Source organism: Mya arenaria, chromosome 2, assembly GCF_026914265.1.
Source record: "Mya arenaria isolate MELC-2E11 chromosome 2, ASM2691426v1".
NCBI classification, from domain to species: Eukaryota; Metazoa; Mollusca; class Bivalvia; order Myida; family Myidae; genus Mya; species Mya arenaria.
This window is the reverse complement of record NC_069123.1, coordinates 4,862,752-4,986,601: the sequence shown is the minus strand read 5'-3', so window position 1 is coordinate 4,986,601 and position 123,850 is coordinate 4,862,752. Positions and strand designations below refer to the sequence as shown.

The window sequence follows — 123,850 nt, the reverse complement described above, 5'->3', positions numbered from 1 at the left end:
TGCGATATATTTTTGTCAGCAGTCTTATATAACCGGTTAAAATGGCTCGTTCCTTCGGACTCCACACACATTGGCCAACCCAATTGCGTTCATACCCCGATAATGACATCAACCCCGCAATTCATTCCTTAAATGAAATGAAGTGAACGTCACGATATGATTTTAATGAGATTGTGCTACTAGGGTACTAGCTGTCTACGCAACACCCCAGGGCATTGCATGTTAAGATGAATGCCGGTCGGCAGTTGGTCATGCCTGCGTATCCAACTTGTTGCACTCTGCATCATTGATACATGTTTTCATACTGAATCAAAATTAAGCTGAAAATGAAATAAAATCCAGGTGTGCCCAGAATTCAAGGATCATTGTCTTCTTGTCCGTTTGTGTGTCAATCAGAGGTCCGAACAATTGTTCGTTGGTGGGTCGATTACCCACCAGGTCATTTTTGTTTGTCAGAGTTCTGCCCACGCATTTTTGTATGCGTGTTGAAACATGCGTTGGAGTAGCCCAAATGTTTAACATAAAAGTCGTCATTGGGCATTTTTTTTAACGTCAACATACATGTAGTTGTTCGTGTCAATTTGTTAACTTTCAAAATATCACTTGTCTGCCTGTTTTTATGAACACACTTGTGATCTGTAGTATTTTCGTAAGATTTGAGACAATAAAAATAAATCAGCACATCATTAGTTCATGATAATTGTTGGTGGGTTAGGGTTAGGCCGGAGAAGTGGGTATCCCGGCCCTGCATGTTCTCCAGTTTCCCCAACAACACAAGACGACACTCGTGCGCAATATTGCATCAACGCGATTGATAGGCACAAGTCAATATTAAACTTTCCCCAAACTGCTTGTTAAATAAAGTTTTGGAATAATAAACTCTTAAAATATAACAACGATGTCATTAACAACTTTGTTAACTCTAGCTGAATTATGAAAAGTCGGCCTATTATCTAAAAAAATAAAAACACTACAAGTCTGCACAATACGCACATTTCCCTAAATACTTCGAACGACATTCCACACATCTCAAACAGTTCCTTTAGATTCCAAAATCAGTGCTGTTACTATGGTGATTTCCAATGCAACGATGTTCGAACTTGACCTTCCCTAAAATATCTAAAAACTTATATATGCAGAGACATTTCCGCACCATAAAAATATTCCCGGTATTTCAAACTGCAAATCCGATACGTGTAAATAGAGAATACTAGGTTAGTGCCGTGGATGGAGGAAGTTTATCTGGCAAGGCGGAGGAATTTATCGGGTGAGCCGAAGGCGAACCCGATAAAATCCGCAGCCGAACCAGATAAACTTTCTCCATCCACGGCACTAACCTAGTATTCTATTTATCCTGTTACTTTGTTTAATTAAACACTATAAAACCTTAAAATTAATAAGAATCTTTAAAAGTAAGGGGGACAACTGTTTTTCCCTGTTGACGTCATCACACTCGGTATCCATGTTTAAATCGCCCCCAAAATAGTTCGTAAAACTGTTCAACTTTTTTAGTACGTTTATATTCAAAGTCATTGCATTTTAATACGTCAATATCAATTCAAAACATAAAAATACTTTTAAACGTGCATAAGCATGGATCAGTCTCTGATCATTATCTGATGATGTAACAATTATTCCGCAAATCAGAGTACAGTACACAGGTCAAAATTCAAGATCACGAGTGTTTACAAACAATCGCAACATATTAAATGGATTTAAATGATGTTGATAGTGTTGAATGATCATAACTGCACCGGCAAAGAGATCATTCATTTCTGTTGTAAGTGAGATTTTGTCATTCACCACAGAAATGGAATAAACTATCGACGAGTATCGTTGAATGCTGTTTCACAGTTTCCAGCATTTGCGGGTGGGGTAAGATTTTCACATCTCATGAAGATTTCAGGTCGATTGTTTTGCCAGTGTCATTATTTTGCATAATGATGGGACTTTATGGGCGAGTGATTGCTGAGGTCGGCTGTTAGTGGTCCATTGATAAGATACTGAAACGGCAGTTCTGCTTTTCTTCTGACATTGCAGAATATATAAAAGAAGTTCGTTTTCGCGGTCACATGACCACCTGACTGTAGATAAACATCACGTGGTCTACTATCCTAATAAACTAAAGTTTACACGGCACCTTGTTATTGGACCGATTTGTATGCAGGTGACAGGATAAATTGGTTTCTGTCCGGGTGACCGTTTCCCCTAATCTGATTTTTTTAATCCCTATTAACTCTACAACTGACTTTTTAGTACCTCGTATATTTAGTCAGAATAAAATATTCTTTAAAACGCCGGGGGGAAAAAACAATAACATTGTCCAGTCTTTTTTTCAAAGTTCATTGACGCTAGCAGACTATTAACACCTTTGTGACACTTTCTGCTTAATACGTTCCTGACAATGTGGCCACTTGTAACATTTCTAGATACTTCTTAATACAAGTTTTATTGTCACCACAGACAACACCAACACCTTTTGTCATTTTCTCCTTATCTTCTGATGCGGTTTCCAAACACTAACACTTACAGTTACACTTTCCCGTCAACTTCATTGTCCTCATTCACAAAGTAAGAACATGTTTTATAATTTCCGTTTTATTTTCAAGAGAAAATTGGCACCGTAAACACATCTATTGACACTCCTTTGAGTCTATAATACCTTTTGGGACTTTTTAAATTTATTGGTTAGTTCTCCATCTCAACTTCTGTATACACTTTCATCAGTTGTATACATATTTTAGTGTGTCTGACTGTATAGCCCGATAACACCCTGTCCAAAAATATCCCGCCCAACACCACCGTCAAACAATATCACAAACCCTAAAACTGTCCAAAAATATCACACACACACACTAACACTGTCCAAAAATATCACACACACTAACACTGTCCAAAAATATCAAACACAAAACACTGTCCAAAAATATCAAACACACTAACACTGTCCAAAAATATAACACACTAACACTGTCCAAAAATATCAAACACAAAACACTGTCCAAAAATATCAAACACACTAACACTGTCCAAAAATATCACACACACTAACAGTGTCCAAAAATATCACACACACTAACACTGTCCAAAAATATCACACACACACACTTACACTGTACAAAATTATCACACACACACTAACACTGTTCAAAAATATCACACACACACTAACACTGTTCAAACATATCACACACACACTAACACTGTCCAAAAATATCACACCCACTAACACTGTTCAAACATATCACACACACACTAACACTGTCCAAACATATCACACACACACTAACACTGTCCAAACATATCACACACACACACACTAACACTGTCCAAACATATCACACACACACTAACACTGTTCTAAAATATCACAGACAATAACACTGTCCAAAAATATCACACACACTAACACTGTTCAAACATATCACACACACACTAACACTGTCCAAACATATCACACACACACTTACACTGTTCAAACATATCACACACACTAACACTGTCCAAACATATCACACACACACTAACACTGTTTAAACATATCACACACACACTAACACTGTTCAAACATATCACACACACACTAACACTGTCCAAACATATCACACACACACTAACACTGTTCAAACATATCACACACACACTAACACTGTCCAAAAATATCACACACACACTAACACTGTCCAAACATATGACACACACACTAACACTGTCCAAAAATATCACACACACACTAACACTGTCCAAACATATCACACACACACTTACACTGTCCAAACATATCACACACACACTAATACTGTTCAAACATATCACACACACACTATCACTGTCCAAAAATATCACACACACTAACACTGTTCAAACATATCACACACACACTAACACTGTCCAAACATATCACACACACACTAACACTGTCCAAACATATCACACTCACACTAACACTGTCCAAACATATCACACACACACTAACACTGTCCAAACATATCACACACACACTAACACTGTCCAAACATATCACACACACACTAACACTGTCCAAACATATCACACACACACTTACACTGTCCAAACATATCACACACACACACACACACACACTAACACTGTCCAAATATATCACACACACACACTAACACTGTCCAAACATATCACACACACACTAACACTGTCCAAACATATCACACACACACTTACAATGTCCAAAAATATCACACACACTAACACTGTTCAAACATATCACACATACACTAACACTGTCCAAACATATCACACACACACTAACGCTGTCCAAACATATCACACACACTAACACTGTCCAAACATATCACACACACACACTAACACTGTCCAAAAATATCACACACACACTTACACTGTCCAAAAATATCACACACACTAACACTGTCCAAACATATCACACACACACTAACACTGTCCAAACATATCACACACACACACACTAACACTGTCCAAAAATATCACACACACACTAACACTGTCCAAACATATCACACACACACACTAACACTGTCCAAACATATCACACACACACTTACACTGTCCAAACATATCACACACACACACTAACACTGTCCAAACATATCACACACACACTTACACTGTCCAAACATATCACACACACACTAACACTGTCCAAACATATCACACACATTAACACTGTCCAAACATATCACACACACACACTTACACTGTCCAAAAATATCACACACACTAACACTGTCCAAACATATCACACACACACTAACACTGTCCAAACATATCACACACACACTAACACTGTCCAAACATATCACACACACACACTAACACTGTCCAAACATATCACACACACACACTAACACTGTCCAAACATATCACACACACACACTAACACTGTTCAAAAATATCATACATACACTAACACTGTCCAAACATATCACACACACACTAACACTGTCCAAACATATCACACACACACTAACACTGTCCAAACATATCACACACACACACACTAACACTGTCCAAACATATCACACACACACTAACACTGTTCTAAAATATCACAGAAAATAACACTGTCCAAATATATCACAGACACTAACACTGTTAAAAAATATCACACACACACTTACAATGTCCAAAAATATCACACACACTAACACTGTTCAAACATATCACACATACACTAACACTGTCCAAACATATCACACACACACTAACGCTGTCCAAACATATCACACACACTAACACTGTCCAAACATATCACACACACACACTAACACTGTCCAAAAATATCACACACACACTTACACTGTCCAAAAATATCACACACACTAACACTGTCCAAACATATCACACACACACTAACACTGTCCAAACATATCACACACACACACACTAACACTGTCCAAAAATATCACACACACACTAACACTGTCCAAACATATCACACACACACACTAACACTGTCCAAACATATCACACACACACTTACACTGTCCAAACATATCACACACACACACTAACACTGTCCAAACATATCACACACACACTAACACTGTCCAAACATATCACACACACACTAACACTGTCCAAACATATCACACACATTAACACTGTCCAAACATATCACACACACACACTTACACTGTCCAAAAATATCACACACACTAACACTGTCCAAACATATCACACACACACTAACACTGTCCAAACATATCACACACACACTAACACTGTCCAAACATATCACACACACACACTAACACTGTCCAAACATATCACACACACACACTAACACTGTCCAAACATATCACACACACACACTAACACTGTTCAAAAATATCATACATACACTAACACTGTCCAAACATATCACACACACACTAACACTGTCCAAACATATCACACACACACTAACACTGTCCAAACATATCACACACACACACACACACACACTAACACTGTCCAAACATATCACACACACACTAACACTGTTCTAAAATATCACAGAAAATAACACTGTCCAAATATATCACAGACACTAACACTGTTAAAAAATATCACACACACACTTACAATGTCCAAAAATATCACACACACTAACACTGTTCAAACATATCACACATACACTAACACTGTCCAAACATATCACACACACACTAACGCTGTCCAAACATATCACACACACTAACACTGTCCAAACATATCACACACACACACTAACACTGTCCAAAAATATCACACACACACTTACACTGTCCAAAAATATCACACACACTAACACTGTCCAAACATATCACACACACACTAACACTGTCCAAACATATCACACACACACACACTAACACTGTCCAAAAATATCACACACACACTAACACTGTCCAAACATATCACACACACACACTAACACTGTCCAAACATATCACACACACACTTACACTGTCCAAACATATCACACACACACACTAACACTGTCCAAACATATCACACACACACTAACACTGTCCAAACATATCACACACACACTAACACTGTCCAAACATATCACACACATTAACACTGTCCAAACATATCACACACACACACTTACACTGTCCAAAAATATCACACACACTAACACTGTCCAAACATATCACACACACACTAACACTGTCCAAACATATCACACACACACTAACACTGTCCAAACATATCACACACACACACTAACACTGTCCAAACATATCACACACACACACTAACACTGTCCAAACATATCACACACACACACTAACACTGTTCAAAAATATCACACACACACTAACACTGTCCAAACATATCACACACACACTAACACTGTCCAAACATATCACACACACACTAACACTGTCCAAACATATCACACACACACACACACACACACTAACACTGTCCAAACATATCACACACACACTAACACTGTTCTAAAATATCACAGAAAATAACACTGTCCAAATATATCACAGACACTAACACTGTTAAAAAATATCACACACACACTAACACTGTTCTAAAATATCACAGATAATAACACTGTCCAAATATATCACAGACACTAACACTGTTAAAAAAATATCACGCACACACACACGCACGCACGCACGCACGCACACACACACACACACACACACACACACACACAAATCAGACACTGTCCAAAATATATCACACACAATAACAGTATCCAAAGGGGTCAAATCTGATATCCTGAAGTTTCGCTTGATTTTTATACTATGCTTGTGATATAATAGTTTTTCAGTCTTACATTATAACATGTAAACTGTATTTTAAAAGAAACAATCTCACATAATAACATGTTAGTTTGACATAATGACATGTCAGAGATATAAAACATGTCAGTTAGATATAAAACATGTCAGTTAGATATAAAACATGTCAGTTAGATATAATTTCATGTTCTATTAATATAAAACATCAGTCTCATAAAATAACATGTAAGTTAGACATAAAAACACATACGTCTATCATAACAACATGTCGGTCTGACATAATAACATGTTAATTAACATAATACCTTATTTGTCTGACATAATAACATGTCAGTTGCAAATAATAACATTTTCGTTTGACAAAATAACATGTCAGTTAGAAATTTTAATATGCGTATAAGACATAATAACATGTCAGCGTTACATAACAGCATGTAAATATTATGATGATAATAAAAACACATGTCAGTATGATATAATAACATGTTAGTCTGACATAACTGCATGTCAGTTTTGCATAATAACATGTAAGTCTGACATAACTGCATGTCAGTTTTGCATAATAACATGTTAGTCTGACATATAATTTGTCAGGACATAGGACAGCTGTGTCGTTCCATAGTTGTAGGTCACGATACACCTGTGCGGCTTGTCAGTGGTAACATATAGTTTGGTACGAAGTTTCATGTGAACACCTTGAACGGTTTTAGGTATGGTCAATATAGTGTTCTTTGGTGCAGGTCGACACCAAAAACACGGCCAAAAATAGAAACATACGAACAAAAAACTCACATCTATGTAGTTTACATATATGGTTTATTAATACACATTAAGAATATAAAACAATAATAACTCCGCTTCACACTGCATCCGCCTCCTTTGTCTTTTCGGCCCCTGTAGGTGGCTTCAAACCTGGAATGAAGATATTCAAGGTAATGTAACAAAAAACATAAACTGTGAACTTTTGTGCCGTTTCAGATCTTAAACAATGTGGAACTCAGTACATAAAAATAAAATGGCTTAAACATTAATTATTTCTTGAGTGAAGATTAATATCGAATTGAAATAGCTAAAACATTGAGCTGTTCTCGAGTTTGAATCAGTCTTACTTCTCACATCCCTCTTCTTCCTCTTGATGCCGGCTGTCTGTGCCGGCTCATCCATCTGCGCAGAATGTTTCCCCAGGCCGCCCGGTACGCTCGAAAGCATGATTGTTTGAGGGCCTTCGTAGAATGGATTTAAGGGATCATCTATTATAAAATCTTCATCCGGATCCCTACGAAGAGTGGCATTGTTCTGACTGTTTCTGTCTTGATCTTGCTTTCCGCAAACCACTGTGTTTCGGGTTAACGCGTAGAATGGATTTGAGGGATCAACTATTATAAAGTCTTCACCAGGATCCCTACGAAGAGTGGCATTGTTCTGACTGTTTCTGTCTTGATCTTGCTTTCCGCAAACCACTGTGTTTCGGGTTAACGCGTAGAATGGATTTGAGGGATCAACTATTATAAAGTCTTCATCAGGATCCCTACGAAGAGTGGCATTGTTCTGACTGTTTCTTTCGTGATCTTGCTTTCCGCAAACCACTGTGTTTCGGGTTAACGCGTAGAATGGATTTGAGGGATCAACTATTATAAAATCTTCATCGGGATCTTTGCAAGCTGTGACCTTGTTTTGACTGTTTCTTTCTTGATATTGCTTTCTGTAACCCGCCGCGTAGAATGGTTCTAAGGGATATTCTATAATGAAGTCTCCATCAGGCTCCTCGCCAACTGTGACCTTGTTTTGACTGTTTTCCGCAACACACCGTAAGCCCGGAAAACGCGTTTCTTATGCGACTCGCAAGTTGCGGGATTTTCTCTTTCCTTACGCTGATGGATATTCTTCTCCAGAAACTATTTCTAATATGCACTTCTTCTTTTGTCGCCATTTTTCGCTTACTTTCTCTAAAATATCGAGAGCTGTGATTCGCGTGTCTGACTGCTATTATGACAGATAAACGTCTGTCATGACAACGACGTCATGTCATGACGTCAGTCGAGACTGGTATCTAATGTTGACGTTAATTTTCGTACAAACGTAGAAGAAATTCAAGGAACCGTTCTACGACAATCTTGCAGAAATGACGTTATTTTCAAATGAAGTTTGTTTTCAGTTTTAGTAAGATAAATTTCATTTATTTTTCTTAATTGAAAAAGTTTTATTACCAACACGTGATTGATCAACGTTTGCAATTCAATACAGTTCGATTAGCAATAGATTATATAGACCTTGAACACGCTGATCGGAAGGTGAATTCCCTCATATTATTAACGTTGAAGGCTCAGGAACACAGTTATCTGCCCACCACCCCGCCCCTTTGAACCAGATAGTGATACAGAAAAAAATAAACTTCTTTATTGACTTGGAAATAGACATCGAAAGTGATTTAGGGCGATTTGGGTGTTGCGAATCAAATGTGTAATACCTTATTTAGTTTAGATATGCTTTGTAACGAACAAAATCATTTTATAATTAGTGATCAAACAAGACTACTAAAACGACATCAACGCTGATAAAAGTGCATTATAATTATGATGTTATGTAGGGTGTCTGGCTGTCTTCTTCCCAAAATCGGCGTCCAACAGATCGACGTCGATGTATATTTTCACAAACAATAGCTAAGCGTGATGATATTTTCGTACAATGTGACTCCGTCGTCGACTGTCATTCGCAGGCGGTATGTCGTGGTGAAAAAGCTTTGATTGATTTAGTCGAACGCTGCAATAATGTATTTTATTAAAACAAAAATGAAATAAACTATATGGCGAGGTTATACATTTGATTAATTTGGAATTTTAATTTTACATTAATACTTATTTTTTTACATAATTTTATTGAATTCCATTTCACGTATTTTCGAAAACTTTTACCCTCTCTTAAAGAACTTAAAGAATATATAAAAAGTTAATATCACTGTTCTAATGCAGAGGTAGACACAATATATATTTTAGTATAAAATTCAATATTATCTTAACACTTATTCCAACTGATTCTATAAAAGTATTTGTAATTAAACTAATTATCTTTATTATCAGAATTCCTGAAAATATAGTCAGCTCTATTTGAAGATTTTTATTGCAGCTGCCTTTGAAACGTTTTGTATAAAAATGAAGCCTCAGCATCATTTGAAATGTTGTTCAAAAAATCTAGTCTCGTCCGCATTTAGAATATTTACTTCACAAAGATGTAGACTAAGTTTTCTCCAATTTAAAAAGCAGTGAAATTCTTTAACATATAATCTTCGCTCTTTCTGAATTTTGTTTTACACAGTCATGTTGGTTTGCAGCTCAATTTGAACGTTTTTCACAAAGATGAAATATCATGTGCTCCATTTTAAAAAAGAGTCATTATAATGTTTTGTTTTTTTTTTGTTTTTTTTTCAAAATTAGGGATTTACAGCTCTTTGAAAAGTTGTCTCCGAAAACGAGATATCAGGTCTATTTGAAATGTTGTCTCCGAAAACGGGATAACAGGTCCATTTGAAAAGTTGTCTCCGAAAACGACATATCAGGTCCATTTAAAAAGTTGTCTCCGAAAACGGGATATCAGGTCCATTTGAAAAGTTTCGCATCCACGGTATTTTTCTGAACAGCCACCCGCCCTTTCTTTGTTATGACGTTCCCCTGCCGATCCACGATGATAAGGTTGGGAATGCCAATCAACCCGAACTTTTCGGACATCGAATCCTGAAATAAAATCAAAATAAATGTATACTTTTAAGGTGTTTTTTACTGACTCTGAAAGGTGGACAAGGAATGTCACATTGTCCTTTGCGAATGTCCATGTAGCTGTCCAATACAGCTAGGTGTGTAAGCTTATTTATACTCGCACTCGGGCCTTTCCCATTCGGCGAGTGCTCCGATAAGATTGTAAGTCATTTTATGTTTATTTGGGAGCATTGTGCACAGAGAGAATGTAATCCTGGTTTGTACTACCCTGGTTTGTTTACGTGCAACAGTGTAAGAACTGTCATACGGTATTTGTTTAGTGGTGCGGCGGGAACTCGAACCTGCGACCACTGAATTGACAGTCATGTATGTTACCACTAGACCACGGATCCGCCATACAACTGAATGATATCTGACTTATACGATATGTTCGGATATGTTCGCTTCTAACCCAAATGTTTGTCTCAACGTAGAGTTGCCTCTCCTGCCTCATGCATATTCATTAAAACGAGATTCTGTCTATCAAATGCCCAACGATATGAATGAAGTGTAATGGAAGAAGGTACCGTGGTTGCTGACGATGTAGCGATGAGAGCAAGGTTCTCCATTCCCGCCTCAAGTGAACGGACCAACGACCCGTTCCATAACACCTGTCACAGTCAGCCTCCTCAAGGTCCCGTCCTGCACCACGGTCAGTGTGTGTTTAGCACGTGATGCATTGCGTCATGAATGCTACGTCGAAAGGCAATATTTTTTTTCAAGTGAAAACTTTACACAACGATAACTTAACTTTTTCTGCATCATTTTAAATGAAACATGGCGCAGTCTACGCCGCATATGGAGCCCCGCTTTCGGTCTTTTACAAGTATTTGATTGAGAATTTAGTTTCTTAAAACACTTCGAGAAACCTTTTCACAATACGGCCGTCTGACGGAGCACTGTCAAAACATTATTAACAGGTTTGTTGAAGTGTTTGATGAAACTAATCAAATTATCAATCTTCGGTAATAAAACGAAGGCGGAGCGGCAAATACTGTCCTTTGTTTTATTTAAAATGGTCTAGTAAAAGAAAAATTATCTTTATTATAGGCAAAAAGTTGCCTTCCAACGTAGCATATATATGACGTATTTATCACGTGGTATACACACATCGACGGTGTATTTTATAGTGGACACTCTATTAAATATGGAAAGACCCTATAGAAATTCCTACCTGTTCGTATCTCAGCGCTGCCCATGTCATCTCTTGTAGATATTCCTACCTTAATCTCTCAAAATGAGCGTATCTCAGCGCTGCCCATGGCATCTCTTGTAGATATTCCTACCTTTATCTCAGATTGATCGTATCTCAGCGCTGCCCATGGCATCTCTTGTAGATATTCCTACCTTTATCTCAGAATGATCGTATCTCAGCGCTGCCCATGGCATCTCTTGTAGATATTCCTACCTTTATCTCAGAATGATCGTATCTCAGCGCTGCCCATGGCATCTCTTGTAGATTTTCGTCAAACGATTCCTCGTCAAGGTCAGCGCTCACAAAAACGACCTCAAATTTGTGACCTTGACTCCTTACCCCATTGTAAAATGTCTTCAGTTTTGGGGTGAATTGTCGACATGGCGGACACCAGTGTGCAGAGAAATATATCCCTGAAAAATAATGTTTGAATGTGTATAACAGTGACATGTCTTTGTCAATGTAAGCGCTTTCAACTTTATGAACTGGACGTCTAACCTTGTGTTCAAAGTTCAAATGTTGTTTAGCTTGGGGGGGGGGCAGACATTCGGAGCTCCTCGGCCATTTTTATCGAAAATAACCTCGGATGTATTTGGACGGTTTACATACTGAACAAGTGGTACGTTTAAGTCCGCTGCAAGTAGATCGCGTAGTAATTTTATTTAGCAGTTATAACATTTATGACTTAATTTGTGGGAATCTTAATAATGTTTGCAATAATACACTTCACTGGCAATCAATTTAAACTAAGATCAATAAATACAACTCCAAAACACTACGTTTAATTAATGATATCATTCAAAAAATTACGAACTACTTGAACTGATGTACCGGCATGCATCAAAGGTTGTTTTTGATAAAAATGGCCGATGAGCTCCGAATGGGGGTCAGACTGTCGTCACTTAATACATGCTATCAATACCATTGAATAAGATATTGCTTTTGTTATTATTAAACACTCAGCGTGCTAAGCGTATTGTTGCTTTCAAGCGCGTTTTTGTGATAGTAGAATGACCACTCGGCAAGGTATTTCGTAATTAATAACTATTCGTTAGCTAAACACAGGCAAACAGGAAATTAACCTGTGATCTTGATGTCTCTTATTCACAACACTTCTTTGTGTTAATCAATTTCATATCGGGGAATGAAAACTTGCGAAAATATCATAAAAGCTTGCTGAATTGAAATGATATAAACCTCATACATTTTATATATGCGTTAGGTATAATTTTTCCTATGATGCAAAACAGTAACATAACAAGTTAATTAAAGGGCGATCAAAAGCTATACAAACTATTTATTTATATTAGTTTTTCAAACATCTGCCTTAATTAGAGCAAGAATTCAGCGCTGCCTACAAGAGCTCAGAGATTCGACCCGTGCTGGGATTTTCCCATTATCAATTCACAAACTGTAAAAAGTAGGGGTTTTTTTTCGGAATATTTCCTCAGTCATTTTTTTGGAATAAATTTTAATTGCTGTGCCTTGCAAATTGGGAAAAAAGTTGACTTTTGGAAAATACAAAATCAGGCCAAAGCAGCTAATAAAATGGCAAATATAAATGTTTTAACTTTTTTATGCATACATTATGCTGTTAAAGAGTAATATTTGTCAAGATTTTGTCAATATTTCAACAAATTAATTATTTTTTTATTCATTAACATAATCTGCATATGTCAATTTGTAAATTTTTTGGGAAAATGGACAGTTTTTCGGAAGAGGAAACAACCTTTAGAAGGCAGCAAATTGCACCAAAAAACATCACTGTTCCTCTAAAATTCATTTTTTTCAATGAAGTTTTGGACGAGCTGTATTTTTGAATTTATATAAATAAAAAAGATAACAGTATAACATTTAAGAGCTAGATTGATTCTTATATACTTTACATATTAGTTTGTCCAATGCGTAATAATATAAGGCAGAATTATAATCCTAGATATTATGTCAGATATCCTTGTATGGTAAAACTTATATCATTGCTCAATTCTGAGAACAAATCTCTGTGAGTAAGATAAGCTATATTCTGTACCAAAGCTTTTAAAGCTTTACTCTCACTGACTGAACGTTTTGACAACTCTTTTTATTTTTTGTCTTGGAACGAGCCAATTTATGCGAAAATGCATGGAAAACAGGCAGTGATTGATATAAGACTGCTGACAAAAATCAGATTGCAGATTTTCATATTCGTAAATCGTCAGTAACGCATTTAGCCATAAAACATTACAGTAATTTTCGAACGGAAATATACAAATCTGCGATCTGATTTTTTGTCAGCAGTCTTAGATCACTGGTTTGCAGATATTTAAGCAAACATTGGATTATTCCAAGAGAAAAAATAGAAAAGTTGTCAAAACGGTAAATCTGTGATGAGAGTATTTTCGTGATATTAGGGCGGGGCACAAAGGTACCCGTACCCGTTCAAGTAGCGCTTCCCAACCTCTCTTTTCTTTCTCAATCAACGATTCAAACAATATAATATCATGGGTAATAAATACAATAGTCACCTATACATTCCTCGTCTGTAAAGGCAAATGGTTGCCCATCTTTGATCATATTTCCTTCCAATAGCTGAAGTACACTTCCACTCTCCATCGTGGTAAACTCGCGGAGATCTAGTAATAGTATTGGTCTATAACTTCTGAGACCAGCTCTTAAATAGCGCAGGATTACATGAACACTATATATCGTAAGTATAGGTATCCGTTTTAAAGTCAAAGGTGAACTTGTAATGCCACATAGGTTCGAGTTAAAGGGACTAGACACCAGCAGCCAATTGTATAAAACTCGGATATGTTGTCCACAGGTTATATTTCGGCTAGTGAACACTTTTCAATGATTTGATTGGTTAGAAAAAATTATTGGATAAATATTGACCAATCGATAAACATTTCGGATAACTTTGACCAAACCAAAAAGATAACCGGTTTTATACAATTGGCTGCAGATGGTACGAAAATCGGCAAATACAGTATTTCCACAAAACAAAACTAGAAAAGTCAACACGAGCTAGTATGAGACCGATGATACATAATTTACATGATTTAAATAATATTTCGTCACACTTTCAGCTGAGTTTTTCCCGTTTAAAAATGGTTTCCAAGTTAATTGTGTATATATTTAGCATGAGAAAGTCACGTGATAAGTACAGATTAAATAACCGTCGATATTTTTAAATTAACTGGGATTTACGTGGTAGACAAACCCAGAAAGTATTGAACTGGAAAATTGGCAAAACCTGCATGTGTCGTAAGCGATGTGATACACCAGTAATATTGAATGCGTTGTATACCACGACATCAATTCTATGAAAGTTTTTGACACTTTTCCTCTTTTCGTGCTATTGTAACATCAGCAGGCCCCTATTCCTCGAAACTTCTTAAGCTTAACAGACTTATGTAGCGTATTTAATAAGCCAAAATAATACTTAAATCGAATTTTGATATATGAAAAATGGTTTATTGTGATAACAATAAAGATAGTTCCTATCTAAAGTATAAAAAAAACTCTAAAAGAAGTAAATATTTCGCAAACTATTGAAAAGCAAAAATAGTGAGCTTAGCTTAATCCTGTTTTAATGGACTTCAAGTATGCGCTTCACACATTTCGGTGAACATAACCATGCCCTATGCACGTATTATGGGTGTTTACGGAAAGCTAGAACTTCATCATACGATCACAACCGTTAACGACAATATCTCCATATTTGTTTTATTTCGGTTTTCTGGAAGTTACGACTTCAACTTAGTAAACGATCTCATAGTCCTTCCTCAGAACGGAGGAGATGCCTCAAGGTTCATTCCACCGTACCAACCATCTGGTAAAGTCCAGGTAGTAAAAAAAAGCATATCCTGTTATAAGGGACTTAGGGAGTTTCGAGAAATCGGGGCCTTACATGTGTCTAGTCCCTTTAACGGTATACCATCCAATGTGAAGAATCAGTAGTCTAGCATTAAGACGCTAAGTTGTCAACCTAGTAGTTGCAGGTTCGATCCACCGCCTCGCCACTACAATACCTTACCGAGAGGGACGGGGATCAAGTGTGTCAATATTATACAGTGGCGCATGGTAGAGAACCAGATAGCCTCTAGTCAATGTTACATTATGTACATTCTTACGGTTCAGGAGGTGGGCGGGGACTCCTACCCGCACACACTAACAATTTAACTACATATATTTCGATATATGGGGAGGGACGACTATCCAAACACACATACACACCATCTTGGACTCGTCCATGAATCTGAAATCACTTATTTTACTCTTTGATACCGAAATTGAAGAAAAAATACTATAAGTATAACAAATATTTTGCGACACCACGCCGGTACAGTCAAGAAAAAATAGAGAACTGATACATTTACCACTCGGCCACATGGACATATACAAGGTTGGAATACACTGGTAGTTCAAGTAGTAATATCAATCAACCAATCACGCTGCAGCGAATCGCTAAATCGCGGACTAGCGTTTTTCACAATCGTCGACTTCAAAGACAAAATTTGAGCAAATATCAACATTTGCAAAAGGGTTCCAGCTGTGTCAGTATCTCTAATGATTTGCAACGCTTTTTTGTAATGTATTATTTTCTTAAAATTGCATTTTACAAACCGTGATCGAGTCCTTTTAAAAATATAAATAAAGGGCCATTCAAAATTATTGCATTTGAAATACGTGGGAGAATGCGCATTTTATTACTTAATGCATTGATATGAAACTCATTTAGCTTGATTAAGTAATAAAGAAAACGTGCAAAAGCTCTCCATCAATTGTGTGTGACGGTATTCGAGTTAGCTTGACCGTTTTACATTACGTCATCACAATGTTTGGTAGCACCATGTCGTGTGACCTTGGTTTAATTTGAAGCTAGTTCACACCTATCTGTTTACATGTAGGTCAGTTTACTGTTTTATACTTAATTAGCAACCATCTCATACGATGCATCCTCGGCGCCCCAGCGTATCATAACCTATATGATATAGGTTATGATACGCTGGGGTGCCGATGATGATACGATGCAAATATTACATTATCAACACTATCTGTCTGACAATGCCACCTCAGGCTGTTCATATTGGTGAAAAATTACTCAAATGTTATTTACAAAGATGAATCGATATAATCTTTATTTGCGCTTGGATTTTAGATGTGTGTGTTCCTTTTTATATGTACGGCTCTAACATTTTAACCCAAACAAATAGGACCAATAACAAATTCCTACTCCCAGCCAAAACGAGTACTCTTGACCGTCAGACAAAATGCACATGCATAGAATATGATTATGTCTTATTAATAAAATGCTGTTTTAATATTTTTCGAAACCAATGCTCAGAGGGAAATCAAACATAGAATTTAATGCTGCAAAAATACGCCCAAAACCGTATTGCACTGTTTTGCAACATGCACAGCACTCTTGGTCGGACGGTGACCTGTATTAAGTGGTAACCTGCATTATGCGGCCACTCCAAATTCATCCTGTACGTTTTAGTATATAAAGTACTTGCATTAACAATCATATATCTCGAGTCTTCCTCATCCTTTTAAAAAATACCAAACTTATAATCGTTAAAGACTTTAGACACGCGTGCCAATTTCTAAATTACAACAAGTGCATTGCAAGGGCCAATGTTCAATTCTTATATTGTATGTGTTGTACCCACTTTCAATACTAATAGTTTGTTATGAATACCTTAGCTGTAATCCTTACTTTAGTGTCAATTTAATGTATATTTGTTATTTCTTATCCTACTTCGCTTAAATCGACTCCGTCAAACAAAAGGTCACAACAGGGTGTAGTAAAGGACAGCAGGGTGTTGGAAAAGGGCAGCAGGGTGCCCCACACCGCTATGTAGGCATAGCTGGAGCACTGCATACCACTTCGAAGTTCCTCCATTAACACTAACGAAAAGTTTAGATTAAACGTTATATATTTTACAACGATTTTGAAGAAAGCTATGATAGCTTATACTAAGTCAGTCTCGTTGGCACGATGTTGCTCGAGAGTATGGTCTTGTGATGTGGGGGAATCCGGAGTACGCTGAGAAAACCCACTTGTCTGGCTTGGTGACCACTAACCTAACTCACATGCGCCCAGGCCGGGAATCGAACCCGGGTCGCCTTGGTGAGAAGCGAGTTCGCTAACCACTGTCTATGTTCATTGTTATGGATGACCATTTGGGACTGTAACTATAGTACTCATTTAAAGTAAATAAGTAATGTTTGTCTTTATTGTAATTAATAATTTAAAGAGGGAATTGTAGTAAAGTCGTGGAAAAATCACGAGCCTCACATATCGGTTGTTCAAAGGGGAGGGTAAGGTTCTAAACTCGTCCAAAATGTCCAAACATAACTATTTCTGTCAGGTTTGTGAAGAACTATATAATCATCAATTTAAAGAAAAAATAATACTTGATAATTGATATCATAATGCCTCGTTTTATATAAAATCAATAAAAGACTTAAAGCCGCACTGTGTGTGCATACAACGTGACAAATTGCGTCATAAATGCTACGTCGTAAATGAAATATAGGGCAGTCTTCGCCGCTTACGGAGCCCCGCATTCGGTCTTTTACCAGAGTTTTATTGAGAATTTAGTTTCTTAAAACACTTCGACAAACCGTTTTACAAAACGGCTGTCTGACGGAGCACTGCCAAACATTATTTTGGAAACAGGTTTGTCGAAGTGTTTGATGAAATTAACCACCTTGTCAAACGCATGAAAAAAGCGAAGGCGGGGCTCTTAAGCGGCATTAACTGCCTTTGTTTCATTCAAAATGGTGTAGTAAAAAAAGTTATCATAGTTTAAAGTCTTCATTTTAAGCGAAATGTTGCCTTTCGATGTAGCATATATGACGTAATTTATCACGTGGTATACATACACTGTATATGGATTGATGTTTTTTTTAAATACATTTTTATGTTCGTTCAATTTATTAATCTTAAATTATAAAAAAATGCATGTGATTTACGTACAGATACAAACTATTAGCGATATTTTATCGAGTTTTTAACTGGCTAATTTGTGGACGCGTAGCTATTAATTAATAAATGAATAAAACAAGGGCTAATATTTTAATCTGAACCTTAAACACAAGTCATTTTTGTTTTTATCATAAGAAAATAAGTTAAACATGATAATGTATCAAAATAAATGAAATAAATAATAAAAATGCATTAACCATTTTGCCTTCAACAATATTGACAATACAACATGTTTTCTCATATCTCCTTATGTTTAGCTAAACGGTCATGCGTTTCATTATGACCATCTTGTTAAATGCCTCCTGGAGTGGTTGATTCCAGTGGCGTTTTTCCGTTACCAGCGCCGCCCCCTCCAACACTACCACGCCATAATGCTACTTCGAGAACAAGAATTAGTCTTCCTATTATCTGCAAGCAATAACAAAAACTACTTCCAGCTAATATGAAGCTTAAGTTAAACAGAAACTTTAATTTGCATAAATAGCAAAATAATGGAATTGTTAAATGATGGGCGAATAATTCGATCACTGGCAAAAAGTGGTGCAATATAATCAAAACTTAAAGTTAATTTGGACAAAGTGACAATTGTTGGCTGGTGCCTACCCTGCAACCCTACATTCGGTAGTGGACTGTGTGGTAAAAAGATAAAAACAAACATTCTATCAGCAACATATAACAAATAATAATCTGATTTGTTCCATTCCAAAAAATAAAATGGTGTTTGTTAGCCTCTTGCAATAACTACAAACCCTTTATTTCGCAAAGTGCTTGCAAGCCAATCAAATACGTGTTAAGAAATTTCGCTTTACGAAAACCAATCATATTTTGCGTTACTGATGGACGTGTAGATAGCAACAGTGTCAACATTTTTTTTTCTATTTTCTATCCATTAAAATGGATATTTTTGGGGCAGGTAGAAGGAGATCCAAGCCTTCGTTTCTCGGCGGGATAGACGAAGAAACTCCAGGGTATACAATCACTAAGAACTGCATTAAAGCTACCTATTTATATAAGATAGATTAAAATGAAAACATGTGAAATCCAAACGAAATCATGAACATGTCAACGCAATCGAAGTTTAGAGCATGAATAATTCAGTTGTTGTTTTTTCTGATTGAAGTGATATATTGAAATGTAAAATGTTTTTGTACGGACCTAGGGATCGTTGTGTCTATTTAATATGTAAATATATATCATTGGAGTTGAATTTTGTACCCTACACCTGGATCATCAGGCCTCCAAAATCCACTTGCGGCTCGCATTTGCAAGTGACTGTTAAAGGATTGAAGAAATTCAATCACACTAGTCCTCAAGACTCAATTAGGAATCCTATTTATTTTTCAAAACAAGATAATTGCGATAAACATTAAAATTAAAATGCCAAATGTAAACAGACAAATCAAAACCAGAGATTCACCTCATATTTTTATGGACTGCACACAATTGAGTGCTGAGACTGTTAAATGAATTGTATGTTGTAGATAATTCTTTAAGGTATCAAAGAAAACTTAAGATTTTATTATTAATTCTTGAATTACTCTTAAATTAATTATAAGCTAGAAATAGACAATCTGACTTCTTCATAAGTGAATCGAGCATCTGTAAATGGCCGGGATTAGGTAAAATAACACTATTATGATAATGAAAAGTAAATTTGAGTGGCTGCAAAGCTAGCTAACGCTTAATCAATATTTCCTGATATAGATCGAAAATTTTGTGAAAATGTAGGGAGAGTCATTATTGTGCAGGGTGAGTAGAATTTCAAGTTCACTCGCCCTCAAGAGCTAGTGACCTAAAACAAAGGCCTGATCACTTTTATCCTCTGCATGATCATGGTAGAAAAACTTGTTTGATCCCCTTATCATCTTTAGTTATAGAGGCCATACTCATGAAATAGGTTTAGACAATAGATTTTGGGAAAAATATCATGGTTTGCTCATTTTGAGTCAAGAACATCAAGCTAATAGATCTTATTTCTAGTTAGGCAGCATTGGTCAAAATTAGCTCAAGCCCTGATACGTTACTTTATATTACAATATACTGGGGTACGCTGTTTGTCTATTGTGATATCCCTAATAGACAGAGTGACAATAATGTTGATTGGGTCCCATGTTTTTATAGCAAGTCATTGACATGTATGTGCAACAACCCAATTTAATAATGCATCATCTAGATTATAAACAGACATATATATATTCAAATTAAGTAACCCAAAACTGACATTGTATCTGTATATATTAGTATAATTATTGTCTTTTTCTTGAGTGGTTGTTGATTTCCTGTGCGACGCGCAAGTCTATTTTAAGTATGGCATGTAAAGCCAAGACTGAACTCACTGGCTCTGAGCAGATGGAGAAACTAAATTTGTAAAATTATTTTTGTGTTTTTATGTTACATCTATGTCTTTGATATTACTGGAAAATACTTTCCACAGTCATAACAATACACATTTATAATACTATCTTTTTAATACATTTATACCAGTTTCATTAAAATAAATTAATCATGGGATTCAAATTTGTCGAACTGTTATTGTTGCTTATTTTAGGGAAGCTGTGAAACAAAAAGTGCTAGTTGACAGTAAGCGTGGAGACAGTCCTGAAGCAGGAGATGCCAGCGAAAGAGAGAAACAGGACTATGAGGTTAACAATGACAGGAAAAAGGATGACAGTAGTAGCAGTGACAGCAGTGATGATGATTCATCAGAGTATGTTGATTGATTTGTTATCAAACTGTGTGGCTTAAGCTGTTCTAAATAGACCGCCACATAATAATAATTATACGGTAATAATAATAATAATAAAAATGATAATTTATAATAATAATAATAATAATAATAATAATAAAACTTTTATAACTTCATTTAACAGGCCATCACGTAATAATAATAATATAAATGATATATAATAATAATAATAATTATAAAATAATAATAATATATAATAATAAAATCTTCGTTTATTATGTTTAATTGATCACCAGATAAGATTGCATTGATAAGACTCTTTTCAGCAAACATCACATCTAAGGTAATACCTAAGATATCACATCTAAGATGTGATGTTTGCTGAAAATAGTCTAATCAAGATACCATAGCTTAATTGGTCTTTTAAGGTGCTATGTATAGTAGGTGCAGTGTTTTTCTTATGGCCCATTTGTCTTTTGAACAAATACCCAGGTAAAAATATCCCCTTTTTTGTGAAGGAGCATTGACCTCTAAACAGTCAGCAAGTGTAGCATTATAGTGCCATTCCTGAACATGTTTATAGGTTTGTTGAATAAAAGGTTTGAAAACAAGTTGAACATTATATGAATTATGTTAGTATTTTTCCCTTTTTTGCCAGAATAATGCTGTGTTCACCCCAGGGGCGTATCTGGCCGTTTTTGAACTTAAGGCCCGATTGGGGATCAAAGGGGCGGTTGCCCCTTTGTCAGGGGGTGTGGGGGGGCGAAGCCCCCCAGAAGCCATAAACAACCTGAGAATAAAATACTCTGAAAACGCCTAATTCTTATACTACGATATTTAATTTCTTTCACATAATATTTACCAATTTATAATTTACGGTAAGAGTTAAATAAACTCCATGTTTCTGCATTTGGCAGACGCGAATTTGTTGATGATTGTGTCGATGTCAACGTCTGCCTCTCGGTGAATGTGTAATATGCCCAGGTTAGACAACCTTTCACCGGTCATAGTACTGCGAAGGTACGCCTTTATGCGACGCATTGAGCTAAACGAGCGCTCACACGATGCAGACGTGGCTGGCATTACACAGAGTATCGATAGCACACGATGAATGCCGGGATAGGCTGTCCGTGGTGTTGCATCCAGCGTTGCTAGCAGCATAGTAGGCTTTTGGATATCATCATTGGTCCAACGCACTTTCCATCGTCGAACCTCGTCAGCAAACGCTTCTTTCGGCGATTCTATATCGTCCTTAAAGCTGTTATAAATAACATCAGTCTGACCATCGTCAAGATCCCTCAACCGGACTGGTAAGAGCAACTGTGCACAGAACCGTTCTTGGTTGGCCATTACCCTGCTAGATATATGTTTTTTAAATGAAGTTTACCTCCTGTAAGATTGCAGTCAATCCAACGAGGGAGCTGAGTACCTGTTCACATGCCACGAGTGTAAGGATAAACTCGAATCTCAGGATTGCACGCACGTGTTCTCCTGCTTTATCGTCACCATCTGCTTCCAATGTTTCCAAGGCATGGACGACAACTGCAAATGCCTGTGTGAACGTTGTGAGAGCGTCCGTGCGACTCATCCATCGCGTTTCGCAGAGAGTCTTCAACTTCTGGCGACCATCCATCTGGGCACGTGATACAGGATCCTGAGACAGCTCAGTAGCGAATGCATCTAAAGTTTCGCAGAGTAGGAAAATGCAAATCCAATATCCTGAACTGTTTTCATCATTGTTCTAACACATTGTAGTTTACATGTATGTACCAAAGCCAAGTTCAAACAGTGAGACTTACAATGTACGTAGCTCGCAAGTGGTACACGTTCCCGTATCAGTGCTTGAACTCCATTGTATTTTCCTGCCATGTTCCCCGCTCATAGCACTGGGCACGCAGTTTCAAGATGTCCAATCCACAGTCTTGGAGATACTCTACAATGGCCTCAGCAAGATTAACGCCCTTAATTGATCTACAAGTAACAAAGCCAATGAATTTTTCATTAAGCTCATAACGTCCTTCGTTGACTGTAAGAAAGCGAATGCATATAGATAACTGTTCTTTTGTGGAGCAGTCGGTAGCTTCGTCGGCCATGATGGCGAAATATCCGGCTTCTTTACACTGTGTGAGGATACACTGAAGAACGTGATCGGCACATAACGTAATAATCTCATTCTGTATATCAGGCGATGTGTATTTGGCATTTTCTTTTCCGTTTCGGAGGTGATCTGCGAGTATGGGATCGTTTAACGCGTGGGATTGGAGAACCGCCATAAAATTACTCCTTTCTTCCGTGTGGCCTCTAACGGGTATGTTTTGTTTGGTAAGCAACAAAATAACTCTTATTATCTGTCCAAGAATATGTCTATTTCTTTTTACCAAGTCCTTGGTAAACGAAGATAGCTTACAGACAATAGACTCCTTCTTCCCTTTCATGACATCAACGAAATTTTCCGCCATAGCGACACAATTTCTGTGGACTTTGTCTATATGATGACGATTAACATTGGCTGACAAATTTTTCCAATCATTAAAAGGGAGCGTGGAAAAACATCTGGTCTTCCTTGTATCGAAGATCACGCAAGGGGCACACATCACGGAGTCCATATTTACCGAGTACCTCAACCACGGGAAGTTGTTCAACCACTTTGCGTTAAATGCTCTGAGTTTACCACCAATAAGCCTGTAAATCAAGAATAATTATGTCATTTGATACAATAAGGCCTACAATGAGGACTATTTTTGAAACAAATCACGCGGAAATCTACATAAGAAATTAAGAACACATCGACATGCGTTTTATTTTAACAAACTATATGTATTTGTTTTTCCAATAATTTTAATCGAAAGAAAAACAGAAAAGTCGTCAGTTTACCATCTCAGACAAGCTTACCGAAAACAGTAGTTCACCCATTAAACTTGGTGCGTTACTTTATATGAGTAGTATACTTAATAAAAACAAAATAGCAACTCTCCCTTATCCTATTATTTAAGTTCTTTTTTTCTCTTAATACATCGCATAATGGTTTCAAATATAGATCTAGTTTCTTTTGTTTAAAAAAAATGACGTTTCAAAGGAAACACATTGGGTTAAATAATAATTAAATTCAATGTGAATGTCATTAGCATTTGCATAAAAGTGTCAAATTTACCTTGACGGAAACGTATAGGCATGTGCCTCAAGCCAGGACACGGTAAACAAACTCAGTTTCTCTTGTTCATCAAGTTTGACAATGGATCCAGATTTGGTAAAAAGGTCGGGGTAGGGCGGGTTGAAATTGTCCAAACTTGCCATTTTGGAATTTGCCGCTTTGTAAACATCATTCGGATACTGAGTTTCGTTACGATAAAGCGCTGTTGCAAAAAAGGGAAACAACTGTTGTCGAACTAAATCTATACTTCGCGTAAAAAGTGCGTTCACATATTACGGACATAATATTGACCCGACAAGGCGACAACCGCAATTAAAAGTTCATATGAGACTTAACTGATTGAAGGTCTTTAAAAAGTTGTGGATGAAGCCCTCACCCCCCTCTGTCTTCATTTTTATTACATTTTTCGCATTTTTTTTAAATTTCATTTTTGACTATTTGAAAATATTTTTAAGGCCCGGGCCCGGTGTGCCTTATAGGAGCTACGCGCCTGCACCCTATCAAAGGGCCCTGCTACCATTCCCTAAAATGTTATTAAGCACTGAGGTGGAATTTTAACTTACAGATTTTGATAATGCTTTTTTCAGGGACTTCGATGAGCCAGAAGAATGGCATGATGTATATACAGAGAACGCTAAACCACCCAGCGCTCTGACAATAACACATGTGAACCAGACCCATGAACTACAGGTAAAAAATTGCACTGTTCATATCGATGATTAGAAAGGATGTTCATAATAAAATATACATCAGACTAATAACGACATAAATGTAGTGAATTAATCTTCTCCACAACATCAACTGTAAAGCAATCCAACAGCTCTGACTTATACCATTATGGTGAGATATACCGGTAGATGTTTTATATGATTGTTTTTGTTGATGTTTATTAATTCAGCAAATACGCTTGAGCATTAGAGTTGGAATTAGCTGCAAGTATTATGTGGCAAAATTTTGGCCCAAATTTCTCAAATAATCTTAAGTCTCTTTTTCACATTAATAAGCTACATGTAAGCTCACTATTTTTGTTTTGGTAAAATTGTTGAAAAGTTTTTGACTATTATGTTTTGGTTTATAAAACCAAGTTTAAGTAAATGATTTGGCAATGAAATATAATGCTTAAGATATTTGGTATTTGGGGTCAGGATATTATTAAACACATGGCCATATTTTTGACAAACATTTAACTACAATATAATTGTTTTATTTAAGTGTAAATTTTATGTGTTACTGTTAATAAAGATTTTAAATTCATGATGTGTTTTTTTAGCAATTTGCAAACATTGAGGCGGCAGTAAATGCAGAACACCAGAGCTCCGATGAGTGGCTGAAAAGTCACAGTCTGGAATACCTTAACCTGGAACTGAAGAACCTGGTTGACAGAGGGAAAGTGGGCAGGTAAGGCTTCCTTTACTTATTTTAGGGTGAGAATAGTTTAGTGGTATTGGGGTTTCTGCCTCTTATGCAAATGGTTGTGGGTTAGAGCCCTTCTAATGGGTCTCTTGGTGTCTCAACTCCTAACAGGATACCACCACCAATGATTACTAACAATCTCAAGCCTGAGTTCATGCTCAAAACCTCAAACACAGCATTGACATCTAACTACGCTGAATGTTTATTTTATCATAAGAATGTTGACTACTATTTACAGATATATTTTTTTAAAAGAATGGAATTTTTTGTGGGGGGAGCAGGGGTAGTTTGTTAATGAAAGTGCTTTTCTGGGTCTAGACTTAAGACTGTACATAAACATGAGCCCAGAAGTTGCAGAACTTGTTTTTTTCCCAGGAAATTGATTAAAAAATTATTCATACGATCAAGTGAGCATAAATTAGTATGAAATAACCTGAAATATTAATTTTTTTGCATGTTATTGGCCCAAAATTAGAAAAATCAATAATGGACAAGAAATTCTGCTTCTGTTTCTATGCAGAAAAATATTGAGTTATTGCATTACTGTTAGGGTAATGATGTAGTTGTTTATAAGGACCAAAACAACCATTTCCCTGACCCCTCTTTTACCACTTAAGCACGACACAGATTACACTCCAGTTATGCTTTTCTCTATGATATTTAATATGATTAACAACACGTTAAGTTGTGTTACTAGTTTGTTTTTCAAAGAACAAAGTTTGAGTTTTTGTCATAGCCCTGTTATGTACTAAGAAGAGGTAAATTATTCAGCAACCATTTGTAACTGTTGTACCGACATGTGATTGTTTCTTCAGACTTGAACCTGACCTCAAGACTGGCAAACCAAAGCAACACATTCAGTTTGATGCCTATGATGTGAATGAGTTTGAATACAAGCTGAATCTGTAAGTTTGTGTTTTGCTAAACTGTTAGTAAAAATAGCAGGGAATTTTCATGGGTTTGTATTAAAGATCCCGAGCCCTGTTTTATTTAGGTCCCGACAAGGTTTCCTTTGGCTGCCTCAGCTTGTGTCAATTAGATTTGTTATTATTTATAAGGTAAAGAAACGTAAAAAAGAAACGTAAAACCCTCATTTTAGCCACTAAACCATGTTAACGCTCTGGGGCAGGAATAAACATCTTACGTCATTTCTTAACTTAAGTCATTTCTTAAGTTTAGTATCCCACATGTTTTATGATATAATCTCTTCATCATATCTCAAATACTTTATTATATATTCATTGATTTAATTCAAAATGCATTCTTTCATGTCAAAAAACTCTCATCCTTTTCTTTTAATTTGACTACAAAAATTTTAGGAAATTGACTTAAGTTAAGAAATGACCACCCCTAGGATATTATTTTAAACTTGGGGGAAAACTTTACAATAAAATAAAAAAAATAAAAAATAAATATAATTTCTATGAGACCCTACTTAATGATGTTCTGAATGAGCAAAAATAATGGTACAAACTTTCTTCACTAAGCTGTAGATTTGAAATGTTTAATTAACACATTCTGTCCAAATCAGAAGGGTTGTTACATCTTTTGATAGCAGCCATTGAAATTAGACTTTTGATGAACAAGCCTGAATTCTTATACTATTGTATGGCATCAATTTTTTTAACCAGCCCGCCTATATAAAAAATCAGAATTTGAGCAAGCCCAGAAGTAATTTTACCAGTGCAGGGCTTGCGGGCTTGTGTTAATTTCGACCACTGTGATAGTCATGTAGGCATTTGTTATTACAAAATTAAAGATGCGTGATAATCACCATTAGTTTTTGTGCAACTTTTATGTATAAACTGGTCTTGGCATACATTTATTGATCTGCTGTGCTCATTTCGAGGAAACGCGGCTTAAGTATTTATTTTTTCCAATTTAAGCTAAGTATCAAATTACCTTGAAGTCAATTACCTTCCAGGCTATTTTTTCTATAAACCAATTAAGGGCAGGCAATAATGGACTGTTATTGGACTATAAGTGTATGTTCCCACGAGAATTGGAAACTTCCCGATATAGGTGAAACAATAAGAAGTAAAACTTTACCCACAATCCTTAGTGCGGGCTCAGCAAGTATAAGAAATTTCTGCCAGTTATTTGATCAGAGATAATCGGTGATCTCCGTTATTGCCATCATCTCTGCAGATAATGACCACAGACATGTCAACCACTTTTTATGTTCATGTAATAAGCAGTTAATCATGAAGTTTAGATTCATTTGACTTGCAAAATGTAATTAACTATTTTACCTTCTATTGTGAGTTATTTGCCTTGCAAGATGTTATTTACAATTTTACCACAAATCGCCTTTGATGTGTGAATTTGCCATGCAAGATGTTATTAACAATTTTTACCACAAATTACTTTTGATTGTGAATTATTTGCCTTGCAAGATGTTATCTACATTAACCACAAATCACCTTCGATTGTGTGATATTTGCCTAATGTACGATGTAGTTAACAATTTTAACACAAATCGCTTTTGATTTTGTGTTATTTGCCCTGCAATATGTAATTAACAAATTTTACCACAAACTACCTTCGATTGTGTGTTATTTGCCCTGCAATATGTAATTAACAAATTTTACCACAAATTACCTTCGATTGTGTGTTATTTGCCCTGCAATATGTAATTAACAAATTTTACCACAAACTACCTTCGATTGTGTGTTATTTGCCCTGCAATATGTAAATAACAAATTTTACCACAAATTACCTTCGATTGTGTGTTATTTGCCCTGCAATATGTAAATAACAAATTTTACCACAAATTACCTTCGATTGTGTGTTATTTGCCATGTAATATGTAATAAACAATTTTACCGCAAATCACCTTCGATTGTGTGTTATTTGCCATGTAATATGTAATAAACAATTTTACCACAAATTACCTTCGATTGTGTGTTATTTGCCATGTAATATGTAATTAACAATTTTACCGCAAATCACCTTCGATTGTGTGTTATTTGCCATGTAATATGTAATTAACAATTTTACCGCAAATCACCTTCGATTATGGGATTTTTACCTGTTTGCTGTATCGATTTCTAGATTGCATATTATTTTTTTTCAGGTCTATTGAATCATTCACAAAGAGAATAAAATGGCTCCTGACTGGCAGTAAAAGGGTATGTCAAGAACATTTATAGAAACATTATAATAGTTTAGATAGTTTATGCTGACTGATGAACATAAAACGTGACGAAGGTTTTATGGATGTTTTTCATTAAATATAGAGAAAATATCACGGTTTTCCTGTTATGATTTAATGAAAAATGCTCTACTTTTTTCAAATAAATCTTAAGAACAAAATGAGAAATAAATGATGACAGAGAAAATATCATTGTTTTCCTGTTATGATTTAATGAATTATTATCTACTTTTTTCAAATAAATCTTTATCTTAAGAAAAAAATGAGAAATAAATTATGACTTCCTAGAATATAACGAATTAAGCATTTTTTTTCTAATTAAATTGTTTACAAACATGTGAAGCGATATTCTTATATAACACATAATTGCAATAAAAATGTTTTTTCACTTATATAGGTAAAATGTCAGTTGTATGGGGCTCGGGGAAAAAAAAATCAACAATGTTATTTCCTTACGTTTGCATACAATTAGGCTGGCTTTTCTGAAAAATTACTATATAGAGTCATATATCCTTTCAGGCATATACTAAACAGATTTTTTTTTGTTTCAGTTAAGATCACAATGTATTTCACTTTGTGAACACCGAAAGATAAAATTTCACAAGTGGCTAAGCATACAATTAGGCATGCTTTTCTAAAAAAATTAAGAGGATGGCAATAATTTTCGACTCGTGAACATAAGAGTGGCAAGCCACTCCAAAAATATAATTTTTGCAATCACAAGGTGAAATATATGGCGATCTTATACTGAAACTAACAATAAGCCTCTATATGATATCACTCGCTGTTACGAGACCTGTGTCCTATTTTGCTGCGTCATCCGACATCAGAGCTCATTAAACCTGGAAAAACTATCAATAAAGTTATTTCAGGAACAGCTTGATGTCATCAACACTCTCTGACAACATTTAGTAGGCTTTTGCTATTAAATACCAACTGATGTCATTTGTAATGAGTTTTAAGCACAAATTAAAAATAAAAATTGTTTGTTTAATTGGGGTATCAATTTTATCTTGTGAAAATAGCACTTTCATTACGCACTTGACGAAATAAAGCTGATATCCTATTGAAACAAAATTATTCTTTGTGAATTTACAGGAACTTTCAAAGTTTAATTACTTTTCAAATACCACTTGGTATAGAATTCACGAAGGCCTAATCTATGGCCTAGTCAATTTGCAAGCAGTAAAATTCAATTTTGGAACTTGAAATTAATCTTGTGGTAGTTATGATAAAATATAAAGGTAAAGAATTGTATTGAAATTTTATGTTATCTCATTTACTGAACGAACAGCTTATACTTGATGAAAATTTATATGCACGGTTAAAAATGGCAAAACGCAGCATTTTTTTGTCATTTTGCATGGATTAAAGACAAAGATTGTATGTGGAAGTATACATAACCAGTATTTGATGGTCTGAATGTGTAACACTACATGTATACAAAATATGAACTCTGATGAAGGTCAAGATCACCTGCAAAAGAAGAAAAAAAACTTAATAAATTCATGAAAATTGGCAAAAACACCATTTTCACCTTTTCACTTAGTTAAGTGAAAAAATTGGGAATATTTCTCACCAAGAGTTCTAAAAACAGACTATTTACTGGTCTGGACCGATTTTGTCTATTCTAGACTGATTTCAGTATCAGAAAATGGCTAAAAAATTCAAACATCAACCATTTCCATAATAAATTCATTACAATATTTCCTAATGAAAATATGTGTCTTGGATATATGTAACAAATTTGTCTTTATCACTGAAACTTGGCCAACTCAGATTGACAGAATAGTTTCTTCAAATATATTGTTTGACAAAAATCTTCTCATGATTGTCAATTTTAATGATTAAGTAAACACATATGAATTTTATCGACTGGTGTTGGATATTATGTTCTTGTTTGAAGGTTTTTGGGAATGTGAAGGGAGGAAGAGTGGTCGTGTGTGTGGACAGCTCTGATGCGAACACCGGCTTCGGTCGCCTCACTGCATTACAGGAGTCTCTCATTGTAAGTGGCTCTGATTTTTTCTTGATAAGGTTTAGTTAGGTTTTTATTTAAGCGAAACACAAGTATTGCCATAGTGTCTTTGTTTCTTGCATGCCGCGTCATACAAAACTGTATTAAATACACGTAATTCATCTGCAAGAAAAACATACAGCAAAGTTCCTTTGCTCTATTCAAATCTGTTCATGTCATGTCAGTATATTATTAAACAAAAAGTATTGTTTGATGTTAATATGACATCTTAAAATAAAATAGTATGATTGTTGATTGGTCAATATTTATTCAATTATTACTACTATCCAATCAAATAATTTAATTCTGCAAATACTCTCTGTGTGCTGTTTTATTAGTCAGAAAATTGCTTGTATACACTCATAGTGGCTGATTTATGTTCTAGTGGTAACACACTTGACCGTCAATCCAAGGGTCGCAGGTTCGATACCCTGCTGCACGACTTAGAAAATTACTAATCGTCTTCTGGCAGGGACGTTAAATGGGGGTCCCGTGTGACAGTGCTTAACACTGGTGCATGTTAAAGAACGAATTGTTACATTCTGTCTGTGCACTATGCTCCAAAAACCTTAAATGACTGACAATCTTATTGGAGCACTCGCCAAATGGGGCTTGACCAAGTGCCAGTATAAATAAGCTTTCACACCACCATATACACCCTTATACCTTTTAATATTTTCCATGATAAAGATTTATAGTGGACTTGTATTTGCATTTCATCCGTTTTTCAAAGAGAAAACCTTTTAAATAAGGTATTGTTGCCTACATGTATTTCTCTCATCTTTCATCTTATATCTCGTTTAACATCGAAGAAACAATTAATTTGGGAAGTAAATGGTATGATTGGATTGGTAATTTCACCTTAAGCTTATCGACTAACTGTTATAAAACAAATAAATTTCCATGCCTTTGAACTATTTTACACAGAAAGTGCCATAAGGTTTATGCTGGAGTAATATCTTGATATTAAAGTCATGAACATTATATGACGTCAATTGGAGGAGAAAAAAGTTGATTTAATACTTGGCTTTTACCTTATTTGGTTTCGAAATACCATGAGATTACAAGATTTAGTAACTCAGTCATTTATTTAATATTTTTACAATTTTTACTTAACAGAAAACAAGACTTGAGAATAAAATTATAATTTATTTTTGTTTTGTGACAATCTATGGTCGCAAATCTAGAATTTTCTCGAATGACAAAATTTCTGTTGAGAACATAATGATATTAAGTTCTTCTGGACACTATTTCTTGAAACTTCTTGAGTCTGTTAAAACAAGATTAAGCTAAGCTCAATATTTTTGTTTTTCTATTAATTGGGTAATATTTCTTCTCTAAGAGTTTTTTACTTTAAATTGAAGACGTCTATATGTTTAAATGACATTTAACCAGTTTTCATAAATTTATTAAAATCATATATTCAAGTATGTTTTTGGCAAATGAAGTATATAAGCTGCTTAATCCAGTTGCGCTTAGAACTGTCCAGAAAATTTAGGGCCTAGCCCAGATTTCTCGAAACCCCTTTAGTGTGATTAGATAAGAAACAGCATATCAATATTCATTGAGCCCAATTTCTTACTAAATAATGATTTTACTTTATAAAATTTGTTTATCGTTAAATAATCATAAAGATTTTTTTTTTTTTTTTTTTTTTTTTTTTTCAGATTCGTACATGATTTATTCAACAATATGCATTTTACATAGCATAGTATGACATTATATAATACCAATTTACAAGCATGCTATAAGAATGCAGTTATGTTATTTATGAATAGTAATTGAGATACTATGAATGTAGAACCAATCTAAACCAAAAAAAAGACTGGGGAAAAAAAGGAAGGAAAAGAAAAAAATCACAAAATAATCATAAAGATAATTTCCTTTTAAAGGTGAAGAATGTTAATATTACACAAAATATACCAAACCATATGCCCTGTTTCTAAGAAAAATGGTCAAGGTCATAGCCATGGGTGTTAAGGTCTGTTTATACAACCATTTTTAGCTCGACTATTTGACGAATAAGGAGAGCTATACTACTCATCCTGGCTTCGGCGTCGGTGGTGGAGTCGGCGTTGGCGTCACACCTTGGTTAAGGTTTTGCATGTAAGCACCTTAAAGTCATTATCTCAGTAAATACATCAGTTATTGCATCGAAACTTTGGATATGTATTCCCAACTATCTTACATACTAAGTTAATGAAGTTAGATAACAATTATTTGAATATAATGCAAATAATGGGCCTTTATTATTCGACTTAGAAATTCTGGTTAAGGTTTTGCGTGTAAGCACACATAGGTTAATATCTCAGCAACTACTTTAGGTATTGCATTGATACTTGATACAATGGTATTCATCCATCCAACCTACTAAATTAACCAAGTAAGATAACTCTAGTTTGCATTTAATGATAATAATTGCCCTTTTTTATTTGACTTAGAAATTCTGGTTAAGGTTTTGCGTGTAAACACACATAGGTTAATATCTCAGCAACTACTTGAGGTATTGCATTGAGACTTTATACAATGGTACTCAACCATCCAATCTACTTAAATAACCAAGTAAGATAACTCCAGTTTGCATTAAATTAAAATAATGGCCCCTTGTTTATTCGACATAGACATTCTGGTTAGGTTTTGCATGTAACCACTTTTAAATCAATACCTCAGTGAATACATCATGTATTGCATTGAAACTTTACACACAGGCTCCCATCTATTTAACCTTCTTATTTAATCAAGTAAGATAACTCTATCTTTTATAATATATAATTTTTGCCCCTTTCTTATGCGACTTAGAAATTCTGGTTAAGGTCTTGCATGTTAGCACACATAGGATAATATCTCAGCAACTACTTGATGTATTGCATTGAGACTTTATACAATGGTATTCAACCACCCAACTTAATTGAATAACCAAGTTAGATAACTGTATTTTGCAAATAATGGCCCTTTTTTATAAGACTTAGAAATTCTCGTTAAAATTTTGCATGGAACCAAATTTATGTTAATATCTCAGCACATCATGTATTGCATTGAATTCTTATCTAACAGTGATCCATGCATGTTTCGCCTAAACGTTTCAATCCTTACATTGAAAAGCGGCGGAATAGTCGAGCGCGCTGTCTCTGTGACAGCTCTTATTATCTTGGCTATATTTAAAAAAGTTCAATTTATCCATGTATTAAGTTTAAAATGAAGAAAACGAGTGAAAATATGCAAATGCTTTGTGGATTCATAATGCTTGATTTGATAATTGATGAAATGAGATGAAAAGAGAGGACCAAATATATATCATTAAAAATACATACTATATTGTTCTGTTGGGATAACATGTTTTTGCAAATACGACGCTAAAAGGGTTAAAAATATAATGTTTGTCCGGTAAGTGCAGTGGTTAGCGCACTCGCTTCTCACCAAGGTGACCTGGGTTTGATTCCCGACCTGGGCCAAGTGAGTTTGGTTAGTGCTCAGCAAGCCAGACAAGTGGGTTTTCTCCGGGTACACCGCACAATACAAGACCACACTCTCAGCAACATTGTGTCAACAAGAGTGACTTAGTATAAGCTATCATAGCTTTTTTCACATTTGTTGTAAAATATATAATGTTTAAACTAAAAAATAATAAAGATGACTTGTATGCACACCATTGAAGACGATCAATGAAGCGGGGCAGCGGCCCCAAGCTGTCCCCTTTTATCAGCCTTCGGGCCGAAGGTTGGTCAATAAAGTAAACAATCAACAGATAAGTAATAATGTCTGCTTGCTCAGCCGCAGTGGTGCTGTTTTTTACCCAATATGTATTCCATTGAGGATTATATGATTCAAATCAGACCATTATAAGAAAGATCTTTCTTGGTTTTAGTCATTAATTGAAATTAAGTTAGTTTCATAGTGTCATTATTTGAATGAATGGAACTTTAGCCAGCATTGAAAATGAACAAGACGTTTGGGATTATTTTGTTTTGTTGTATTGCCATATGATATTTTTTTTTGAGATAATTGAAGCAACGACTGAAATCCTATATTAAAATGGCCCCCAGTGCAATTCTGACTGATGGAGATGAAATGAAAAACTTATCAACATAGTCTTTAACCTTTAAGAATATTTCCGTATTTGTTTCATTGTTGATTTCCCACATGGTTCTAGACAATGCTTTATATTTCTATGGTAACAAAACATCTTGTATTATAAAAACATAACCTTTTAGAAGCATGAAAGATGGACTGTGCTACAGACAAGAAAACATGCAATAAGTCATTTATACTTCAGTAAGATTAAATATACTCATTTAGTATCTTATCTATGGACAATTATCTGACTTCGTGAGAAAAGCTATTTGCTTGACATGCAAACCCTTTTTTTTATCCATTTGAGGTAAATGTTCTCATAACACAGCATTATGATGTGAGGAAGAAATTTAAATACTTGTGTGACGTACCTGAACTTAAAGATGTTATAGAATCTCTTAAAGGGACAAGACACCAGATGATAAAAGTGCGCAAAAAAAAAGCAGATCGTAAAAAAATTACATAAAATTGATATCTTTGTGTACAACACATTGAATCTTACTAACCGTAATTAGAATTTTTCTGGGTTTGTCTATCACGTAAATTTAAAAATAGGGTTGGTATATGTATTTGTACTTATCATGTGATTTTCACATGCTAAATCAGACACACAATAAACTGGGAAACCATTATGCGCTTATAATCTTCAATCAGGTCAACTCAGCTGAGACAGTGACAAAATATTCTTTTAATCATGTAAAATGATGTAGTATCAGCATCATACTAGCTGGTATTGACAATTCCATGTTGTCTTGTAGATATAGTGTATTTGCCAATTTTGGGACCATCTGGTGTCTAGTCCCTTTAAATATTTGCTGAAATTGGGAAACATTTTATCACTGTTAGCTAAACAATATTGAAAACAAAGTACATGTAAGAAAACAACACTCATACAATCTTACTTGTATACAATTTAACATAATATGGTTTTATAATTTAACTGAAACTTGGTACATATGTTGAAAGTTAAAACACATACGTACAGCAAGGATCATAACTCTTGATTTGTCAAGTACTATAATACTCCTTGTTTGAATGAAAAAAACAACAGACAAGTGTTGATGGTCCCTTAATTGCAGCACTCTTGTAGGACATTTTTTAAACGAACTGTTACTGGGTAGATAAAGTTAAAAAAATTCATTGCACCACTTGAGAGGTTAACAATTATAAAATGAGAAATTGAGGATTATTGTTTGTGGCAGTAAAAGATATGCAATTTATTTCACTTAAAGTAATATTTCATGAGTGGCTTTTAATCTTAGACTGAAACAAACATTTTTTATTTTTTTTACATACTTATAATTTAACAAAAATAAAATTTAATTTCAATCAAACAATGTCATACCGACACGAAACTAAATCACATCATTGCATTTTCTTCCTGGCATTGTATGTGTTTATGTTAAACATTTTTACAATGAAACAGGTTGAATCTGAGAAAGTAGTGATATTATATTTTGATAAAGTCACTGTTACTCACTGTTTTAAACAGTTTCTTTATCAAGATATAATCCACCGTTATACTTCAATAAACCACCGGAAAGCGTGAAATAAAAATTTCCCTCATGAAATATGACACATTACAAAGGTATATATCATAAATATTTTATTCAAATTTGGTGATATCAGAATAAATGTTCTCATTTCAGCATCTGATAGACGAGCAATTGCCCAGTAAGAAAGGCGTATATCTGATGTCGTTCGGTACAGATATCGATCCATTATGGCCTGTTGTAAGAGATGTCAATATTCGAATGTAAGTTTTTAAAATCGTCTTCTGCTATTCAGGAAAGCTCTAGAATATTATTAACTCCGCTTTTGCATTGCCTGCAAATGTGGAAGGCACCCAGGGAGGGATTACTTTGTCTGGTGTCTTCCTCCGTGTGATGCAGTTGTTACACTTTCGCTTCGATCAATAACTTTTGAATGACTTCTTGTAGAAATGTCTACAAACCTCAACTGTGTATGCATATGCATGGACTGTCGCCAAACAAGTGTGTCTCAAACAGCGAAATAAATGAGAAAAAACACAACAACATGAGAAATGCATGAAATAAAAAACAGCTAGTTGATTTTATCTTGTTGCCACAGAAAAAAACAGTATCTGTCCAATACATTGAGACCATGAAACTTCATTGGTAGGTTGCCCTGACCAGTAAATGACCGCTGTGCTTTTTTATGAGGTCAGTAGGTCAAAGGTAAGGGTCATGGTCATCACTCTTGAAAAAATCCTTAAAAGGAAGTTCACCCTGAAACAAAAGATTTTAAACAGTGATATAAATTTATGCCCTATTCATGTAAATTACATGATGTAATATATAAATATTATTATAATAAATGCATGAATCCCTTATATTCCGTGTTAAAATTAAATTTTTATTTTTTATTTTTTAGTATCTGAGAGAGAAAGGTCTATGTGATGCGCGTGAAACCATCATGTTTAAATTAGATATTTTTTTAATTTCTTAGTATCGAAGAGGCAAAGGACTGGGTGATGCGTTTAAAACCATCTGGTGGCTGCAACCTGCTCAAGGCTATGAAACACATCTACAAACTGAAAGATGTGGACTCCATAATGCTCGTTCTTGGCAGTGTGTAAGTACAAATGATGTTTTATGTAAGTGTCAGAAGTATTATTCCTAGTGACTGATAACCTTTACAAGTGTAAGGTACATATATATATATATATATATATTTATATTATATTTCACCTGAGTTGCCATTACATAACAAGTTTAGGAAAATCGAGCCCTCATAAACTTTTGTATTAGATTTCAACTTATGTAAGATTATTTTTATCACCCTGACACATTTGTTGCCAGAAATATACATTTAAGCAGAGTAAAACAATGCGTTTGGGTTGTATTACATTCAAATTGATGAGGGTCATGTGTTAAAATCAAGCATAAAATCTTGCCATATTGATATTCACATGTAACTTAAAACAAACGCTATTTGTCACAATACTCATATTTCTAACAAGGGGAATATAATTTTTGCTTCCAATAAATGACTACACTCTGCATTTGGTATCTGCTTGAACTGCTATTGTTTTGAAACAGAACTTTCACTAAAACAAGTTTTTTTCATATACCATATCGATGGCCTCATTTCCAAATGTCAAAGCTACAAAAACGCATGTTTTCAGAAGCATCATTTTTAGTATTTAATCTTGTTAATGTGGTCACGCAATTTCTTTACAAAATTCTGAAGTTCAAAGTTACAATTTCTGAAGGTTTCTCTGTGAGATGTCCAATCATTGCTCAACATTTTCATCACATGATACAACACCATTTTCTCATTGGACTATTTATGCGGTATATTGTAGTAAGATGCGGCTCGCCTTAATGATTTTATTGATGTAAAAATTCTGAAACAGAAAAATGCAGTATTGGCATTTTTAATTAATACCGATATATATATATTAATGTGTCAATTAATTAGGGAAATCAATATTTAATACTTTTACAAAACATCGGTACACAATTTATATGGATATTGCTTATATGAGGGTATTTGAGAATTGTATAATGTCATTGTATTGAAACGTAAACTAGAACTTCTAAGGCTAAAACGAACCCCCCCCCCTCCCCCCCCCAAAAAAAAATGAATACTAAATGAGTGACATATTTTTTAGATAAAGAATAATGACACAGACTTTTTTATCCATTATAAGCCATTCTCAATTGTTTTATAGATTTCCACAGCAAATGAGTTCAAACATCACTTGTATTTTATGTTGCACTCTCACAGATTTACCATTTTTACAACTTTTTTATTTTTTGTCTTGGAAAAAGCATTTTTTGCGTAAATGTCTGCAAACCAATGATAAAAGATTGGTGACAAAAGATCAGATCGCAGATTTATATATTTCCGTTTTAAATTATTGTTTTATGGCTTAAACTGTTACTAACAGTTGAAGAAAAAATGCATAAAACATCAATTTTTAACTAAAATATAAAAATCTGTGATCTAAAATATAAAAATCTGTGATCTAAAAAAATTTCAGCAGTCTTATATAACTTGTCTCCATGGATTTTTGCAAAAATTGGCTTGTTCTAAGACAAAAAAACAACAAAAAAACTAGTCAAAACGTTCAATCTGTGAGAGTGCAGCTTTAAGGGTGATGATAATTGGAATCACACTGAATGCATCTTTTTCTGATATCAAATGCCAAGAAGACTAGTAGGAAGTATGAAGCATGTTGACAGTTGTTCACCCTTGTGTTCTGCAGTCAAAATTATAGTATAAGGAAATTAAAAATACTCGGCAAGATCATTGATCATATAATTTGTTTTTGTTTTTTTGTTAATCCTGAAACTCAAAACCTTTTTCATCCGCAAACGCTTAACATAGAAATGATTTGATACGTCCTTATTCTTTTTGTGTTTAAAGCTGGGCTCCCACTGCCGATCAGATCAACTCGATCAAGCCCGATCAAGCGATCGGGTACTTGTCTGGGTAGGTCGGCATGATTGATCGGGAGTGGTCGGGGAGGTCTACCTTGGTCGGCATCGCTCGGGCTTTCTACCCGAATTTTTTTGACATGTCAAAAAAATTCGTGTAGCGATCGTGTAGCCAAGCGGTCGAGAAGAGCTCGGGAAGCGATCGTGTATTGATCGAGTTGAAGATCGAGTTAATCGAGAAACAATCGTGTAGCGATCTTGTTTGGTCGGATTGACATCTTTTACCCGATCTGTAACCGATCTTCTCGACTTCTACTCGAGTAATATACGATCGCATCCCGATTAAGTAGATCTCTGTTCGATCTCTTGTCCAGATTATCAAGACTGCTACCCGACTACTCCACGACCACACACGACCGCACACGATCAAACCCCGATCACTGTTCGACCATACACGAGCTCACGTGACTAAAGCAAGAAAAGCGTGCTGACCAGTGTCTCATAAGTTGTTTGGACGCTGAAGATATAACATCTTTAGCAAACCAATATCTGTTAAAACATCTTCAGCCAAGCCATTTCTACTACAAACTAAAGATGCCGAGAAAAGGCAAAAGGCCGATAGGCAGTACAATTGCGAGTAAATGTGCAGTTGCTGCGCCTCAGCCTGAAATCGTGGAACCCACCCAGGAAGAGAGTAATGAGTCGCCTATACCCCCTACTGACTCTTCTGCCGAGCAAACCAGAAAAGAGCAAGTAGAAGAACGTCCGACTTCTCCTGAGATAGAGGTACTAAGCTTTTGATTTTGCTTTCCCTTCGAATACGAACAAACAACTGTCATTAGACTTATATTTTGTGTGTCAAGTGTTTATAAGGATATAATGCATAATTTGTTTATTTTATCATAACACACTGCTATGTTTGTCATGTTTTTTTACAATTAGTACTCTACATGTATATGTTTTTTTCGGCAATATTTTAGGCGCAAAATAACAAACATAATTGGAAGTTTCCTTGTTATTCATAAGTATACTTTTAATGTTTACAGACTGATATCAGGCCCCGGAAGACACTACATCGTACACTCACGCAAGATGAAGAAGATGACCTTGTAGCGTGGTTAAGAGAGAACTCGTTCCTCTTCGACAAATCATCCGCAGGATTCAAGTATAAGGAGAAGAAGAACAGTACATGGGCCGCGAAAGAGGCAGAGTTGGGCCTCAAACCTGGAGACCTGTCGTCAATCTGGTACACGAATATGAGAACACAGTATTCGAAACTAATTAAGCTTACCAACAAATCTGGATCTGGTGCTGGAGAGCGCACAGCAAGGCAACAGTGGATTTTGGACAACTTTGAATTCCTGCGCCCTTATCTGGTACAGCTGCGAACTCAGAGGGGATCCAAAGTAAGTACATGTAGTAATAAAAATCCTGTATAAATCATGTGTATACACTTAAAAGAAATATACGTAATCAAGCATTAAATTATTTCTAAATTTTAATGGTATAAAAGGGAGTTCAGTTTTTTTGCCTAAGTTTGACTCGGATTTAACGACAGCTAAGGCCATATCTCTATTATACAAGGCCATATGTGGACCTATGTTTTAAGTCTTGTGCAAGAGAAATACCATACAACATTTCTGAAAAGTTCATTTCAGAGCCGGGATTCAAACTCAAGCCAACACATGACACAGGATTCGCAGTCCAAGGCGTTAACCTCTCTGCCATCGGGGCACCTTCTTAAAAGTCTGTATTTATTCTGTGTACTTTCTATATTTGCAGTTTGCGGAGAAGAGAAAGGAACTTGTCTTGGAGGAGACAGAGGATGATGACGCCGCCTCCGATTCGTCAGCACCCTCTACATCAGCAGTATCTGGTTGCCGTCCCAAAGCAGCGCGTGTACTGTCCTCATTGACGTCCGAGTTGGAGTCCGTGCGTGGTGCCATCACAGTTGCGCAAGATCCAGCAGCACACACTGGCCAGTTTTTGGTGTATTTGATGCGCCAAATGGACCAGCAGAGAATGAATGTGTTTGTCACACGTGCAACAAGGCTGGCTCTGGACCTTGCGGAGGAAAGCCAAGAGGAGAAGAGACGACTAGCCACCCAAGAGGCAGCAGGGCATGTAGGTCAACAGATAGCAGATCCAGTTTTTGCCATGCCTGTCCCTCCCGCTCCTACATCATCTATATACAGAAGACAGGCTCCCATATCAGCGGCGTTCGGCTCAGCATGGCAGCAGAATCAGTTTCAGCAACAGGATCACATGCAGCAGGATTTTCAGCTAGCTACCAATATAGCTGCATCTGCACCACCAGCCCATCTTACACCACTGCTGAAAAGTTTTACTCACCTGCAACCACCAAATGTGCAGGCAATCTTGCAACAGCCTACATGTGCTTACAGGTCCATTACACCCGCCATAGAAACCCCAACCACGACTGCATCTATCATCCGCCAGGCTATGGATATGGTCTCGACACCAAATAGTTCCCCCATCCTAACCCAGGAGATGCATGACGCACCCAAGGACTGAACAAAGTAACTGGAAAATGGTTGAACCAGCCAAGTGATTTGATGATGTGATTTTACTCAAGTTTATGTGCATTGTGAATTTAGTTTTTCGACGTTTTGGTTTTTACTTTGAATAAAGGTTAAATAGCCTCATTCTTGATAAATATTACTGTTGACTGTTGAGTCTTCTTAAGTAAATCAATGTAAACTGTTCGTAAAATTTGTTTGGATAGCAATTTATCTTACTTAGAAACTTAATTAGCTTACTTTTGGCATAAGGCAAAATAACCCTGTTATTATGTAGGTTTCTGTCAGTATTAAAAGTTGAACTTAAATGTGTATTGTTATAACAAAACAAGGCTGGTCATGCTGGTAGCAATTACTTAAGAATACATGTATTCTAAAATTTAATATTTTTCTTCAGCCCCTAAACAATTAATCAATCAATTAAAAGTGAGCGTTGTGTTCTGGTAGTTAAAACGTTCGACCTTATGAAGAGATGTCTGCTACCGCAACTTGTCCTATACGTGTAGGTTATAGTTCATATAATGGAAAAATAACCAAATTTAATACAAGCGAGCGAAGCGAAGCGCCGTATTAAGTTTGTTTATTTTTCCATTATATGAACTATGACCGACTTATAGTTAACCCCGCCCACTATCATTCCTGTGCCTTCAATTAAAGTCATGTGATCGGGGGAAAATCACGCCATCCGTATACAGCGCGCCAATTGGTTGAACGGTAACTTGGATAAGTCGTTATCGATTCAAAATGACGTAACTACCGCTTGATAAAGCAGAAGTGACGTCATTTTGAATCGACACTTCTGTCGTTCCAGACAGTAGGCTGGGCTTGCTATTTGGCGCGCGCCATGTCTGCTGACCTAGTTATAATACGAACTTATTTGTGCAGAAGTGTTCTTATATGGAACATATTCGAGCAGAAATTTGAAAAATCTCTGGACGGTGATTGGCTCAGAAACTAGGGTGAACTATAAATGAAAGTTGTAAATTACTGGTATGTGGCTATTTCTTGTTGCCGACTTAGGTCATGTTCTAAGTTAACTCACCACCGTGATATGATTGAAATACTTCGAAAAAGGGCATAAAATCAAGAAACAAACAATCAACTCTATTGTATATACATGTATACTTGAAGCTTATTTCCTCCATTAACAAACATATCATGGAAACTATCATATCCAAATAGAAGATGACTTACTATAATATACTTAAACATATCGGAAATCACTTTAATAACTACATAACTTGTGCATACTCGCATCATATAGGTTATACACTTCATCAAAATATCTTTCCAAAGTAACTAACACACTAAATCATATTCTGTTGCCACTCAACTGAACCAGCTCGGGAGTTGAAGTAGTGTTTAATGTAGTTCCTCTGACTGACCCCAGCGGATGTCACCACATTTCTTCCATGGGTCCGATCACCATCAGCCAACTGTCTTCCTTGGCGCCATTCACCAGGTACTAATTGGTTATGCTCGTCCTCTTGGTCGACGGCCAGTCTTGCAATGGCAGGGTACCGTATGCTGATAAGGTTATGCAGTGTGACACATGCAAGAATAATCAAGTCAACGGTTTCGGGCATCTGGTTCAAGCAGCCAAGTAGGCACTGAAACCGCATAGCGAGAAGACCGAAGGCGTTTTCTACCACTCGTCTAGCCCTGGACAACCTAAAATGAAAGGATGGTGATGGTTTATAAGAACAAATTTCTGATTAAATGCATAGCTATTTTGCCAATAGTAATTCAAAAGATTGTCTAACCTGTAATTGAATATGCGCTCCTCGTTGGTCAAGTTGCGTCTGGAGTATGGCTTCATCATCCAAGTTCTCAACGGGAAGGCGTCATCTCCAATGAGGAAGTATGGGGTGTTCATGTCATCGCCAGGCAGTGGATCAGGGTCAGGCAAACCAAGGTTGTTTTCTTCTAGCATGGTTCTGAGTTCAGTGTTATTGAATAGCTGGGCATCGGATGCACTGCCATTAGCACCAACGCTTACCCAGATGAATTTGTAGTTTGCGTCTACGAGTGCGAGTAGTATTATGGAAAAGAAGCCTTTATAGTTATAGAACAGAGATCCAGAGTTCTTCGGGTTCTTTATCCTCACGTGCTTACCATCAAGAGCCCCGCAGACATGAGGAAAATTCCACTTGGTTCGGAAGTCATCTGCAATCTGCTGCCATTGTTCAGCAGTGACGACGTCTGGCAAAACCTCTTCAGAGTACTCCTGTATTATAGCATCCAAAACTTCAGGGACGAATTTACTTATTGTGTTACTTCCCACTCGGAATGAGTACATCAAGTCTGAATACGAGGCTCCAGTTGCGAGATGACGAAGAGTGACCGCCAACTTCAATCCAGGCTCCAGGGCTTCCCTGAAATAGAGATTGAACAATGATAAGTAATAACTAGCCTGCTATTATACAACGTATTAAAATTTCTTAAATATTAGTGACAATTGCACAGAGCTGTTGATGTCAATTGGTTGGAAAAGTAACTAGATGACTAATTATTTCAGAAATACGTGAAAATGATGGGGATCAAACCCATGATTTACCTGAAGTTGGTGTTCTTTTTCTGAATTCTGGGTGATATGCGATCAACAAGCTCCCCAAACATATCAGCGTCTACCCTTAGGAAATTTTTGTATCCTTTTGGGTCTTCCCTGTTTAGCTCCTGTAGCAGTTGCTCATAATGCCCATACAGGGGTCGTCGTGCAAGCCACTGCTTCATCCATATTTTCCTGCGCATTTGTCGCCTACGTCTATGCCTACGACCCTCAGCCTCTTCCTCTTGTTCCAACTCTAGCACTGCAATGGCCCTGTCTCTCTGGAGCTCTAACCATCTGGCCCACATCTGCAACTGCTCAATCTCCATAAATATGTATACTATGCTGGACACAACATATACCATGAAGTTTCAGGATGAAGTGATAATGATCAACACTGTTTGAAGTTTTTATTCTAAAAGTTTTGGTACACGACTGTTCACGACCTTCTACGACTCGAGTACGACTATGACGATCGGGTCGGGGAAAGATCTGACACCGATCGAGCAGAGATCCAGTAGGTCGAGTTGAGATCGTGTAGGGATCGTGTAAAGGTCGGGATGATCGAGCGGAAATCGGAAAGGTGGTCGGGTTGACGTCGTGAAGGAGTCGTGAATAATCGTGTGGAAATCGTGTGTGATCGACAAGAGGTCGAGAAGAAGTCGTGTATTCGCCTTTAGTCGAGCATGGTCGGGCCTGATCGGGGAATTTGGGTGATCGGGATGATCGAGTTGATCTGATCGGCAGTGGGAACCCACCTTTAAGGCATTTTTGCATAGAAAATAACTGAACGTCTTTTTTTCAACTTTGAAATTCATAAATACTGAAATAATTTTTTAACGATTTTTTTAAGAAAAACTGTTTTGTGAAAGCCATGTTTTCTTCTATGAAAGTGTCATTAAAAATCTTTAACCATGACCATATTTCATGAATTTACATTTTTTCATATGTTTTTTAGACCTGACCAGGTGTCGGACATCCTGTGTGATTATATCTACCAGATGGGCGTTGGACGTTCAATCCCTCTTCACTGTGTGGCTTACGATTGCAGCAACCAACTCACAAATGTAAACAATTATTATGTTCTTTTCGGTTTGGTATTTATGTGTTTTAATTGAGAGATGTTTCGTCAATCAGTCAGTGAAAGATAATCAGTGTGGTATTAAAGGGGGTAGACACCATATGATACAATAGCAAGCGAAAAAGAAAATCGTATTGATAATGTAGGGTGTCCCTTTTTTGTGCCCCTTTAATGTGTTTTCAAAGAAAACCAGGTTATAAGAATGGGGATGTCATTTCCAGGTGGGCAGGCTTCAAGTATGGGTTTCCCCGCAATAACTTGAGCTAGCATTGATGGATAGTAATGAAAGTCTGTGTGTAGGTAGCTTTTGTGATGAGCTAGCTTGGGGTTGCTTTTAAGGGGGCTGGTCTCAAGCTCAAGGTCACCAACAGATAAAAGACATTCACCTGAGACTTAGTATAGAAATTGCAGCGAACAATAAACACAAGATACTTAACTAGAGTAATTTTCAGTTACATTTCTATTTGATAAAAGAAAAGATAAAGGCTGCTACTTTTCCTAACTCATACAAACAATTCATTGTCCATAATTTGTGATTGCCCATATTAAAAACCTGGTTTCGTCACATTGCAGCAAGTATAGTTAATTTTGTTAATTCTTTCGACAAAGACCTATTAGTGTAAGCTATATCACTGTGTATTGATTGTCTTTGATCGCCAGCAAAATTCTCACTTTGATCTTCTTGACAATTTTTAAGCTTCTCTTATATCTTGAATAAGAATCGGCTAGCTACTGGTACATACACAACTATTCATGTTTCTCTGACCTAGAAAACAGAAATAAAGATTTTATTGGTGCTTAGGAAGCCAGCCATAATTATCTTGACCATCATAACTGGTTAACAAGAAGTATTTTCTCCAGGGATTGATTAAGATGTGGGCATTGATTAAGATGGGTTTTATGAATGACTATTGTAATAATGCTAATGAACCAAACATAGAATCAATATCACAAATGAGTGGTTTGGAGACCTAAGATGTAAGTGAACAGATCCCTTAAAGCTGCACTCTCACAGATTGAAGGTTTTGACAACTTTTTTATTTTCTGTTTTGGAACGAGCAAATTTTTGCGAAATTCCATGGAAACCAGTTATATAAGACTGCTGCCAATAAATCAGATCGCAGATTTTTATATTAAAGTTCAAAAATTGATGTTTTATGCATTTTTCTCAAACCGTTAGTAAGGGTTTAAGCCATAAAACATTAACTTTCGAACGGAAATATGCAAATCTACGATCTGATTTTTTTTGTCAGCAAACTTATATCATTGGTTTGCAGATATTTACGCAAAAAATTACTCTTTTCAAGACAAAAAATAAAAAAAAGTTGTTAAAATGGTCAATCTGTTAGAGTGCAGCTTTAAAATGATCTAGGTCAGACAATAATAACTCACTCCCTTCCAACCCACTGAATATGGTGTGGGTCAGACCACTGCAGATTAACACTTTATTAAGGATAGCCTTTTACTCTATATTAGATTTCTTTTACCATTTTAATTGTAAATGCAGTGCCTGAAAAACCTTGTGATATATAGAAAAATGCAATATCTCTAAATGCCAATCTAAATTTTAACGTATTTGTGTGTTTGTTGGCCAGTGATACGGGGAAGGGATTTGGTGTGCAATGGGACTTTAGGGTGGAGATTTCAGCAAGGAAGCATTTCTTGGAGAGAGGGAGGGTGCAGCCCCAAATTTCTCTTATCTTCTTAAGCTTAACAGGCTTAAGTGCTTATTTCAATAAGCGAAAATACATAGTTAAATTTGCTTTTTGATAAATGAAAACTTAAGAAGTTTTGAGAAATTGAGCCCAGATTACTAGTATTCAACTGGTTAAGATGGTAGGGATAAATTGTCATATAATATTCCTATTCGGACCCTCAAATCACCTATCATATCCTTCGATCACATTTTCAGACAAGTTAATCCAAGAAATAGTATAATTTATTTTGAAACAATTTTTTCTTACGGTTATATAATTTATTTTAAACCAAAATGTTCTCACAATATTTGTATGCTCGTTGATAACGCGCCCCCATTGTTTTAATTTCAGGTCACCTTACGTAATGTTGCTGAGGCTTCACAAGGGAGGTACCACTGTTACACGGCGAGCTGTGAGGTATTGTATAAAAGCTTGTTGTTGTTGTTTACTCTTAAAGCTGCACTCTCACAGATTGACCGTTTTGACAACCTTTAATTTTTTGTCTTGGATTCAGCCAAATTTTGTGTGAATATCTGGGAACCAGTCTCATGACTGGTGACAAAGGATCTGATCACAGTTTTCTAATATTTACGCTCGAAAATTGATGATTTATGGCTAAACACGTTTACTACACTTTAAGAAAAATGTTTACCAAACAATTGAGATCTGTTCTATTGTGTGGTATCCTATTTTACTCATTTAAAAACACTGATGCCAAAATCAGCTGATTCTGAGACAAAAATGAAAAAGTTGTCAAATCGGTCAATCTGTGAGAGTGCAGCTTTAAAAAAAACCTTTTTATTTTAGATTATTCTTTTAAACCATTCAACCGTTGGTGAGAGGGGAGCACCTTAAACACCGTTTGATTTAAAGTTGATATAAATAACACGATCTTGTTCAAGTTACCCATAAACATGTTTTATTTTGTAATGAAATAACAGCGCATGGTTGTATAAAATGATATGATTATAATCTGTTTATCGATTACTTGAACAACATTCTGTTGTTTATAATATACATGCCAAAAAGTCCATGCCAATTAAAATGACAGCAAGTTGGACGTTTGGTTTGCCAGGTCACAGTGTATAATGCATCAGTCAATTGTAACCACGGCCCCCCAGGTCCGGGGTTATACCAGGGATAGCCGGGGAAATGGGCTGTGTTTTTACCTTCCAAAGGGGCATTTGGCGGAGATTTAACCAGCAGTTCGTGCCCGCAGGGTGGGTATTTTACCCGGAATTGGCTGGACCAAAAGTCAAAGTCTCCGCTATTCCCTGGACCTGGGGGAGCCATGGTTACAAATTTGACTGGTGCACAATATTGACTGCCTTGGCGAGGGGGTGACAGCGCATATTGTCAACTTTAGGTATTTACTGTCGACTGAGTTGTAGCCGAGGTTGACAGTGTTTTTCGAAGGTTGAAAATATGCATTGTCAGCCTCAAGGCTGTCGATATCTGTTTTATATAACCGTACAAAAACTAAACATGACGTCAGAGGATAACAGTGCTGAAGAGGGTGATAGTGTGGGTGATTGAAGAAAATAATGCCCTCCTGTTTTTACTATATGTTCTATAGAATCGAGGTACCGTTATAATAATATACTTGGTACATATGTTCTGTATGCATATTTAGCTAGTCCCATAACTCTCTCTGAAATAGTTTTTAATTATGTCCAGCGATTCACCAAAAATAAAATGATCACTAAAATGTATTAGCAATGCTTTGGTGGAGGGAGTGGGGTGGGGGGAATAATAAATTGAGCCTAGTTTTACCTGTATTGGTATATATTATTCCTTTCAATGATGATGTTAAGCTTTCTCAAATACCAAATAAAATGAAAGTGGTGTGCGAAGAATAAGTCTTTCTAAAAATAGCAATTTCCACTAACCACAATAGTTATGTATGATTATTTGCTTGCATGACTCACAAAATCACCTGATAGTTGTGTCACAATCCTAATGACAGGTACTGAGAAAAGCACTTAAGACTAATGACTCTTAAATGCATGGAAGCTTTTAACAGCTTTTTCTGATGAAACCATTAGGAGATTGAATGTAACTGATTGTTACTAGAAAGTGGAAAATGGCTTTATATGGTTCTTGGGGATGTTGATTTGTATTTAGAATAAGCGGCAAACTATCAACAATGTTGGGGAAGTTTTGATGCTCTGACATGTTGACTATCGAATGAACAAAGTTTGTTCATATACCATATTATTATGTCTATACACTAGTTAAAGATGTGCTGGAGGTCTTTGTAAAGGTGCAATGTCATATTCTGGGTATTCTGGAGACTCATTTCCTGACACAATGCACCTTCTTACATCAATTCTATAACCTGCTTGTCTAAAAATGATGTACACTGTTTATCTATTATGAGGAATGCAGCATTATCATTCTTAAAGGGACTTGCTCATGTTTTGGCACCAAAAATGAATGTCTGGTTATGCATCTGAAAACAATTGTATTATAATTTTTTTAGTCTTTGATACCAAAATGAAAAAAAAAGATGATAATTAAGGTATAAAAACAACAACAACCTTGTTATACAAGGTATATATATGAGATATCGGGGGAGCAAACCCATGCCGATATAGTTAAAAAACCCAAACAGAAACGGATACCATTTCCACTCGCCCACCATGACTAGTGCATAAGCTGATGAATATTTTACCCTTTATTGAATACATTGGTTGCATCACATGGTAATGTCACTCAACCAATCACGCTACAGCTTTTTGCTGGATCATGTTACTAACGCTTTTCAAAATGGTAGACTTATTTGAGCACATTATCAACTTTTGTTGAAGGGTCCCAGTCGCCACTTTCAGAATTATTATTTTGTTTTTGTCATAAAAGGTGCATTTTAAAAAGTCACAAAAAATCAACTTTTAGGAGCAAATCTACACAGGCACAGATATCAGCGTGATTCTGAAGGAGATTCAGAAGGCTCAGGATGTCATCAACCGCATCAAGGAGATGAGGCAGGGCATGATGGGAAGTGCTCTCATATCAATCATGAATGAGGTAAGCATTATAATATACATCATGATGAGGTAAGCATTATGATATCCATCATGAATGAGGTAAGCATTATCATATCCATCATGAATGAGGTAAGCATTATGATATCCATCATGAATGAGGTAGGCATTATCACATACATCATGAATGAGGTAAGCATTATGATATCCATCATGAATGAGGTAGGCATTATCACATACATCATGAATGAGGTAAGCATTATATCTATCATGAATGAGGTACCGTAAGCATTATCATATCCATCATGAATGAGGTAAGCATTGTCATATATATCATGAATGAGGTAAGCATTATCATATATATCATGAATGAGGTAAGCATTATCATATATATCATGAATGAGGTAAGCATTATCATATATATCATGAATGAGGTAAGCATTATTATATACGAGGGTTGATCCAGAATTACGTGGACTTTTTTAATAATTCAAACATCATTTCACATAGAACATAAAAACTTCACATTCAATACATATAACATATTCTACATAATTCCTGCAATTTTCAGAGCAAAACATTGAATTTTCGCTAAATTGCAATCAAATTACATGGTTGAACCCGACCGGCACAGTCCAATGACGTCGATGACGTTGCGCTCATAAAGCGTTATATTTTTTCGAAGTATTACCAAACAACACTGACACATGGCGCGTAATCCACTGCATATATTATAAAAATATAAATAGATGGAAAAAATGAACCCCTAAATCGTCTCTTAAAACTCTTTGCACTTCCGTATCCTGCCCCGACGATGCTTTCTTCAACAAAAACCGTCAAATGGCGATCCCCTCTGATGACGTTCTTTACCAACGTCAAAAACGTCGTGCCACTCGTCTTCATCTGGATTTTTCCTTATCGTCTTCTATGGAATATCATCATTCTCTTAAACGTTAATGCCAGTTAAATACTAATGAACGACACATGTTGCTTCATTTTCACCTCGGCCATCATTATCATAATCTGTGTCCATGTTTTCCCCAATTAAATGCAACACTTCATCGTCTCGCGCTTCCACAAAGTCCGATGACGCCATGTTGTGTCCTAGACTGTGCTTGTAATCAAGTCAGAATATAACAACTTTCAAACGGAAATGACGTAAGAAACTTGAACAGTATATTAGTATGAAGTCAACGTAGTATGTGACGTAATTTGGCGGAATTTCATAGATAAACATGGAAGAAAAGCATGTTGTAAGAGATACATAAAAAGATTGTAAACGTTAATTTAAGACGGTGTGCCGACCGTGCGTTCCTGTTATTTTACATTCCGTAATTTTGCAATATTCATTAATTTTACAGACCTAAATTTCATACCGTCTATGCAGAATACTTTGAATAAGATATTCATGAATTAAAAAATCATTTGGACGAAAAATATAGAAAATATGTAAGAAGTCCAAGTAATTCTGGATCACCCCTCGTATATCATGAATGAGGTAAGCATTATCATTTCTATCATGAATGAAGTAATATCCATCATGAATAAGATAGCATTATGGTGTTCATAGGTTCTATTTTGAATACAGTTAACATTGTGGTATCCATCATGAATGAGGTTATTATGATTATATCAAATGTAAATGAGCAAAACATAATGGTATCCTTGTGAATGAGGTAAGCATTGTATCCATTATAAATAATAGCTGGCCATAGTTTGAGTGAGCTAAGAATAATGACATGAACTTTGAATGAGTAATTCATTGTTTCTATTATGAATAAGGTTAAGCATTGTGTTAATCATTTCAAATGAAGGGGAATGAACTGAACAATGTAAAGAAAACCAATATAAATAGATAAGTAAGATTTTATTTTTATATATTTTTTTTTAAATCAACTTTTAAACTTTTAATTTCACAGATATCAACTGAGGTTCAAAAATTGCCACAGTCTCGATTCTTACCTCGTCCACCAGGGCATGATAAGCCACTGAAAACTGAGATGCCAAAGTTCCAGCCGAAATCTTCCATCGAGTGGATCAAACATCATGGGCTTAAAGGTATAAACTATAATGTGCTGAAAAAAATAGCATATTAGCTTGAAACATAACATTATGCTTAAAAAGTTGAAAGTTGGTTGTCCGATTATGCTACTCACTTTTTACCTAAGTGAACCGGGTTTGTTTCCTGGCTTAGTGCATGTGAGATTGGTTCCTGGTCACAAAGTTGGACAAGTGGGTTTCCCGCGGTTACTTCGGTTTCCCCACAAAACAAGACCACTCTCTCGCATATTGAACCAGCGAAATTGATTAATATGATGTTGTTATAATAACTTGTTTTACAATCATTGTAAAATGAATAAGTTTGAACTAACCTTGCCATTGAAAGGTTGATCTTGAGGAATTAATTCATTAATCTTAAGTCATCACACATAGCATTTTGATAAAAATAATCTAGAGTTTAGAGGTATAACAAGTGTGGCTTCAGGGCTTTTTCTATAGTACCCACGGGTCCGACTATCGGACCCATTCCCAAAGCAAAATAGAAGATATTTTTCGTAATCTTCAGAAAAAAATCCCAATCAAAAGCAAACAAAAAAAGTTGTTTTTATGAAGGTCTTTTTACCTGTACTGTTTCATTCAAACTCCTAATGAATTATGTGATGTACAGTTTTGGGAATAATTGAATTCAGAAATCATTCATTATCACATTCAGAGATCTATCAGTATGAAATATTATCTGTCTTGATTTATTGCAATATATAAAGACATTTACACACATAGGATTGATATTTCAGCCATTTTAGGTCTTTTGAAAAGGAATAGAAACTAATAATTAATTATTTCCTCATTCGCAGGAGACTAAAAAGCTTGTTCTTTTAACTGTTAAATTTCCAAATTTAGGCATATTTGCGACTCAAATTTTCCCCAAATGTATAGGGTCTTTTTCCCAAAATGGGAAGAAAAAGCCCTGGGCTTTTTTTACTGAATTTTTTAATGTGATTATTTAAATATAGCAGAGGTGAGAAGACAGATTGATAGAGTATTCAAAATGTACGCTTAACTTGTGTTTGACTTATAGCAAACTTCAACTATAATAACATGACTTTTGAACACTTCACAATTAATGCAATTAAAATAGATAATGTACCAAGCCACTATAAAGATATTTTTTTTAGCTAAATGCATTTCTAAGTAAAAAATAACCCTCCAAAGTCATTTAGACAGCTACACTGGAGATTTTTCACACTATACTAATACAGTGAAACAAATGACCGCAAATGACCGAAAACTGTACTTGGAAATCGGGTGGTATTTTGTTTTCTGGATGTCAATAAACCTTGATAAAAAGATTACATTACAACATGTTATTTGCAATAACGAGATCTGTGATTTTTAATCAGTACGCTGGCTTTCCTGTTGTTTTGTTTGATATGTTTTGAGGTCATATTTTTTATACATACACAGTGTTAAGTACATATATCCAGCAAAGCAAATTAAAAGGCAGATCAGTGCAACATGAATAGTTCATAATACAAATATGAAAATAGGTTTAAATGGCAGACAATTTAAAAAAACCCTCTGTATTGTAATCATAACCTGTTTCAATGGTTATCTATATAAAAAGTCATCGAAAACGTTGGAGCAATAAGGTTAATTGAATTCCCTTCCGTAACCAGTTTCTTTTTGTTAGCAAATTTATATGATCTTTTGATGTTGTAATTTCAGCCAAGCAGTTGGACCTCTATCAAGTTCTTGCTCCAAATGCGTACTCCTACAAAGAGGAATTCATCCCAGTTATCAAAAAGGCTGTCCAGTCTCAAGTTCATGAAGTAAGGACAATACTCAGATTCAAACTATAAATGAATACGGGTCCTGTGAGTTTGGTTAGTGGTCACCAAGCCAGACAAGTGGGTATTCTCTGGGTTCTCTGTTTTCCCGCACAGCACAAGGCCACACTCTCTACAACAAATTAATATGACATCATAGTTTCTTGTTTCTAAAAATAGAAGTGCGGGCCCTATACTATTATTTTAAGGTCATGGGTACTTTTACAGTGATGTACATTGAAATTGTCATATTTGAATATAACAAATTTGATTTGGTGTCAAAATACTAAAAAATTAAATTTGACTATAAACCCTATTTTCAGTTGTTGCGCTTCTTATACTTAAGTAGAATGATGTAAGTTGTATAAATTTCTATTGCTGTTTTTAAAAAAATAGGATTTGGTTATTTTTATTATTCAATCATGCCGTAACATTGGTGAATTTATAATTTGTAAGGTTTTATATTGGCGATCTGATTAATTTTGAAATTATTCTGAAAATTAAATTGAAACATTCTCCAGTTAATTACCATATTTTAAAATCTATTTACAATTCTAGACTCATATTATTATGTATGCATAATATTCAGATCTTGTCTGAAAACACTTCCAAATCTTTTAAAGTTGGACACAAACTATTCACAGAAATGATTGTACAATCCAAACAGCATGATGGTATGGCAGTGTGTCAGATAATGAATAATTATAACAGATTGTGATGGTTTAAAATTACGGTGAATTTTCTGACAAAATTAACAGAAGAAATATGGTAGAGTTCAAACGGCATAATGGTACAGCGATTTTATCTCATGATAAATGATTTTACAGAAAGTTTTGTCATGAAATTACAGTGAATTTTCTGACCAACTAACTTCTGTTTTATAGAAAGCGATGGTACAGTTCAAATGGCATGACGGTTCAGTGAAGAATGTTCACGTTGACATGACACAGTTATTTGAATATCAGAAGCATCTGGCAGCGACGGTCAGCACATACGAGAGCAGGATAGACTGGCTCGCTAGCGGCAGTCGGAGAATCTTTGGAACAGTTTGTGAACGAAAGTGAGTGGGGTAAAGATAACATGGGGCCATCTTTGAAAATAATTTTTTGCAGTGACATCATGACTCAGCAAAAAATGTCTCTGTTCAATTTTTTGGCCCAAATTTCTCAAAACTTCTTAAGCATAAAAGGCTTATGTTGCTTATTTCAATCAGCTAAAATACATACTTAAATTGAATTTTAATAGATGAAAAAATGTTTATTGTGATTATCATAAAGATAATTCCTATCTCAAGTATAAAAACTCTTATTAAAAGAAGTAAAAATTTTCGCAAATTATTGAAAAAAAATAAATAGTATGCTTAGCAAAATCCTGTTGTAAGTGACTTAAGACATTTTGTGTAATTGGTGCCTGGAGTAGTGCTAAGTGTATAAGTGCTATAATGTCTGTTTTTCTCATTTTTAAGAGTTTTGTGACTTTTAATGGAAACAATATTTTATAAATAACTGTGATAAACTACCTACTTGTTATGTTAAATCAAGTATTAGCAAGTAATTTTGTTAGATGGAATTAGACTTGTTATGGTTTAGGAGAATTTCAGAAGTTGGGGCCTGACATTATTTCATTTCTTTTTCAGCGTGGTTATTCTCGTAGACCTGTCCGTGTCGAACGTCAACTACCTCGTGCACATACAACACTCATTGAGACTGCTGATGGAACAACAACTGGCCAACAAGGATTACTTCAACATCATTGCGTAAGGACTGGTGGCTATCTGCAAGCCATTGTATAAAACTGGTCAAACCTTCTGTGTGGTCCAAGTTGGTCGAAAAGTTTATGATAATGTTCAATATTTATCAAATAAAAATCGCAGCTTTTGCAAAGCTTTCTGAAAAGATGGAGCTTTTGCAAGGATTTATAATAATTGTAAGAAAAGGGCACATTAAAAACAGTTTTGTAAATATGCATCTTTAGTTTTTATTTGGCACAGTCAAAACTATTAACTGATCAAATCATTTATTATAAATGTGAAAATAAGACTAACTATTTGCTGCAGATAACCTCAAATCTTAAGATTATACTATTAGCTGGCAACTAGTTATAAATTTTATTTTTATTTTCTCTGTTTTTTTTTTAACCAAATGGTTGAATTATTCTAATATATGCTTGCTATGGTTGTCACCGTCATTTGTGTTCTAAAAATTTGGAAAAAAAAATCATCCAATATATACTAAAGTCAATATCTTAAATTAAAACTATATATAGACTGGTACAGTGGTAGGTTAATTTCTTATAAAAAAACATGCTAGTTTAATTTCTTATAAAAAATGCTTTTCTTGCACACCAGGTTGTTATTTCCGGTGATTTTAGTCGTGAGGGAAAATTGCAACAAAATTATTTTATTGAAGAATGGAGATAAATAATCTGTTGGTCGTTAAAAATTACTTTTCATCTGTAGATAACTATTGCTTTGTGAGGGTCATTTTTTTCCTGTCATGCACAAATCCATGAGGTAAATTGAAACCTAGAGATCTATTCAAATAACTATAAGATTTAATTTTATATTAGATAATAAAATAACATCTTTGTTAATTTTAAATGAAGAGATTTGCAAAGAACCAAGATAGTTGTGAAAAAAGGTCCTTGTGTAAAGGAAGTCATTCAACTTATGTTGCGTACATGTCCTATGTCTTTCCTAGGTTTGGAAGCGTGACGGTGGCATGGAAGCCGACAATGTGCAAACCAACCCTCGAAAACCTGCAGGAAGCATGGAGGTAATTATAAAAGTTTCAGGGAAATTTGGTTATGTCAATCTTGTCAAGAAAATATGATTAACATTGCAACAGAATGCAGAATTTTAGAGTATTTTCTCAATAAAATTCAGTTACCTACTGTGTTGGGGTAGCAGTGATTAAAATTGAGATTTTTTTGATCAAGTCCATAATTGTCACACTATAGTTATATGTGATGATGCCATTAAAGTGGGTACTCACATTTTAAGTTTTTAACTGTACTCCAAGCAGTACTATTTTGAGAGCATTTCAGTAGAAAGAAAATTAGAATACCCCATGCTTTGGAAAATTATGCTTAACAAATAAAAGCAGATAAAAGTGTATCAACAGACCTTTCATTTGAAAATGTTATAATTTACAGGTGACCTTTGACTTGAAATAGCACATGTAAACAAAGGGAGGTAACTGTAAAGTTTCAGGTCATTGTTTTCAGGCACAATGTGGGAATTGAAGAAAAATGTTAGTCTTTTTTAATTGATTTTTTTTGTACTTGATTCAGGCACTAGAATTACGCGTATCTGCAGAATAAGGTTCCATTAGTTTGTTTTTTTGATGGTATGGGGGTTTATCTTAATCTGCTTTCAAGCTAGATATCCTAAGTCACCGTAGATTTTCTCAATAATGTCTTGACTGACTTTGTATCCCTTTTAATAGGCCTTATCTCATTTATCAAATTTATAACCCACAGACCTCAATAAATGTGAATATTAACATATTTATAAGATATCCTTTTCCGAGCTTGGGCTTCAGTCTCTGGCTTCCAGTCTTGAGCTATGTTCGATCCCTTGGTCATAGCTTTTTGGACAGTAACAAAATATGAGTGGAAAATGTGTGTCAGAATTTGAAATTATAAGAAAACCATGTTATAATTCCACTTTCTTTTGTTTTATAGGTGGGTATTGGATTTACAATGTGGCGGAAGTCGGAACTTCTTGGACGCCTTCCGAAAGTGTGTGGAAAATGAAGAAGAACGCTCACACAGTATTCGTAAGTTAATTATATACTTTTATGTTGTCCATTCAGTTGAATAGCTTTGCGACCTGAACAAAGCTTACCCTGACTCATCCTTAAGAATCAACATTTATTAAGTCACTGGGCCTGTAAGATCTTATCAATGTTTTCTAATTTTCTAATGTTTTCATCAAGTTTAAAAATGAAATTTTAGCAAGTTATTCAGTACATTGGTGTCTTAAAGTGATATTTACCTTTCTGAAGGATTAACTTAAGTGTGTCTCACTGTTTTTCTATGAAAATAAATTGTGATATTGTTAAAGTGTTGTCATTGTTGCTGACAGCATTGCTGATCATAACTTACAAACTGTTCAAGATATTCCAATAAGAAAACATGTTGCAAGAAACAATACGCACACGTACAGCAAGCACAGCCCCTCAATCTCACTTTAATAATCATAACGTTGCTCATTTTTTGCCTGAAAAAAATAAATGAACCGACAGTTGTTTTTTCATTGCAAGTCTTTAGCAAATGCTGACAAATGTTTGTTCAGTGGACAAATGATATTATTTCATTTATAATACTATATTTTTTTTTATTCATTTTAAGAATCTACATCAATCTCAGTAATTAATTTTTTGTGGAGCAAAATGCCATATTTTCTTTTTAATGTACTTAGTGACCAGATTTGGTACCATCTAACCTTATACAAACAATTTATACTTTCTTTAGCTCCTGAGGGGGTTTACCTGTTTACAAGTGGTGTACCTGACCAGGACGTCAACGTTTGTCAAGCTTTTATTGAAGAAAGCACAAGTGGCAGAAATATTCGTTTGCACACAATCCTGTTCAACGTTGACGATTACGATGCCAAGGGCGCTATCCCAGGACGTTACGCCAACATAACAGGGACTGCCGAATGTCTGAGAAACATGGCTCACAGCAGTGGGGGACGATTTCATTGGATAAGGGAGACAGGTATAAAATAAAAAGTTAAAGTGATATATTTTACCCAGTCAGTTATTTTATTCCAAAGTATTTCTATGAATTTTTAAGTGAACGTTTAAAGCTGCACTCTCACAGATTGACTGTTTTGACCAAAAAACTTTTTGTCTCGGATTGAGCCAAATTTTGGGTCAATGTCTGAAAAATGGTGATATAAGACTGCTGATACATTCGATAATTGATGTTTTATGGCTAAAAGCGTTACTAATGTATTAAGAAAAATGAATCTTTTCGGCAGTTTTCCTAACAATTGATATCTGTTCAATTGTTCTTATAGACTGAATTGAAAACTTAATTGATGCCAAAATCAGCTGATTCTGCGAAGAAAAAAGAAGTTGTCAAATTGGTCAATCAGTAAGAGTGCAGCTTAGAATGACATAAAAAATGATCAAGCTTAGTAAAATAATAAAAATGTTCATAACAACACGGTTAAAAAACTCAAAATTATAATTGTATTGAAATCTTTGACATTTTAATTTCCCTGTATTTTCAATTCAAAATAAAATTTTATTCAATGTTAAAACTCTTAAGATAGCAACTGAATTTAGAAAGAAGGCTGTAATTTATCTTAGACATGTTTTAGAAGCCATTATTGGAAGAACTTTCAATAAATTGGGGCCTCTGACCTTTTTGACATTTGTGTCCTTCATATAAATTTAAGATTATTGAATTTTACAAGTAAGGTGCTTTAATGAAACTTTAATGGATTTTTTAGAGCCTTCACTGATAAACCTTCTTGTTTTCTGGTATAATTTTGTCTTTGAATAGTAATGGATTAATTTATCACATTTTGCAGGTATCATCGAAAGTGATGACATCCAAGTGATCACGACAGAGGTGGATAAGTGCCTGAACTTCTCGCGTAAATGTCAGATGCTGATCGATAACGTCAAGAAAAAGTACAGGGATAGATATGTAAGCCATTTCTCATTGGTGATTTTGTAGTTTTGCAATTTCATTGATTTTTTTCCTGGTCCTTTATGATTTTAAAAAGTATAGTATATAGCCTTTAACCTGTGTAGTCATTTCTGTGTTTTTAATATGTAATATAACTTCCTTAAATTTCTGTTTGTAAATTATCAATGAAAAGTATACATAGTAAACACATGTACACATATTTCCAAAATACTTGATTCAAGATATTTAGAAATAGATGCTGAATTTTAAGGGCTTATCACAATACCGTTGTAAAGCTTCATTGTCCAAATTGAGTTACAAACATATTGCATTAAGCACGCATCTTGTACAAATATTTAACCCGTATTAAAATTAGCATAGAATAATCCTGCATTAACATGATTTGCTGATTAGTTATATCTATATTATAAATACATACTAACATTTGTCCGAGGTAACTTACAGTTTTCAACTTTAACAATAGTTATAATTTAGGCTTGTACTAATTTGCTGTTTCTTCTATGTATTCTATGCAGTGTGTATGTAGTTCAGCGTTGATGCATATATGCACTTATTTTTGCCAATTTTCCCTAGATTTCTAATAGAGAAATAATACTCCTGCCTTTTTTAAAACTATAAAGTTGATTCATGAGTGTTAACAGGCTGTTATGTATGAGTAAACAGCTTAACATTAGACCTCAGACTATTGCCCGAAAAAAACAAAACCATTTTTAATAAAAGAAATTGGCATATAATAACAAATAGCTGAACACTAACCCCTGCATGATCTTCATCTTTTTTACTTTGTGTGTTGTGCATGGTCTTCTAAAACAGCACCGTGAGGAGACGTTACCCCTCCCATCCCCCGAGCGAACCTCAAGGAAGGCCAATGTAGCGTCAGAATCTAGACCACTTGCTATAAAGGTACAAGGGAGACTAATACGTTTGATGAAAAAATGTTTGTGTGGAGTGGTGTTAATTTTACAGAGAACGGCAAGTAGATGTCACCAATCCTGGCCCCAATATTACGAAAATACTTAAGTTAAATCGCAATCTCAGTCTCAACTCATTTTACTATATTATAGCATCAAAAGTTCTTAAAAACTGGACATGTTTTGTCACCTTTTAAAAGCACATTCTATCATAGGATATATAGATTAACACCTTCGGGTAAGATTTAAAGGGAAATATATTCTACAGCCAAAAATGTATTTGAGTACAATTCATTGGGTTTCTTTACAATTACTCTTGAGTATATTTTTTTGCACTAGAATAAGTCTTCTTTGGAATATTGACAGAATAATTTTAAAAACACATACTATGAATAAATAGATTTTCAAAAAGTATGACCACATAGAATATTTTGAATCATACTTGAGTTGAGACTGAGATTTTACTTGAGTATTTTTGTGATATTGCAGTCATCGAAATTAGACTTGGATGAACAAGCCCGAATTCATATGCTTTTGCATGGCATCAAATTTTTTAACAAGCCATGCTATTTAAAATCCAGAATTTTAGCACTCGGAAGACATTTTACCAGTGCAGGGCTTGCGGGCTTGTGCTAATTTTGACCACTTATATTGGGGCCGGCCGCCTGGGCCCACATTCACTAATGTTTTGAGTCTGAGTTCATGGAGACTCAGAAATGGGAATATTAAAAAGTAACAATAACCAATTGATATCATTTATTTGGATTAAAGATGATAAAACAATAGAGAAAAACTGCCATTTGTCACACATACAGCAATTTTTCATCTTAATAAATATGCTTTAAATTAGTTTTACAACAAAATAAAGATTGAGTCTTTGAGTCTCGAGTCGGAAAACAAGACTCATGGGCCTGTTTCAATAAGGATTTGAGTCGTGATGTTAATTTATCCTTAGATCACACTTTGGTTATATTTGTATTTATTTGTTACAATATTTACTGCCAGCTGGGTTCGTATTTATAAAATGTCTTAAGTCATTTCTTAACTTATGGCAATTTCTTAAAATGTTCATAGTAAAATAAAAGAAATATATGTGACTTTTAAGTGTTTTTTTTTGAAAAGGTAAATGAAAAAAAAAAAATGTATTTCAGAAATTATTTAGTTTTTTATCATTTGACCAATTAGAGATGTAAATAAGGAAAGTGAGTTAAGTCAGAAAATAACTTAAGATGCTTTATGACTACCAGCTCTGGGCCGATATTCATAAAACATCTTAAGTCATATCCCATCTTAAGTCATTTCCTATCTTAAGTCCTTTTGCTTAAAGTTAAGTATCCCACTGATCACATGATATTAATAATAATTTAAAAATATCTGAAATATTTAATGGACATTGATTTTATTTTTATAAACATATTTTTGTCTCAAAAACACCTGTACTTTCCTTTTAATTTGACTCTTAAAAATTTAAGAAATCGACCTACCCGTAAGTTAAAAAATGACTTACGATGCTTTATGAATACCGGCACTGGCTCTAATTTGTCAAAACTTCTTTAAAGCTTAACAGGCTTAAGTACCGGGTAGCTTATTTTAATTAGCCAAAATACATACTTAAATTGGATTTTGATTAATAAAAAATGGTTTATTATAATTATCATTACGATAATTCCTGTCTAAAGTGTAAAAATTCTTAAAAATGTAAATGTTACGCAAATTATTGACAAAAATAGTGAGCTAAAAATAGCTTACCGTAAATGACTGGGTGTAAGACGATAGGGGGTATTAGACGCAGGGAAAAAAATCTGTGAAAAAACTTTTAATCTATGTTTTTGGTTAAAAGACGCATAGAAAAAATGTCAAAATCGTCCGGCATTTTCAGCCACCATGTTTGTTGACAGTGACAAAAAAAATTTTTTCGTGAAAATGGCGATGGTTATCTTTAAAACCATACTGTCGAGAATGAAGTTATGTTAAGCAAAAAATATTTTGACAGTGCCCAACTTGGCTTTTTTATATGTAAGTTTGATTATTGTTTAATTCAATTTATTATTCAAAATAATATTGAATACCGTAATTCACAAGAGTTCGGACACCATAAATTAATTATTTTTTTCGCTCTCCGAATACATAGAAAATTATCATTTTTACATTTTATTTACATGTTTGTTTAACCTGCCTTTTTTCTTCATGTTTGCTTTTTACCACTTATTAATTTATCCGTAGTAATCAATGGTCATAAACTTATTTATTACGCCTATAAGTGTAAATCCTTCATGAAGTTAATTAAAACACCATTTTATACATGCACTGAACTGAATAAACACATTCTATCGGCTTCAGATCAAAGAGTCACACTGTGTGACGTCACATAACTTACAGTTATGCCCACGAGGATCTCGTGGAGAGCATGGACATTGCTATGCAGGATTAATGTATAACTGTACAATTATTGCTTCATATAGTCTATAAGTGTGGTACAAGTTTGAAAGCTTATTGGCAGATCGTTTTACAAACATGCCATGTCGATGTTTTCTTAATCCCTTGATTGCCCTTGTTGTTTGTTTAATCCTCAAATAAATATATCACACTTCCTTTTCAACAGGCAATAAATCGTTTAGGATGGGTAGTAACTAATTAAATTGTCACAGTGGTGTATACGGTTAGGTAATCTAGCCAGGCAGTGTAAAGATAAAAATCAATATTCTTCGTCTGTGAAACTTGGTAACTATGAAAGTTATGATTGATGTCCTTTGGGTGTCCGAAAATTAGGTACGCAAAATAAATTATTTTGGGAAATAATTATGGGTGTCCAAATATAAAATATTTTTGTTGAAATTATAAACGTCTTACGATATACCGTATCCCGATCTTCAACTGCCGTTTTAACCCGTATATACTCGATCAATATGACGCGAGTAACATCCCTTTCTACATAAATCTAAACAAACTCTCGGCTTGAAATTGACATCAGAAAAAAAGTTAAAAAAATTGTTACTGGGTATTATACGCAGGCATTTTTTTGCATCAAAATCTGAGGGAAAAAAGTGCGTCTAATACCCAGTCATTTACGGTAATCCTGTTATAAGGGACTTAAGAAGTTTCGAGAAATTGGGGCCTGGTCCTGAACTTTAAGTTGTATTGAAGTTGAAAACATACAGCAGGAAACAAAGTAAGGCAAAATGTTGCCAACTTTGATGTCTCTACAGATTTTAGATTTTTGAAGTTACGACTACAATCCATTATTGAAACCGACCCTGAACCTGGTGAATGTGGGACCTGTTGTCTTTTATTTGCACTTGTTTTTAGCTTTTATAACATGTATTTAATTTTACTCACACTTTAGTGTAGTTTTACTAGATATTATTTTATAGTTTTTTTTTTCAATTTCAGCTTTATTATCATTATTAAATTATTATATAATGTGTTTTTTTTTAACTATAATTTATTTTATCTGACCGTAGTATGCCCCTTATAAATATACATTACCCGGTAACACACAACGCTGTTTGAGAAATCTTGCAATGTAGCTTAAATTTCTGAACTCTAAAAATACACTGTACTAATTTCACTTTATATCATCTATGTTTTTAAGATATTAAATTAGTTCTAACAAAAGTATAACTTTTGCAACCTGGTAACAGTGCAGGAGTTGTTATTTGAAGTTATAATATCAAAGTTTAAACATTTCACAATAAAGAGATTAGGTCAATATGTTATTTCTACTTTATACACCAAAAATAAAACATAAATCAGAAATTTTAATTGTCATAGCTTCAACATGTCGTTGCTATTGTTGTGGAAAAAAAATTCAACTTGAAAATAGCAAAAGTTTAAGAAACTTGAATGAAATATGGTACTCTTGTTGCCAGAGACAAACAGTGTAGCAAGGCCCATGATGACCTGTAACATGGACCTGGGTCCATGGCTTTTATAATTGTAGAGTTATGCCTCTTGTTAGAACGTATAAAAGAAATAAAAGCGTTGGATCTGCTCGACGGCACAGTCTTGTTTTAAGTAAATGCTGGTTTTCTTTATCAGTAATGAAATATTAAGAGGCAATACACTTGCACAATGGTATTATGTATTTAAATGGCACTTACATTACAGTTTGAGGCTGAGGACATAGAGCAACAGGCCATTGAAGCACCAAAAGTACGACAGAGACCATCAAGCGCAAAGGGTCCAGGAGAATCAATGCTTCCCATGAGTAAGTGTTGACTGCCTCTGTACGATGTAGTCTTCTTTTGCAGTGCAAAGATTTTTGCCTCTGCCATAACTCAAATGAAAGTAAAATTGTTTCTAGAAACAATTAATCAAAAGTAAAGCATTAGGCCCGTAACTTTGACTGTTATTGACAGATTATAATACTTTTTCTAATGAAACCATTGTGAACAAATAAGTTATGGCATTTGCTCCACAGCACTCCTGTTCAATTAAGATGTGTGTAAAACCTAAGCAATTCTCATTTCACAGGATCAAAAGCACGCCCAGCCTCTGCCCGTGACCCTCTGGAGCGTGTGCGTAAGAAGCGTGTTCTCAAGTCAAACTTCTTCCTGGACAGCGGGTCAAAGCCCCAGGGTGGGGATGGAACAGGCGTGGTTTTCAGAAAATACCCTGCCCCTCGACCAATCAGAAAAGCTGTTGCTCATCCCACTATGCCCGATGGAGAGGACCAGATTACAACCAAGGAGGTACCTACCAATCCAATAAATTGTATATTATTGTCACATTCAAATTCAAATGTTTTTGTGTGAAGAAATTCTGCTGAAAAAAGAAAATTCACTACCATTGTGGGAAAAATATTGTCAGAAACCATATGAGGACCACGTTTTCAGTTGATTTACCTATAATTGTCCAACAACCTTCAAAATTAATTGAGGGTAATGTGACTGGCTTTTATATACACAAACTGGGGTCAGGCCATGTAATGTTTATTGTTATTTAAATGTCAACCTGTCAAGAACACGCTATATTGGCACCTTCTCCAAATAGTTAACATGTTATTTTAGGTATAGAGTCCTATTATACCTTACATAAATGTGTCCCTTCTTTGTGTATATAAAGTTGGTCAGTCCGTATATCAATGTATTTTAATAAAAATCTAGTTTTTATGACGTCAGCGGTCCATATCATGTTTTTGGCCGGTCTGGACCTTGCCAGAAATATAATATGGCCTGATGACGTCATATAATATGGACCCCTGACATCATAAAACTGGTGAGTGCTGCTTGCAATTTTTTCTCAAGTAAACAGTATTAGATTTGTTCAATTCAACACATCAAAGGCGCATTAAAATCATTAAATGGTAAAAATGTGTTCGGTAAAATATAAGAAATATAACACACCACTTTGGGCCATATGGCATTATAAGGACCGGCCAGTCAGACCCCGATGGTGAATGGACCTCGGCTAACGCCTCAGTCCATATACACCTTCTGGGGCCGACTGGCCGGTCCTTATAATATTATATGACCCTTAGCGGTGTGTAATATTTCTTAAATAGCGTGTTGAATCTTCATTCCTTGAAACCGTAAGACCTTACAGGCCATAGTTCACAAGCTGACTTTTATAAATGTTACTGTTATACAAAGGACATATAAGTATCAAGGCCCATTACTTTGGTGTGAAGATTATTAGAGATTATTCTTTTTTCTTGTCTCTTTTAATCTTTGCAATAGATATGACATTATTGCCACTGATATTGGCCACATATATTGTTAAGTGAGGGAAAATATGTGCATAATAGATAACTGTTTTCTACATGGTTTGGGTTGTAAAAAGGAAAGCAAACATAATGTGTTTAGAGAATTTCAATTATTTACCGGTATTTATCTCCCTTTTCAGTGGTTGAGACTCTACAGCTTATCTAAACTGAAGCTTGATTTGACAAAACTCGTGTCAGGTCCCGACTGCAAGCACGTCGAGCAGAAGGTCAAAACACTCAACAAACAAGTGTCTGCCAAGTATGTACTTGTTTTCATTGAAATTATGGAGTATATTATAACATTTGCATGCATCTAGTACATGTAAACATTTATTCAAATTATCTTTAAAAGTATCTTGAAATAATAACTTGTTGAAGCATTTCTTTACAGCGGTTTAACTTTAACACTTGGATAAAATTACTTTTACCCTGACATCTTCTACAGATTTGAAAATGTAGCGTCTTGAAGATATTTTATTGAAGTTTTATGAAACCTAATTTGTATGCATTAAAGTTGCTAATTTAGAAATACTTTTCAAACGAAATTGTCGAGTTATTGTGATAGCCTTGGTGTCGTTGTCCGAGTCAGCATTGTCGCCGTTGTCCTGTTGTACTTTAACCTTGACCATAACAAAAAAAGAACCATTCAAGATTTACAAATGAAACTTGGTATAAATGTTGCCAGGGACAATACAGAGACATAACTCAGGCTTTAATAATTATTGAGTTAAGCCCCTTGTTCAACGAAAAAATCAGAGGAGCGTTGGTGTTCCATTTTTGGTACTCTTGTTATGCTACAAATTAGGATGAGAGTGGTTTTCTGTGAGATAGCCATCTTAGTGATAAGCTAATTCATTGTATCACAATGAAAATATTATTAATTCAATTAGTATAAGATTTTACATATTTAATAATTAAATAATAAATAAATAATAATGTATCATTATTTCTTTACTTTCTTTAATTTTAAATGCATGTCACTCATTAAAGATTCATTGTGCATGTTCATGATTATAAATAGCCCCCTATCAGAGCGATCAAGGTCAAGGTAAGGTCATAAATATGGGCGTATTTCTTTTGGTATCAAACTGCATTTTCATACCCAAGAAATGCTTGCAGGGCTTAAACAAAATAAAAATTATTGATTTTTTGTTTTGACGTTGGTTGTAAGATTAAAATTTTATGGTTTGGGACCCTTTATAATTTTGGTATCATTTAAAAGAGTATTGCTTTCTGGTTATTTATATGTAAATTATAGGACCGAAAATTATAGAAAATGTTACAGCAATTTATATTTTTGAACTTTTTTTTAACTGAAATCAGATGTGAAATAACCTTATTAAATAAAATAGAATGCCTAATAAAAACTCTAGCAATACATTTCATTAGTGTATAGTATTTTTAAAGGAATAAGTTTTGTGGTACAAAAGGAATATGCTTGTAACGGTGTCCAACTCGTATTGTTCAGAAATAAAAGGCCATACCAAATAGGTTTCATGTATTGGCATCTTGGTTTTCAGTTTTCAGAATGACTTTTTTCATGAAAATCTTAATTACTCAAAGAAATTTTATGACTTCCTTGACCTTAACAAATACGATAAAAATTCAAATCAGAGTCTAGAAATGTACAATATACAAGGAGATTACTCGAAATATTGACCTGTTAGTGTATATGCAGCTTTCTTTATGATTTTCATTGGGATATCTGCTATCAAGTTCATTACTGGTAATTGTCAAGTCCGAGAACAAATTTTGATTTCTTCAATGGAACAGAATTTGTTTTTTCCTTCCAGGCTTTGAAATTAGAACCTGATGCATAGAATCAATTTGATATGGCCTTATGCAGATAGAATTAAGTTTCAAGATTTTAAAAGATCTTTTTTTTTACTCAATCTTACTCAATTTTTGTTTCCATAATGTTTTTAGAAAATAAAAGTGAGTTAAAGCTGCACTCTCACAGATTGAACGTTTTGACAACTTTTTTATTTTTTGTCTTGCAACCAACCAATTTTTGCGAAAATCCATGGAAACCAGTTATATAAGACTGCTGACAAAAAATGAGATAGCAGATTTTTATATTTAAGTTAAAAAAAATTTAATGTTTTATGCATTTTTCTTAAACCGTTAGTAGCGGTTTATTAAGCCATAAAACATTAATTTTCAAACCTAATATGAAAAACTACGATCTGATTTTTTTGTCAGCAATCTTATATCATTGGTTTGAAGATGTTTACGCAAAAATTTGCTCTTTCCAAGACAAAAAATAAAAAAGTTGTAAAAATGGTACATCTGTGAGAGTGCAGCTTTCAGAAGGGTTAGAAAGTTTACCTTTTTATTATAAAGATCCATTCTTTGGTATATCATTTTGGTATATGTTATAAGTAAAGATGTTGTATGCCTATGGTTGCTTCAAATATTTATAGTGGTGTGTTCTATTTTCTGTAGAATACCATAATTGAGATTTAAAATATATTGTTCATTAAAATTGAAAACTTAATTGAGTTATGGAATTTGTATGCAAATTTGAAGAATAATAACTAAAGATTAAGTGTCTTAAAAGGGTTGCTTCTTAATTTATTTTTTTGGAAAGAAATTAGTTTTACTATCTTTGTTATTAGATAGCAGCTTAATTATAATTACCCCTCTAACACGTCCCCCAGCCCCAGCAAAAAGAGTTTTACTGTTTTTAATTGTGAGTATAATCTACAGGGTATCTTACTAGCAGAGAAGCAGAAAAGTCTTAAGTAGATTGAGAGGGGGGCACATCCAGCATGGGCCCCCTCTAAAAGTTTCAAGTTTACTTTTTTCAGTCAATGTCTGAGAATCAATAAAAAGTACTATTGCGGACTAGAATTGCTAAAATTTTCCTTGTGAAAGATCTAAAGCTATTATATTATATTATTAAAACCATGTATTGTTCATATCCTTTGGGAAGAGAGCTTACATTCATTATGTTTCCAGGCATATAAATTTAGACTTTATACCCAAACCTCGTACAATACAAACAAATTTTAATAATTGGCAAAGCAGAAATATGCCTTTTTTCCAAGCAAGAAATGTTTACAAGATAAAAATTACTCTAAGGATGAGAATGAAACTGAGTTTTGAGTTGAGTCAATAAAAGGAAGCGAAAATCAAATTTTATAACTCTTGTATCAAAATCAAGCTGGTAATTCTTTTCTTCAGGTACTGTGACATTTTCCCGAGCATCAATATTAAGGGTACGGTGAAGCACCTGCAGCTGATGCCTCATGAGCTCGAGGATTACGAAAAACAGGTGGAGAAAGTCCTAAAACGCTACCTGCGACGTCTCCAGTGGCTGCTTAGTGGTATAGAATCTTAATTGTATAAATGCTTGTAATAAATATGTTGGGTTTTATGGAGCCAAAATGATATATTTAGGCCTTAAGAATGTCCCCTGGTATTTGGGGATTTGGTAAAACGTTACCTGCTATGTTTGCAGTGGCTGCTTAGTGGTATAGAATCTTAATTGTATAAATACTTGTAATAAATATGTTGTTTTTTTGTATTGCCATAGTGATATATTTAGGCCTCATGGATGTCCCCTGATATTTGGAGATGTGGTATGACAAACACTGTTTGTGAATTAGAATTTCTAATTTTTTAACTGCCTCAGCCGTTTCAGACCGAAATTGAAAAAAAGAGAACAATTTTCTGTTACTGAAATCAGTCCGGCCAATTGTCATTTTTTAGAAGCCCAGATTGAGGGTGATGTTGTGGTTTAGGAGTTCACCTTTTATGAAGGATACAAGAATTTAAATTAAAACTTCTTAAGCAGTGGACACCAGCTTTGGTTTTTACCGAGGAAACGCACTGGAGAGTGATTCTTTTCACCTTTTTATGAGGTCTATCTTTTTTTTTTTGTTGGTGTTTATGTGAACAAAAACTTTTTTTAACTTGAAAAGCATGCAAGCATGTGTAATCACAGCCAGTGGAATTAGTTGGCTTGGTATATCAATATTAATACACATATATAAAACTACATTTTTTAAATTATAGGTAGCCGCCGTGTGTTTGGCACAGTTGTTCACAAGAAGTGTGCCATTCTTATTGACACATCTGGTTCCATGGTTCCTTACATGGAGGAATTGAAGAAAGAACTGGCCTCTCTCATCTGGGAGCAACTCTATAGGCAGGGATGCAGGTATGCGCTCCATGTATAGAATTATCTATCAATCTATCTCATTTCATTGTTTTTTCAAGGAAAAACATGAGGTATTGTTGTAGCCTTGGTGTCTATGATAGTCATTGTGAAAAATATAACTCAAAACAAGAAAGCCCATGTTACTAGTGATAATGCTGTATGTATTATATGTCTAAAAAAACTCATGAATTATCTTTTGTCAAGGTTTTTCCATTTTGAACATAAATCCAGCAATAGACCGACATTAACGTTTACTTGCCATGCTCAGACATTAACGTTTACTTGCCATGCTCAGACATTAACGTTTACTTGCCATGCTCAGACATTAACGTTTACTTGCCATGCTTATTTTAAATCGTTATGTATTTTTGTGAAAAGGTGATAAAATTATTTTGAATTGTTAGTATTTGATATGGCAACAGTGGCGAGAAGAGCAGAGAAATGTGTTTAAAAGTTGGTTATATTCACAAACTGGTCAAAGGGCAGGGGTGCACCCAATGCCCCCCACCCCCATTTTTTATGTCAGATCCTGTTTTTTGTCCCTGATATTGATGCTCAGTAGGCCATCTCATTGGCTATATATGTTGGTTGTTATATACATGTTACAAGACGAGTAAATATGGCTCAGCAATTGTGTCCTCAGAATGATGATCTTAATCAAATTTAAGAGTGACATTTGCAGGGCAAATAAAACATGAATTGAAAATCTTGAAGAAAGAGAGCTCGTTAAACAATACGTACTGCTGATTTTTTTATCGAACCTATTAAAGACCATAGAGTTAGCAATCTTTGATATTGAAACAATAAATCAGCAAAATAAAACGTAAAGACAAGTTGTAGACCCTAATACTGTATGTATTTTCCTTTATAGGTTCAACTTGATTCGCTTTTCCGGCAACTGTGAAAAGTGGCAAGACAGGATTCAACCGGCAACTCAAGAGAACTGCCATGCAGCAATCAAGTGGGCCTCTACTCTGAAAGCCAGTGGAAACACATGTACACTGGAAGCTTTACAGGTAGGTGTGCTTGATTACTTTTAATAACTTAATCAGATAAGAGAGTTGTCGAGTTAAAGGATTGAAATCATTGGGTGTGCTTGATTCTTGTATTTGTATGACAAACTTGACTTAGTTGAACATCTTGAGGAATGGAATATATTTGTATGGAACATTTTTGCAGTTAGATGTTTAGTTTAAACTTATTTGATTTTACAATGATTGTGAATATTATTTTCCAAGATGTCTGTTAAATGAGAAAAATATATATGTCTTTCAAAGGTATTGCTTGATTGAAATTTTTACTTAAATGTGTACAGTGGAAACGTTTAACCAAAAAAAATGACCTGCGTGAAAACAATGAATATGTCCAACTTATTATATGACTGTTTTTTACTCTTTGGTTCACAGCTTGCATTTGATGACCAAGAGATAGACTCAGTGTATTTGTTGACGGACGGGAAACCAGACACCAGTACATCGCTTGTACTTCGAGAAGTTGCGGAAGACACCAAAAATCTCATTCCCATCAACACCATTTCGTTTAACTGCAATGACAGGTAGGGTTATTAAAGGGACTTGCTCACAGATTTAAAGTTAATGATCCATATCTTTAAATTTGATCAAATTAAATCAATTCAATTGTTAATGTATTTAAATAAACATTAAACAAGAATAGGCAATGATACTTATTTAAACAGAATAATTATAAAAAAAAAGAAATGCATTTACAATAAGTTTAAACTTTATTTAATTTTACAACGATTGTGAAACAAGCTATAACAACTTATATTAATCACTCTCGTTGGCACGATGTTGCGCGAGAGTGTGGTCTTGTGTTGTGGGGGAAACCGGAGAACCCGGAGAAAACCCACTTGTCCGGCTTGGTGACCACTAACCAAACTCACATGCGCCCAGGCCGGGAATCGAACCCGGATCGCCTTGGTGAGAAACGAGTGCGCTAACCACTGCGCTAACCGGACAACCAAATGCCTATTTCGTACGTAGGGTCTGGTTACCGAAATGCATTTGGTTTGGGTAACCAGACCCTACGTACGAAATAGGTGCTGACCCTACCGTTTTTATAGTCCGTTGGTAGTGATGACTATTATGTATAAATTTTTTATATAAAGCCTAATAATAAAAAAGCTACGTTGCCTACCTGTTGTTGAAAAATATATATCTCTTACCAAACCATTATTTTCTTTGGCCTAAATTCTGGTTCTGGCTGTCATAAGTACTTATGGTAAAAACCAGACAAACATTTATAAAATTTCCACAGCACAGTGTATAAATGCTAAAGGTAACTAACTTTTAGTTGAGTATTAATAGATTTGGAGCATTTTAAGAATGTTCCAGTTAAAAAATGGATAAAATATTTCTTTTAAATTATTTTATATATTTTTACTGAATTAATTTGAATTCAAAATTTATCTCTTTACAGTACTGCAAACAATTTCTTGAAACTGTTGGCTGCTGAGACGTCTGGACGTTACCACCGCTGTCACAGTGACTTTGATGCTCAGCTTTTCACACATAAACTCCTTACAGAAGGGTTTGATGATTCAGAGGTGAGAACTAGCTTTAAAGGGACCAGACACCAGATGATACAAATGCAAGACAAAAAGAAAATTTCAAAACCTTACATAAAATTGATTTTGATGTGTACAATGCATTGAATCTTACTGACCGAAGTTTATGTGTATTTTTCCAATTTGAATTTTACTGGGTTTGTCTACCAAGTAAATTTTAAAATAACGTTGGTATATGTATCTGTACTAATCACATGAATTCCACATACTAAATATACACACTATAGACTCTAAAACCATTATGCGCTATTTTTAAACATGTACACTCAGAATATTCTTTCAATCATGTAAAGTGATATATTATCGTAAAGTGATATATTATCGTAAAGTGATATATTATCGGCCTCTTACTAGCTAGTGTTAACAATTCGAGGCTTGCTAGACTGTATTTATAGATTTTAGGACCATCTGGTGTCTAGTCCCTTTAAAGCAACTAAATTTTAGCATATTTTTTTAATAATTTATGTGTTTTTTATAGCAAATTATCAGTGTAATAAAATATCTTAAATTTCGAAAATTGATCAGCCCATTGAACAAAATGAATTACAAACAACAGCACACACATGTATTCCATTATTCTTACTGGATACCGCTCCTTTTATATTCACAGAAAAATCCACTGTTACCTGCACAAACAATGCTTTCATACCAATACTCTTTATCACAATGCACTGTGCAACATTTCAAACCAGTGTTATGTCTGCTGAGAGTGGGGAAGATGATAAATCTAGCCATAACTAACTTCTGACTTGGAAATACACAAATGCAATGCCTTGACAATTGTTAAAACACAGTTCTGTGTCCTGGTTTGTATGGAAATCATACTGGCAAAACATTCTCCTTAACTATATACCAATAATACATTCCACTATAAAGTATAAACAAAGTTAGGTACCCTTTAATATTATTCGACAATAGTTTTATAACCCATTTTGTTATATTTACACCATCCTGACCTAGAGTGTGTTATGTTATGGAGGAATTCATATAAATATAAGAACGACACTTAATGTGCTCTAACTATTTATTGCGACATGTATTGTACGATATCTAAACTAGAACTGATAAGCATGTGGCTGTGCCTAGGTATTTAACTCACTAGGGCAGATAACTCTTAGATGATAAAGCTATCATGTAACATCTCCGTTGTTTTTATAAATGAAAAATATTCATAATTAGAATAGGCATGCACAGTATTGGAATAACAACCATTATATACATAAATTTGAATTAACAGCTGTATCTAAATATGTTCGCTATCGTGTAACAGAGTGAATTGATCAATTTACCTTGAGACAGGAATCCACTGTTAATTAGCTAAAAAAAACAGGCAGAATATGCATAAAACACAACCCAGAGTTATGTCCCCTATTTCAGTACCCACACCTTCCATACTCCGATACCTGAAATTATACACAAATACAATGCACATTTATTTAGTTTTCTGGTTTTTCAAGTAAAATGTCCATTTATTTTGACAGCCTTGATGTCATTGTTGTCATCATTGGCATTGTTATAGTACAAAATCTTTGACCTTGGCCATTATTCAATCAACGATCAAACTTGGTATACATGTAGAAAGAGACAATATACACTCTGCACATATATAGCAAGGCACACTTAATTGAGTCCAGGGTTTTGTCACCAAATGTCTCTTTCTACATAGTTATGTCCCTTGTTTTCAGTATCCACATCTTCCCGACCTAGAGGGTGATGACCTACGCAGAATGGGGCAAGAAGTCACACTGGCCAGGAAATATTTGCAACAGGCCAGACAATACCGGTATGATTAATCTATTAACTGTACATTTACTTCAGCACATGAACATGGCTCAGGAATTGCTCTGACATGGGATTGATTCGATATTTATTTACTGATAACTATAAATGAGGATTTAAAATGCAAACTCTGAATTGAAACAAGTTGGTTTAGTATGCGAAACCATTTTGAAGGAGTTTAGCAGTTTTGACTTACCAAAACATGTGAAGAAGAATATTGTTGAAAACATTCTGTTAAAAGTCATTCATAAAGATGTGAATGAATACCATTACTCTGGGACCAGTTTAATTAATGGAACTTAGTGGTAACTTGAAACTGTAGGAATGCCACATAATCTGATGGCAACTGATTTTATTCTTTTTCATTTTTTCAACTTTGTTTTCAACTTTAATAATTGCTTAAGTTAAATTCCCATTGATGTATAGCAAAACAAAGAAAAAATGACACTAAGATTATTTCAACTGATGCCTTAGATCTTTAAAGAAACTGAGCCTAGGCCTGGGATGTTTAGCCAGTGTTTTATGACTGACAATATTTGTTTTATTCAATGTTTCAGGGCTCTGTATAAATCAAAACAAACAACACATACAGAAGAATCTGAAACTACACAGAGTGAGTACTGGTGGGGTCATCCATACAAATAGTGTAATGTAGCCACAATTTGAATTATGGGAAATTCAAAAAATATTTGTCAGTTCCGTCTCTATTATTGGGAAATAAGACCGAAATGTTTCTAGTCAAACAAAATGTTAATTCTACCATACTCTATGAGATGGGTTTAAAGATAACCTTTATAAAGCATGTGCCGAACAATTACCAGTAAGAATGATCATTTGTTTCAACAGTTTCAGGTCATACAATCTAACAATTAAATAATTTAAAAGAAAACATGCATACATGTACCATGTGTTTCTTTATAAGAGCATGAAATTTTTCTCTAACAAAAATATTTGTTTATCTTTTAACTTAAAAATATAGTGATCTATCTTTATTTTTTCAGGCAAGCCAATTTCCGTTGTTGGCAAACCAAGAGGTACAGCTCCAAACTAGTTGGTAGTCCATAACTTTACATTCTTGTGATGAAGACAAGCTTGCATTGACAGAGTTCTCAGTCCTTGATTTCCTATGCGGATAATAAGGCTCCTTTTCACTAATCAAACAAAATATTTCCCCTTTTGTGGGTGAAGTTCACCATAGAAAAACATATAATAAAAAATGAGTATTTAAGTAAAATATTTTCTGTATTATTTTAAATGTTGACTCCTCAGAATGATTTGTAAATTTAATAAAGTTTTTTTTTTTTTTAAATAATTTCATTCATAAGGCTGTAAATCTTAACAATTTCCTTGCAAGGGGAACACTTTGCAAACATTTTCCCCATTTTAGAGGGCACAGGAGTCTTCTTGTAGGTACAGAGACATTTGTGGACTTCTGACAGACTTCCATTTCAAGATAAAAAAGAGATAAGAAGATGTTATTGAAGGAAAGAAAGTAAAATCTGCTTGGTTATTCGAATTAAAGATGGAAGCAGATAGAAAGCTGAATGAAGAAAAAGAAATCTTCAAGATTGTATATTACTGTTGTTTCTTTCAATTTTGCAAGGGTTTTGATTTGGCTAAAATACCAAGCAATATGATTTTTTAGCAACATTTCGTATTTGTTGGAAGTAACGCATATCAATATTTCGCTATTATTCTTTATAGGAAATAAAAAAAATTGTGGGATTTGTGATTGTTATTTTTGGTTTTGATTTTATAAATAGGTACCTTGCAAATTGAAAGTAATTAACAATATTCATTGATACCAGTTATATCTTCTGATAGTCCTGACTATAAATGAATTGTTATGTTTGATATGGCTATACAAACTCATATTTCATAAGTAGAATTTGATAAAAGCATTTTATTTTGTATTTTAAAATCATGGTGTTTGAAACGTACAGTAGACTTTTTAAGATTTTTTTTGCTACTTAGCCTAGTCATCACTTTGAAAGTAGGATTAATATGTTTATTGTTTTTGATAATTATCATATATTTTATGCAGATTTTTAATTTATAATTGTCTGTGATACACATAACGTTATTTGCTTAACATTTTTTGCTTTGTATATACTATTCCGTCCCAAGAAAACTGATCTGTATTGTATAGGGTACATTTCTGTTGCATTTACATATTGTACAAGATGCAAGATGCATAAATAGTTATTATTGTAATTTCTTTTATAAATCCATTTATATGAATTTGTGTTTTTTAAAAAGCCACAACTGCATGTGTCAAGCAAAAGGATACGCAGATAGAGCTAAATTTGATCAGGTGAACCAATGAAAAAATGTTTCTTAGTCATGTGGTACACAAATATACTGGCATCATCACCATGATTTTAGGTCTCACAAATACATAATATTTTATAATAAGGTCATGCGATAAACAATAACAGTTGAACGATATTAATATAGGGAGGTAAATAATACCAGGCAGTATATGCGGAAGCCGCTTCCCAGGGAACCTCCACTAACATTTTGATTTTGGTCAGAATTTATTTGATAAGTAGTTGTTTTAACCAACAACAAACTTATGAACAAATACAAACTTACACAAAATGTTTATACATTTACAATAACATGGATTGTTTTTATGATATGAATATTTTGAAATCTGAATCATTTATGTATTTATTATTTTGTCAATGAAATAGTAATGTTATAGAATAAATATTGAAACAAACAAGAAATATGCTTTAACTTAACTTTGCCCTTGTTTTATTCATACTTACATTCTTAAATTAAATTAATGCTTGACTCGAAGCTGATCTTGAGGTTAAAATGAATGTTTTAAAAACGGAAGAAACAAAATGTATCTTAAAACAAAATGTATCTTAAAATGTATCTTAAAGATGGAAGAAACAAAATGTATCTTAAAACAAAATGTATCTTAAAATGTATCTTAAAGACGGAAGAAACAAAAAAGTCTAATAAAGATCTTCTTTTGTTGTTTTTTTAAAATTAAATTATTGGTATACAATGATAAACTCTTTCTTCGAGATAGTTGGCTATATACAAGGTTAATTCATATTCAAATAGTGTTAATATTATGTAAGGAAAGCCTTATTTCTCAAATGCTCAGGACTAAAATTTCGTTTCTTAAACAATTCTTTGTTTCTTAAAAAAACATGTGAAATACGTACAGAAATTACCTTTTGATACGGATAAAGTTACCCTTGTTTCTCAAAAAATGTCCTTCGATATACAAATATTCTCTAAGAACATTCCATTCTTATTGTCCTATGAAGTACTAATGTATACGAGGAACTTTCAACTTTATTTTCCTTTGATTTACAATTTTCCTTTGACTTACAATTGGTGCAACAGAATCATTCAAAGAGGAAAATTTACTCGTATGGTCTTCAGATATACTCATTATTGCCTGACAAATTCTGTACCTAATCAAGTCATACTATTTTTAGCTCGACTATTCGAAGAATATGGAGAGCTATACTACTCACCCAAGCGTCAGCAACGGCGTCGGCGTTGGCGTCACACCTTGGTTAAGGTTTTGCATGCAAGCACACATAGCTTAATATCTCAGCAACTACTTGAGGTATTGCATTGAGACTTTATACAATGGTACTCAACCATCCAACCTACTTAATTAACCAAGTAAGATAACTCTAGTTTGCATTTAATGCAAAAATAGACCTTTATTATTCGCTTTGAAATTCTGGTTAAGGTTTTGCGTGTAAGCACACATAGGTTAATATCTCAGCAACTACTTGAGGTATTGCATTGAGACTTAATACAATGGTACTCAACCATCCAACCTACTTAATTAACCAAGTTAGATAACTCTAGTTTGCATTTAATGCAAAAAATAGACCTTTACTTTTCGCTTTGAAATTCTGGTTAAGGTTTTGCGTGTAAGCACACATAGGTTAATATCTCAGCAACTACTTGAGGTATTGCATTGAGACTTGATACAATGGTACTCAACCATCCAACCTACTTAATTAACCAAGTTAGATAACTCTTGTTTGCAGTAAATTCAAATAATGGCCCCTTTTTTGACATAGAAATTCTGGGTAAGGTTTTGCATGTAACCACTTTTAGGTCGATACCTCAGCGAATACATCATGTGTTGCATTGAAACTTTACACACAGGCTCCAAACCATTTAACCTTCTTCTTTAATCAAGTAAGATAACTCTATCTTTCATATTATATAATTTTTGCCACTTTATTACGAGACTTAGAAATTCTGGTTAAGGTCTTGCATGTTATCACACATAGGATAATATCACAGCAACTACTTGATGTATTGCGTTGAGATTTTATACAATGGTATTCAGCCACCCAACGTAATTGAATAACCAAGTTAGATAACTGTATTTTGCAAATAATGGCCCTTATTATTAGACTTCTGGTTAAAATTTTGCATGTAACCACATTTTTGTTAATATCTCAGCACATCATGTATTGCATTGAAATCTAATCTAACAGTGATCCATGCATGTTTCCCCAAAACTTTTTAATCCTTACATTGAAAAGCGACGGAATAGTCGAGCGCGCTGTCTCCGTGACAGCTCTTGTTTTTCGTAGATTCACAACAGCATGTGAGGAAATATATCCATAATATACCATGTTTCTTCAATGTTTATGTTTTATAATAAGTACGTATATGTTAGAGTTAATGATATACAAATGCACACAATGAAATGTAATCCACTCGTAGTATACTTTGAATAAAAAAGGAAATGAGGAGCATTCCATTTTTAGCTCGACTATTCGAAGAAAAAGGTGGGCTATACTAATCGCCCCAGCGTCGGCGTCCGGTTAAAGTTTTTGGGCAAGTTGGTATTTTCACTTATAAGTCCAAAAACCTTCATTAAATTGACTTAGTACTTCACACAGTTGTTCAGGGACATCACATAATGAGGTTAGATAATTCCATACTATCCTTTATAAAAATTATGGCCCCTGATTGAGTATGTAACTTAGGTTAAAGTTTTAGGGCAGGTTGGGATATTTATTAATAACTTCTATACCCTTCGTTCAGTTGACTTAATACTTCACACAGTTGTCCAGGACCATCACACAATGAGGTTACATAACTCCATATTATCCTTAATACAAGTTATGGCCCCTAATTGTCTTAGGTTAAAGTTTTAGAGCAGGTTAAAGTTTTAGGTCAAGTGAAGATTTTCGCTTATAAGTCCAATACCCTTGATTAAATTGACTTAATACTTCACACAGTTGTTCAGGGCCATCACATGATGAGGTTAGATAACTCCATATTATCTTTTATACAAATTTTGACCCCTGATTGACTATGGAACTTAGGTTAAAGTTATAGGGCAAGTTGGGATTTTAATAAAAAAACTTCTATACCCTTCATTCAATACACTTAATACTTCGCAGAATTATTGACGACCATCTTACAACAAGGAACATAACTCCATTTTAACCCTAAATACAAATTATGGCCCTTGAATGATTTTTTTTTTTTTTTTTGGAAAGGCACATTTTTATATTCTTAACCACATTTTCATAAAGGGAAAACAAGTTATTTGAATGACTTGCGTCTTTGTTCGGGCGGGCTGGTGGGAGGGAAGCGTCAAAGTCACCTTATGTATTGAATAATTTTAGCTAGGTTTGACATAATAAAGATACCAAACTTGGTATATATCAAGAGTTTATGAAGACCTTTAACGAGAATGCGTTCGAGGCCCCTATGATCAAGGTTAGGTTACTATTAATAGAAAAAGGGTTGGTGTTGAATAACTTAAGTAAGGGTCTACATATTGTGACCAGACTTGGTATATAGAAAGAGTTTATAGAGACCTTTCCTGAGATTGTGTTTTGGGCCCCGACAGTTATGTTCTAGGTCAAGGTCACTGTTGCTATAAATAGAAATATGGTTAAAACTGAATAACTCAAGCAAGGGTTGACATAGTGTGACTTAACTTGGTATATAGGACAAGTTTATGCAGAGCTTTCATGGATTGCCTTTAGGCCCCCTTGGGTCAAGGTCACTGTTACTAAAAATAAATTACTGTTTCAATTATGGTTGACATACTGTGACAAACTTGATATGTAGGAAGAGTTTATAGAGGACTTCCATGGGATTGTGTTTGGGGCCCTTAGAATCAAGGTCATTGATTGTTACAAAAATAGAAGAAAGCAGTTGAAACTGAATTTCTTCTGCCAATCATTAAAAACCTGGTTTTGTCACATTGTGATTCTTGTTCATTTTTTTTTTAATTTGATTGTTTTATTGCTTTTGACAGGCACATTTTACATCATTATTATATTCACTTCTAAGTCAAAGCGGCGTAGTCGAGCGCGCTGTCTCACGACAGCTCTCGTTATATAACTCGTGTAGTCCTAAATCATACAAATGTGCAAGAGGAACGTTACGCCGTAGTGGCTGATGGTTTGCAAATGCATTAGTCCAATATTAATGTTCTTATTTGATAAACACATGCACAAGAGGAACATTCCACCTATTTGTTTGTAAAAGAGGACGAAAGAGGAAAACTCCATTCGTATTGTCCTATGATATACAAATGTACAAGAGGAACATTCAAATCGTGTTTTCCTGTAATATATAAATATACAAGAAGAAAATTTAATTCGTATTTTCATCTGATATACAAATATACAAGAGGATTATTCACTCGTATTGTCCTATGATAATCAAATATACAAGAGGAGCATTCCACTCTTATTGTCCTGTGATATTCAAATATACAAGAGAAACATTCCACTCCTATTGTCATGTGATACACAAGAGGAACATTTTACTTGCATTGTCCTATGATATACAAGAAGAACATTTCACTCGCATTGTCCTGCGATATACACATATACAAGAGGAACATTTAACTTGCATTTTTACTATGATAAACAAGACGAACATTTCACTCATATCGTCCTGTGATATACAAGAAGAACATTTCACTCGTATCGTCCTGTGATATACAAGACGAACATTTCACTCGTATCGTCCTGTGATATGCAAGACGAACATTCCACTCGTATCGTCCTGTGATATACAAGACGAACATTCCACTCGTATCGTCCTGTGATATACAAGACGAACATGCCACTCGTATCGTCCTGTGATATACAAGACGAACATTCCACTCGTATCGTCCTGTGATATACAAGACGAACATTTCACTCGTATCGTCCTGTGATATACAAGACGAACAATCCACTCGTATCGTCCTGTGATATACAAGACGAACATTCGTATTTTCATCTGATATACAAATATACAAGAGGATTATTCACTCGTATTGTCCTATGACACGGACCTAGGTCCGTGCCTATGATAATCAAATATACAAGAGGAGCATTCCACTCTTATTGTCCTGTGATATTCAAATATACAAGAGAAACATTCCACTCGTATCGTCCTGTGATATACAAGACGAACATTCCACTCCTATCGTCCTGTGATATACAAGACGAACATGCCACTCGTATCGTCCTGTGATATACAAGACGAACATTCCACTCGTATCGTCCTGTGATATACAAGACGAACATTTCACTCGTATCGTCCTGTGATATACAAGACGAACAATCCACTCGTATCGTCCTGTGATATACAAGACGAACATTCCACTCGTATCGTCCTGTGATATACAAGACGAACATTTCACTCGTATCGTCCAGTGATATACAAGACGAACATTTCACTCGTATCGTCCTGTGATATACAAATATACAAGAGGAACATTTCACTTGCATTGTCCTGTGATATACAAGACGAACATTTCACTCGTATCGTCCTGTGATATACAAGAGGAACATTTCATTCGTATTGTCCTGTGATATACAAGACGAACATTCCACTCGTATCGTCCTGTGATATACACATATACAAGAGGAACATTTCACTCGTATCGTCCTGTGATATACAAGACGAACATTCCATTCGTATCGTCCTGTGATATACACATATACAAGAGGAACATTTCACTTGCATTGTCCTATGATATACAAGGGGAATATTTCACTTGTATCGTCCTGTGATATACAAATATACAAGAGGAACATTCCACTCGCATTGTCCTATTATATTCAAATATACAAGAATGTCCTGTTACATACAAATATACAAGAGGAACATTCCACTCGTATTGCCCTTTGATATTCAAATATACAAGAATGTCCTGTTACATACAAATATGCAAGAGGAACATTCCACTCGCATTGTCCTATGATATTCAAATATACAAGAGGAACGTTCATCTCGTATTGTCCAGTTATATACAAATATACAAGACGAACATTTCACTCGTATTATCCTGTAATGTACAAATATACAAGAGGAACAAGAGGTTTGAATAATACAAACAATACCTCGAGAAAGCCCGCTGTTTTTTATGTTTGTTGATCGATTCTTAAAATGTATGAATAATTTGTTTTTAAATATCATCGATTTTCATTGGCCAATACAAAAAAAACTACTCAGCTATCTCTAAGGAACTATTTCTGGTTGATTCGTCAGAATCGATCTTTGTTAAATTAATGAACAAAACATTTGAAAAATCCTCGATTCCCTTGGCCCCCAAAAAATGCAAACACCAACATATTTATCGCACGGTTTACAGAACAATTTATTTTTAAAATGTATACGTATTGTGCATAAAAATGATAATGATCTATTCAGAAAATGACTATATGTATGATGCTAGTCATTGACAGTTGAATATGACCTGATGTGATTGTTGAAAACTGGATATTGGTTTTACAGTTTGTTATTAGATAGTAAATAATATACGATTATAACATACAAAATTAAATATCTATGTAAAAATGTCGTTATTATTATGTAAAGTTATTTATCATTTGTACAATAAAACAATTGAAATAAGTTGTGTGGCATGATGTAAACAGTGATACCGAACAAAAAAATGCTTATACCTCGACATTATTATGATTTTTCTGTACTGTATTACTTCATGTTACACAGCTGAAAAGTCCAAATCTGTATTCTATCCTCTCATATTAAACTATTTCATAATATAAAAAATATGTTCTAAGATATACAAGAGCAGTTATTCTTTCAATGTAAAATGCTATAAAACGGGACGACATTTTCTATGGTTTACAATGGGGATATTAGGAGAGTAAACACATTTATTGCAATATGATACACTATGGGAATAGTTGGCACTTTGCTTACCATCGGTGAGTTACCTTCCCAACTTTAACTTTCAAAAGTCTGTAGAACCGAACAGATATGTGGTACGGTCAGGTCTTATTCAAACAATGGACACGGACTAACTGATTCTTAAAGTAATTATTTAGTTTATAAGCTGGAAATTGAAATACATGTATGTTTATTATTAAAATTATGCAATGTTAATTTTAAAAATGCTTATTTTAGTATACCTATATTTAAGATATATGTTTGGCATAGTAATTACATACCAGATGTGTGCACTTAGTGATGGATAAAACGGAATGGAATTAAGTTAGTAAATAAAATGCCATTTGGCTATGTTGGGGACTAGCCATCAGATTAATTCAATCTTAAATGTCCAATCAAGGTGTTGCCATTTCGTAATAACCATTGCCTACCTATTTACCTTTAAAATATCCTAACTATTATGTATGTACTAATGACAGGTTATTAATTTTTGACCAAATGGCGCGCCGTCACAGTTAAAACCTGCGTCCACTCTGGCCATAAAAGTGACCATATGGTGCTTTGACAATTCCCGTTTCGTCTTCCGGCGATTTTCATGAACTCAGTATGTTTAATGTGGCACTTCGAAGCTAGTAACTGACTAAAGCCCATATGCATATAAAAAGCTGTGCTCATCAACGTACGCTGCTTATTTTGTTTCTAAATTGGAGAACATTGGATTGTATCGTCAGGCAAAGGTAAACTTATTTCTCTCGTCAACAGAAATGTAATTAATGTACGGACGAAGGTTAAATTTTAGACGAGCTCAATAACTTAATACTATTTAATTTACGTAAATTTAACGAACAAAACTCTGATGTTATATTATCATTAAGTTGATAGGTTTATTAATTGGTTTAAATAATGTATGTATTCTGCTCATTTTCTTCAAAGGCTTTTAATACGTAACCTTCAATTGCATATGTGCGCGATCTATGATATCTTAATTTATATAATTTTCTTTCAGACACTTGTTTATATGATGGTTCGTGTATCATGTCTCCTCTTGTTGGTCGTCGTCGGTGTAGTGATTGCCGACGAGGATTGTTCCGAACTTGGGTGCGTGTTTATAATTATAATAGAACCATTCAAAATTTGTCAAACGGAAAACTCTCATATTCTTCTATTTTCTCCAAGTCGGATAGAATAGTATTATACTAACAGTGTTATATAATAATATATCTAATAATATTAAAAAAAAGCAATGCTTGCACTAGTATGCTACTATTCTCATCAAATTATCGAACAATTAGAAAGATGAGCATTTTCCGCTTATCATTTTTAGCATTTAGCTGTATAACTGAATCACATAATGGTACATGTCCAATTATTTTAAATATATTTTATTGCTTAAGAAAAAATGTCCAGTTCATGATTCCATTCATGTAAACGAATATAATTTGCCTTTTTATGTTTTTTTACCTTTGTAAGCGTGGCCATTTTAGATATAGAACTTATTCAAGAAACATGCTGCCCTATAAGTTTGTACCATTTAAAGGGAAATGAAAACACATTGTGAGAATGATAAGTTAATTTACATTTTTTTAACATAATTATGTGTTTAATGTATAGTCATATCCTTTCAGTGTCTGTCAGTGAATGTTGAAGTATAATGCATTTATCAACAGAATGTTAAATAGTCTCATATGTAAATGTATGTTTCTAGTTTTAACATTGACAGGAGACTTATTTTCAAGAATAATGCTTTTTCTTTGTTTCTATACTTATATCTATAGGCCATATTGAAAATTAGGATATATGTTTTCATATGTCTAAATGTGTTACTTTCGGTAAATAAAGTTTATTATTATTATTGTTATTATTATTATTATTATTATTATTATTATTATTATTATTATTATTATTATTATTATTATTATAAATTCCAAAGATAATCAGCAATTTTAATCCTGTTATAGAGACTGCGATTGTGGTGATGTTTGCCATGACGGCCATTGTGTAGAAGGTAAAAAATACAATGTTATCATTTGTCGATGAAGTAAGCAACACCAAACCATGTTCAGAACGTTTAAACAATGTGCGTATACCACGTGATAAATTGCGCCATAAATGCTACGTCGGAAGGCAACATTTAGCTTAAAAATGAAGACTTAAATCAAAGACACACACTGTTAACACGCATACATTTTACCGCGTTTTAATTCTTATTGGATTGTTAATGTTTACACCAAATTAATACATAGAAAACCAACTTTTTTTCTGCCCATATATATGACAATTGAAAATTTCGGATGATGTCGTATAATTTACTTATCTTAAGATCTATAAAAATGCGCTGTAATTTAAGATACGTCCATTCTGTGTTCTTTTGCTATTAGTTTCGTATTTGTTAAAAGATAAAACCTATATGACCTGGTTTTAAAATATGTTCGCCAGTTTACTCAGATCACCGTATTTGTGTTGTAATATAAGCAAATGAATTGCTGCCTCTCTTTTTATCTGAATATAAATGCATTGTTTTGCATGGTTGACATGTGTATGGTGTGTTTATTTACTGTTTTCAACCTTTTCATGAGTATGATATTGATTATTCACATAATCTGTCAGATTGTCATGTGTATGTCAATGTATATTAACCGCCTTTACTCTACCAGGTTGTCACGTGTATGACAATATGTATTAACCGCCTTTACTCTACCAGGTTGTCACGTGTATGACAATGTGTATTAACCGCCTTTACTCTACCAGGTTGTCACGTGTATGGCAATGTATATTAACCGTCTTTACTCTACCAGGTTGTCACGTGAATGACAATGTGTGTTCACCGTCTTTACTCTACCAGGTTGTCACGTGTAGGACAATGTATATCAACCGCCTTTACTCTACCAGGTTGTCACGTGTATGACAATGTGTGTTCACCGTCTTTACTCTACCAGGTTGTCACGTGTAGGACAATGTATATTAACCGCCTTTACTCTACCAGGTTGTCAGGTGTATGACAATGTGTGTTAACCGCCTTTACTCTACCAGGTTGTCACGTGAATGACAATGTGTGTTAACCGCCTTTACACTACCAGGTTGTCACGTGTATGACAATGTATATTAACCGCCTTTACTCTACCAGGTTGTCACGTGAATGACAATGTGTGTTAACCGCCTTTACTCTACCAGGTTGTCACGTGAATGACAATGTGTGTTCACCGTCTTTACTCTACCAGGTTGTCACGTGTAGGACAATGTATATTAACCGAGTTTACTCTACCAGGTTGTCACGTGAATGGCAATGTGTGTTAACCGCCTTTACTCTACCAGGTTGTCACGTGAATGACAATGTATATTAACCGCCTTTACTCTACCAGGTTGTCACGTGAATGACAATGTGTGTTAACCGCCTTTACTCTACCAGGTTGTCACGTGAATGACAATGTATATTAACCGCCTTTACTCTACCAGGTTGTCACGTGAATGACAATGTGTGTTCACCGTCTTTACTCTACCAGGTTGTCACGTGTAGGAAAATGTATATTAACCGCCTTTACTCTACCAGGTTGTCACGTGTATGACAATGTGTGTTAACCGCCTTTACTCTACCAGGTTGTCACGTGAATGGCAATGTGTGTTAACCGCCTTTACTCTACCAGGTTATCACGTGAATGACAATGTATATTAACCGCCTTTACTCTACCAGGTTGTCACGTGTATGAAAATGTGTGTTAACCGCCTTTACTCTACCAGGTTGTCACGTGTATGGCAATGTATATTAACCTCCTTTACTCTACCAGGTTGTCACGTGAATGACATTGTGTGTTAACCGCCTTTACTCTACCAGGTTGTCACGTGTATGGCAATGTATATCAACCGCCTTTACTCTACCAGGTTGTCACGTGTATGACAATGTGTGTTAACCGCCTTTACTCTACCAGGTTGTCACGTGTATGACAATGTGTGTTAACCGCCTTTACTCCACCAGGTTATCACGTGTATGACAATGTGTGTTAACCGCCTTTACTCTACCAGGTTGCCACGTGTATGACATTTTCATTGCCGCCGGCGTGAAGACGAAGGTATACGGTCGGCAATGCGAGTGTGGGGCTAAACCAGATGCTGACGGCAGGTCCATCATGGTACGATATCTTACTGTGATAAAGCGTCAGATATAAATATCAATACTTAACTAGTGACCATGTTCATGATGATTTTCGAGTTAGCCGCCCGTTTTGTATGTAACACGTGACATGACACGTTTGTTTCATGAATAAACAATTAAAAAACCAAGCTGTTTTCGCCTATACGAGAGTTGTTCTTAAAGTTTGACGACAGACGCAAATTCTTTCTACTTATTAACGTAAACAATATAACATATACAACATGTCATTCTAAACCATTGTGAAGATGTATTAAACATGTCATTCGAAAATATTGATCGGAAGAATAATTTCTATGTGATGTTTATATCATTCGACACTTTCGCAAAGGAGCACTTTGACACATCGTGAAATAAAAAAAAACCATTTCATTTTAAAGACTGTCATCTGCCCAAAGTTTTGCTATACCCTATAAAATTGTGTGTGTTTTATTATATGAAACTATGAATATAAGTTAATATTGTAAGTTAGACCTTCTATTTGTTTTTTTTTGTCTTATTATGTTAGATTGTGGTTGTGCCCGCTCATGAAAACCCTCTAAGGCGCGTTTAAAAGCAGGCCCCAATTAACGTCAGAATCCTTTCGTTTTAAGAGATACTCAGCTATAATACAGATATTTTGCTTCGTAGCCGCACATTTATTTTAAACGTTAATATTATTGTTGATCCGAAACATATCATAACTTGTCATTATTGTTCATTTAGTAGAAAACACAAGCTCAACGGCATATGCTGATCATCATTGCTGTATGTTTGTATATCGAAAAGGAGTTATGTATTCATCGTTTTACAAAAAAAATGCAATTGTATTTTAGTGTAATGACGACGAGTCATTCGAAGGTAACCCAGTCGGTTCAATGATGTACTCGCCCAATCCACGTTGTTACCCCCACCCACATACGGAAGACGAAACACCCGCTGTCAAAACTACAGTTGCCTAGATTGAACAATGATGCTGTCATTCATAGGAATATCACAGATTTCAATCTTCTACATATATCGGATGTGAACTTTTCTTATCAATATCGGTCACAGATTAAGCAGAAATTCCTTTACAATTCCGATTTAATAAATCCTCAAAATATTGAATTGGTCAACTTAATTTTTGCGGGAATTGTTGATAGTGTTCTTATTTAAACAAAATGATATCGTGAATTCCAAAATCCTTTGTCATACATGTTATTATATGAAGTGAAAACATCGAACCATTGAGACAAATACGTAACATCAAAAGGTCAGGCAAACCCGAGAATCTGTTCACACAGTTAATACAGTTTTCTCGCTACACTGCATGACCAATATCAGTTTATGGAACCTAGCGTTTGTGCGCTTCCAATGGTTTTTAACAGTACATCATTTTAAATATAATATGAAATAAATAAGCAGTTGAAGATGACGCGTAACATAAATATCCACCGGTAAAAGAGCAAAATGGCATACACAATCAATTTAAACATATATCCTCATGGAATATATTGCCAGTAAAAACAACCACATTGGTCTCCGAGAAAGACAGCATAGAAATGTTGACGTCACTGGTTTCTTCTATTTCTTTCACTATCGTATGCAATAGCTTGCATAATTTTCTTCGATTTTAACAATGCTTTATTCCTATTAGATACATTGTTTAAATTGTATTTGTTAACACCTAACGTTTGCTTTTTAATTTCGTAATTGAATATGTTCAGTAAGACATGTTGTTTTCATAAAATCGGTAACAGGTTCATAAGCTGTTCGTGTTTACTTCAAAATGTTACGCAAAAAATCTTAGAAAGGCACATAATTATGCTAGAAAGATATAGAAATAATTGTTATTTTCAGTTTAAGTTCCTATTTAATTTCAAGTGTCATAGAAAATTATCACGAGTGAAACAAAATACGACCATACACTAAAGTCACCACATTTTCTGTTTGCCTTATTGTTTATTGTAGAAGGTGAATTATTACTTAATTTTTTTGAATAACCCCAGTTTTAATCGCCGATGACGTAGACTGTCGTACACCGGCTTGTGAAGAAATATTTCTCCAAGATGTTTTTAAAGTGTTTAAGTTCATCAAAAACAATATAAACTATTATAAATACATTCCTGTTCATACTAAAGGCACGAATTTCTCTTGAGAAGGGCATGAATACAAGTCGAGCGAAAGAAATGTGAATTCAAATTAAAAACTATTTTCCTAGTTTTATAGTTTGTTTCATGATGCCAGCTGTTAATATCAAAGCACTGAAAGTGCTGATTGACGGTGACATTGTTCGGTCTGCTGCAAGTATAGAACTAAGTCCTTTCTCTTATAAACACAGAAAATCATCGGAACCTAATCTTGAATATAGAAGCATAATTTAAACACTCTTAGGTGAGGACAATTAGACAATGCTTAAAACCAAATATCTAAGCTTGATATTTATTTTCCAAACATAATTATTCATCTTAATGCTGTAGCTTTGAAAAGTTGATGAAAAGGTCACCTGGCAATATCATCGTTAATGTTTGTTTGCAGAACAACTTCATGGTCAAAATTTCATTCCAGTTGCATAACAAATACGCCAAAAGGACACAATCAAGATAACTGAAGCATAACATTAACAGATGTTTTTTTTTAAACAGTACACATGGTCCAAAGTTCAATGTTGTACTCAAAATTAAAAACGTAGGCCTTAGTTGAAGCAACTGTGCACAAGATGATCGATTTGAAAGAAAAACAATTGTCGAAAACTGACATAAACTTGGTATTAATGTGTACAATGCATTGAATCTTACTAACTGAAGTACCACATAGTTTACAATTTATTTTAGCTAAGCAGTGATTTTGCATTTTTCCATTAAAATATTACTGGGTATGTCTACGAAGGTATATAGCTTAAATATATCCAACCGTTTGGAGTAAGCCTTCGTAGCACAGTGGATACAACACAATTTGAATAAAAAAGATGGTCAAACGGTAATTATCAAGGTTATCTAAGTACAATATTGATATTTGTTTTAAAAGTTATACACATGGTCTAAATTTCTTTGCTGTTGCTTCAAAAATAGAATGTATGTCAAAAAATCATATTCTATGTCATCAAAGCACAACATTGCTTTTTGTTTTGAAAACTGTACCAAAAAACTTTCATTGAAGTAGCTTAAAAATAGGAAAGTATGTCGAACGGACAACGTTATCCAAGCACAATTTTGATTTTTGATTTCGAATAAATGGTCTTAATTTCATGGCCGAAGCTTCAAATTTAAATGTGTGTCAAAAGGCCACAATCTAGGTCATCAAAAGACAACATTAAATATTGTTTTTATTGATGTAGCTTTAAAAACATATTCAACAACTTCAGGAAATGTGTAAATAACTTAGCCTTTGTCGATCTTACTAACATATCTGTTTGACGAGTTGTATAATACAGTCTATTATGTGATGACGAGTCTAAGTATCTTTTTATCAAAATATTCTTTAAGTAGAGACAGCAAAAACAACTAACCTGTTTTACTTCTCTAGTAAACAAGAGCTGTCACAGAGACTGCGCGCTCGACTATTATGCCGCTGTTCGGTGTAAGGATTAAAACGTTTTGGCGAAACATGGATCACTGTAAAATAAGATTAGATTTTAATGCAATACATTATGTATTTGATGAGATATTAACATGAATGTGGTTGCATGGAAAATTTTAAGTCCAATAATAATGGGCCGTTATTTGTAAAATATAATTATCTAACTTGGTTATTCAAGTAGGTTGGGTGGTTGAGTACCATTGTCTAAAGTCTCAATGCAATACATGAGTAATTGCTGAGATATTAACCATGTGTGCTAACATGCAAAACCTTAACCAGTATTTCTAAGTTGCATAATAAAGGGGCAAAAATGATAAAATATAAAAGATTGAGTTATCTTTCCTGATTAATTAAGAAGGTTGAATAGTTTGGAGCCTGTGTATAAAGTTTGAATGCAATACATAATGTATTTGAAGGTTGGATGGTTGAGTACCATTGTATAAAATCTTAATGCAATACATCAAGTAGTTGCTGAGATATTAACCTATGTGTGCTTACATGCAAAACCTTAACCAGAATTTCTTAGTCAAATAACAAAGGCCCATTATTTGCATTAAATTCAAATAATTGTTATCTAACTTCATTAATTTAGTAGGTTAGATACATATCTAAAGTTTCAATGCAATACATGATGTATTTGCTGAGATATTGACTTAAAGGTGCTTATATGCAAAACCTTAACCAAGGTGTGACGCCGACGCCGACGTTTGGGTGAGTAGTATAGCTCTCCATATTCTTCGAATGGTCGAGCTAAAAACAGGATACCATTAAAGCGATGCTATTCTCTGCACTACAAGCATGCATTGCAAAAAAATTGTATAAGAAAAATTTCAAACCAAAGAATCATGCGATAATTCTCACAATGTTTGTAAGACGAATACATATAAAGGTGATATCAAGTACAGCAGAAAGGAATAACAACAAAAAACTAAACTCTTTTTAATTGTGACATCATAATGGTCACCGGTAAGATGAAGTCATAGATTACTATGTGTTCATGACGTCATTTCCTATTTAAACCAATATAGTACCCCATTCAGTACCCAACGTGATTGAAAGTTTTTATCATGAGATAAGATAAATATCACATTTTCCTCTTAAGAATTGGTTGGAAATTTATTTTTACATTTTTTCATCACAATGAATACAAAATGACAAATTGTCATTTGAAAAAACCCATTCTTGTCTATGAATTTGTTTAAAAACATGTGGAAGAATACTATAAGTTCCATGGTCAGTAGGTAACCCGCGATATGGGATATTCAATGTTAAGGAAACCATATTGCGGTGGAGTGAAGCTCGAACCTAAATATGGATTCTTGCCCCCCATGTTTCCAATACTATGTCACCTACTAACCCTGTAATGTAAGTATAACGTTGACAACCTGTTACCCTGTTTAAATGTTTTATTTATTCATTGAAATATTCATCAAATCCGAATAAAGACGCCATTTTGGTGTAATTTAAATTTGGAAAATGGAAGAATGTGGTGTCACCCCGTGACCTGTCCTTGACCAACAGCGGTGTTTCATAAATATTGGAGTCGTGATATTTTTTTTACCAATAGAAATAGACCAATGTTATATTGATATCCCTATGTGTATTTAGGTGAGAAAAAATGTGTGATGGCTGTATTTAACTGGATATAAAGTATACAAGTAAATAAAAAAAAACATGAAAAAATGATGATAATGAGCCCTTCTTAATCATTAAGCTAGTTACTTTAGGTCATTTAATTGACTTAGAATACAACCTCATTGTCTAATTCATTGTCGACGTAAAATCTTATGCATGGATTGTGCATCAGGTGAGTGACAGTAGGCTGATGAAAAACCAAACTTGAAGAATGAAATTGTTAATGATTAAGGATAGCACTTTATTCTTGCCTATCTGAAAATTCATTTGCTTAATTGTAGGTTTATTCTATTTTTGTTGTTAAAGCTGCACTCACACAGATTGAAAGTATTGACAACTTCTTTATTTTTTGTCTTGGAACGAGCCATTTTTTGCGAAAATCCATGAAAAACAGTAATATAAGACTGCTGACAAAAAATCAGATCATAGATTCTTATACTTAAGTTCAAAAATTGATGTTTTATGCATTTTTTCGTAAACCGTTTGTATCAGTTTAAGCCATTAAGCATCAATTTTTGAACATAAATATGAAAATCTAAGATCTGATATTTTGTCAGATATCTTATTATTGGTTTGCACATATTTACGCAATAATTTGCTCTTTCCAAAACAAAAAATAAAAGAAGCTGTTAAAATAGTCAATCTGTGGGAGTGCAGCTTTAAGGGCTCATTATTTCTTAGTCTTAACAAGTTGATGTTCAAAATTAATTAAGAGTCTTCTTATCCATAAACATCTATTAAAACAAGTTTTTAAAGAAGAGGGTGTTTTGAAAATATCAAAATTGAATTAAGGAAAAGAATTTCATATTTGTCAGGTTTGAACTGACATTTCCAAATACTTTACCCTTTGGAACAGGCCATGCGGTAACTAAGAAATATGTCAAGTCCAAGATATACGCATTAGCACAAAATTAACCAAGCACAATTTTGATCACAATTCACACACTGTGCAAGCATGTCAAAACATGGCCATGTTAAAATTGCAAAATTTCCTTCTGATTGAAAAAAAATCACAGGCTGTCAGACTAAATTACTGACACTCCTTTTCTATAAAAGTTCATGCTGTCTTCAGAAATAAATTGAAATAACGAATAAGGGTAATGTAACATTCTGCCAAAGGGGGAAGTGCATTCATAGTATGTGGATATAATGGATTAAATATGCAAATTAACATACCAGGTCTCTGTTTGGAGAGAGAATATATTATGTATATAAAAGGGTTATGCATGATTTTCTCTGAAGGGATCTGTTGGCCCTGAACATTTCAGTAATATGGCCTGTTTTTATTGATCTTTTTTAGACATACATGTTTAATGCTTGATAGGCATACCAATGAGAATGATTTGCCCAAAATTGCAACAGGCAATGCGAGGGGCGTAGCCAGTGTTACACACTTACGCACATGCGTAACATCAATTTAAAAGATGAAAAAAAGGCCAAACATGGCATCAAAGTCGAGGGTTACGCTATGTTTTGACATCAGAATAAAACCTTAAAAGGAAGATCATCTATAGAAAGCATTGTTTCTCTGTGCTAGATAGCTAACACAGCCTTAAAATCACTTGGTAACTACAGTCGTCGGCCTCGAACCTATAAATCCCGACAGATACAAATCAATGCTAAACATGTTAGTTCCATTTTTCAGTGGGGAGCAGCCCCCCTTAACTTCATACGTTTACAGGGATTCCCCATCCCATAGCCTCTCACATTTAGTAAATCCTGGCTACGCCCTTGAATTTAATTAATTGCCAAAAATGTCAAAATCCTGTCTACATTCTAGTATTTTGATTTTTTTTTTCATTGGGTAAGACCCTTTTGGGCTATTTAAACACTGTAAATATCCGTAAAGCTATATACATGTATACAATATTGATATCCCCAGCATGCACAATTAAGTTATGCATTATCTTTTACCATTGTTAATTTTAACATACAAGAATATACTGTAATTTACACTTACCTGAAAAATGTGTAGTCAATGATAGAGAATAATAAGTGACATATTTCGAATCAAGGCATTTAAGGCTCGCCAGGGGCTTAGCACCATCCAGATAATACAGACAGGCTAGCTCTGTGTCCTAATGCCAGGATCATTTATAGTAACTTTATCTTGTTGAAAAGTTTAATACTTGACTAGTCCAACTAAACAGCAACTTCAGAGTCTTTGACAAGTTTTGTTTTGGTGAGTCTTCATGTCCACATCCAACTTTTTCTCCTAGCCAAGAATGACATTTCAAGCACTAAGTTTATTTAGTTCAAATAATTGTACATTGAATGATTTTTTACCATTTTTGATATGGCACGTCACGTAGTGAACACATCTATAATTTTCGACTTGATGTATATTGAGCTTCAAGATGACGCGCATCAGCTAGATAGTTCCAAAATGGCAATGCTATGTTGACAGAAGCTGATCGGAATTTAAGTGTTTAATGAAACACTTGTGTAATTATACACACTTGTGTGATTAAACAATGATATTGGCTCAAGATAAATTATGTGAAACTTTCGTGTTTCTATTTTGCAATGCAGTGTTTAATATTGAAGTGCTGTTACTTTTGAAGAAAATATTTTACTATGGTATGAATCAGATCAACATGGCATGAAGGGAACCAAATTATGCACTGGACAGTCAATGGTAACCACGCCCCCCCCCCCCAGTTCTTGGGAATAGCGGGGACTTGGACTTTCAGTACAGCCAACACCGGCTAAATTCCATGCCATGCCGAGATGAACAGTTGGTAAAATCCCCACCAAAGTCCCTGCACCCCGGGGACTCTAGGTAACGCCAATTACCTGCTATATTTAAAACAGACAAAACCACCGCATTCATCCGGCAATGCGGAGCCACCTGAAAAGCATAAACACGACCCATTTCACCGGCTATTCTCCGTATATCCCCGGACCTGGGGTGACCGTGGTTACAATTGACTGGTGCATTAATATCACAATTTTAAAGAAAATCTGAAATACCCTACTGTACTGTAATATATGTTTTATGCAGAAAGATGACAACTGTGACGCAGATGCAAGTTGTTTCGAGTTATTATCATTATTTTTCACATCAATATTTGCAACAATTAATAACATCTACTAATGGCACGAAGCAAAACGACGTCATTGTTTTTTGGATTTTAACTAAGTTTGTATTTTCGTGTTTTACTGCAACTTACTTTTAGTAGTGGGTGACCTTTCACCAGATGTATTTCAGTCATTAATTGTATTGCGTTAAACTCAGCCAATACCGCAAGGTGATGATGTTATTCAATTAGTTAATTTTAATTCTCCTTTTTAGCACTAACAATCCATTGTAAAACTCTAGTGTGATGCCTTAAATCCCATTTGACATCGGAAATTCCACGGACATATTGTGTTGATTCGTCCACCATCTTGGATAAACCGGGTCATTTTGGGTCATGCCATTAACACATCATATTTTGATGATTCTACTTAAAGAGTCTACAGTATGATATATATTTTAAAATATTTCGATAGTTCAAAGTATTGAATTACTTATGTTTAGCAACAATGTACTTCTGTATTCAGTTCGAAACATTTACGGATTTATTTTTATCGATACAGTAAAATGGCCGAGGAGTTCCGAATGCAGTTTGGTAGTAATGTAGTGGAACTATTTCCATGAAGTAGTCAATATTGGCGAAATGATTTATCAATATAAATATTTGATTTGAGTACCAATTGTCAATAAATTATACACGACCCACTTCTCTCACTATTCGCCCATATATTTTAGAAAAAAACTATGTAACAGCCACTTTAAATCAGCTGTGTATTCAAAACAATGATGCGAACTATTTACTAAGCGCACTGGCGTGCTTTGGCTTGTAGTTTGATCGGCTGCGGGCCCTGAGGGGCACCGTCCAAAAATCACTCTCATTATCAGAGATCCGTCTTATTCGTTAGTAGACGGTTCGTTTCGAGGCTGGAATGACGACCACGCTTTACTTGTTGCAATTTTGTGGTGTGTTCAATTAATTGTTGGAAAGTTTAGACAGTGTGAAAATACTATCTTAAATACATGCTATAACAACGAATTATTAATGTTCGAGCGTTTTATTTCGTTCGTTATGATTTTGTAGGTAAGCAAATGTTCGAGCATCCAGGTTAAAAAAAGAACGATAACATTTCCCTTATAAACGGTAAGTTGTGTTCTTTTCTCAAACAATGTTTACTTAACAAATGCAATCTTTTTTTTGATATCATACTATAAATCTCGACGTATTCTACTGATTTAAAAGTGGGGTTCTCAGTTTAGATCGAAGGGAAGTAACTACAATTGATTTTAAAAGTAGTTCGTTGTAACGCCAAGATACCCCTGATGATAACAAAGAATTCGTTTACATATTTACATTTTATTTACAAAATACATCAATCATAACGAATAGACAAACCAACCCCAAAAGCAAGTACAATACATTATCATATCATTCAAACATATTATTGTAAATACGGTTCATCCATTACATTCTTATACTTGATATTTACACTTCTTAAGTTACAGTGAAAATATCCAAATAATATTTTGATATTTTTACTGCTGTTATTTTACTGATTAGACTCCATGTTTCACCAAAAAGCATAGACAATTTTAGAAAGAACGAATTAAGTTTTTTATAGTTTTAACTTAAAAACTACGTTGCAAGCTTGCACAATATATACATCAAATAAAACTACTTTTCGCCCAAAATGTTTTTGTTTTACATATTGCTGTAAATATTTAATAATCAACCGCCAATTGTATAAAACTTACATAAGTTGTGCGTAGGTTATCTCTAGTCTAAGTTGCACATTTAAATGGTCACAAAAAAGCATTTGTATAGGTTACGTCGTCAGCAAACAGAAGTCTTTTTGGAAGACAAGGCGGACTCTTTGTATGTGATACGATTGGAAAAAACGAAACATTCGATCGTGATGTGTAAACATTTAAATGGGAATCTCTTCAAAATACATGTAGTTCATTAATGTTACGAATGGAAATGTCCCTTTTTTCTAAACATGACTTATTTTAATTTGCAGACAATGTCGCATATCTGAAATGGCTAAAGCCAATTCAACATTAAAATCAACATAAAATCAGTTGCGTTATTATGTATTTGGCAAGCATAAAAAATATTTGTTTGTGATACTACACGTACATATATTTATAAATCAACACACTCAGACAGTTCGCTACACGCTCTTTACAGCCAAAGATATTCCTTATATCCAGTAGCTTCATCAGATAATCTGACTTATTCAGCCAAGTAGACAACCGTAATTACATTTAGTAATTATTTGGCATGAAATATCAGGCTGAATCAGTCCAAAGACACACTGAACATCACGTTTCTCTGACGTCAGCGATATGTTATGACTAGAAATACATGAAGTATCTCTATGGCATGTCATAGATGAGTCTCCCAGAAAATGTATTCCACCGCGTGCTATCATCTGGATAGACCTTGTGACCGCTTATCTCATAAGTAACGTACACTTCATGTCCTGTATTAACGTTTCTAATTGTTTCTAGCGTATTGCAGTTAGCAGAATTAAAAACGGACGATCTTGCAACAACATCCACATTATGTCTTATTGCAAAATAAATCGTATTACCACTATAAACACACAGATGTGTTGTAAACACGTAGGTGCCAGGTACGGGAACGACAAATTTGCCACTTTTGTTATTGTATGCACAATCGGTATCTTGAACCGTTTCAGAGAAAATGATGACTTCACCATAAGACGAAGATTTGCTTTCGACTGTTTTTGCGCTGAATGATACCCTCTTTTTGGCATCTGCAAAGACCATTTCTATATATCAACAACAACATTCATAATATTTAATAAGAACAACTTATTAGTTTATTTAGCATTTTTCTACAAAAACAAACAGGCCTGTCGTATAAAGCTCATTGTGAATTAATTATTACACACTGATGATACGTTTTTTATATTTTTGCCTTTAATTAAGTTGATATAATATCTTCAACTTTGATATTATAAATATTATGCATCTTAAACTACCTTTGAGCTGATATATAAAATGCACTTTTATTACCTTGAAGATGCTCTATAGCTTTAGAAGCTTGCGCCGTCAAGTTGTTGTTCACCATCTGCAGATCTGACAGCGCACGTGCAAGTGTTTCTTTGTCAGCCTCAACCGACTCTTTAGCTTTGGTCACTTCACTAGCAACTTCGTTCCTGATCTCAGTAAAAGTTTCATCTTTTTCTCTTCTGAAGTTGTTCATCTCCTCTTTAAATTGTTCCACGAGGAATTCGAGGCGCACCATTTTTTCGAGCGTTTTCTCTTCATAGTGAAACCTAGAACATTCTGGTTCCACAAGTGCTGTTGCAGCACAAGAAATAATAAGGCACAAGAGCTTTAACATTTCGCGTGTTTCTATTTCTTCTGCTGTTTCAAAACTAACAGTTTTTAAAAACGTTTCTGTTTGTTTACTGGGAAATACAGTAAGGCCATTTTTTTATTAATTGGTTAACGGATTTTTTGAAAAAATGTTGGATGGGTGGTGCGAAATAAAAAAAAAGAATGATTTTTTTACTAACTCATACTATTTTTTTTCAATACATGTTTTGTTCATAGCGTTTGTGGCGAAACCCAAAACCAAAAGATCAAGATAACAACAAACAGCAAAGACATGTTGATAGATATATATGAATGACATTTGAAATGCTTTGATTTCTATGCAACACAATGTCTGCAATGCCTCAATATTTTAATGAATATTGATATGGTCAACTGCTCACTTTGTCATACACATATCTTTGGCTTTACAGTCCAGTGTTCTCTCCTATCAATTTCAAATTTAAATTAATGTAATTATTATATAAGCATTTTTTACACTTCTACCTTGAATTAATGTCACATTAAAAGTCACATTAAAAGTCAATATTATGACAAACTTTCAGTTTAAGTGTCACTTTTTATTTTTTAAGCACATCCTGACTGCAAGAGTTTTCCTATTTGCAACACTATTTCCATATATTGGCTTTACAATTAATATGCCTGTGTCTCCTCATTGCTGGGCACTTCTTCTTCTCAACAGAAAAAAGCACACTGTAGCAATTTTCACTGACTCAATTATTTTTTTAAATGGAATGAGGAAATGTAAATAATAAAAAATGATTTTATATTCAGTAATGCACCTTTGAATTATATTTATCTGGAGCTTAAACAGAATTTAAGTTACCAAAATACCTGAATAGTTGTCTCCATATAATGCACCAGTCAATTGTAACCACGGGCCCCCCAGGTCCAGGGAATAGCGGGGACTTTTGTCTCCATATAATGCACCAGTCAATTGTAACCACGGGCCCCCAGGTCCGGGGAATAGCGGGGACTTTCGGTCCAGCCAACCCCGACTAAAATCCCCGCCCTACGGGAACGAACAGATGGTAAAATCCCCTCCAAATGCCCCCCTCCCCACCCCAGGGACCATAGGTAAGGCCCATTCCCCGCTATATTTAAAGCGTAGACAAAACCACCGCTTTCACCCGGCTTGCGGGTCCACCTGAAATGTAAAAACACGGCCAATTTCCCCGGCAATCCCCGGTATACCCCCGGACCTGGGGGGGGGGGGGCGTGGTTACAATTAACTGATGCATAATTTGTTTAACAATTAATGAATTAATGCCCCCTGGGACAAACACAGGACAATATATTTTATAACTCTGGTTTATATGTGATTTGTTAACATTGATACAGACTTCAGCCTTGATGTCAGTTATTACCAAAAAAAAATATATTTAAATGCAGATGATATGTTGAAAATGAAAATATATTTTTTTGTATGATCCCAGCTCAATATTGAGGCCGCTGTTTTGAAACCAATTTTTAAAGCAAAATTGCACCAGATGATCAATTTGCAAGAAAAAAAAAGAAAATTGTTGAAGACTGACATAAACTTGGTATTAATGTGTACAATGCATTGAAACTTACTAACTGAAGTACCACATTGTTTACAATTTAATGAAGTTTAGCAGTTATTTTGTATTTTTCCATTAAAAAGTATTACTGGGTATGTCTACCAGGTAGAATTCATTCCTTATGCACATTTTGTTTTACATTTTGGTACTTTTTTACAATTATGATATCAAAGAGTGACATATTCTATAAAATAATTGGCCTGAGATTAGTTACAGAAAAATACTTTTTTTGGTGCCAATCTGGTGTACAGTCCCTTTAAAACTGCATCCCTATGTTGCAAAGGAACAGGCAACAGGTTTTACATCATTTCATGTATGCAGAAAAAAAATCTGATTTTTTTTCAATATTTAAAAAAAAAACCCCAAAACAATTTAATTTTTTTTTCAATTTTTTTTTTTTTGAGTTTTCGAAATACTTGGGCGGCGGATCCGTTAACCAATTGATTAAAAAAAAGGCCTTATTTGTTTACATCAAAAAGTTAACCAAATGTCTTGTTCTCACGAGTTTGCTGGGAAATTCAGATTATTTTTCAAACTAATGATTTTTTCCATACTTTAACAGCTGTGTTTCTTATTAAAACATAATTTCAATGGCTTCGCAATAAGTGGATTTTCTGATTTAAAGCTTGAAAAAGTCGTAACTGTAATTAACTTGCTGTTAGTTTTCTAGTTTATAGTGAACTGCGTTTGTGAATTCCAAGGGCTCCTGTTGTTATCCTGACTTGTTTCCCTACTCTGACCCGAAACACCACAGCACGATACAGAATTGTCCCCGCCTTCGTTCGGCTTGAAATGTAATCGAGTTGAATTCATTACATGCAAGTTTCGTTTATTTCTCAAATAAACTCTTACATACAAGAGAAAGACATCTCTTTCTCGGATAACTTGAGTATGTAATATACAGGTGGAAACTGCCTTTATTTTCAAATCAAAATATTGATAAATCAGTCATAGTAAAGGAAAATTTTCTTTGATTTAAGTCTTCATTTTAAGCAAAATGTTGCCTAAACGACGTTTCATATATGACGTGATTTATCACATGGTATACACACACACTGTTTATGTATGTATGTATAATCTTTGTCATACACATATCTTTGGCTTTACAGTCCAGTGTTCTCTCCTATCAATTTCAAATTTAAATTAATGTAATTATTATATAAGCATTTTTTACACTTCTACCTTGAATTAATGTCACATTAAAAGTCACATTAAAAGTCAATATTATGACAAACTTTCAGTTTAAGTGTCACTTTTTATTTTTTAAGCACATCCTGACTGCAAGAGTTTTCCTATTTGCAACACTATTTCCATATATTGGCTTTACAATTAATATGCCTGTGTCTCCTCATTGCTGGGCACTTCTTCTTCTCAACAGAAAAAAGCACACTGTAGCAATTTTCACTGACTCAATTATTTTTTTAAATGGAATGAGGAAATGTAAATAATAAAAAATGATTTTATATTCAGTAATGCACCTTTGAATTATATTTATCTGGAGCTTAAACAGAATTTAAGTTACCAAAATACCTGAATAGTTGTCTCCATATAATGCACCAGTCAATTGTAACCACGGGCCCCCCAGGTCCAGGGAATAGCGGGGACTTTTGTCTCCATATAATGCACCAGTCAATTGTAACCACGGGCCCCCAGGTCCGGGGAATAGCGGGGACTTTCGGTCCAGCCAACCCCGACTAAAATCCCCGCCCTACGGGAACGAACAGATGGTAAAATCCCCTCCAAATGCCCCCCTCCCCACCCCAGGGACCATAGGTAAGGCCCATTCCCCGCTATATTTAAAGCGTAGACAAAACCACCGCTTTCACCCGGCTTGCGGGTCCACCTGAAATGTAAAAACACGGCCAATTTCCCCGGCAATCCCCGGTATACCCCCGGACCTGGGGGGGGGGGGGGGCGTGGTTACAATTAACTGATGCATAATTTGTTTAACAATTAATGAATTAATGCCCCCTGGGACAAACACAGGACAATATATTTTATAACTCTGGTTTATATGTGATTTGTTAACATTGATACAGACTTCAGCCTTGATGTCAGTTATTACCAAAAAAAAATATATTTAAATGCAGATGATATGTTGAAAATGAAAATATATTTTTTTGTATGATCCCAGCTCAATATTGAGGCCGCTGTTTTGAAACCAATTTTTAAAGCAAAATTGCACCAGATGATCAATTTGCAAGAAAAAAAAAGAAAATTGTTGAAGACTGACATAAACTTGGTATTAATGTGTACAATGCATTGAAACTTACTAACTGAAGTACCACATTGTTTACAATTTAATGAAGTTTAGCAGTTATTTTGTATTTTTCCATTAAAAAGTATTACTGGGTATGTCTACCAGGTAGAATTCATTCCTTATGCACATTTTGTTTTACATTTTGGTACTTTTTTACAATTATGATATCAAAGAGTGACATATTCTATAAAATAATTGGCCTGAGATTAGTTACAGAAAAATACTTTTTTTGGTGCCAATCTGGTGTACAGTCCCTTTAAAACTGCATCCCTATGTTGCAAAGGAACAGGCAACAGGTTTTACATCATTTCATGTATGCAGAAAAAAAATCTGATTTTTTTTCAATATTTAAAAAAAAAACCCCCAAAACAATTTAATTTTTTTTTCAATTTTTTTTTTTTTGAGTTTTCGAAATACTTGGGCGGCGGATCCGTTAACCAATTGATTAAAAAAAAGGCCTTATTTGTTTACATCAAAAAGTTAACCAAATGTCTTGTTCTCACGAGTTTGCTGGGAAATTCAGATTATTTTTCAAACTAATGATTTTTTCCATACTTTAACAGCTGTGTTTCTTATTAAAACATAATTTCAATGGCTTCGCAATAAGTGGATTTTCTGATTTAAAGCTTGAAAAAGTCGTAACTGTAATTAACTTGCTGTTAGTTTTCTAGTTTATAGTGAACTGCGTTTGTGAATTCCAAGGGCTCCTGTTGTTATCCTGACTTGTTTCCCTACTCTGACCCGAAACACCACAGCACGATACAGAATTGTCCCCGCCTTCGTTCGGCTTGAAATGTAATCGAGTTGAATTCATTACATGCAAGTTTCGTTTATTTCTCAAATAAACTCTTACATACAAGAGAAAGACATCTCTTTCTCGGATAACTTGAGTATGTAATATACAGGTGGAAACTGCCTTTATTTTCAAATCAAAATATTGATAAATCAGTCATAGTAAAGGAAAATTTTCTTTGATTTAAGTCTTCATTTTAAGCAAAATGTTGCCTAAACGACGTTTCATATATGACGTGATTTATCACATGGTATACACACACACTGTTTATGTATGTATGTATAATCTGAACAGTCCTCAAAGTATGATAAAAATGAAATTTATAGCTATTTATTTATCAAGCTAAACTTAAAATGTTCTTCAAAATCTCCAAATTTATAATTCTATAAGAATATTATGTATAGCCGTGCCATCGTTCTTAAAATTTAATAATATCGCACCTGTGTTATGGCAGTCAGACAACACTTATTCTAGCAAATGATTTAATTGTTGATACAAAGTGTATTGTTTATGTAGGTATCTTTGATTTTATATCAACTGTTTGAGATTGACAGCCCCACTCACCGTTGCAGAGGCCTACTGAGCTTGTTTCTGTAGTTTTTCATAAGTATTGTTTACAGTTGACTTTGAGCCTGTCTTCGTATGGCTGCCCTGTCATAACGCTATCACTTGGGGCTCTAGATTTAATCTGGAATGGTGCACCGGCACCTGATTACCGGCGCCCCTGCCCCCGCCGTTATATGAGGTTATAATTGCTTATCAAACAAAACTTGTATTATGTATAACATAAAAGAGTTTGATTTAAAGGTAAAGTATTCCTTTTATTTCAAGTGATTGATGCAACTCTTGCAAATCACGGGGAGATAATTTAACTGTAACAGAGCAGACAATTGTAACACGCTTATCCTGGACTACTTGTTTTGTATAATAGTTCCCTCCTTGACTTGTAATTTGTCTCTAAATGCCCATACCCCCACCCCAACACACACACACACCCGCTGTCAGAATGTTAGTAATCGGGGCCCTTATTACATTATATGATTGGTCTTAGATATAACCTGGAATGGCGCGATGGTTCCAAAACCCGGAAGTGATTGTTTGTTTCGAGATGTTTGGTCTAATTATATACAGAAATTAATGGCATACATACAAGTTAAAAATTTCATTTATATACACGAGGAGCATTTACCTTGTAGTGCCTCATTATTTCAAATGAAAGTATTTTATTAAATAACCTATACGCACTAAGTGCGTACGACAAAACTTCGTTTAGGCCACTGTTTTTTTATTTAACAAACCCGCCTCTCCAAAAAACGCGGTTTCAGAAAAAAAAATGGAAATCCCATTTTTTTTATTCTCTCCGCTCCGAATTTTACCCGTCGATTAAAATAAAACTTCGGGGAAAAAAAAACAACTCCTTCAAAATAAACTTTTCATCGTTTTTATAGCCAGTCTATAAGTCATCCAATCGTAAGCGCTGATTTTTGCATCCAGACGTTTTATTGGACAAGAACGCTCGAAGAAACATGGCGACTGGTTACAGCTATTTCTCGGACAGCAAACAGCAAATTTATTTGTTTAAAAAAAGAAAATGATACTCTCTCCGATATTATTAACACAAGCATTCCCTCTGATACACTCGAAAAGAATGTATGTGGATGTATGTGGATATGGAACGACTGGAAATGCAAGCAAACATAAAGGGAGATCGTTATACCAAATGACATGCCAGGCTCCGTGTTGATACAAATCGGGATCAAATTCATTGTCAGACTGTTACAGATAAGGTAAATACGCAATTAAAATCATAGAAAACCCAATTGTTTAAGAAATCGTTGAGTAACAAAACGCATAAAAAGGCAGAATACGCAATTAATTTGAAAGGACGTGTAATGAATTAAAAATGAAAGTTGGACACTCATTTCGTCTAAATTAAATTTGATTCGATTAATGTATTTGACTTAGTTAAAAATAGATAAAAGTTTCCGTAATTGGCCGATCATTTTCCGGAAGCAAGCCGGAAATAATCGAAGACCTCGGGGTTTTGCGTTGATAAACGAGTAAATACGATGGTATACGATAATAGACGGATGCAGGCGGAAACTCACATGCTATTTTCAACTTTTCCCGCGAAGATGTCACCAAGGAAAATAGGTCGAAAAAAGATACTTCCAACCCAGTCAAACTTGCTACCAACCCAGTCAAACTTGCTACCAACCCGGTCAAACTTGCTACCAACCCGGTCAAACTTGCTACCAACCCGGTCAAACTTGCTACCAACCCGGTCAAACTTGCTACCAACCCGGTCAAACTTGCTACCAACCCAGTCAAACTTGCTACCAACCCAGTCAAACTTGCTAACTTCTTATCTAAACCCGACATCATCATAGGAAATATTAAAAACAATTATTAAGGATTCTGTGCTTTCATGCGATGCTAAAGGAATCGGAGGATCAATAATCGACCAGCTTCTAAGCGACATTGCATGAATATGGTGAGGCGAAAGCCAAAACACATGTCGATTTCTATACAAGTAATTTAAATGATTATGCTATCATTTGGAATCGTTATAAACGAAATAATGATATTATGTTTATTTTTTTCTGTAAATTTGTAGTCATTTTCTGAAATTTAAGCTGCACTCGCACAGATTTTGACAAAATAATTGTCTTGGAATGGGCTTATTTTCGAGTAAACTTCCGGAAACTATTGGAATTTGACTCTTTCTATATATATATTTTAATTACAAATATGTACATGTACTAATAATATGTTCATGATTATCGTTGACATTCAAATTAACCTTCTTTTTTACCATTTTTTGAACCCTTTTTCAAATTTAACTTGGTATTATTCATAAGAACCATTTTTTTTTCGACATTTCTTCATTCTTTTTGGTATATTCAAACGATTGCATTTATTGTGTTTAATCTTATTTAGTGTTCACTTTTATTGCCATAATGGTTTTTTGATGCCATAGCTACTCTAATCAATGTGTGTTGTGAGTTATTGTTATAATGATATACTTTGTATATGTCATGCAAGTTGTGCACTCACTTATTTTTAATTATAATGTTATTACCAGTAATTGTTTCAAATCACACTAATAAAAACTAATTACGTTCATTGTTATTAAACAATTAAAATCAAAACTATGGGGTAATAGAAACTTGAACTACTCATTTATAATGTGAGATACCCAATTATTTTCAAAAGTGTGGAGTTATACTCAATCACATTTGAAAACTTATCTGTAACTCTGTTAATTGTCAGAGAGATTCTGTCAAAAACAAAAAAGAAAACGTGCCACCTAAAAGGACTGTCAGTTCATTTGATCTATAATGATGTCCACGACGAAGAAATTTGATTGGGTGCCACCTGAAAAGTATTATTCAGGCATTTTTTTTACTCTTGACTTAATGTTTTAATTTGTGCCAGTGTCACGGACCTATTTTATTCCGTGTTTGTGCCATACCAAAGAAAACGTTGCACATAATAAGTCTACAATAGTTTATACTTTCTTTTGCTGTGTATAAACCTAGGAAGAAAAGTGTGCCCTGGTCTGGGATTCGAACCCACAACCACCATGGCACTAGCATGGCCATCTAATAACAGGATTCAGACATATGGTTTGGTCTGAAATGGTGTTTGAAAGTCATTTTGGACCCAATGCCTTGAGCTAACTTGTATTGAGATTGTGAACAGTGTTATGATTGTGAATAGGATCTAGTTAGTAACAGTCATGTGATAATTCAAATGAAACTTAAGGGTTTAATATACAACTAATATTAAGATTGTGAACAGTACCTAGTCAGTATTAACTATCACGTGATCATTTAAATGAAACTTAATAATAGTGATCAATATCGAACTGATGTTAAAATTTAATGATGTGAACACCATTCAGGCAGTAATTGTTCAGTGATTGGAAGAAAAGTGTTATTTAATATAGCACTGGTGGTAAGATTCCATCCCTGTTTGTGTTTAAAGTATTATCTTTTTAATAAGTAGCTTATTAACTAATGTTTCAAAATACCAAAACCAAAAAATAAAACAAGATTTTGAAATTTTATTTTTTATTTTACTTCCTCCTACGAACACATTCAGTCATGTCAGTTCGTTAAACAAACAATAAAAAATAAAAGGCCTCATTTAGAAATGTTATTGCGTACTAGGTGAGTTTCAGACGCCGAATGGGAGCTTTAACTTCACAATCCAAAGCTTTTACCTTTTATTTAAGATGTATCGCGTAATAACATTTTCCTTCAATCGTTTGTATGAAGATATCGGATATACTTGATGATAAGGTCCTTCTGTTGAAAGATCTTAAAATAAAAAGGAAGTATTCTAAGCAAGTCAAGATAAACACACTCAAACAACCGTATATTATACAAAGGAAGAAAAGCACGGACTCGTAGTTTGCAATTTAAAGTTTCAGTCCTAACATTAATTAAGGCCCTTCATAGTTCTTACGTAGCTCTAACATTCTTACGAGCTTTGCTTATTTTATCGGGATCTTTTTCTGATGCAACATTAATTGCATAAAATGGGGACGCTTTTTCGATCCGTCCTAACATTAACGTAACACTACTGTATTGTTTAAAATCCTGACAATGTTTAAATGCATTCATGGTTTAAGTACCATTTGTAACATCAACATGGTACAGGTCAAATACGCTGTAACATATATTTAGATTCGATATTTGAGGATCTTACTCAGATGTTATTGTAAAGAACGTAATATCAAGAACAGTTTTAAAGGTTATGACAAATGTTTGTGTCTGCTGTTCCATTAGTAATATGAATGTTTCATAACTGTAATAAGAAGTATAATTTATGGATTTCCGATTTGTAAGGATTTATCTTATTGAATGAAGGGAACACAAACCACTCGTATTGTCCTGTGGCATAATATGTGAGTATTGTGGTTATATTTTCATTTATGATAAAAAAGGGAGTATTCCACTTATATTGTCTTGCAAAATGGGAGTATGGCAACTAACAGACATTTGTTCGCTATAAGGCCACTTGCTTGTTACAATATACACATAAACACAATATAAATACGCATTGTTTGATGTACAAAATAACATAAATTATTGATTTTAAAAGACAGTAGTATGATAAGTATTTAGTTAGTGTTTCCATAATGTCATTCATCATATCGTAATTTTCTTTAATGAATTAGACACACAAACTATGTTCACACCATCTAAACAATAACAACGTCAGATCATGACGTGAGAACATTAAATTCGATAAAGTTAGGATTAGATTAAAAGTCGTGTGGTAGATGTTTAAATCGTTGTTCATTATACAAATTACAAAATGAAAAATTGATATTCATTTGAACAACATTCATTACAAAAAATTCGTTCTCCATTATGTAAGGTGAGTAGTATTCCACTCAATTGTTCTCTTACATAAAACTGGAGTAGTCGACTCATATTATCTTATATAATAGACAACTTGAGGGATCCGCTACAATTTTCATTGATAGAATGAAAGTGAAGTTTTGCTACCATATTTCCTTTCTCGTGTATTCCATCCATGTCTTCATATGTTTATAAAAGGAGTTTATTGTGCTAAATAACAAGGGACAATTCAGTCATATTTCCTATAGCACGGGAAGTATTACACTGAAAGTGAATTATTTCATAAAACAAATTTATTTAAGATAAAATGGTGGTGGCGGTGGTAGTGTTTGTGGTAGAAGTAGTTGTAGTGGTGGTGGTGGTGGCAGTGGTAGTGGTAGTGGAAGTTAAAGTGGTATTAAAAGTGGTAGTCATAAAGCTTATGATATTGGTGGTGGTGGTAGTGGTAGTAGTAGTTGTAGTGGTGGTGGTGGCAGTGGTAGTGGTAGTGTAAGTTAAAGTCGTAATAAAAGTGGTAGTCGAAGAGGTTATGATAGTGGTGGTGGTGGTGGTAGTGGTTGTTTTAGTGGTAGTGGTGGTGGTAGTTGTTGTGGAATTGGTAGTGGTAATGGAAATGGTAGTGGAATTGGAAGTGGTATTGATAGTGGTAGTGACAGTAGAAGTGGTAGTTGTAGTTGTAGTAGAAGTGGAAGTGGTAGTGGAAGTGGAAGCGGTAGCGGTAGCGGTAGGGGAAGTGGTAGTGTTATTGGTATTGGTAGTGGTAGTGGTATTTGGTAGTGTTTCTGGCAGTGGTAGTGGTAGTGACAGTAGAAGTGGTAGTTGTAGTTGAAGTAGAACGGGAAGTGGAAGTGGAAGTGGAAGTGATAGTGTTATTGGTATTGGTAGTGGAAGTGGTAGTTGAAGTGGTAGTGGTAGCGATGGCGGTAGGGGAGTGTAAGTGGTAATGGGAGTGGTAATGGGAGTGGTAGTGGTGGAAGTTGTGGTAGTGGCAGTGGTAGTGGTAATAGTTGGTGTAGTAGTTTCCGTCTACCCGGCAGTCTCTCTGATACTTATGTGAAGTGTGTATCACAATAAAGCGCTGGTACACTCAGAGTATTCCACCGAATCGGGTCATTAACATAATTGTAATTTTAACTTTTAAGGGAAAAAGTTAAATTGTGTCCGGTCTGAATCTGATAAAAAATACAATATATATTTATGAATGTAGCGTTAATTTGGGGAATGTATATGAGTTATGACTAATATATGAACTTGAGGTTAAAGCTAAACTCTCACAGATAAACCATATACCATTTTAACAACTTTTTATTTTTTGTCTTGGAAAGGGCAAATGTTTGCGTAAATATCTGCAAACCAATGATAATAGATTGCTGACAAAAAATCAGATCGCAGGTTTTCACATTTCCGTTCGAAAATTTATGTTTTATGGCTTAAACCGTTACTAACGGTTTGAAAAATGCATAAAACATCAATTTTTGAACGTAAATATAAAATTCTGCGATCTAATATTTTGTCAGCAGTCTTATATAACTTGTTTCCATGGATATTCGCAAATATTTGCTCGTTTCAAGACAACAAAAGTTGTACAGCTTTATTAACATGTGTATGTTCTTTAAATGTACGGAGTATCAACTTGTATAAAACAACGATTCCGTTGGTTATTCATTTTATTTACTTACCTAATGATAATTTTTTTTAACGTATCAGGCCTGATTTTAAAAAGTTTTCCGTGTATGTTGTGATAAGAGCCTATGATTGCAACCTTACCTTTCATCAACATATCGATGCATTTTTCTTCAAGGTTGTCATGTATATGATGTATTTATTTTTACACAAACATTTTCCACGATGTGTCGTATATGACAATATTTATATACTGACTGTACCGTGTTATGTTTTAACGTGTATGACATTTTCTTTGCCACCACCGAGAAGTCAATGGTATACGGTCTACAATGCGAGCGTGGGGCTAAACCAGATCCTGACGGCAGTTCCATCTTGGTACGATATCTTACTTTTGAAATTCGACAGATAAAATATATTTGTATATTTACCTAGGGGTTGTGTTCATGATCGTTTTCAAAAAAAGCCTCCCGTTTTGCCTTTTGCACATGACATGACACGTTCCTTGGCAAAAATACAATAAAAAAATGCATGGTTTGCCAAACTCATGACAAGTTAACCTTTCCCAAACGCATTATTCCACATAACCGAGAGTGTTCTTATTATCGTCAACATGAGCGATTTCATTCCACTCATCATTAATGTTCACCATATAACATGTACATCATGTCATTCGATACAATTGCGAAGAAGTATTGAACTTGTCGTTCATATAACCACAATTTAACATAATAAGAAATGAGAAAAAATCAAATAGAAGGTCTAACTTACAATAAACTAATCTTCATAGTTTTATATAATTAAAAAAAATATTTAACTTAGTTATAGCAAAATTTTGGGCAGATGACAGTCTTTGACGTGAAATGTTACTTTACTTTGGTCGTGCTCGTGCCGAAAGGGTTTACTGTTTAAAACTTCACATAGAAATGCTTCCAGTCAACATTTAATGAATGAACACTTGAAAGGTCCTATGATATGAAATTTGTTTTTATATTTGGTGTTTATTGAAGATAAATACAATACAACTAAATTTTGTATTCAAATTTATTTATCAACATATGTAAACCAATTAGCAGTAAGACAACTGTGTGCATAGCAGTATAACAGTATAGTTAAACTCTACAGGCGGGAGTATCATATTACTTAAGCTACACAATTAATATCAGAACATCTTCCTTCTTTAATTTAATTTGAATAATTCTAAATTCATATAGATAAAAACAAATGATCGTGTGCCATTATTTTTATCAGTTCATATTGTTGATTAGAAACGTCTGTTCTGTAAATCCACCACATGTTCACAATGTAATGTCTTGCTAATGAAAAATTCCATTAACTCAACAACACCACGGGAACCATTCTTCACAAAAAAACACTAACGGCAATTTTCCTGAGAAATATTCTGTAGTCAACAGTTTATCAAAACTAATGTGATTATAATTGAAGCAATGCACTTTCACAGAGAAGTAATCACGTTGGATCTACTCTGTATGCCATACATTCACGGACTTGTTTGTATAATTTGGCTTGTGAACATTTTCACGAGGAGATAAATCTTGATGTACAGACAGACAGACGGACAGAATTGTTTATTGTCGTAAACACGTTAATTATTGTTTCTTGATAAACATCAGAATGAATATGCATCAGAAAATAACTGATTTGGTCACAATGCAACATGGCACATTACAAAGAAAAAATATAAAGACAAATAAAAACGTAACCAAGAAGAAAATGTTTCAAAAATGCAAATTATAAATATCTAAATCAAAACTTAAATGGTACATATCTGAAATAACAGGATCATAGGAATTTGGAAGGCTATTATCAAATACTACTTTATAGTCTAGATCATATCATTTATCATAGAATTTCTTAGAAGAAATGCTTGGTTTATAAATTTGCTTAGATTTCTTGTAATGACGATGCTATGGGGTATAATTAGTTTAATAAAATTGTACGTGCTTGGGTTTCTAATATAGAATGATTTAATCATATCCTTTTTGATATTCATTTGATTACATATTATGAAAAAGTGATATTCATCTTCTATATCGTTACACAAAGTACAATGTCGATCAGCTCTATCAATTCTTTTTCGGCCATATCGACCTATTTCAGTATGTTTTTATGAGATTAGACAAAGGCATTCTTAATTTAGTTGGTAAAACATCTAGATAAAATTCAATACTAAAATGTTCCTCATTTATACGTACATAAGGTATTACTATTGTTAACATTTTCAAAAAAAGACTGTTTCAATCCATTTTTAAGCACAATACGGATTTTTATTTCTAAATTACCAGAGTTTGGATTAATCCACGTATAAACCATACAGATCTTACAAAGATTTTATATCATTAGCCCGATTAGCAAGACTTAATACGGATAAGGTGTAACGTCGTTGACGGGGCGACAGCGACAGCACGAATAGGCGTACCATAGAGAATGTATCCAATAAGTCTATACACTAGTTCTTCACGTTCTCCCCTTCACTTTGTCGCCTTCCCCTGCGGTACATACACATGAGAAACTACGTATTTGACGTATCTGTTTCCGCCCTTCAAACATGTCAATTCGAAACAGCAAACACCAGCCACCATAAGAAAACAAAGAACAAAAATGTTGAAACCAGATCTCATTTCGACGTAAAATAAGCAGTATGAGTTATAGATTAATTATGTGGCTAAAGTATCCGCCCTGGTCAATTCAGTAGGGCCGCATTTGAATGTTCCCTTGTATGTTCCCCTGCATACAACCCACATGTTTGCCGATTTTCCAGATAGCATGCTGACGATTGGTCAACGTCGCGTTTTGTTTATGAAGCATTGGTTGAGTGACATTGGGCCAACGTCGGAAAGAACGTGGTAAATTGTTTGGTTTGACACATTGCGATGTTTGGCCAACGTTAGGTGAATGATGGCACAGTTGTTTAAGCACTGTCTTATCAATAAACATTATACAGGTGTGATTGTAGAGTGTTTTCGGTATCTGTCATGTACTGTAAAGAATAATGTAAGCGTTATTAATCTTATATTTTAATAACTATATTATCGTTAAATACAACCATGAATTTTACCAATATGCATATGATTTACAATATTGAATGTATAGGATATATAGATGAAATTCATTCGAACCCCGATGGCTATAATTCCTTAGTACCGGTGAGAATACATCAAGCCTCGGAAAATTTGACCCAAGCGGGAAACTAACGTTCAGTGTAAAGAGATCGGTCCTTAACGTTCAATTCGAGCCAACGAGGAATTCGAGCCAACGGGGTTCGACTGTATTGATACGAAAAAAATAAATATTATTTGATCTTTTCTATTATAAACAGTATATGGAGATTATCTCCGTTATGATTATCTGAAATTTTACCTAATTAAACAAAATAGGATTTACATTAACTCCGATGTCAACTTTCGGTTAAGTTCCCAAACACAAGTGCAATATCGAAGACGAAAAGCTATTCGACAGTGTTTTAGCTTGGGCTTCAGCTCTGGACTTTTGTAACAGAACACCTAATCCAACTGCGTCAATGTGGAGTTGAAAAACACTCTCGAAAGTAGCAGATCTCAGTTAATATTAGATTGTGAAACATACCTGGAATGATGTTTTATTAAATAAGTAATTTCATGTTAATTCAGAAGTAAGAATATGTAATAGTTTTCGTATATGAACAGTTAACACTTATACACACAGAAATGAAGGGAAAACTCGAATTGAGTGGGAAACTCTAGGTAGTTCTGGTTCTATATGTCTTGATAGTTCATAAATAAAATACTTAAGGGGAGAGAACTCAGATATACAATACATGATTCATTCAGTGCGATGTGTTCCCTTCAGCAATGTTTCAGCAGTGAAAATAGCTAAATGGACGAAACATACCCAGGAGCATTGCATGTTACATAGAAGAACATAATATATCCTGTATCATTATCCATTAATAAATGCCTCAGATTGTACAAAAATCTTTTAGCGTTATTACTTCAACTACTTGGTAAGCTGTGTCATTTTTTTCTGCATTATTATGTTTTTTTCTAAGTTCTAATATTATCTACCCTTGCGCATGTAAGTCTTATGTTTAATGAACATTTAAATGATGTCCATATATCATTACTACGGATAACTGGTTTAATATGTTAATTGTAATACTCTCTTTCTCAAATCTATGTTCAGAATAGAAACAATATCATCTAGACTACAATTGTGTTCACATTGTCTTGAAATTGTAGTTGGATGGCATAAAAGAACTACACACTAGTACACATGTATGGTTGAATTTGAATATCACGTTTTGCTATGCTGTCCGTTTTACTCTGCTATACGTTTACAATATAACATTTCCAACTCATGGACTACACCGAATCAATTTGAATTGATGAGGCCATTTAAAAATAAAAAATAAATCTTTAAAGTTTGTCTAAAAGGTGTTGGTGGTGGTGGTGGTGGTGGGTGCAATACTTTCATTCATACAGGAGGAATCATTGCTCAACCCGCTCAGCACTATCAGCGTTTTGATTCGTACTAGGAGGGAGAAACTTAAATGTACTCATTAACGGTAAATCTCTTCAGTCTTTAATATACAGATGAAAGAAGTACTCAAATCACACTAATGTAGTATCTAATTTAATTGCATATTATATAAAATTATATTCAACTCATTTCGTCGCCAGTTTGGCTTTTGTGAAAAAATTGCATTCATCTGAGTTATTTGATATATGTATCCAATTCATGAGTTTATACTCATAGCTATACCAATATTCAACAATATTTTCCAGTTTATATTTGTGAAGATATAAACGGCGCCTGAATTAAATGTTCTTCCACGTACAGTAACATATTACTCACAGATTTTTATCATAACTAATTGGAGCAGAAGAAATGCGAACATGCATTGTAAGGCCCACAACCCTTCCTGTAATGAGTTTCAAGTAATGCCCCTGTTTCGATTCAATAACAAACAAGCGTTGACCAACTTGTGTTTGTATTTAAGATTGGCCGGTGCTTATTGTTATTGTTCCGTTTTGTTTGTTCTGCTCGGCGTATTGCTGTCGTGGGTGCAACGGAAACTACGTGTAAAGACAAATATATGGATTTTACCATATTTTAGATAAATGTAACTTAACAATTATTCATAGTTGGCAGGATCAATCAGTGACGATCTGCCCTTATTTGAAATAGATTTTATTGCCAAATTAAATTGACAAAGGAGTTGATTATAAAATGAATTATAGCTGGCATAGCCTGGCAATTTGATTAATTATATTTGAATTTATTTCGCTTACCAGTGTCTTAATTGTTTTTGTAGAATTGTCATGCAGAAAACATCTGCCTGATCGGGGAACAAGAGACAAAATATGACCCTAAATCGCTCACCTGAATGTGTTTTTTTTATATTTTCTTATTTGTCGGAAATGTTTGTGAAATAAGTATCTTCATTGTCTAGCCATTTTATCACGCTTAACATTTTAAGTGACGCTAAATGTAGATTTAACTGCAACGCGGAGACTTTTAATTAGTTGTTTTATGTTGTTGTACATCATTTCTATCGGAAATATATTAGAGATATTAAACGTTTTGACAAATTTTTTTTTGTCTTAGAATGAGCCAATTTTTGCGAAAATTCCATAGAAACCAGTTATATAAGACTGCTGACAAAAAATCAGATCGCAGATTTTTATTTCTCCCACCTCAGATAAGTAGATCCAATAATTTAACCATGCTAGATATTCTTATCTTGCCCACGGGCGAAGATAAAATGCCCGTATGGAACTCCTTTTTAACGGTCGCCACATTATAATAACCTCCCTTGTTGAAGACTGTCGTCAGTAGCACCAAGGAAATCTTGTCTTATGGTTACATTTAGAACACTAGTTAATTATTTCTCGCTTCAAATGTCACCATAAAAAAGTTTTCACGCACCATTCAAGAAATAATGCTTCATTTTCCTTAGAACTATTTAAAAAAACGATTTGACTATTAACATTAACTGGATCACTGCGCGCGTATCCATGACAACCACGTGCTATCGCATATCCATACACAATTATTTTCACTAAGCACAAAATAGTTCCAGCAAAAAATACATTTTTAATTAATTTTGTTTAACTGAGGTGGGAGAAAAAAGCATCTACCATAGCCGCTTGTGTAAGATAGTTTCATCCCGACCCTCGCGCAGGGTGTTTTGCGGAAACTCGGTAAACCTCGTTTCAGCAAAACACCCTACGCTCGGGTCGGAATGAACCTATCTTACACTCTCGGCCATGGAAGATACTTATAATCTAAGTTCAAACATTGATGTGTTATGCATTTTTCTTAAACCGTTATTAACGGTTTAAGCCATAAACATTAATTTTCGAACGGAAATTTGAGCATCTACGTTCTGACTTATTGTCAGCAGTCTTAAACCACTGGTTTGCAGTAGATATTTACGCAAATATTTGCTCATTCCAAGACAAAAAATAAAAAAGTAAAACCAGTAAATCTGTGAGCGTGCAGCTTTAAAATAAAACATTTCCATATCATCCTTAATATTGCTACATTGTATGAAAAGCGAAAATAAGAATGAAGTGCGTGGAATTGGAACTTAAAGATAACATAGCCGGGCTAGGTATACTTTTCCCATTAACGGCACTAGCGTTTTATTCTATATATCATATCACATATTTGTTTCATAACCAATAATTCCTTTCGACAAAATATCTTACTAAAAGTTATTTTCTTTTGAAAAAAGAACACCCAACATGTGCAAGTAAAGAATTCGACAAAATTCGACAAAATTAATGTTTAATATATATATATCTTCAAAGAATAATGTCCTACGTGCTATGTTTTGAAACAATTATTCTTGACGTAACTTTCGGGGAAATTATTCCACTATCAACATAATTTGAATATTCATGTTGCTTTTACGGCTTCCCGTTCTATGTGATATTTCTAAACAACATGAAATACTTTCAGACAAGTTTAGCCTTTTAAAACACAAAATACCTGTTTTTTATACGATAAAACACGTTGTTTACACCTTTTTGTATTTAAAGTACCTGATACACAGTAATTAGATTTGAATGCCTGTTTGCCCTTTGTTTAATTTGATACTATTTGAACGGAATTTTTGTGCTGAAAAGTAATTTACCAAATTTTTAAATTTAATAATGTATTTTTTTTTTTTTACCTCAACAGATTGTAAAATAGGCCGTTTTACCACATATTTCCTTTAAAGCTTAAATAAACTATACTAGCTGTAATAACTGTACTATCAAATGTTGAATGTACTTTTGTCATCCGATTTACAGGTTGGTAATCCCCAATGAAATACCGTTCAATTTATACCACAATTATATGGAATCATCAGGCATCAACCTTGAACATTATGCTTAGTTAATGAAGCTATCGTAGAGATAGCTACGGAATCCTAATAGGGTCATTGCGATCCAACCCATCGCCATTTGAGAATGTCCAAGACATAAAAGCAACATCTGTTTGCTAAAATGTTGCATCTTTTATTTTCAATTTATACAGTACTTCAGAAATGTTAAACCTCTAGGTAGGTAGGTAATCAATAAAAATCATGCATTGATACAACAATAAATATTGCGATTTTTTTCAGACAAACTTAAATAACATGCACCGAAGTAAACGTCAAATCTCGTATTTTTTTTATCGAATGTGGACATTTAAAATACGAGCGACTGGTTCGCGATGGCCATAGGAGGATTCCGCAGATACTTTTTCGGTTGGGATTTAGTGAACATATCTTTTCAAAGAACGCTGACATTGTGTGTATTACTGCTTCATGGAAATGACGTCACCGGCAAATGTAATCAATGTAAACGAATGTAATTCTTTTGAAATTGAAAAAGTTAAAAGTAGAAACAAAAATGTACAAATGTCGGAATCTACTTTAGAATATAATCCGCAAAACATATCACGTGACCAACATGTATCATGCACCGTGCCGATTTTATATGAATGTGACAGAATCATTTATAATAACTTTTGTTATAATATCTAATTTCTATGAAATTAAGTCTAAATACGTTGGCCTTTCGATTTACAAAATACCTATTTACTTAAAACTACGTTTCATTTAGCACACTTGCGAAATCATTGTACCTTGTAGTTGCTGTAAAGCTTTCGAGACCTCATCTGTCATATTGTGTTTCACCGTCTGCAATTCTGAGAGCTCACGTGCAAGTGATGCTTTGTCAGTCTCAACCGACTCTTTAGCATTGTTCATCTCATTGACAACACCATTCTTGATCTCTGAAAAAAATGCCTCTTTCTCTTTTCTGAAGTTATCCATCTCAACTTTAAATTGCTCCACGAGGAATTCGAGACGCACCATTTTCTCGAGCGTTTTCTCTTCATAGTGAAACCTAGAACATTCTGGTTCCGCAAGCGCTGTTGCAGCACAAGAAATAATAAGGCACACGAGCTTGAACATTTCGCGTGTTTCTGTTCCTACTGCTGTTTCCTATTCAACAGTTTTAAAACAAGTTTCTGTTTCTTTACTGGTATACTGGGAAATTCAGAAATTTGTATACAACAAAATGTTAACCAAATTTCTTGTTCTCACGATTTTGCTGAGAAATTCAGATTTGTATTCAAACTCATTATTTTTCCATTCTAGAACAGCTGTGTTCCTTATTAAAACATAATTTCAATGGCTACACACCAAATGGATTTTCTGATTTAAAGCTTAAAAAACTCGTACTCTGTAATTAACGTATCGTAAGTTGTTCTCGTATATAATGGAATGCGTGTATTTGTTCAAAGGGCACCTGTTGTAATTCTGACTTGTTTCGACCCTTTAAACCGAAACACCACAGCACGATACAAACTTTTCCTCGCAATCGGTCTATTTGAAATGTTTTTTTTTAATTGAGTTTAATTCATTACATGCATGTTTCTCAAATAAAGTTTATGATAAACCATGGGGTGTTCGTTTATTTCTAAAATAAACTCTTACATACAAGAGAATGACTTCTCTTTCTCGAATAACTTGCGTATGTGATATAAAGGTGGAAACTACATTAATTTTCAAATCAAAATATTGATAAATCAGTCATTTTCAAGGGCGACTGCATGATTTGACGTTAGAATTGGCGTAATTTAGGAGACGCCAACCAGCAACTTGTTAAATAACTGGTACCCGTAGTCTTCCCCAAAGGCGCCTGGCATTTAGGATAAGATTTGGGAGTAAGAATTTCCATCTAGCAATGTCCAGCGGCCAGCGGCCTCCCCTTTCATTGAGACGAGTGACATAAAAATAACAAATACTTTAAATGGACCAACTCATTATTGTACCGTATCGGGTTCGAGACAACTCAATATATGCGTTGAGTTTGTCCGGACAACTGGCGAAAATACTCGATGGTAGCATAGCATTAGTTATTGTTTGATTTATATGTGTACACTTCATGTATAATGTAGCCTTCAAAGTATGTTTATAAAAGAATGAAATTTAAAAACTCCAACGATATAATTTTAATAGAATACTATGTATACCCGTACCCATTATAAACAAGTGATACTAACTGTTTATATATAATAATTTTACATGTGCTAATCATGCCCCTGTATGTGGGTATATGTATTAGTGTGTAGAAATAAAGTTGTCAAAATGCACGCGACATGACTTACCATTAATCGGGAAAGGAAGGATCATATGGCGGGATGAATTAAAACTCCAAATACACATAACATAACGGACAATAAACAATAATATTATAATGACACGCTGTTATGATTTTAAGATATTTGCCAGGTTTTTTTTTCTATCTCAGAGGTGGCAATATCTGATAAGTGGTTAATTTTGTCATAGTTCTTAAAATCTAATAATTTGCACCTGTCCGATGGCAGTCAGACAACACTTACTCTAGCAAATTTAATTGTTGATACAAAGTGTATTGTTTATGTAGGTATGTTTGGTTTACTTTCAACTGTTTTAGATTGAAAGCCTCACTCATCGCTGTAGATGCGATAATTTGTTCATGGCACAGATTTGTATACATTTGACTTTAAACTTGTCTTCGATTGTCTGTCCTGTCATAATGCTATTATTTGGGGCTCTATATTTAATCTGGAATGGCGCACCTGCACCTGAAGACCGGCGCCCCTGTCCTCGCCAATAATAACGGTTATGATTGCTTATCAAACAAAGCTTGTCTTATTGTATTGAAAGTAAAGTATTCCTTTTAATTAACGAGATTGATGCAACTCTTGCAAAACACTGGGAGATAATTTGTTTGTTTCGAGATGGTTGGTCTAATTATATATAGAAATGTATGGCATACATACAAGTTAAGAATTTCATTTATATTAACGAGGAGCATTTATCTTGTAGTGCCTCATGATTTAAAATGAACATCTTTTATTAAATAATCTATACTAACAAAGTGCGTACGACAAAACTTCGTTCATTTAGAAATGTCATTGCGTTCTAGGTGAGTTTCAGACGCCGAATGGGAGTTTTAACTTCACAATTCAAAGCCTTTACCTTTTATTTATCGCGTAATAACATTTTCCTTCAATCGATCGTATGAAGATATCGGATATACTTGATGATAAGGTCCTTCTGTGGAAGGATCTAAAAATAAATAGGAAGTATTCTTAGCAAGTCAAGATAAGAATACTCATACAGCCCCATATCATAAAAAGGGAGAAAAGCACGGACTCGTCGTTTGCAATTTAATGTTTCAGCCCTAATATTTATTAAGGCCCTTCATAGTTCTTATGTAACTCTAACATTCTGCGCCACTCTGCGAGCTTTGCTTATTATATCGGGATCTTTTTCTGTTGCAACATTGATTGTATAAAATGGGGACGCTTTTTCGGTCCGTCCTAACATTAACGTAACACTACTGTATGGGTTAAAATCCTGACAATGTTTCTGCATGCATGGTTTAAGTACCAGGTCTTGTAAAGAATGTAATATCAAAAACAGTTTTAAAGATTTATAAACAAATGTTTATGTCTGCTGTTCCATTAGTAATATCGATGTTACATAAGTGTAATAAAATGTAGCATGTATGGATATCCGATTTGTAAGGATTTTTATCTTATTGCATGAATATAACGCATTTCACTCGTATTGTCCTGTGGCATAACATGTGAGTATTGTGCTCATAATTTCCTACATGATATAAAGAGGAGTATTCCAATTATATTGTCCTGCAAAATTGGAGTATGACAACTTCTGAACATTTATTCGCTATAAGGCTACATGCTTATTACAATATACCCATGAACACAATATAAATATTTATTGTTAGATACTAGTAATATAACCAGTAATATAAAACTTATGTAGTTGTTGCTTCCTTAATGTCATTCATGACATCATTGTTGTCATATTTTCTTTCTCCTGATATAATAGAACAGTAGTTTGACGTATGATATAAAATGGTGTATACCATTCATGTCTTCATATGTTTTTTAAGAGGAGTGTAGAGTGCTATATTACAAAACAGGATATTTACAATCATACTTTCCTCTAACCGCACTGTAAGTATTCCACTCATATTGAATTATTACATAAAATAACTTCATTCAAGATATATATTTGCCCACCCCTGGTTAGGGTTAACTTTCCTTTTTGAGTTTGTATAATTATGTTGAACCCAGTGTGGTTTGATCTTGACCTAATTAGCCATTGGCGCGGATTCAAGCAGCAGCAGCAGCAGCAGCAGCAGCAGCAGCAGCAGCAGAGCAGGAGCAGCAGTAGTAATAGAAGTAGTATAAGTAGTGATTAATGAAACTTGTTTTATGTGTGTATAACTATACTGTAGTGGTACACG

At 34.4% G+C, this 123,850-nt stretch overlaps 6 protein-coding genes across 7 annotated transcripts; 3 read left to right on the top strand and 3 right to left on the bottom strand.

Moving 5' to 3' along the window:
- Positions 1 to 10,843: 10,843 nt before the first annotated feature.
- Positions 10,844 to 14,792, bottom strand: LOC128205486 (nucleoredoxin-like). The gene is made up of 3 exons (XM_052907179.1): positions 14,705 to 14,792; positions 12,414 to 12,613; positions 10,844 to 10,984 (listed from the first exon to the last, which is right to left on the bottom strand). The coding sequence occupies exons 1-3, from the start codon at positions 14,790 to 14,792 to the stop codon at positions 10,844 to 10,846; spliced, it is 429 nt and encodes a 142-aa protein (XP_052763139.1).
- A 5,230-nt stretch (positions 14,793 to 20,022) lies between these two features.
- LOC128208967 (von Willebrand factor A domain-containing protein 3A-like) lies at positions 20,023 to 80,246 on the top strand. 2 transcript variants are annotated; one of them, XM_052912739.1, is made up of 32 exons: positions 20,023 to 20,147; positions 21,728 to 21,886; positions 25,604 to 25,706; positions 26,287 to 26,414; positions 27,245 to 27,334; positions 29,506 to 29,560; positions 31,490 to 31,591; positions 37,321 to 37,427; positions 38,141 to 38,266; positions 46,124 to 46,232; positions 48,295 to 48,360; positions 50,839 to 50,970; positions 52,847 to 52,985; positions 54,654 to 54,757; positions 55,639 to 55,814; positions 56,391 to 56,510; positions 57,454 to 57,528; positions 58,439 to 58,533; positions 59,231 to 59,476; positions 60,300 to 60,418; positions 61,235 to 61,324; positions 65,440 to 65,539; positions 65,806 to 66,023; positions 67,177 to 67,295; positions 70,223 to 70,365; positions 71,057 to 71,201; positions 72,073 to 72,217; positions 72,608 to 72,756; positions 73,641 to 73,767; positions 75,474 to 75,571; positions 76,125 to 76,180; positions 76,569 to 80,246. In XM_052912739.1, the coding sequence occupies exons 1-32, from the start codon at positions 20,074 to 20,076 to the stop codon at positions 76,616 to 76,618; spliced, it is 3,765 nt and encodes a 1,254-aa protein (XP_052768699.1). In that variant the 5' UTR covers positions 20,023 to 20,073; the 3' UTR covers positions 76,619 to 80,246. The 2 variants fall into 2 exon arrangements, with proteins under 2 accessions (XP_052768699.1, XP_052768708.1); XM_052912748.1 differs by lacking the exon at positions 61,235 to 61,324 and having other exon boundaries at positions 76,569 to 80,245.
- Positions 40,085 to 43,106, top strand: LOC128208988 (uncharacterized). Its single transcript, XM_052912772.1, has 3 exons — positions 40,085 to 40,863; positions 41,124 to 41,483; positions 41,860 to 43,106. The coding sequence occupies exons 1-3, from the start codon at positions 40,672 to 40,674 to the stop codon at positions 42,610 to 42,612; spliced, it is 1,305 nt and encodes a 434-aa protein (XP_052768732.1). The 5' UTR covers positions 40,085 to 40,671; the 3' UTR covers positions 42,613 to 43,106.
- LOC128208979 (putative nuclease HARBI1) lies at positions 43,569 to 45,896 on the bottom strand. The gene is made up of 3 exons (XM_052912760.1): positions 45,175 to 45,896; positions 44,381 to 44,992; positions 43,569 to 44,288 (listed from the first exon to the last, which is right to left on the bottom strand). Exons 1-3 carry the CDS (start codon positions 45,528 to 45,530, stop codon positions 43,925 to 43,927), a joined length of 1,332 nt encoding a protein of 443 aa, XP_052768720.1. The 5' UTR covers positions 45,531 to 45,896; the 3' UTR covers positions 43,569 to 43,924.
- Positions 80,247 to 85,680: 5,434 nt separating the features above from the next.
- On the top strand, positions 85,681 to 89,906 carry LOC128221983 (uncharacterized). The gene is made up of 4 exons (XM_052930715.1): positions 85,681 to 85,824; positions 86,685 to 86,731; positions 88,744 to 88,850; positions 89,686 to 89,906. The coding sequence occupies exons 1-4, from the start codon at positions 85,688 to 85,690 to the stop codon at positions 89,809 to 89,811; spliced, it is 417 nt and encodes a 138-aa protein (XP_052786675.1). The 5' UTR covers positions 85,681 to 85,687; the 3' UTR covers positions 89,812 to 89,906.
- Positions 89,907 to 98,196: 8,290 nt separating this feature from the next.
- On the bottom strand, positions 98,197 to 100,452 carry LOC128221972 (complement C1q subcomponent subunit A-like). Its single transcript, XM_052930704.1, has 2 exons — positions 100,107 to 100,452; positions 98,197 to 99,844 (listed from the first exon to the last, which is right to left on the bottom strand). Exons 1-2 carry the CDS (start codon positions 100,435 to 100,437, stop codon positions 99,441 to 99,443), a joined length of 735 nt encoding a protein of 244 aa, XP_052786664.1. The 5' UTR covers positions 100,438 to 100,452; the 3' UTR covers positions 98,197 to 99,440.
- Positions 100,453 to 123,850: the final 23,398 nt, after the last annotated feature.

What these genes read in the sequence shown, in the direction of transcription:
- LOC128221972 (XM_052930704.1), bottom strand. Translation starts at nt 100,437, where the DNA reads ATGTTAAAGCTCTTGTGCCTTATTATTTCTTGTGCTGCAACAGCACTT. An exon ending in AGCTATAGAGCATCTTCAAG is followed by an intron (nt 99,845 to 100,106) that starts GTAATAAAAGTG and finishes TGGTCTTTGCAG; the next exon opens with ATGCCAAAAAGAGGGTATCA.
- LOC128208979 (XM_052912760.1), bottom strand. Translation starts at nt 45,530, where the DNA reads ATGGTATATGTTGTGTCCAGCATAGTATACATATTTATGGAGATTGAG. An exon ending in AAAAAGAACACCAACTTCAG is followed by an intron (nt 44,993 to 45,174) that starts GTAAATCATGGG and finishes TCTCTATTTCAG; the next exon opens with GGAAGCCCTGGAGCCTGGAT. An exon ending in GAGCGCATATTCAATTACAG is followed by an intron (nt 44,289 to 44,380) that starts GTTAGACAATCT and finishes CTTTCATTTTAG; the next exon opens with GTTGTCCAGGGCTAGACGAG.
- LOC128205486 (XM_052907179.1), bottom strand. Translation starts at nt 14,792, where the DNA reads ATGGAGAGTGGAAGTGTACTTCAGCTATTGGAAGGAAATATGATCAAA. An exon ending in TACAGACGAGGAATGTATAG is followed by an intron (nt 12,614 to 14,704) that starts GTGACTATTGTA and finishes ATTATTTTTCAG; the next exon opens with GGATATATTTCTCTGCACAC. An exon ending in ACGATCATTCTGAGATAAAG is followed by an intron (nt 10,985 to 12,413) that starts GTAGGAATATCT and finishes ATTTTATTTCAG; the next exon opens with GATTCGATGTCCGAAAAGTT.
- LOC128208988 (XM_052912772.1), top strand. Translation starts at nt 40,672, where the DNA reads ATGCCGAGAAAAGGCAAAAGGCCGATAGGCAGTACAATTGCGAGTAAA. An exon ending in CGACTTCTCCTGAGATAGAG is followed by an intron (nt 40,864 to 41,123) that starts GTACTAAGCTTT and finishes TAATGTTTACAG; the next exon opens with ACTGATATCAGGCCCCGGAA. An exon ending in GAACTCAGAGGGGATCCAAA is followed by an intron (nt 41,484 to 41,859) that starts GTAAGTACATGT and finishes CTATATTTGCAG; the next exon opens with TTTGCGGAGAAGAGAAAGGA.
- LOC128221983 (XM_052930715.1), top strand. Translation starts at nt 85,688, where the DNA reads ATGTGCGCGATCTATGATATCTTAATTTATATAATTTTCTTTCAGACA. An exon ending in GAGGATTGTTCCGAACTTGG is followed by an intron (nt 85,825 to 86,684) that starts GTGCGTGTTTAT and finishes ATCCTGTTATAG; the next exon opens with AGACTGCGATTGTGGTGATG. An exon ending in TGACGGCCATTGTGTAGAAG is followed by an intron (nt 86,732 to 88,743) that starts GTAAAAAATACA and finishes TTACTCTACCAG; the next exon opens with GTTGCCACGTGTATGACATT.
- LOC128208967 (XM_052912739.1), top strand. Translation starts at nt 20,074, where the DNA reads ATGGATATTTTTGGGGCAGGTAGAAGGAGATCCAAGCCTTCGTTTCTC. An exon ending in GGAACAGTTTGTGAACGAAA is followed by an intron (nt 55,815 to 56,390) that starts GTGAGTGGGGTA and finishes TTTCTTTTTCAG; the next exon opens with CGTGGTTATTCTCGTAGACC. An exon ending in AGAATCAATGCTTCCCATGA is followed by an intron (nt 65,540 to 65,805) that starts GTAAGTGTTGAC and finishes CTCATTTCACAG; the next exon opens with GATCAAAAGCACGCCCAGCC.